Source organism: Aulonocara sp. 'chitande type north' Nkhata Bay, linkage group LG22, assembly GCF_057382095.1.
Source record: "Aulonocara sp. 'chitande type north' Nkhata Bay isolate Kocher_YH1m ecotype deep benthic linkage group LG22, A_spYH_male_GT1.1, whole genome shotgun sequence".
Taxonomy (NCBI): Eukaryota; Metazoa; Chordata; class Actinopteri; order Cichliformes; family Cichlidae; genus Aulonocara; species Aulonocara sp. 'chitande type north' Nkhata Bay.
The window spans coordinates 15,750,078-15,871,973 of NC_141364.1; the positions used below are offsets into that span (position 1 = coordinate 15,750,078).

A 121,896-nucleotide genomic window follows, 5' to 3' on the forward strand; every position below is an offset into this window, starting at 1 on the left:
TAAGAAGGAGCAAATGTTGGATGGAGACTGTTGAGTGAAAGAAAAAGAGGTGGGGAGACCGACCTGTGTAAAGAAAAAAAGTAGGAGGAAGATAAGAAGGAAGAGACACAGAGGAAAAGGAACTGGTTCGTGAAGCAGAAAGGTCTTTGAGCCATTTAATACATGAGGGATTTCTTGGCTGTGATGACACATCAGAAGGAATAAACAGAGGAGAGGAAAGGAGAGGAGAGGTGGAGGAAGCACAGCAGCAGAAAAAGACTGACTCACCTTTCAAATCACGACTCCGTGGTGCACTTTCATCAGGTCACATATGGGAAATCCCACGTTAATTTTCCCGCAGTTTCCCAGAGGATGATACATAAAATCAACAGCATCGTGCAAACTTGGGGTTGGCATGTACCAAAGAACCTTTAAAACCATGTTGCGTTTTCTTCATCTTACCTTCAGCACAAAGACTAATAAAGGGATTCATTTATGCACAGCTCTTTTAAAAAAGTATCATACAGGACACCAGGTGTTATTTCTTAATTTCGGCTGTAAAATTATGTTAATGTTGATCTTCTGGAAACCATTTGAATTTTCTCTCTAGCCTAAAATGTTTGGGGAGTTTTGGTAAAAGTAAAATCTGGGCGGAGCTGATTATTCTGTGTGTGTTCAGACAGCAGTACCTCGTGAATGCTTTGTCCTACTTTGATACACCAAATCTCCCTGTAAAGTTCGTCTTCTCTTCTTTCTAAAACCAAATTTTAATTCTAACACAAATACTACAGGGAGTTAGGTCTGAAGGTCTAGATTTCGACTGGGCTGTTGAAACTGCTTGATTCTTATCTTTTTATCTTTTTTGCTGCTGTGCTTGGGATCATTGTCCTATTGTGTGAACAAATTTGGCTTTAGCTGTCAGATACACGGCCTCACATTTGACTCTAGAATACTTTGGTGTACAGATGAGTTAGTGGTTGACTCTGTGACAATAAGGTCTCCAGGTCCTGTATATGCACAAAAAAAGACCAAATCGTCACCACTCCACCACTGTGCTTGACCGTTAGTTTGAGGTGTTTGCGCTGATATCCTATGTTTAGTTTTCTTCCAGCATGGTGCTGTGCACTATGGCCAGACATCCCCATTTTAATCTCATCTGTTCAAAGAGGATTGTTCCACAAGTCTCGGAGTTTGTTTAGATGCAGCTTTGGAAACCTAAGCGGTGCTGCCATGTTCTTTTTAGAAAAAAGAGACTTTCTATAAATTAATTTAAATTATACTTGTCTTTTTCTAATTCTACTGCCATGAATTTTAACATTTAACATGCTAACTGAGGCCTGTAGAGTCTGAGAAGTAGGTCATGGTATTCCCTCAGGACAAGCATGGTGGGCTACAAGTCTAAAAGCCAACATCAATAAAAGCCTAAAAACTGATTTAAATCTCTCTCCTTGCATTTCAAACAGTGTTCTTTCAAAAGTCTTGCTTGTTTCCATCTCTCCTTTAAATTACTGCCATCTTGTGACCACAGTTGGCTGTTGTCTCTGGAAGCAGGCCTAATACTGATTGATTATGACTCCACTGAGATCTGTGGCATTTGTCCAGGGGTGATAGCAAAGAAAACTGAAGAAATTCCCTGGCCAAAATCCTTTCAGTTTAACTGTTGAGGCAATTTCACATTGCAAATTAATACAAGCTGATACAAATACACTCTACTGAGGCATTAAAGCATAATTCTGTTTCATTTCGACCTGATGTTTTTCATTTAAGCTTCTAATGAAGGCCCATGAGTCATGGTAACTGTGCGCTCCCAACTCCACGGTGGATTCAGGAAACCTGAATAAATAGAGGCAGAATGTGTCAGGTCTTGCTGCTTTAAAAAAATGATGATGATTTTTACAGGAAGAGAAATTGCAACCTGGCACCACAGCTCGCTGAACTAGGAATCTCCATCTGAGGCCTTTTGCCAGTTGACCTGATCGTCCTGCAAATTCATGCAAGTATGCAAGTTAGTTTATGGTGTTTCCAGCTTTATGAACACATTACAAATGTGCATAAAACACATACATTTACCTCAGTGTGACAACCTTTGTGGGCATCTACCTGTACAGCCGACACCAGTTGCATATTGTAATGTAGTGATGTATGTCCTTGTGCTCTAATGCTTGCACACCTGCAGGTTTTGCTCAGGAGCAGCTGTGGCTGTGTGTCTGTACTTGAGATGCACATCCAGCCCTCTGCCAGTTCACCAAACATTGTAGCATCAGAGAGCAAAGCATTATTTTATCTAAATACATTCAGCGCCCTCTCTGTCTCTCTGCTCCTACAGAATCAATAGTCATTACACTCAGAGTGAATTGATCTCTCCGCGCTGTTTGCTGATTCCTCAGACTAAACTAAAACCAAATGAATCCCGGGCCCTCTGTATCAGGTGAATGAATGTCAAATGAGAGGCAGCCAGCAGGGGAAGCCTGAGCGGACTGGAGGTCACATGTAATCGGACCTGCTTCCTTTCAGGAGTCCACGGCAGCTTACTGATATCTTTCTTGTTTTCCTAGTAAACAAGCATGTTGGAATCAAATAACAGACAATGCTAAATGAATGCTGGCTTATTTCATATTATAGTTTAGTAATGCATGGATGAAAATGGGTCAGAGGGGACAAGCTGATATAGAGGTGAAAAGGAATGATGCAGAGGAGGTGAGCATGTGGGAACATGAGTGAATAAAACTGATATCACAGGAAATCCTACCATGGCATTTGAAATAATACAAATCCTTTATAAGTACAGATTGTAGCTTGTGCACACAAATATTGCCTTTAATGTTCTATTTATCTGGGTCCCTCAATTTGTGTTTCCATTGTTTATTCCAATTCAACAAACCCAAACTATGCAAAAAATTAACTTTTAGAGTGAATATCTGTTCATTTTGCACTTGCCTTTAGAATACACTCATTGACCACTTTGTTGGGTACACCTGGTCAGCTCATTGATCCAAATGTCTAATCAGCCAATCACATGGCAGCAATCCAATACATTTGAGTGTGAAGACATGGTAAAAAAAAATGGTAAATGGCCTGTATTTGTATAGCGCTTTACTAGTCCCTAAGGACCCCAAGGCGCTTTACACATCCAGTCATCCACCCATTCACACACTGGTGATGGCAAGCTACATTGTAGCCACAGCCACCCTGGGGTGCACTGACAGAGGCGAGGCTGCCGGACACTGGCGCCACCGGGCCCTCTGACCACCACCAAGGACACAACGACCGAGACTGTCCAAGCCGGGCTCGAACCTGTTGAATTTCAAACTGTGCGTCAGAATGGGAAAGAAAGGCGATTTAAGTGACTTTGAACGTGGCATGGTTTTTGGTGCCAGATGTGCTTGACTGATTATTTCAAAAATTGCTGATCTACGAGAATTTTCCTAAACAACCATCTCTGGGGTTTGCAGAGAATGGTCTGAAAAAAGAAAATATCAAGTGATCAGCAGTTCTCTGGGTGGAAATGCCTTGCTGATGTCAGAGGTCGGAGAAGTATGGCCAGGCTGCTTTGAGCTGTTTGAAAGGCAGCAGGAACTCACTTCTTACAAACCAAGTATCCAGAAGAGCATCTCTGAACACACACCATCTCGAAGCAGATTGGCTGCAGCAGCAGAGTTTTTTGTTGGATTTTAATTTCGTTATCACATCGACAAAAGATTTTTAAAAATTCCGTTATTATAAAACTGTTTTCAGCATAAGGTTTTTATATAATATACCCAAAGTTTGAGTGTCTCATTACAAAACACTTACATATTACACAACTATTGTTTAAATATGTTTGTGTTTATTTTGACAGTAAATATAAGACATATAGAAGCCCTGTAGGAGGAGATATGTTTATAAATGGTCTTATACTGTATATCCAACCCCCTCTGTAGTGGGAGGAATGCAATGGGGAATTAACTGTCTGTGTGTGTAACACAAGGACATTTTGATTCTGAAGTGGCTGTTAAACAGAAGCATATGGAGAAAACTTAAGCTGATAGTCAATTCCAACTCTGAGAGGATCTGCAGTGGGATGAGACTAAAACGGGATTTTAAGTAACGTCACGTCCAAAGTTGTGACAGTGCAATCAAACATAGATATGCACATGCTCGGACACTTATTTATAACATAATCTGTGGTCATGGATATGAGCTTAAGGCTTTGGATCATTCGCTCTCACTCACACATATACACACATAACCCTACAACAGCATCTTTTTTTTTCACAGGAGAAATATTTAGTATCTTTCCTCTCGGTGACCAGCCCGCTGCTTGTAAAAACACCAGTCTTTGATAGATCTTATCTCAGCTCCTTCCTGTCTCGAGGTGGTGTAATGTCCTTTTATCATCCACCATCTTCTGTCCTTTTTGTTGACAGAACTGACACCAAAGACTGGAGCTTCAAATCTGCCCTTGCAGCAGTGTTTATTCGGCTTGCCCTGTTGTAGTTAAGAAGAGAGGACGAGGTTCAAAGAGCCCTGGTGTCATGCAGCTACATGGCTAGTGTAGGACAGTTACTGAACCAAGAGATTAGATTTAGGACCAGGCATCGCTGCTGTCTCGGAAAACACATTATTTACTCCTGGTGGAGGTGAATGTAGTTTATAAAGTACTGCTTCGAGTAAAGTGGTGAAACTGGAAGCACTGAAGCATCCAAAGGCTTTTCTGGGCCACCTGTAACAGACTACAACCTTCTGCTTGGTGACCATGCAGTGAATAATCTTGCTTCCTATTGATTTGTCTTTTCACCAGCCACTTTATTAGATACATCTTACAAGTACAAGGTGGCCCCACTTTTTGCCAGCGGAACTGTCTTAATTATTCATGACATAGATTCAACAACAGTTAGTGGGGTTAGATTAAATGCGTAACTCTAAATTGCCCATAGGTGTGAGTGACTGTTTGAATGGTTGTCTGTCCCTGTGTGTTAGCCCTGCGACAGACATCTGACCTGTCCAGGGTGTACCGTGCCTCTCGCCCTACGACAGCTGGGATAGGCTCCAGCCCCCGTGACCCTAAGAAGGATAAGTGGAAGAGAAGAGATGGAATGAATGGCTTCAGCAACATGCTGAAACATTATTGTCCATATTACCATAACGTGATAGCATCACACAGTTGTAGCAGATTTGTCAGCTCCACATCCAGGATGGAAATTTTCCATTCCTCCACATCCCAGAGGTGCTCTATTGGCTTGAGATCTGGTGACTGTGGAGGCCATTTGAATAGAGTGAACTTACTGTAATGTTACACAAACACGCTTGAGAAGATTTAGCCTTGCGATATGATACATTTTTCTGCATGAAGCAGCCAGCAGAAGATGGGTACACTGTGGCTATAAAGGGATGGGGATGGTCAACAACAATACTCATATAGGCTGTGGAGTTTAAATTAGTTAAAAGTCAGGTCCAATAAAAATATACATCAGAGGCCTTGAATTATTGATACCAGGTGGAATGGAGTCGTGCTTTCATATTGTCCGTGCCAAATTCCAACCCGGCATTTCAAACGTGGCAGCAGAAATCGAGGCTCTTAAGACCAGGCAATGTCTTTCCAGTCTTCTGTTGTACAATTGTTGGTGAAATTCTTAACAAATTAGAGTGGCACCTGGTGTTTTCTGCTGCTGTAGGACATCTGTCTAACGATTGAACCTGTCGTGGATTCAGAGATGCTTTTCTGTATGCCTTGTTGGAACAAGTGGTTATTAGAGTTACTGCTACTTTCCTATCAGCTCGAAGCAGTCTGGCCATTCTCCTCTGACATCTGGCATCAACAAGGTCTTTCCACTAAGAAAACTGCAAGTCACTGGATATTTTCTCTCATTTGGACCATTCATCACGGCATCATGTCCGCGGCAACATACCAAAATGCACAGATTTTACATGTGACTGTCAGAATGGATAATTGTGTTAACGTGCATTTGAAAGAGGTATATCTAATAAAATGCCCAGTGAGTTCAAATTTCATGGTGGTGCTTGGTCTTTAAAAACTTCACCTTGGTTTATTCATAGCTATAATAATTTTGGCCTCTGACCTTCACCTTGTGGTCAAGATCACTGAGATTCAAACTTGTTTGAGAATTTTACTCGCTGCATTTATGGGATGAATTTGAAAATCCTGTGTTGCCTCGCTCATGAATTATAGTGTTCACAAGATCTTCAAAAAACTTGACCTCTGACCTTGAGGTTGAGGATTAATATTCACCCAAGATTTTTAGCAGATGCACCCATGTTACGAGTTATCACATTCGCAGTCTTGGATTTCCGTGCCGCCTGACTGGCCACCCACCTGCCCGCCTACCTGGCGGGGTGACAACAATATCTCATCAGCCTTTTACAGCTGAGAGGTAGAAACTAACATAATGATTGGGATGCAGTGTTTGTGCCTTAGGAGGTACATTGCAGTAGGCAGTACTTTCAAAAAATAACAGTGGAAAATCGGATGTTCGTTCACAACACTATGTCATCTTAACACTGGCATGAATCTGATAAAGGGCTCAGTATACCCCATGTGGTTTGACATTACACATATCCATGTGTACTGTAGAAATAAATTCCTTCTTTCTGAAACAAGGCTGTGCTGTAGGGAAGTTTGAAAGGGTTGATTTGGAGGCACATGGCATTATTTTCTTGAGGCACCTGAATAGAAACTACTGTGAAGAGCTGGAAAAAACAAGGTGAATGCAACAGGATGGATGTAATTAAACCGCAACTAAAACTTCTGTAGTGCTTCACTTTACACTCGATGTCACACACACCCACAAACACACACTGTGGCAGTTGCATTAGAATGAATGAGAATCTCCAAACCAATCACTTTGTAGCTTTATGGATCATCTGTCAGCCGAGCCATTAGACTGCCAACTTCTTGACATTTACCAACAAATTCATATTTCTCACACACACCCACACTTGCATGCACATACACACAGGAAAAGACGCACACTCAGTCACACAGTCGGTCCTCACTACAGTAGAAGTACACCCACTAACACCCGCACCAGCACACACTGAACGCTTGTTGACATTTGCCAGCTCTACACATTTTTTTTTCTGCCAGGCATTTTTAAATGAAGGACATGAGATAGATCCCTGTAACTTAAGACAGATTGATCCGTTCCCGCCATAAAACTTGTTTCACTGCCTCTGAAGATGCGCTTCTCTGCGGCAGGCACACTCTTGACACAGACAGATCCAATTCGAGCGTAAAATTTACTTGCTGTCTGTTGTTAGCCCCTTCTCTGCACTGTGTGAGTGTGTGTAAATTAGATTATGTGTGGTTGATATAATGGATGGGGACCGAGCACACTCAGGCCACTGAGAGCTAGTTTGAAAGATTAACAAGACATCACGACTTAGTTATGACACATCTTAAATTAGTCAGCGGAGAAAAGGGAAGAAACTTTTAACCAAATGCCAAACTGTGAAATCAGTTATCAAAGAGCAGCTGCTGTGAAACCCCATCAAACCAGCTGGAAAACAACTTTTACACACTAATTATTTTGAACCCTCGGGATGGGCACTGACAAGAACCTTGTATTTTTCACACTATTGGGAAAGCAGCACAGATATGGACTACAACCAGACTTGCTGTTAGAAGATAAGGCTGGAAATATTTTATCATTTCTGTAGTTGTCAGCAAATAAGATGAAAAATAAAAACAATTGCTAAATTGCTTGTGCTGAAAATTATTATATGCATATAAAAAAAATTCCATAATCCACCTAAGGGCCACGATTGGCCAAAAACAAAAGTGAGCCACACTGTTCTACTGGCAGACCCGTTTTTTCATTACCAGGAACACACTATAGCTTATGCAGTCAATACATTATTTGCTATTTTCATAAATAGTGGGTCATATTTTCTAATGTAAATGTATTTCTGTTTGTGTGATTTTGGCTTAAACGCTACATTTCCCAATTTTTTGGGCAAAATATTAAGTCTTTATCCCAAATCCAGAATCAGAATCAGAATCAGAAAGGGGGTTTATTGCCAAATGTTGAGCAGGTTTACAACATTAGGAAATTGCTGCGGTGCTTCAGTGCAAACATAGTGTCATAAATAACGCTTAAATAGACATGAAAAAAAAATAAAAGTAGGGATAAGAATTAAAAGTGCTACGTAGAAAGATATGTGCATGAGATATACATGAGATATATACATGAGAATAAGAATTAAGAGTGCTACGTTGAAAGATATATACATGAGTGCAGGTGGTGATCAGTGCCAAACATGGAATGATGCAGTGAACACAGCGTAGGGTCATGTGTTAGTGGCGGGAACAGTCATATGGTTATTGTTCATGTGTCCAACAGCAGAGGGGAAGAAACTGTTCTTATGGCGAGAGGTTCTGGTGCGAATGGACCGGAGCCTCCTGCCTGAGGGGAGCAGGTCAAACAGACTGTGTCCAGGGTGAGAAGGGTCAGCTGAGATCCGAGCTGCACGCCGCAATGTCCTGGAGGTGTACAGGTCCTGCAAAGATGGGAGTCTGCAGCCAATCACCTTCTCAGCAGAGCGCACAACACGCTGCAGTCTGTTTGTCCCTGATAGTGGCTCCAGCGTACCACACGGTGATGGAGGAGGTGAGGATGGACTCGATGATTGCAGTGTAGAACTGCATCATCGTCCGTGTTGGCAGGTTGAATTTCTTCAGCTGCCTCAGGAAGTACATCCTCTGCTGGGCTTTCTTGATGACGGAGGTGATGGTGGGCTCCCACTTCAGGTCCTGGGTGATGGTGGTACCCAGGAAGCGGAATGAGTCCACAGAGGTGATGGGGGTGTCAGTCAGGATGATGGGGGGGAGTGGGGCTGTGTGCTTCCTGAAGTCCACAATAATCTCCACTGTCTTCTGGGCATTCAGCACCAGGTTGTTGTGGCTGCACCAGGATACCAGACGTTCAACCTCCCTCCTGTAGGCAGACTCATCCCCGTCAGAGATGAGCCCAATAACGGTGGTGTCATCCAGAGTCTGTCCAGGTGATTTTATCCAATTAGACTGTTGGAAATATACTGCTGCGTGTCCTCAGATCAACTAAAATGAGTCTGAAACTGATAATATACTTTCTCAGTACAGCAAAGATATAGCTACCGTATTGTGACAGCTATTTCTTTTCCAAAATGCCAAATGGTTTCACTCCAGTTTCTTCCAAAAATCCAAATATTTGTTGGTTAGGTAAAGTACTGAGGATATACTTTTATTTTCAAAGCAGTATAATTGTAAAACACAACTTAAAGGCTCAATCGCACTAATAAATATAGGACGGCAACCTCCTTACAACTTGGAAAATTCGGTGGTTACCGGGTGACTACATTAACCTTTTTTCACACAGAGGTTGAGTGTTCAACACTCAACCTCTGTGTGACCAATTTTGATCTCAAGGTGATTGCACAGGTCACCTGTTGGGAGCCAGTCTGCCTCCAAATAGTTGTGGTCTGATTCAAAGTGACTGCATGCACTCAGACAGATTGCCCGCTAATAAATGCAGATAGATTACCAACATGTTGCGATCAGTCTGCAGCAATGACTGCAAGTCATCTGGGTTTTTCAGAAGGGTACTCAACTCAGCAGGTTCCCAACTCATATCCTGATTGTATTAATTTATAAAAGTAAGGTTGCTGAGTGCCCGTGTTATTTTGTTGTTAAATCATGATCCAGACTCAACTGAACTGTTAACACTGAAGGAATTTTTAGAATTTTTGTTACAAGTTCATAAGGCTCTACAGTACATAATGTGATTTTTGATTTAATGAGAATTTCTGTGCATGTAGAGGGCAACAAATTTGCAAGTAATAGTCAGCAGAATTCAGACTGGCGACCTGTCCAGGGTATACCCTGCCTCTCGCCCTATGACAGCTGGGATAGGCTCCAGCGCCCCCCGCGACCCTGAAAAGGATAAGCGGAAGCGAATGGATGGATGGATGGATAGTCAGCAGAATTATCCAAAAGTTTCAATTTTTAACATTATGGCATAATATATATAAAATCTTTCCCTGGAGAACTTATACTGTTTCACCCTTTGCTATGAACGGTGTGTACAGCCGTCAAATTGGAAATTTTCAAAATCTATAAAAGCCGCACAAAACAAAACCCCATTACCATCATTACTGTCAAAACTTTCCAGCTTAATGAGCATGTAAATGCCAACAAACCCAGAGAGAGAAACTATCTGAGCCTGCTCAGAGAGCCACAGCACTCAGTGGGATACTTCCTTATTCCTCTGGTGCCCATGGTAACAGAAGTGAGGTCAGCAGAGGTTGGGACCAATGGGAAGAAGGGACCAAGACGATGAGAGGTCATGTGTGAGCGGCACAAGGGGTCAGTCCCGAGTGTCCACACATGAGCAGATATAGACACACCAAATGCACATACAGAGTAATGAGTGTTATGTATGGACAGAGCTGTATGGACCAGGTCTGGTTTAGGCTAATGAGGCTCAGGGGTTATCATAAATGCACAGTAATATCATTCTTTGTGCTAGGATGAAAGCAATATAACACCAGCAAGTTTTACACTGGAATTTACTTATCTAGTTTATTTATTTATTATTTTTTGTTCTACTGGACTGGCTAGATATAATTTTTATTTAGTTTTTTTGTTATGAAAAATGTTAATTTAAGTACTTTTAAACTAAATTTTTTTGTCAAATTGTATGTATGTTTGGTGCTTTAAATTTTCCAACTCACATTAAACAGATGCACCATATGCTCCTAATGCGAGCATGATGGATCCTGATCACTTTTTGGTGCCTGACCCTCACCAATAAGACAACAGACTGAACTGCCATGAAATTTAATATCAACAATCATTAAATAAAGTTTTTAATTATTTTGACGGTGGTGCTCTAAAATTGTGAGAATGTTAGACTTGGTGCACATCTAATCACAAACAAACTCAGTACGGCTCCCTGTATTTTATTACCACAGTATTAGCAGATACACTATATTGCCAAAAATATTCACTCATACACTCACACATGTGAACTCGAGTGCCATCCTTAATCCATGGGGATTTTTGGTCCCCACTTTGCAGCTACATTAGCTTCACTGTGTTTATGGGAATTTTTGACCAGTCTTCTAGAAGTGTATTTGTGAGGTCAGACACTGATGTTGGACAAGGAGACCATCAGTGTCTCCTTGTGTCTCGCCCCCCAGCCCAATCAATTTCACTCAATAAAAGGACTACATGTTACAATCCCTGATAATGCATTGCTTCAAATGGAGAAAGTCTTGAAGGATGGCTGTCCAGAAACCTTACCAGTGGGGCACATCATTGTGTGCCTCACCTTCACAGGGTGTTTCAGTCTTTTATCCCAAGCTAATCTGCCTTTTTTTTTTTTTTTTTTTTTACCTTCCTTGGTTAGGTTTAGGGATTAGAGAAGTGATCTAGATTATCATATTAAAATTTGGGACACATCGTGAGTAGTGGACCTTGGATTCACCGGGTGCTTCAACCATTATCACTAGACACCCTCATCCAAGGAGGCCCTGCCAGGGTTGATCATGCCTTGGAGTGTGTCACTGGTTTATGTTAAATTCTTATTTCTCTTCTATTTTCTTCTGTTTAGTTTTCTACAATTTATTTTCTTATATCAGTTCACTACAACTGAGAAGTAATATTTACCTCTTTAATATTCATGGACACTTGGAAAAATTCTTGGATAGGTGTTTGATTTTATACATCTGTGTGCATTGAATTCAGGTGTTTGGAACACCTGAATTCAATGATTTGTATGGGTGAGTGAATATTTTTAGCAATGGTGTACCAAAGTACCTTCTTAGTGTTAAATTATGATCTGGAAATGTTTTTGCAGAAAATCATAAAGTCACACAGAATCTCACATTTTTGTGTTCATGAGCAGCTCTGTGGTGTAGTGCTTAATAGATTTACCTAAGATCCCAGGTTGCAAGCTAGCATATTCTCAGTGCCGATCCCAAGCCTGGGAAGGTTGTGTCAGGAGGGATATGTGATGTAAAATTGGTACCAAATCAAGGTGTGAGTGAGAATTCTTTCTACAGGGGCTCCTGATTTATCCAGCACACACACTGAGTCCAGCTCAGTGTCCGTGTCAAAACTGTAAACTTCCTGAGATGCTGGGTTGACAAGAAACAGGTGGAGAGACACATGAAAGCATCTGGCCACAGCTGTGGAGACAAGATGCAATAGAAGAAAGTAGAATTTATTTCAAAATATGATATATAAAGGGCTACACGATGTGATATACTTTCTCTCACAGTCGCTAACGTTTGCTTCAAGGTCAATGCAGTTTGAAATATTCACACACTGTTGCTTGTAGGGCCACACATCAACTACCAGTGGAGCTTCACACCATCTGTGTAGACACACACATATCTACTGTACAAGGCTGGAGCTGTAAAGTCACATCAGCATGCAGGGACATGCTGCACGTGTGTTGCCTGTAAAGCACTTTGGGACATGTTCTCTGATCCATGACAGGGTGAAGGGCTGAGAGGGAGAAAAGGGAGGAGAGAGAACAAGAAAAACAGCTGCAGACAAAGAGATTTTGTATGTGTGAGCCAGACGGAGCCACTACGTGGTGGGGGGGAAAAAAACAACTTCATATGCTTTGGAGGTTTCAAATAGCTCTAAATGGTATGTGATCTGGTCAAAGTGCGTCAGTGTAGTGCCACACTTACGTTGGAGTAATGACTGCACAATAACCTGCAAAACTGAAGCTTTTAGAATAGATGAACAACAGCTGTCATAAGGTCATCAGTTTGTTATAAAATTAAAGCTTTGTTAAAAAAAATAATAAAAAATTTTAAAAAAAATTAGTAAGCAATATTTTCTTATTAATAATGGTACCAAGGGCTACTCTAGTGCCAAATTCCCACAGTCATAATGCAAAAATACGGGCCAATTAAAAACTACTGCAGGCGGAAGACTTCCCACTCGGGGCGGATAACTTGCTTCATTAAAACATCACAATCAAAACTCTTGCTTTGGAAATGAGGTCAAATTTCAATGATCTTTCATGTCGGTTAAATAAAAAACAGCAATTTAAAATCAGCAACATCACATAATATGATGTCATCAGCTGTGAATCTAGCATTGAATCTAAATGGTAAATCGATATTGTAAAAGCCCTGCTTGATGAGTCAAAAAGGAGTTTAACTATTGAAAGTAAACTGTAGAAGATGTTTTGCATTAAAAGACAAAAACATTGAGACAATTGCTGTTGGTCACTCTTACAACTCATGAGAATAGTATTCGGACACACGGCAGCTGTTTTGAGGACTTGCTGTACACTAGTGCACAGCATCATGCTGCAGGAAGATAAAGCTAACAAGTGTCCGCTTAATAAAACAAGACTTGAAAACCTGACAGGTATTTCTCTTAGAAGCTGGTGGAGGCTAAATGATAACTAAAAGGAGAGTAAACATTTGCCAGAAAACTACAACTCTTAATAAAATATTAATGTTGTTCCATATGCACTGGATTCGTGGAAAAACACTTGCTAGCACAATTAGTATAAGTGCTTCAAGAAAATAGGGAGCTATTTCTGTGATTTTACAGATTTTACAGTGTCTCCTAAAAAGGAAAAATAAATTAACCTTTAATGTCATCAAAGAATGTTATGCAAATTGTAAATAATTGGGTGAAATGTAAACAGTCTAGTGTAAAATGGGCAACAACGGTCTACAACGAATTCACCAAATCCATCTGCAATAGTAGCCAGCACCAGACCATCCACCATGGGGCCTTTCTTGGGTCCAGTGTTCACAGCTGGTGCTGTTTGCTTCAATGTTTCTGAACTTCTTTTTTTTTTTAAGCCATTAAGTGGCAAATGGATAAAGACCTTTTTCATATCATATACATATTAATCCCTGAATCTCTTGGGCATGCAGTTGCACGCAGGGGGTGATTCACAATGATGTGGTGACCAGAGACTATAGAAATTCCCACATGGTGAGGACATAGAGGGGGCGACACACTGTCTTACAGACTACCTCAACTTTTGTGTGGACACAGTCGCCCCTGCTAAGACGGTACGGTGTTATCCTAATAACAAACCGTGGGTAACACAGGAAGTCAAAGCTGTCCTCAACATGAAGAAGAAGGCTTTCAGGAGCAAAGTGAAGGAGGAGATAAAGGCAGCACAGCGGGAGGTGAAACGCTGCCTGAGGGAAGCAAAGGACACCTACAGGAGGAAGGTGGAGCAGAAGTTGGAGAGGAACAATATGAGGGAGGTCTGGAATGGTGTGAAAACCATCACAGGCCACAACACCAAGAAAAGCACAGTGGGGGGGACTGTGGAGAAGGCAAACGAACTTAACAACTTCTTCAACAGGTTTGACCAGCCCACAACCCCCCCACCCTCACCTTCACTACAGAGTCCAATCCCCACTCTCCTACCTCCCTCGCTTCCCCCCCTTCCTGACACCATGACACCCCCCTCCTCCAATCCCTCTCTCAGCAGCAAGACATCTCCCCCCCTCCCCTCCTCCCAAACATCTCCCAGTGTCACAGTGGATCAGGTCAGGAGACAACTGAGGAAGCTTCGCCCCAGAAAGGCAGCAGGCCCAGACAAGGTGTGTCCTAGGATGCTAAAGGCGTGTGCTGCTGAACTTGGGGAGCCGCTACAACGAGTCTTCAACCTCAGTCTGCGACTGGGGAGAGTGCCCGCCCTATGGAAGACATCCTGCATCGTCCCGGTCCCCAAAAAGAACCGGCCCAATGAGCTGAATGACTTCCGACCGGTGGCACTGACGTCACATCTTATGAAGACTCTAGAGCGGCTCTTCCTCAACCTCCTCCGACCACAGGTACAACATGCCCAGGACCCACTACAGTTTGCATACAAGGCGGGTGTCGGAGTGGAGGATGCCATCCTGTACCTCCTACACAGAGCCCACTCACACCTGGATGGGGGAAAAGGCACGGTCAGGATCCTGTTTCTTGACTTTTCCAGTGCCTTTAATACCATCCGGCCCTGTATGCTTCAAGAAAAACTGAACAGGATGGAGGTGGACCCCTGCCTGGTGGCTTGGATCTCCGACTACCTCACCGACAGACCACAGTACGTCAGGCTGAAGGACATCACGTCTGACACAGTGGTCAGCAGCACAGGAGCCCCACAGGGAACTGTGCTGTCCCCTCTTCTCTTCACCCTGTACACCTCTGACTTCTGCTACAACTCTGAATTATGCCACATTCAGAAGTTTGCAGACGACACAGCCATCATGGGGTGTATCTGGGATGATCAGGAAGAGGAGTACAGAAGTCTGGTGAGGAACTTTGTCGCATGGAGTCACACAAACCACCTGCAACTCAACACCTCAAAGACTAAGGAACTGGTTGTGGACTTCGGGAGGTCCAGAGAAGGTCCACTGCCGGTTCAGATAGAGGGGGAGGAGGTGGAGGTGGTCAACAAGTACAAGTACCTCGGGCTGTGGGTGGACAATAAACTGGACTGGTCATGCAACACAGAGCACCTGTATAAAAAAGCCCAAAGCCGACTGTACTTCCTCAGGAGGCTGAGGTCTTTTAACATCTGCAGGAAGCTCCTGAGGATGTTTTACCAGTCGGTGGTTGCTGGAGTACTTTTCTATGCTGTGGTGTGCTGGGGGAGCAGCACAGCAAAGAAGGACTCATCCAGGCTGGAGAAACTGATCAGGAGGGCTGGCTCTGTGGTCGGCATGAAGCTGGACACTCTGGTGACAGTGGCAGAGAAAAGGACATTAAAGAAACTGATGGACATTATGGACAATGCCAGACATCCTCTGCACACGGCCATTAACAACCAGAAGAGTCTGTTCAGTGACAGGTTGCTTCTCCCAAAGACAAGAACTAACAGACTTAAAAACTCCTTTGTCCCACACGCCATCAGACTGTTTAACTCCTCTCTGGAGGGGAGAGGGAGGGGAAACAGGAGGACAAAGGAGGGGGGAACAACTAAGCTGTAGTGCCTCTTCACCTCACTGTGCAATACCTTTTGTGCAATACTTTTGTAAATAGTCAACGGTGCAATAGACTCAATACTTGAAATGTGCAATTCACTTGTATTTTTATTTTTTATTCCTATTTATTCTATTTATATTGTCTCTGTATATATATATAAATAATATTCTGTAACTTCTGTCGGTGCTGTGCTTTTTTGGAAATCGAATTTCCCAGAGGAACCCACCCGAGGGATTAATAAAGTTCTATCTAATCTAATCTAAATTCAGTGATATTTGGTGACTTCAAATAATCACAGCTGAAATTATGCTAAATTGGGAGCTAAATTATGATGCAAGCAGTTGATGCACAGGAAAAATATTAGTTTACACTCTTTACAAACATGACTGCTCTCTGCCTTCCCAGGCAAATCACATCTTCAAGTTTGTGGATGACACCACAGTGCTTGACCTCATCTCCAACAAGAGACGAGTCGGCTTATGGGAAAGAAGTGGATACATTGGTAGTCTGGCACTCTGACCACAACCTCTGTCTGAACATCAGCAGAACAAAAGAAAGAATTGTAGATTTCCAGAGGTCAGGTCGCCTACATTAGCAGCAAGGATGTAGAGCATGTCACCTGTTTCAAGTTTTTCGGGCTGTCCTCAAACTAACATAGCCTTGGACATTGGAAAAACCCAACAATATCCGTTTTACCTCAGGAAACCAATGAGAGAAAAGACTGTTGGTCAATTTCTGCAATGGAGAGCGTGCTGACATACTGTGTGGCTTCCCGGTCCTCCAGCTGCACAAAGGCAGAACAGGAAACCATCCAGAGGATCATTAAAACTGCTGGAAAGACCATTGGGACAGAGCTGGCAGACATTACAACCATCTTCACCTCCCGCTGACTCTTCTCACCCTGCCCATCACCTGTTCCAACTACTTTCATCAGGCAAAAGGTTCAGGTCCATTAAAGCAAGGACTTTCAAAATGACAACGTTTTTACCCACAAGCAATCAGACCTTGTAGTAGCTGCTCGCCGCAACTCCCCCCATTATATAACCTGAACTACTAGATCTTTTATTCACTGTTTGAACTGTTCTATTTATTTATTAGATTTGTTTGTGTGTGTGTGTGTGTGTGTGTGTGTGTGGGGGGGGGGGGGGGGGGGGGGGGGGTATTTCTATGGAGACGGCATGTTGTCTCATTTTTCATGTGGCAATAAATATAAACTAATTTAACTGACATATGACAAGGTCATAAATACATTAAAGTGTTGCCCGGGCAACCGGAGTCTGAAAGAGATTGGTTGCCAATCAACTGTAAAGCGATATCCAGGTACATCGCTTCCTACATCCGATTTCAAAGCACCAAATTAGCAGTGGCCTAAATACTTAGCTGGATACTTCAAGCGTGGACTTCACTGTCCAGAAATGCTGGGTGGCGTTACTGTGACTACATCACACTTTTACAGTCTATAATAATGTGTTAGCAAGATTAGAGACAAATGACCAACCTGAAGTGTTTTGAACTTGGTGTCTTACTGAGATATTAGTAGATCTTGTCTACCAGCCTTAGCACAGAGAGTCCCCCTTTGTGAGAGCCCATCGAGCTTTTGACTTTCAAAAAAGTAAGAATTTTGGCGTCAATGCTAACTGCGAACTGCTAATTAGAATATTATGACTGACTAAAAATTAAATGTCTTCAATCTGTCACAAATTAACCTCCCTATTCAAGTTCCCTCTGGGTAAAGACCAGAGACTTTACTGTGATACATTTCATTTAATCTGGGCTTATCTTTAAATACTGTGATCATCACAAATGGCACTTTTCTCGAGATAATACTCACTGATTTTTATGCCTTTACACACTCAATTAAAGATTTGGGACGGTTCCAGGGTTACAAACCACAGCGACGTGATTAAAGTGTTGGTAAAACAGGCAACACAGACTTTTTTTTAATGTTTGTTTGTTTGCAAAACTAAATCCACTGAATGAATTAAAATAAAACTCGTTTTGTCATGGCTCAGTGAAAGTGGAGGTGCTGCTGCTCCTGTTATCGCCGGCGCTAAAGCCGTGTGTGTGTGTGTGTGTGTGTGTGTGTGTGTGTGTGTGTGTGTGTGTCTGTCTCACCAGGGAGAGGAAAAAGGGGGGAAAAAATAAAAAATAAAAAAAATCTGACAAACCCCTGGAGCAGCTGTTGTCCCAAATGTGCACAATGTTTAGCACACATGCACACACGTAGCATTTTATTTTTCTTGCACTGACACTGTCCTTACTAACCTCACAGTTCTCAAACAGAAACACATGCACACATACTGTTGCTTGGTCTTTATTTACCAATAAGATCAGATGTGAAAAGTTTCAGTGGTCCTGAGGGTGGCTGGCTATCAGCTGACACGGCGCTTCATAGAAAAATTTCTGTCTGTGTGGGCTTAGGGGTCTTGGTCATCATTTAGTGTTGAAATTAGGGCTGTAACACCTCCAGATTGCTTCGTGAATAAACTCAAACCATCCCTCTCCACATCTGCTCTCAGCACTAATCAGATCCGCACTCACCTCCTTTCACCTCATTAGAAATCTTCAAGGGACTCCCTTTAAATACATATTTCCATGGACCTCCGCTACCTCTCTCTGTTACCTCAAACACGTCCGCCAGATGTCTTTTTCTGCAGTTTTAAATCGCTCTCTCTCCACCATCATCTCATCCCTTGCTCCCTTTTAACCCTCGCCTTTCTGCCTCACCTCATGTTTCTGATTTTGGCCCCCACTCTTAATCCCTGGCTGTTTCCCTAGGGGGGTCAGACAGACAGATGCACAGCGTTGTCTTTTACACACACACACAGACTCATTTCTGACCTCATTTCTCCAAAGAGGGCAGTTTAACAGTTGCTACGAACAGACAACAGCTGCACAGTGCAAACAGAGAAAAGCAGAATAAAAGCAAGACAAGAAAATTAAGCAGCTGATTTCTTAGAAGTTATTGCCATGCATTAAGGCTGAAATCTGTTTTCATTCTTCCTATCATGGAAAAACAGGATTAAAAGCAGCCACAATCATCACATTTGGCAGGCTTTGACAAGGGAATACAAGATATTTTTGCTCCAGGGAATGTCCAGTTGTCAACATACATTTCAGCCAGTCATCATATTTTCTATGATTATAATACAGATACAACTGGCTGCTTTGATTGACAGCTGTGGCCACACAGGCAGCTGTGCAGAGAGCCAGGAGCTGTCTGCTAGACCTCACCTCCACTAATTTGAGCCACAGAACTGGACATCTGTATCATTTTTGTGCTGTTTGTGCCTTATGGTGAATTTCTTTGCACCCATCTGAGATATGGTATAGTGAGCTGTGAAAACTCTGCTCCAGTTTTGGGAAATTAAATTCTAGTATTAGTCTGTTACTAGCCAGCAATTAGCGGGCCGTATATTGGTGTGCTGCAATGACACAGGCTATAGATGTAGCTTTCAAATTAAGCTTGCTGTCACTAGCTGATATCTTAGCACTCCACCCTTCAACCCACATATTTATTTCACTTATCCAATTCAAGGTTTTCACTGCGATTGACCAGGATGAACGAGATTAGAAATGATCCGCTGAAGTGAGGCCTAAAAAGGAGAAGAAGAATCATACAATTCAGGGATGCTGCTGGCTTAAAGACTTTCCTAGCTGTCACAGGGCGAGAAGGTTGGTACACCCTGGACAAGTTGCCATCTATTGCAGAGCTAACATGGATATAGACAATCATCAACACTCTCATTGACCTACGGCCAATTTAGAATCACCAGTTAACCTAATGTGCATATCTTTGGACTGTGGGAGGAATCCAGGAATCCAGTGCCGCCAACTCCACCCTCTGGTCAAAATACCATAACGTCTGGTTCTTTAAAAACACAATGGCAACACCACAAACCAGTGGTGTAACCAGTGAATAATGTACGTTTAAAAACATCATGCAATTACAGATTTGCGGAGAAATTGACACAACTGAGTACACTTAGCACATCAATTAAAAATACTAGCACAAAAATCTGAGATACAGTTTCCCCTCCCTGCAAATAATTTGCGGCAAAAACTCCAACAATATGTTCACAGAAATTCAGAAAGTAATTGAACTCTTGTTCCAAGCAATGTCTTTATTTTGTTCATAGCAATGTCACAATCTTAAGCAATGACCAACAGCTTCTCAGAAAGATAGTAACAATAGCAACAAAGTGCTCCTCGTTGTCTGTAAAGTCTGACAAAAGCCCGACAGAAGTTTTTTGTCACTTTCTTCCAGAGCATGAATAAACTTTCACTTTGGTGCTCTAAATATTTTATCTTTGTCATTTATTCACTGCTCTGCTCTATTTATATGTGAACCACAGATCAGTACAAAGTAAAAGAATTGTTCAAAGATAGTTTGTAACATTCATCAGAAATGTGCATTAAAATGCTCATGAACTCTGTGTTAACATACAGCTAAAGCATCTTTTTCAGGAAATTTGCAGACCTCGGAGAGAGAAGCGAACAGTCATAAATTCACTGGAAGCTTAAAGTTGTTTTTTTTTATAACAAGACACTTAATTCATAATCTGGCATGAAAAAGAGTTTCTTGATTTTTCTGTTATTTTTCTGTTTGCTGAGGTGTTTGTTCTGCATTGATTTTCACTTGTTTTCATAATCAACATAGAAACTAATCATATCTGGCCAGATTGGTTCTTGAAATGAACCTTCAGAGGGATTTTGTTTAGCTACTACTAGGTGGAGTGAAAAACAGCTTCAAAATGCATGCAGGTCTCAGTTGTGAACTCAAGGGAAATGCAAGGAAAACAAGACACTGCAACTGAAAAGCAATAAAATAAAAGGCAAATAAATAAATAAATAAAATTGTAACTGTTCAAGAAAGCTGATCAATAAAGTAAGTGTATGCACTACATGAAATTAATTTACTGCGAGGGCTCTATTTTCTGTTTGCTTCTATTGAAATAAAAGTATTTAATGGTGTTTATTTATGAATTTAAATGAGCCTGAAACCTCCTTCGTCTTTCTTTTGACTGATCTCACTCAGACCCAGAAACAGGCTTCAATCATTTTTTTAGGCATGTGCCAAACTGAGACTGGGCAGGTGTTGGTGTGGGTGTTTTTGAAGTTTAACATGATTGCAAGGGGGGGGGGGAGAGAAAGACAAGGAGAAAGTATCTTAGCACGCCAAAAGCCAGGGGCAAGAATTAAATCCTCATTAGGATCTGGCAGCACTACCACTCACCTTGTGTGTTCATGTGTGTATACATGGCACAAAATAGAACCACACAGTAACGTCAAACACAATCGTCAAAGTGTTTTTCTCAGCATATTAAAACCAAGCAGCACTTTATGAATAAGCAAAAACCAAAAAATATTTTCTGAATACATATTTATATAAATCATGTGTCAAAGCATCATAGACACACAGCGACACACAACCACTTTAAAAGTACAGCCAGTGGTAACAGACATTACTGCATTTAGGTCAACAGTAAATGTTCCTTTTCTATATATTACTCTGAAAAGTTTAAAGTTACACTATATGGACTAAAGTATTGAACCACACGTCTAAATTTTTGAATTCAAGATGTTTTCAGCCGCATTGTGTATAACAGCGAGCACCTAGCCATGCAAAACATTTATGAAAAATGCACTGTTCAACAAAAGCTCACTGAATTAGATGGAGGCCTACAATATTTCTCAATTTCCTGGCATGGTTCAGGCTTTCCTGGGTAAACATCGGCAGAAAAACTGCGCACCGGGAGTTTCACCTCATGGGTTTTTAAGGATGAGCAGCTCCTGTGGGTGTAAAGTATAGCTGGCAGTATACTTAAGTCCATATGGTGTATTTCTCTATGTGAACACTGAGAGCACTCTCATTTCTGTCCAAGCACGGTGACTTCCTATGGTGCCTCGGTGAACGCTTCTAACCTTCAATGAATTACAACTTGTAGAAACGAATTAAGCAAACATGTTTTGTGTGAGTTCCAGAGGTGCAGGTGGGCAGATTTCAGATGGAGCCAGAAATCGATCTCGTTTCCAGTCTTCATGCTAAGCTGCCTACAGTTGTCCAAAGTAGTATGTTCATCAAACTCTCAGCGAGGAAGCAAAATGTCAGTTCATTCCTTTCACTCCTAAACTGACTCATGATAACTGACACAAAGCAGCTTTTAAATCTAAGTCACTATGACCTGCACAGATATAAACCCAAACTGCTGTAAACCGCAAACCCTTATTAACCATTTAAGCCATTCCTCTTATTTGGTTATATTAAACACATATTCATACAACCCTGTCATTATTTAATATCATATCTAAATAAATAGCCAATCAGATTGTTGCTCGTAAAATAAACAATTTGACTGTTAATGAGGCACAGAATGAAACAAAACATTAATAGATAAAAACACAGACGACCCAAACATTTTTAAAAGAAACAAAACTGGCCTGCAACTAAAGCTAACATTTCCCATTTCTCGCTTTTTGCACAAGTGCACATTTAATGCATTTATACTGGACAATCAAATGTACAGCTCAGGCTATTTGATCAACCAGCACAGGATTACCGACTGACTTGCAGACCCAGTCAACAGTTTGTGGGGTATTTTCCTCTGATTTATTCTTTTTTTTTTTTATATATATATATATATATATATATATATATATATATATATATATATATATATATATATAATGATTAACTTATCTCATCGTGATGAATGCTTGGGGCTCAGAAGCTCTAATTTACTACAGTGAAACTGTAGACACAACTGATTGTGCACGGCTGACTTCACACGCAGAAGAAATCAACAGGGCAGACTGCACGGCGAGCTGTGCAAACATGTGATACATTCATATCTGATGACAGAGGAAGCAGCGGGGATAGGCTGGGTGGCTGGGGAGTGACTTCAGCGAAGCTTCGGTACATGCTTGTAAAAGCTGATTAATTATTCATTATTTAAGTCTAACAGAGAGCATGCATCGCTGTTTGGAAGGAAACCCCTCACACACCCACGCGTGTACCTCAGGTGGAAGCGGCCTCTATTATTAATATTCGCTTTTCAGGCTATGAAACTCTGTGATTAGCTTTGGCATTAACAGCATCTAAGTATGTGTGTTGCTATTCGGGGAGATGCACAAACAAATATATTTACGTAAAAATCTTTCAGTTACAGAAATTGTTCAAATTGTCCACTGATTAAAGCTAAACAGTCATTTTTAAGCTGCAGAAAGATGAAGATGAGGTATTTTTGCTCTAGTGATGGCTGTTCGGGGTGGATGTCAGCGCAAACCTGCTAAATATTTTAGGAATGTAAAAGTACTGGTTTCTTCCCCATATTCACTCAGTGCGGTGGGCAGCAAGCAGCAGCAAAACTGCAACTGAAAACATAAAAAAACTGCTTCAATACCTCCTGCTAAATGATTTTCCAAAAAGTATCACTGCTTGCATAAAGCGACCCTTGTTACTGAGTGCAACATTCATATTTTGATAGCGCAAAAGCTCATTTGGTGTGTCACGCTCTACTGTAAATTTAACTGGCTGCCACCTGGAGTAAAGCAATTAATACAAGGCTCACAAGAAAAATCTCCACCTCCATCGCTCCATCTTTCTCTTTCACTTCCCTTCTTTGCTAGTAACTAGAAGCTTTTAGCAGAAAACGCCGCTCTTTAATAATTTGTACTCATGTGTCACTGTGCTGGCTTTGGGCACTTTTGGCTCTCAGATATTGCTGCTGATCTAAAAAGCTAATGAAACACTTTAACAGAAATACACAAACCGGGCAGGACGAACTAAAAACAAGTATCAGCAAAATAGTCAGCTGACAAGAAATAGATAGCAGCAGCCTGAAACAGCAAAAATGTGTTAGTGTTTCACGTGCACGGACGGATCCTTATGTAAAGGGCCGCTGACAGGGGGACATGCATAATCCCCTCCTATATAGGAGCAAGTCACCCAGACTGTAAGAGCCACAAAATGACAACTAACCCTTTTGCTTTGCACCCATTTGTGACCTTCATCTCTTTGTCACCGGTTTGGCTTTCTACTTCAGGTATCCTGCTCACACACACACACACACACACACACACGTGTACAAGAATCCTGAGGCTGAATTATAGAAAACAAGCAGCATGCTTGTTCAACGTGGTTTAGTGGCAACAACCTGTTTGGCACCAATATTGTTCCTCCTCATTTTCTTCACCATCTCAAGATAAGCTTCAAGTTTGTAAAAATGTGCACCTATACTGCATGTGTCAGTGTTCTTGCTGAATAGTCTGTATTCCCACCACCGCCACCGCCACGTCAGAACAGTTGAAGTAATGCCTCAGGTCCCCAGTCCATGGCGGTCTGAGCCACAGCGAACACGGCTGCCCCGAGTGTCGCGGACAGCCCCCACACTGCCATCTTCACCATCCTGTTTCCCCTCCTCCACAGCTGGCCTCGGTCCCCGGGCAACGCAGCTTCCAGGCCTGCGTGTCAGGAGGTTGCGAGCACAGAATAAGGAGGAGCACAAAAACTGCAATATTTCGGTTTTGTAAAATTTAGAAAGGAGCTGCTTCAGTCTTATGATTATTTTGGATGCTGTAGTTTGACTTTTTTTTTACTACTATTTTAAATATTAGGTTCACCCTTCAGCACTAACAAACAGACTACATCTTCTAAAAATGTCCATGGAGTTAAATCAACACAAATCAAAAAACACTTTAAGCGAAAATTGAATATTTTAAGCTTCGTGGAGGTTTCCTGCCAGGCTGCATTAATAGTGCATTATTTAACATTTAAACACAGACCTCGTGTGTGGAATTTTAAACTTCTCAGTTTTGTTTCATTTTATAAAACTGTTGGGTGGTGGTGATGTCACACGTATTTAACCGTAGATCTCTCTTTAAATTGGCATGTATATAACAACCGCTCTGGGAATTCAATGTTCTGAGCGGCAAATTTAACCGAACAAAGGTAAAACAGCTTTTCTATACATTTGCAGTGCCAACCACAGCTAGAGGTGGCTGTGTTAAAGAGTGATTAAACACAGACATGAAGTCAGTTTTTATTGGCACCTCTGGGTGAAAGTTTCAAGTGTTTTGCATCTATAGTTATGCAGCACAATCCTATAACACTGCACCAAAATGGAAAGCCAGTGTTAATAAACAGACTGACTTCTGACTTTTTTTTTGCCTTTTCCATCACTCCCAGTGTGTCTATCCACCATTTTTGTTGAATCCTTTGTGGCTGCAATTTGAATCAATTAAAAACAGCAAATACTAAAGAAAGGCAATCCCACCCCCCAAGATTTCAAACACATGGTATATCTTTGATCAATGAAATCAGCTAAAATTGGACTTGAGTTACAATAGTGTTGTAAAACCACTGCTTACAAGGTGAAGGACGATTTTTCATAGTTAATGAGAGGCAGAGAAGGTGGTTCTATAGATCGGCCCTCTGTGTGTCCGTTATGCATTTCATCTCACTTGTAATTGAATTTTGATGAAACTATGGGGAATTGTGTAAATAAGCTTTAATATTACTCTGCTTAGTCTGAGGGGAATGATACAACATGTTTGTGATTGCGTGTTCATCTTATACAAGCTGCTAAAAACCTACGGGAATAATGCATCTTTTTGTTCTGTTCTGCCATATTCAAATTTGCACTTGATTGGTCTGATGGGGGTGCTACAGTATTTGTTTACTTGTTATTGATTGGCCCAAAGGGAGGTGCAGAGATTGTGGGCGATGGCATATTTGCTGTTGCCTTGTTTTGAAGAATTGTGTTTACATGAGGTGGAAAAAACAAATGTAACAAACTGAGGATCCAACATCCAACAAATTTTCTTCATACAGTTCCACAGTTGATATTATTATTATTATTATTATTATTATGCCAACTTCAAAGAATTTACTTTTACCATAACCATCTACATGTCTGTACTCTGTATGTGTGAAGACCTCCTTCAGAGTCAGTAATAAGATTACAGAGGCTATTTTTACCGTGTCTGGAGGTGGTGGAGCCCTGGGCCTTTGTGAGACGCTGGAGAACAGAGTCCGGCCTCTGGTGGAGGGTGGAGAGCTGAAATGCCTGGAAGGTGCTGATGGACCGGCTAAAGAAAGCAGAGGAAGAGAAGGAAAGTAGAGGGAGATTTAGTCAGTGATGGAGAACAGAGGCAGGTCTAAGGTGAAGCATGGATAACTGGAATGATGTGAAAAGATGGTCTGATGAATAAAGTGATGGAAAAAGACAGGCGAGGAAGTGAGTGGTAGACAATTTCAGAGAACTGCTAACTCAATATCTCATGTGTATAGGAAGCTCAGAGGGTAATGTATGGTGAGACAGTATCTTTCAGTGTGTCAGTCAAGGCCTTGTGTCACTTCATGCCCTAAACAATGACTGTATGAGCCACACCGAAGGACACTGACAGGCAGAAAGCGACTGATGGCTGAGGATACACACTGAAAAGGAGACTGTTATCATGCCTCTAAGACTACCCCCTAAAAAGTTTAAAAATGTGAAAAATGGTCACACAGAATCACACACACACACACACACACACACACACACACACACACACACACACACTAAATGTCCTGTGTGTGTTAGCAGCACCACCGAGCCAGTCACGATGTGCTTATTGAGCATCAACTCTCAGTTGTTGAAGGAATGACATTACATTACATGCATTTTCTGCATTTATTAAATATTCAATTAAATTCTATTTTATTTACAAAGCACCAAATAACAACAACAGTTACTTCAAGGGGCTTTACCATATTGTAAGATAGAAACTCTAAAATAATACAGAGTTTAGATGACCCCCTATGAACAAGCACTTGGCGACAGTGGGAAGGAAAAACTCCCTTTACACAGGAAGAAACCTCCTGCAGAACCTGGCTTAGGGAGGAGTGGGTTGAGGGGATAGTAATGCCCAATTAACAACTTTATTAAAATGGTGTGCCCTCACCTCTTGCGAGACTGCAGTGCTGCCCGCTTGGCCAGTAATGATGGAGGGTACTTCTCAAACAGGTCCTGTGCCTGGCCAATCAGAAGCTCGTATGGGAGATCCTGGGGGATACGAGAGAGGAGGTGGTGGACCATGGCCATGTCACACTCTGTCTGCTTCACCTCCTTTTCTCTGTGCAACACAATCTGAGGAGAAGAGGAGCAAAGCACCAGTTAAAACTTTTAACCCTAAAGCAGATCACTCTGGGTAACACTTGAATACTAGACTGCATATATAGTACATTAGCTTGCGTTGTTTGTGAGGCGCAGTAAGTGCACTGCAGACAGATAAGCAGATGAAGAGTTAAAGCCCCATGCTGTGCGCTGTACTCTGCCTGGGAGGAAACATGAACTACATTCTGCTTTGTTGTTTCACACACTTCAAACAGAGCTCTCCCTCTGCCCAGCCCCTCTAAACACACTCACACACACACACACACACACACACACACACACACAAAAACATCCTCAAGTGCAAACAAGAAGCCACTAATCAAAATGCACAGACTCTACAGTTAAATAACACAAAGGAACAAAAGGACTTGTGTACACTCTCGACATAACATACTTCAGCAGACAGAAACAATCCAGCTGGAAGTAACACGCATGTATGGCATGCAGCAGTTAGTGTGGAGGAGCAGATGAAAAAAGTCAAAATGTTTTCCCTTTGTAATCTGTTTCCGTGTCCTTCCTACTAAAGCTCTCACATCAGTCAGCTCTCTCTGCTCCTTCTTTTTCCCTTTCCTCTTTAATCCCTCCCTCTGTACCCCTCTTTCTCATCTGCTCATTAGGAAGTATCTAATTAACTAGTCTGATGACTTCACAGTACTCTGCCTCACTCTGTGTGTGTGTGTGTGTGTGTGTGTGTGTGTGTGTGTGTGTGTGTGTGTGTGTGTGTGTGTGGCAACATGTATTCACGTGTTCTGGATTACTGACAAAACAACCTCATTGGCTCTCGCCCATACCGTAGCAGCAAGGTAGATGGGCATCAGGGGATGTGAGGCCAGGAAGAAGTCGTACAGTCTCAGGGTATGCTTGAACTCTGAGAGAACATGGCCGTACCATGTGATGAGCCAGGAAAGTGCAAAGATGGTTCCAACCTCCGCTCTAAAGACAAAAGGCACATTTCATCATGTTACCTTATTTTAACATTTCATTTGATTATTTTTTTGTAACCATGTTTATACATATATCTACGTTCATATTTGCCCTGTTTGATCCTTTCTGAACTATTTTGTATTTATTTATTCTCGGACTTCTCTAGACTGGTTTTGTATCATTCACATTTCAAAATAATCCCCATTTATTTACACTGGGTCTTAGTGCAGCAGATGACCACATTAAAGAGATTTTAATACAAATCCAAGAATAGAAACATTTATGAAACCATAACAGTATATACTGTACAGTGTTGCCTCTGTACACCACCACAGCAGATTTTGATTAAAAAAATAGTTAATATGTGATTAATGTTCACACTTTTAGCTGTAATTCAAGAAGTCTTACAGAAAAGTATTTAATCAACTATTTAGACATTGCAGGCATTTTTATAGATCAGAGGCTCAAACGCAACCTGAGAAACTAACATTTTACAAACGGGGACTGAAAGAACATCATCAAATATCCCTGTACTGTTAGACCTTGATTTTATTCCACTTTCTCTGTCTTGAGAAACTTGTCAGCTGCTTTGCAGTTTCCTTTGGACTCTTAAGTAGCATCCATATTTGGCTGAATCTGAGCAGATAATATAGTTCTGTACACTTCAGAATTTATCCTGCTACTTCTATCAGCAGTCACATCATCAATAAACACTAGTGACCTGGTTCCACTGGCATGCATACATGCCAATGACATAACATTGCCTCCACATGTTTGACAGATGATGAGGTCTGCTTTGGATCATGGGTTGTTTCTTTCCTCCTCCATACTCTTCTCTTCCATAATTCTGATATGAGTTCATATTGGTTTCCTTTTTCCAGAGCTCTTTTAGATGTTTTCTGGCAAAGTCTAATCTGGCCTTTCTGTTCTTAAGTGTAAGCAGTGGTTTGGACGTTTCGTTGACAATGACACACCTACCTCCTGGAGAATGTTCTTGACTTGGTTAGATATTTTGAAGGATATTTTTTGTTTTTTTTAAACCAAGGAAAGAATTTGTAAAAATCAAGTGTCTTATCTGGTCTTCCGGGCCTTTTGGTGTTGCTAACTTAGACTATGTTTTCCTTCTTTTTAAAGATGGACCAGATTGTTTTCTTGGCCACTTCTTAAGTTTTGGAAGTCAATGAATTATCACCTAAATTTCTATGAAATAACAAGACACATTTGAACCTTTCATTGTTTGGGAAGCCACCCCCCCAAAAAAAAAAAAATATTCATTTGACCACAATAAAGGTCAGACTTGTTTGCCTGACTCATGCCTTTAAGTCACATTTTAAACATATGGTCAAGTATGAAAAGTGAGAACGTACAATCACTCTTTCTTAATATATGACTGCCCGTTTTAAGTGATCCAATGACACAGGACATGTGGATCAAAACCAGAAAAAAAAGAAAACCTCTGGATCTGAGTTGGTCAAAAGCTTTTTTTCCCCACTCATTGCCTTTAATACATATGTCATAATCCTGAAATCCTGAACACTTGAGATATAAAATACAGAACTGAAAGAAAAGTATGTTTTCTTCAACCTCATATATCCTGCTACTGTGCCTCAAGTAAAATAACAAATTAGAAGTTTCCGATCAATACTGGACAGGAGAACTGAGCGACAAAGAACAAATGCGTGCTAAATAAAGGGACTGACAAATGGAAAGAAGCAGGGACCGATAGAGGGAAGGAGCAAAGGGCAAAGAGCATGTGCGATGAGTTGGGTAGGGATTGAAAATGAAGCAGGAGAGAAAGAAAAATAAAGGTGAGCAAAAGAACAAGTACAGAATAAAAGAGGCAGAGATAAGAAGACAGACAAGGAGAAGAGGAAGCGCACAGCAGAAAGGGTGACTGAAACTTTGAAGTAGGGTGTTGTTTATCCTGCTGTCTTTCTCCAAGTGCAATGTCTTGTTTTTTGTGCTTTTTCTGTTTATGTCAGCATGTATGCAAGTAGACAGGTAGTTTGCAAATATGGAAGTTGCCAGTACAGTATCAATTATGAACAGGCAACAAGACAACAACAAAAAAAAAAACTGCAGACATGCACACATCAAAAATACTTTAAAGGGTGATTCGATTCATTGATTTGCAAACATTCCCATCCGCAGTCCATCACACATTATCTGCAGCAGCTGGCTATTTCTTGACGTCCTTTGTTTTGTGTTTTAACAAACTGCAAATTGTTCATATATCATTTTTAGGTGAATTCACTAGTAAAATACATTTAACTTTATCTCGCAAATAAGGTTAAATGTGGTGTACACCTTGGCAGGACAGACAGGCTGTTGTACCATTTGATAGCTGAACTCCAACTGCTGATGTGTTTTCAGTAATATTTTAATTCAATTGCAAATACACTAGCCGTTTCTCTCCCTGTAAGCATTATAGGTAAAAACCAACACTGTGGTGCCCTCTAGTGGTCACTACTTTTTGTACCTGATCATGAAGTCATGCAGTTCCAAATCAACCTGCTCCAAAATAGGCATCAGATAGTTTAAAATGTGTTTGGTGCTGTCCATGGTAGGATCCATGAAGTCCCTGCACAGAGAGAAGACTTGCAGAAGTTGGAAAAACATTTTAACTATACATAAAAGTATGAGAATCATCAGGAAATAAAATATCCAACCTGAGGTGATAATTAGACAGTGTGTCCAACAAGGCGATGGCCATTCGTTCCCCAACTACCAGCAGCAGAGTGACGGCCACATCATGGTAGCCTTGGTAGTAGTGCAGCTGAGTGTTACGCTTCAAAACCTCCAGTATGATGTCGATGAGCTGCTCCTGAAGCACTGCTCTCTCCGTGGCTGGCATACCTGCAGAAGAGCAAATGAGCAGTGCATTTATGTAATCCAAAAAGTGACACTAGAAAGTGTTTATTATTGGATTATTAGAGTTCAGAATACAGAATCCAGTGTTTTCTATGGGCCTCATTCTGCTATGTTGCAAGATTTTAAAGGCAAACGTGCTTGCTGACTCTGTAAACAACAGTAGTGCTGTTGAATTTAAAATACAACAACACTCTCAGCTCAAAAAAGTGGGAACTCCTCCTGTGAAGATTAAACTTGGTTTATAAATTACTCACAAGATAACTCCATGTTGCTGTAAGGTCAGGGTTACAGTTTAACAAATGGCACATTGCGCTATGCTGCTATCTTTAGAGATAAAACACACCCACCCACCCACACACACACACACACCTTTCGGAAAACGCTTCATCGACCTCCTGACATCAAGGACTACTTGGTTGTAGTCTTTGTGGTTCTCCCTCACATCTCGACCTAAAACAAAAGAAATATTTCCCTTATTGTTGCTAGCATTGTTTGCACTAGGAGCACTTAATTTATTACTTATTTATGCAGTTCATCAAACACTAACCACGCATTAAGTTAAGTGTATACTAACCAGGTTTATGTGGTAACTCATAGACATTTATGTTCAGTAGTTTGGGCCATACTTTTCTCCTTAGCTCATCAGTGAGCAGTCCTCCTTTACTGACTGCCGCTCTCCTCAAGGTCTCAATGTCCACTGGATCACTGTTCATTCAAAAGCCAAAATTAGACAATTTTTATATTACTTACAGTCTGCTCATAGTATCTAAAATTTGTACCTTTGTACCAGTTAGAAACTCCTACCTCTGATTTAAATAAACTAAGAAAACAGCTAATGCATTTTTTGTAGAATTAAAAAATTACTATGTTCAACAGGTCAGCACTATTTATATGTTAATTTAATTTAAATTACTCTCACAGGCTAAAATTTAATTGGAGTCATTTTAAGTAGTTTAATAAAAATTCTTTTAAAAATTACTGCCTGAAGTCTAGAACACATGTGCATGACCAAATATGACTTGGTCATTGAAGAGAATCCCCCCAAAATAATAATAATTCTCTCTTGAGCCGTTTTTGCAGTACCCTTTTGGAATTCCCACCGCTGTCCAATCAGTTTTGCAGAATTTGGCTGAATCTGAGTAGAATGAACCCTGCTGCTTCAATCAAGAGTCTCATCACTATAGACTAGTGCTCCGCGTTCACTGGCAGCCATACATGCCCATACCATAACATAGTAAACACTGTGTTTGACAGATAATGTGGATCATGAGTGGTTTTCTACTTCTCCATACTTAACTCCCCATCATTCTGGCACTAGTTAATCTTATTTTCATCTTTTTTCCAGAACTGTTGCCACTCTTTTAGATGTTCTCTAGAAAAGTCTAATACAATTCTTGAATGAACCAGTAGTTTGGACCTTATTGTAAACCCTCTGCATTTCCATTCATGAAGGTGTCTTTTGATTGAAGACCTTAAGAATGAAACACCTACTTCACAAAGAGAGTGTTCTTGATTTGGCAAGATCTTGTTTTGGCATCATCTTGCCAAGTGAATTCACTGGCTAGTGATGAACCACATGATTTTGATCACTCCTAAAGTTCCTGTGTTCGCTCTCTGATAGGTTTATTTGGGGATTATTCAGACTAATGATGGCCCCTGTCACTTTCATCAACATCAATTTTGGACTTCTAAATTAAATTCAGATGAACAGCTCCTGACTGAACACCTCGATTTAACTCCAGATATTTTATCTGTGTAATTTGTCATGAATTAATGAGGGAGCAGGCTTTGCCTGGCCATGAAAGTGCTAATCAGTCAATTGTCCAATTACTTCTGAGCTGCTGAAAATGAGGGACTAGCTATAAAAACTGCTATAATTTTCAAACAGTTAATGCAATATCTTTGTGAAACCCCTTGAATTACAGCTTAAAGTCAGCACTTCAATCACATCTTGATTGTTTTATTTCAGTTTTAAATTTGAAATTCACTGGGGTGATGTACAGAGGCAACATTAGAAAAAAAATGTATCACTACCCAAAAACGTGTAGACTTAACTGTATAACACATTTTAGGACACAGTTTAAAGGTCCTTATGATTACATCATAATATTCCTGAACACACCAGAGTAATCACCACATGTGCAATCATGTTAGTATAAAAGTTATTGTCTGTTGATAAATTAGTGCCATCTAATTGTGAAATAGTGTATTGGATAAGAAGGTAGAGGGGATTTCTCCAGTGGAAATATGCCTTATGCCCTGGAGTTGTAGAACTATCTGAGGTATTTATTACCATAGAAAATATTGAAAAGAAGATCCACTTTTTAGGCTTCTAAAATGATGAAGAAGATTGTCAGGCTTTTCATGTTCGCTGAAGCAACTATTTTCCTGTTTTATTTCACTCCTAGAACATAATACACAAATCTGGATGTCCCATGACTGGCAGCACATAGCTCAAGAGTGTAAAATTGCTCTTCATCTGCTTAAATGTGCATGTCCAGTTTTTGTGGAGTAAGCACACTCTAGAGACACACTGTGATATTAACCTGATCAAAGCCTGATGGATCTCAGCCAGCTTCTGCTTCCTCCCACAACCTGGCTCTGTAACAAACAGGCAGAGATGGAGGTGTAAGAAAACAAAGTAAAAGCGAGTGGTATGGATGAAACAGAGAGTTGTGCGAGAGCGTCCACAGAGAGAAGAAAGTTAGGGGGGAAGAAAAATGGATAAGGACAGAGACTTGAGGATCACGTTTAAAAATCACACTATTATGGCTTTGAAGGTAAACCCAAAGATTTATACTTATTTTACTAACCTGCACAGACAAACCAGGTGTTTCTTCATTCATTTCATACTAAAAGACATTGCCTTTTTTAAAAGTCATTTACGCAAGCAAAGCCATTAGGATCAATGATCATAAAGTTATCTAAATGCTATGCTTTAGATTGCAGCCAGTGTGAGTTAAACGCAAAACAAGTATCAGCTTTGCTGGATCGCTGACCAAAAGCACCTTTTCCGTCTCCTCCCTGCCAGACTGTCAGCTGTAAATTTCCAAGCAGTCCAGTCTGCCTGACAGGCTGCCACGCAAGCAGCTAAAGTTTGCCCTCTTGTAAACAAAGCAGCACATTTTTAGTTGCTATCACTTGACTGCAGTAATATTAGATTAAATTAGAATTAGCTACATAGTCTAGTCTGGTCTAGTTTTGCTTGCCTGCACGTACAGATGTTATCGAAGCAGCCATCGTAATAAAACGGTATAACTTTAAAATAAGACGTCTTAAGCGACTGAATGTAGTATCTCTTCTTCAAAAACAAAGTCTGTTAGCTGTCATCGCGTACCTCTTGTGAAAGATCCATTCCCATTCACCACAACTCCGCCGTTCTGTTTCTTCCTCTTGAGTCTTTTCATTCCCTCTAAAAGCAGACAACGGAATCTCCGAGTTTACACCGTAACATATGTGAGTTAAAGAATTAAAAATATGTATGTAAACAGGTGAAAAAACACTGAAAATACCTGTCCCAGCGACGAAGCTTCCCTCAACAGCTGTCGCTACTTAACTCAACCGAGCGAGCGTTCTCAGCTACAATGCAATTGGTCAGAAATACCACGTGACCAAACCGACGTATACTATTGGTTTTCCTTTCACTCGCACTGCAACCTGACTTGATCACAGATTTGTAGTCCATACATGTGAGCGACACAGGCAATTATACTTTGTATAATAAATTTTGAGACAGAAATGTTCTTATGCAGTAACTTTTTTTATAAGGAAAAAGTGAGTGTTTGTATCGTAATTGCAAATAACAAAGAAAAAACGGACAGGACACTGTGATTGCTTTATTTTATTTTTTTTCTTTACGAACGGGGGATGTTAGCTGAAAATACAGAACTGGCAACCCTTCTGACAAATGCACCTTGAGCCGTCGTAATGAACCGCCCCTCTCATTACCAGCGCTCACATTGCAGGAAGAAGAACATCCCGCTGCTGTTTGTTCAGCTCCTGTTGTGAAGTTACTGAGGGACAAACGAGCGGCGGGCAGTTTGACCAACAATGTCGAGCAGGTAGAAACAGCGTGACTGAAGCCGCGGAAATGAGCGAAACAGCCGAGACGAGAGGGCCCGTAACCCGCCGGAGGAGGACAACCAGCACCAGCACCAAGCAAACCAAGAGGCAAGACGCAGGGGAGAAACCTCCCCCTTGTTCCGCTAAAGAAAAAGCCGCAGACAAGGTCCAGAAGCATGCGAACAATAACGGCAATGTGGAGAAAGAAATGGGGAAGTCAACACAGCAGCAGCTCGCAAACAGTCCGAAGAAACAGAGGAGTGCGGTAGAAGATATCAACGAAAAGCTCAGGTAACCTTTGACGTTAACGTTCCAGCATTACGTACAGACGTTAACGGTAAATTGTTAGCAGAGGGGTACATCTCATACTCCTCCTCCCCTTTTCATTCATGTGTAATTTAGCCAGAGTCGTTATTTTTCCTCCATTGTTTCTAGTAGCTTAATTGCCGTTTCATGACAGGTTAGCTGGTACTTATTTCTTACAAAGCTGTTCTTGAGCTAGTGGGCATTAAAAAAAAAAAAAAAAAAAGAGTTGCAGAAACCCAAAAGTTGCACTTAATCTTAACATTTCCATAAGCTTTAAATGCCTCCTTTTGAGTTGCCTTCGTTCATCCCCTGTTTTTTTTCTGCATTTTCTACATTTCTTTAATAGCCTTGCATGAATGCAATCTGTGAGAGTCTGGCACAGGTCTGGGGAGCTTTTTTATTTCCAGCTTTATAAACAAACTGACATAACTTTCATTGCTTGCTTTTTTTATTAGCTGGAGTTTGCTCTTTTGCCAGGCCAATAATAAATAATTTAAGAAAATAGTCAGCAGATCGATGGAGAGTTTGTCTCAGATGTCTCTAATTTTGAAGCAATATAAAAATGAATAGTAGTAACAGACTTCTTTGGCAGGACACTCACTCACTTGTTGAACAGAGGGTAGCTTTGAGTTTGTATACAGGGTGTGTCAGGAGAACAGGTAGGGTATGACCGACCTTGCTGCAAACAATAGCCCGTGCTTCTACCTATGGGCACCACACCAGCTTCTCAGATCTGCCTACCTATTTAAAGCATGCATTTCTTTAGGTTGAAGCCATGCCTTCTTGATTACCCCATGGAATTTCTACATCCTTGTAATTGGTGTGAAGGCCAGGGTCCTAATACGGCACTTTAATACCCAGTAAAAGGAAGGTGATTTTAATTTGTGGTTAATTTTTATTTTAATTGGATCCCAGCCAGCTGACGTAGGCAAGTGATGTGTTCTTGTGACACATGCTTTGGCGATAGCATGTCTACTGTTTGCATGCATTTCTGCACATTTCTCATGCTGAGTGGGTGTCCTGGCACTATGTTAAAAACCACTTTGGTTTTTCCTCCTTTATTTTTCCATCCTCTTGCCCTCTCTACAGTTTTCCTAACTCGCTGTTATTGCTCCATCTCCTCACCTCTTAACCATTTTCCTCTGACCAGTCTTCTCCTCCTCTGTCCTCGTTCACCCTTTATCACCTATGGCTGTGTAAAAGTTCCTTTATGGTTTCTTGATGAAACGCTTCAGTTTTCTAAAGCATAGATTGGGGGCAGTGCTATGTAAACCTTTTAACTGCAGTGTGTGATTCATCCACGTAAAAGCTGGTATAGAAATTAAATAATTTCCCTCTGATCCTAACTTGAAGTTGATATTAACTTTAATGTCAGATTATACCACATTGTTGTTAAGTGCATTACCACCAAGAAAGTGGTAATCGGTCCATCAAGGAAAATAAGCTAAGTAAAGGAAGTTCAGCATAGCTGGTCCTCAACATGAAGTCACACGTGTGTCATTTTTGAAGGATTTCTCAATGTGTTAATCATAAATGACTCACTCTGAGTTATCGGTGCTTTGTAAGAGTTGTAAAATCAATCCTGTTGCCCTAACTAGATTCCCCCCCTTAGCTTGTGGAGACAGTGAGACAGGAAAGAGTGCTAATCATTTGATTACAGTCTAAAATTTAATGGTGAACGACTGTGTGTTTTTCTGCAGGTGTCACAATCTACAGGAGTCTCTCTTGAGCTCAGCCAGCGGCTACAGCAACTACAGAGGAATCCTCAACTGGTGTGTTGTCATGCTGGTGAGTTAAACCTCATTACATGTCCACGCAGAAATGAAAATGTATGCCACCGTTGCTTCGAAAACTGTAACATTTAGAAAGTTAGACCCCTCATTCACCTAAATCTTACTGGTCTGGACAAGGCTCATGCAAGAAATCTCAAAGAATTACTCTCTAATCTCAACAGCTCATGTATGGTTATTCTTATTCTTTGCCACTTCTCTCTCTCTCACTCACTCACTCACTCACTCACTCAGCCACTCAGCCATCCAAAGTGTATAAAACTCCAAACTACTGCAGCAAAACAAAAGTTCCAGCCCACACAAAGTACACATCCCTCTGGGCTTGCTGTTAGACCTGTTGTTACATTGACTTTTTGTGACACATTAACTTGTTGTGTTGTCTGCAGGAACGCTGATAAATCGACTTTTGTGTTATCTCTCATAACACTTGCAGATTAGCCACATAAGTACTTTTTTCTTTTTCTTTTTTTTTTTGGTTTTGCTCTGGCCTGGGTTGCCATTTCTTGTAGATATTTCTATATTTTTGATAAGAGGCGTGTTTGTAAGCTACAGTTTAATCTCAGTGAGCTTGTTTGAACTTTCTCATCAAAAGTGAACTTTGTTAGGTGGGCTTATATTACGCGAGGGTCTTTAATTTGCTGCCAAATTGTTTTCCTTTTATTAGTGATTTAGGACAGCGTGGCATCGCAGTGGTTAACACTCTCTCCTCACAGTAAAAGGGTCCTGTCTTTTAAGTTTTTATTTGAGTTTTGTATATTGGGCAAAAAAAATAAATGAGCATCACGCAAAACATGCAACAAAAAAACAAGAGGTTGTGGGATTAGAATCACAGTAAAATAGAAAAAAAGAGGACTTCTTTCTCCTCATATAATGACAGCGAATCTCTTTCAATGGTTAAATGGCACTGTTTCTCCTATCTTGTCTCTCCTATTTCATTTTGGAGTCTTATTGAGTAGGTCATCTGCTCCAAGGTATGTAGATTTTTTTTTTTTTTTTTTTTTTTTTAACAGTATTAGTAAACAAAAAAAAGTGTTTACTTTTTTTTTTCTTTTTTTTTTTTTTGCTAACTGTCCGTAGGACCTTTCAGACGGTGTTTATCTTTCTTTTAATTCATGTGGGGAAAGCTGCAAAATAACATAAATAAATAAATTAGAACTCTGGAGATCATTCGTGATGATTCTTTCCAAAAAGATTGACTCAAAATGCTTCAGCTCTAACTTTGATCTAACTGGACCCATATCTAATATTGTGGTGATTTCTTTACTGTAAATTTTTAGTGAGCCAACATCCTTAACAGTTATCAGTTCTATGAAAAACTCAATTTTCTATCTGTAGCAGGGACATTTTTATTAGTAATGACAAAGAAATTCCTTCATTCACAATAGCTCACAATGCTTGCTAGTATTGTTATTGTTAATGCTAGCTAGTTATTTGAAAGTAACATTTGCTGAAGCTCCTTTTAAAATAATTCAAATGGTTTGCTACAGTGTATGCAAAGACTAACCATTGTGGCTGCTATACTTTGTAGTGCTACTAGCATTAATAACTAAATTGGCCAACCTGGCTTTCATACAGCAAGATACTTCTGTTGAAGTTGGCTGAATGCAGGCATTTTAGTTAAATATGTCATGTCCCTCTCTGTTGAGGAGACTTCAGGACTGTTAACCTCATTTAGAAACAAGAGCTTCTGCCCCAGTCCAGTGAGGGAAGTGTGGGTGTCTGTCTCCAGAGACAGCCTGCAGTGCCCCAGAGAATCCTGTCAGTTTTAGCCTTATATTAGACATCTAGATTTAAAAATATCCAGTTAGCTGTAATCCACATGAAAGGGAATTTGACTCTAAGTGTGTGTGTGCTTTGCATATCTGTGTGTAGATGTACTTGCATGATTGCTCTGTCTGGATGTATCTATGCAGATTTCTGTGTGTGTGTGTGTGTGTGTGTGTGTGGGTGGTTCTATGACGGGTTTATTCCCGTTTTTGAAGGTTTAGATTGCCGTTCAGCACATCTTTCACTTTGTGGTCACCACATACCCAACGGATGGTGTTCACTTTAGACGTTTTTCAGAGGATGCTTTAGGATCAGGCTGTAAAAATGTAAAGTGGACCCCCAGAACCTTGAATGTGTGTATATTTAGGAGTTCAGTAAGTTGTGTACTTTGTCCTCGATAACAAGGACCATCAGATAAATTCCTAAAATGTCAGCTGTAGAAGTGCATGCTTCTAGAGATGGGAATATAGATGTATTTTGTGCCCTCCATGATTTTTTTATTTTTTTTATTTTTTTATTTGTAAGATTTAACACAAAATAACAGGGAAAAACTAAGTTTTTAAGAAAATAGCCCAAAATACTAGTAAGAAATTCTTCTTGTGAGAGAAAACTCAATATTCTTGGTACTCCATCCTCTGCATTGCTGGCAGGATAAAATACTTCTCATGTTGTGTAATTACTGAGCTGTCATCATCTAGTATCTGAACCCTGGGAACAAAGTCTACATGGGATTTTGAGACTTTTAGAATACCTTTTGTTTATATTTGTCCTCAGCACCTGCATAGATTATTTGTTACCATTTGATTTGTGATCTGATGAAATTGATTCTGAGGTTCATGAAACATTTTTTTAAGCTTTGTTTTAGAATAGTCTTATTTTCTGATTGTTACCTGAGCTGAGCCTGTTGGGCCTGAACACCTCCCTCTGCAACTGGATCCTGGACTTTCTGACCGGAAGGCCTCAGTCAGTACGGATTGGGAACTGCACCTCCAGCACCACCACACTGAGCACTGGGGCCCCACAAGGCTGTGTGCTCAGTCCTCTGCTGTTCATACTGCTGACTCATGACTGTGTAGCAACACACAGTTCAAATCACATCATTAAGTTCGCTGATGACACGACCGTGGTGGGTCTCATTAGCAAGAACGACGAGTCAGCGTACAGAGAGGAAGTGCAGAGACTAACGGACTGGTGTAAAGACAACAACCTGTCTCTGAATGTTGACAAGACAAAAGAGATGGTTGTTGACTTTAGGAAGACACGAGGCGACCACTCACCGCTGAGCATCAACGGCTCCTCTGTGGAGATCGTCGACAGCACCAAATTCCTGGGCGTCCACCTGGAGAAGGACCTCGGCTGGTCCCTCAACACCAGCTCCCTGCACAAGAAAGCCCAACAGCGTCTCTTCTTTCTGAGAAGACTGAGAAAGGCTCGGCTTCCACCACCGATCCTGACCACCTTCTATAGAGGAACTATCGAGAGCATCCTGAGCGCTGCATCACTGTCTGGTTTGGGAACTGTGCCATATCGGACCGCAAGACCCTACGGCGGATAGTGGGAACAGCAGAGAAGATCATCGGGGTCTCTCTCCCCTCTATTGAGGACATCTACACCACATGATGCATTTGCAAAGCCACCAGCTTTGTGGCTGATCGGACACACCCCTCTCACACACTCTTCACACTCCTGCCATCTGGAAAAAGGTACCGAAGCATTCGGGCACACACATCCAGACTGTGCAACAGCTTTTTTTTTTTTTTTTTTTTCCACAAGCCACCCATCTCCTCAGCAAAAAGGGACTGACTGATAAGCGCAAACACACACACACACTCACACACACTATCACTTAGTTTAACTCAACTACCTCAAAACATTGAGACTGGACTGACTAATCAACACAAGCGCAAACACACTGACCTACACCACCAAACCATCGTACACACTAACCTGTAAATGCTCTTTTGCACAATATTATTACTGGACTTTTTGCACTAACTTCTGCACTTCCTAATTTTTGCTGCTACACTAAGGAATGTTTACTGTTCCTCCACTACCTCAACTCATCATCACAAAACCTTATTATTATGTTACGTTGTGTTTTTCTATCATTCTGTCACTTTGCTGCTCTTGTTTGCACATTTGCACATGCACTTTGTCTGCTGTCTGATAACAAAAAAAAAAAAAGTCTTCCTTAGATAGGTTTTTTTTGTTAATTTATGTTAGGTCAGTCTGTCTTGTCTCTGCTAGCCAGCTAACTAGGCCTCTTAGTTAGCTAGTTTAGTGTTTTCTGTTAATTTATGTTGTAAATTTATGTTGCATGTAGCACCTTGGTTCCTGGAGGAACGTTGTTTCGCCTCACTGTGTACTGTTAAACTGCATATGGTTGAAGTGACAATAAAGCCAACTTGACTTGACCTGATGAATCATGATCCATTTATAGAGACCTCTAAGAGAAGATTGCTCGTTCTGCTGCAGACCCATCTGCTTGGCAAATAGCTACATACCAGATGTTGGTTTTAAGGTGTCCCCCTTCTCCAAAATCAGACCTGTTCATTTTCAATTGGAAAACTTCATTAGCTACTAACAAGGCACAGATGGCTGCGACCAGTTCTTCTTCATCTTTGTTATATGGTTTAAGACACAGTATTGAGCTTGTTGGTCATAGATATGGGAAGAGTACCTGAGACTTGGAATGGTTCATTGCATTGTTCCAAGTGATTTGCAGACAAGTAAACCATGTAAATAGTTTATATGGCCACAGGCTGACAAGGTCAGTGCACTGTGACGTAAAGCCTGTTTTAAGATTTGATCTTTGTTCTCACCTGTTTTCTCAGGGCATCTTTGCCAGAGGCCAGGTTCAGTGAACATCAGTGGCTTCTTTCATTGTTAAAATTACTATCCACCAGATCAGAGAGAGGGATGTTCATTTTGCATTATAGATTGTTCAAAGAAAGTACAAGTGGATAGAAGTAATATTTTGATTTAATAGTTCTATAGTGTAGTTTGATAGCTGTATATTATGTGATGAAAAAAATTTATTATTAATAGCATTTCATTTTCTAGAACATTACAAATGATAACAAACATAACATACACTATAGTAAAGTAGCTTTTGGACATATTAACCTTTTTCCTTCACCCTTCCCAGAGCGCAGAGATTTTGCCCCTGTACCCAGCCCTTACTGTTACTTCAGCCTCCCTAGAACCCTATGACCCTCTGATCCTATGACTTATAATATCCTGTGCTGAAAACTGACGTCCCATCAGTATTTTAATGGTGTGCATAGAAAGGGCAAACAGTAACAATGAAAAACACTGCAGTGGAAACAAGTAGGCCTTGTTTCCACTGCAGGAAAAAGGCAAATCTTTGAAAATCTTCAATGTTGCAATATTCTCTACAAAACATTGCTACAGTAAATGTGTGACATGCTACAGTGGCCTCCTCTGTGCTGAAGGTTACTAAAGTAAAGGTTACTGGTTTGGACTACAGACAAAACCACATTGCTGCCGGGGTTTGGCAAGCTGGTGGGGATATTCACTGCAGCATGACCCCATTAAGTGTCATACACCAAATGTCCTCATTATCTTAACTAGCTTAAGTGACTAATATAAAAATGAACTAGAACTGTACAGATCCCATATATAATGTTGCTTCTTTAAATTGTGCAAAGTCTAGCGTTATCTTAGACTCTCTGATAGCCCCGATGGCTGAGATGAAGCTGGACTCTGAACTTAAATATACAATTTAATAATAAACTTGTTTTGCTCGACACTTTCTATCAGAGTGCACTTCAGCAGGGTGTCAATGTGAACAGCAGGAACATGTGGCTAAATTTAGCTGAGGATCTAATCTATTTATAACTCAGCAGCTAACATTTTTATTTCTAATATCCTCCTCCTTAATAAATTCCAGCATAAGAATAAATGTGTTTTGTTTTGTTGTTTGTTTTTCATCAAATTTGAATAGCAACAGTTTCAATGTGTATAAACAAACGGTTACATCTGCACGTTGAAGATTCAGACAAGTGTTTTGTTTTTGGGGTTTTTTGCAGCTTTTTAATGAAGAACAACTTTGAAAAATATGCTTTGAAATATTTCTATAGTATGAGTCATGTTAATATTGTGTCCTGTTGCATCTTTCTCAGGTGCTGAGTAATGCACGACTTTTCTTAGAGAACATCATAAAGTGAGTATGCACCTATATTTATGTAGCTGTTATTGGGGGGTTTTAATCAACAAGAGCTTACATATTGAGAACTGCTTCACGTCCAGAACAACTTGAACTGTTGCTGCAGTACAGATGTTCTAAGGCATGAGCTTGTTCCAGGTCTTAGGTTATGAAGCTTATTTCCTCTTGTTCCACATCAGCTTGGACAGGCTCCAGCCTTTTGCATCACTTTAAGAGATGACTTCCTATAGCTGTAAAATATATTTCTGTTCCTTCTTCAGGTATGGCATCTTGGTAGACCCTATCCAAGTAGTGTCCCTCTTCTTAAAGGACCCCTACAGCTGGCCAGCAGCATGCCTAATCATTGGTACGGAGCCTTAATTTTACTGCACACGGTTATTGAGTTACAACTTTGTGTTTATTTGTGACTTTAGGATTGAGATGATAAAATTCACAAACATGGTTTGTAGTTGTATTGCTGTGTAGTGGTTATTAACAGCTTCTTTAAGTACAAAAGATGTAAATGGATCCAGAGTAATTAAGTTTCAGTGGCTCATATGTGCAATGTTGCCACATAGAAGTGCAGTTCATGTGAGCCTCTGTGTATAATATATTTTGCTGGTGATTGTTCAGATTTTATTTACTTGGATACAGTTGATTCTTGATGCAGTCTGTGTTTTACAACACAGGTAATCAGTACTAGGGTGAAAGCAGAACTTAAAACAAAGGTCATATTTGAATGTTCTTCAAATTCTCTTTTGAAGTTCGTGACTGAAATAAACAGAGTAATGATTGATTTTGATTTTTATGGCATAGCATCTCATAGAGTTTGAGTACTGTTTTTGTTTTTGTGTTTTAGTGTCCAATGTGTTCATATTAGCAGCCTTGTACATAGAGCGGCGTCTGGCTGTGGTAAGTCCCTACACGAATATGATGTGTTTTTCTGTGTTGGATTAAATTTTCATTTAACTTGTGATGCTCAGTTCTTCGTCTGGGACTCTTCGACCTCAGTAAGCTTATTTGTTGATGTGATAACACTGTTTTCTTACAGTACAAAGAAAGTGGATTTGATTAGAAGGTTGTCGTTCTGTGATCTCCCATGTGTGCTTGAAACAGGTGCTTTTCAGTTGCCGAAGTCTTCAAAGTAAATTCAACATCACAGCGCCACCTCTTTTTATACCTGCTCTTAAATCCGATAAGAACACTGAAGCTGATCCAGATTAGATAGCACAGTTCCTTAAGAGAAAAAATACTGAAAGTATTAATAAAATATTGCTTACTTTTTGTCCTTTATTCTTTCTAGGGCACAATCTCCGAAACTACAGGGCTGATTCTTCACTTGTTTAATCTGACATCCTTGTTAATCTTTCCTTCAGCCTCAGTACTCACTGTGACCTCCATCACACCAGGTACATGATTTTTTTTTTTTTTTTTTTTTTTCTTATGCTTTATTCTTTTTTACACAAGAGTGGGTCTTCTGTTTAGAAAATTAGAACAAATGAGAGCAATAATGTCAAGTACTTTAAGGTGAATATGAGTGAGCCAGTGAGTCAATCTGTACACATACCCAGCTATGCTTGGTTCATTATTTATTTATTATGTACCATGTCATCTATTGCACACTGCTAGTGACTCGTACATTGTGTGTGTCTGTGTCAGTGGGTGGTGTGCTCTCCTTAGGCACCTACACAGTGCTGTTTCTCAAGCTGTACTCCTACATGGACTCCAACAAGTGGTGCAGAGAAATCAGACAAGCCAAAGCTAAAAGAATGACACGATCATATTCGTGTAAGTATATTAGCATAGGAACTGCTGGGCCGTTGAATCATTGTGACTAAGGTCAACAAAACGACTCGTATCTGTGAATGAATTCAGTAGATGATTCATACCTGCAGAGATTTGTTGCACTGTTTTGCTTATACTGCCATCTAGTGGTGGCATAGTAACATGTGCAACTCTTTCATAGAATAGCTGGCGCTATTTCAATTGACCGTGGATGAAAGCTGGATCTGCATCTGTAGCTATATTACTGTGGATTCATTTTAATACACCATAATGAATAAAATTGAATGATGCTTGAAATTCTAATTGTTGTGCCTATTCATCTGCCACATTCAGGTCCAATTGTGGCACAGTCCAACGGGTCAGCGGTTAACACCAATGTCTCCTACCCAGGCAACCTCACACACAGAGGTAACAGACTGCACAGTTAGTGCAGATGGACATTGCTACCAACAACAATGAGAAAGAAAATTAGTGGGTCAAAATATTTGCTGTGTAAATATTAACTTGTTAAAGTAGGGGCTGAGGAGTATCTCTTTGTATAGCCAGTAAATGTCGTTTCTCACAAGGTCTTATTAATTTTTTTTAAAACATTCCAGTATCAAAGTCAGAAAGTGTAGGATCAAGTCATTAATGTGACACATTGATGTGACCTGTTTGTGTTTGTCTTTAGACATGTACTACTTCATCTTTGCACCAACTCTCTGCTACCAGCTCAACTTCCCACGGTCTCCACGGATACGCAAAAGGTTTCTGATCAGAAGACTTTTTGAAATGGTGAGAGGAAACGATCAGAAACGGTCCCAAAATTTTAGTTGGTGACCTAATTATAATGACAGAAAATGAATCGCAATCACAAACGAGGAGATGAATGTGTGAATGTTTTGTTTAAATCTTAACGTGTTCTTTTCTTCCAGCTTTTCCTCATGCAGTTGTTGGTGGGATTAATACAGCAGGTATGTAGAATATTTACAGACACTTGGCAAGCATGCTGATCATACACTGTATGCATGCATTAAATAACTGATCAGTCAAGTGTGATTTAAATCGGGGGTGTCGTGAAATAACAATGGTCTTTGCTCACTTTTCTGATGCTACAGTTACTTCTTTCACACACCAGCAGATTCTTGCATCAAATTTACAAAGTTGGCATGCCCCGTATAGCCGTTACCATTCTGCTTCTACTCCATTACCACATGCTGAAACCTTGGAGCCGGAAAATGCTGCCTGCAATAAATATATTTAGATTTGACTTATAGTTTGTTTTCGGTAGCTGAATATTGTTTATCTGTCATTCTCTTACATTGTTTAGTGAAAATCTGAAATTGTGATATGCCTAGTTCGAACACATTTCTTCTTTGAGTATATTGTGGAAAAGCAGCAAAAAAAAAACCCCTAACCTAAGTCTGTGTCTTCCAGTGGATGGTCCCAAGTGTTCAGAACTCAATGAAACCGTTCCAGGTGTGTATAAACATAGAGACACTCACTGCATCACTTACAATGGCTCCAATAAGGCAAGAGTCAAAAATATTTGCCTGAAACTGGAGCGGTCTTATAAAGAAAAGGTATCTTTTTTTTTTTTTTTTTTTTTTTTTTTATTACTTAAAGGAAATGGACTTTTCTAGGATGGTGGAGCGGCTGCTGAAACTAGCTGTGAGTATCTAGACTGCACATCAGAGACTTTATCAGTGATCTGTTATTAGTATTAGTGATCTAAATTAAACACTCAAATTAATTCCTTTATTCTGGTATTGTCGTTTTTTGTTTGTTTGTTTTTTTTTGTTTTTTGTATTATTTTAACATTTTTAAAGTGAAATTTATTCTGTGCTCATCTCAAAAGAGGTCTCAAGAGTTGCATTTGTTAGTCAACAGTAGTTCAACCTTACCAACCTAGACACCTTTTCCTCTCTCCTTTTCTAATCCTCCCCCCTGGCTGCCTCCTCCCAGGTTCCTAACCATCTAATATGGTTAATATTCTTCTATTGGTTTTTCCATTCCTCTCTGAACTTTGTGGCAGAGCTCCTGCAGTTTGGAGATCGGGAGTTCTACAGGGACTGGTGGTGAGTCGTCAAGCATACATTTTCTGTGTGACTCCTCTCATCTTTCATTTATTTATTTATTTTTTTGCTTCTTCCATTTTTCTGTTACTTTAATATGATGTTGTGCAGTCTGTCAGATGTAGAAGTGATGGTGTTTCCAAATGCAACAGATGATGTATCACATAGGTTTCAAAGAGTGTTTTCCTAGAAATATTGATTCAAATCGCACTGCAGTTTTGACATCAGTTCCTTAAACTGCTCTTGATTTCAGGAACTCTGAGACTGTCACATACTTCTGGGCCAACTGGAACATCCCAGTGCACAAGTGGTGCCTGAGGTGAGCAGCAAACTCTGTAATGACAAGTATTTATTTATTTATTTATTTATTTATTTAAAATCAGTATTGCCACATGGTTTGATTGGCTTTAGTCTCATTAATAGTGCATATATAGTTAGACCCAGATATAAAAAGAAAGACCAGGAGTCATTTGTGTGTTTCCCTGTTTTGCAGACATTTCTATAAGCCAATGTTGAGGAAGGGGGTGAACAAATTTCTGGCTCAAACTGCTGTTTTTCTGGCTTCTGCCTTTTTCCATGAGGTAACTGAGCAACATTTAGCCTCAAACACCTTTGATGGCTGTTTTTACTTCTGTATGTGAAGCAGACTGTTTTTACTAAATGTTTTATTCCTACATGAGGGCAGAAATTCAGAGGTTCCTGGTGCATGCACAGAAACTGAAAGAAGAGTTGCTAGCTTACAGCATCGCTGTTATAAATGCAACTGCTGAGTTCTAAAAAAGGGAATCTGTTTCTTTCCTCAGTACCTGGTGAGCGTTCCTCTCAAGATGTTTAGACTGTGGGCATTCATGGGAATGATGGCTCAGGTAAGGCCCTATATTTATTCATTTCATTATATACTGAGGCATACACATGCATTCACCTCTGACCTTTTAAACCCTTCAGGTTCCTCTGGCTTTGTTCGTAAGTCGCTTCCTGAACGGAAATTACGGCAACGCGGCCGTGTGGATCTCACTCATAATTGGACAGCCCATCGCCGTGTTGATGTACGTCCATGACTACTATGTCATTCATTACGGGAGCACTACATAACACAGGACAGACACCCACACACTAGTCTGTGAAACACGCCAATGAGGTATTATAGAGCAGGTTCGAGGGAATCCATGGCAAGCTGATGTTTATGAAGCTGTTGAAGCTTTGGCACGAAAGTTGTGACTTTATTTTTGCACATTAGAAAACCATCAGGAAATGATTTTGGATATTTAGGAGTCTTGTCTAGTCTCACACTGCACCCCTGTCAGCCTCCAACTGTGCAATCCACTGTACGAAAACAAATATATGGTGCTAGTGGTTTAATCTACCGTTCATTGGCTCAAAGGTTAGACTTCTTTGGGGGTTGGGGACTCCTCTGCTTTAATACATTCATCTTAAAAGTGGGAAGACTAATAAAAACCACACGCTCCTCCGCTCAGTGAATGTTTAAGAATGCACATACCAGCAGGTGCAACAAGTGTGAACCACTGCCAACTGTGCACAAGCTACAGCCTGGATCCAGGATCCTTCTTCCAGAGAAACTATATGAAAATGGGGATTCTATATCAGGGGCTGAGGAGCATCTTTGTATATCCAGAGGCAACACTTTTAAATGTTAAAGCCAGTAAACTTCTACAAGCTAAAGCCTGACATCCTGGTCAACCACTTAAGAATCTCCATGGCTTGACATAGACCAGACTGACTTTTGCATGTATCCTTGGATGCAATATAACTTCCAGTATTACGGATGGTATATTTAAAAATGACATTGAAAATGTCCAAAGGTAAAAAACTGAAGGAAACAAGGATTCCTCTCCAAAAAGACTGAGCACCAGGACGTTGATGTGGATTTATTTGTACAGTTGTATGTCAAACAAAATCAATGCAAGCTTTGAGCGGAAGAGCACGTGCTGCCGGCTTACTTGCCTTGGCTTTATCATCATCTTGTGTCTGCACTGCCTTTGATTTGTCGAGTTTATTTTATAGTTTTGCAGTATTGTATTTGCTGGATGTTTGTGCCATCTTGAAATCACATGTGGTATTTTGTGTTTAAACTAATGATTTAAGTGTTTGATTTGCCAGATTAAACCAATGAATGTTTTTTGCACTTGAGATGCATGCAGTTAACTGAAGCAATAGATTTCAATGGATGCATTATTTTAAGTTGTATCAATCATGTAAAGAAAACAAATTTGTGCTGAGATTTCTGTTCTGTAATCTGCTTGTTGACGTTGCTGTTAAAAGGGGAAAACTGAAGCTGCGTTAATTTAAAGAAGGCAGTTGAAACAGCCTGATCACGTTGGATGATTTACAGTATTTGTTGAGTCCATTTCTTTGATCTAGATGTTGTCAGAACATGACACTACTGCCAGTGTGGATAACATACCATAAATTGATGTAGGAAGATGTTCTTATTTTATCAATCTTTGAAAGATAAGTGACAGCCTTTTGTTTAAAAATGGTTGCATTCTTTCCTTTTTGATCATAATTCAGGGAAAAACTGTCCTTGAGCACCAGTAATAGAACTGAGTGTTGGCATTCCTTACTGAATACTAAGTGCCTGCTGTAAAAAGGAGGGGAAAATGCTTGCATTTAAACTGAAGAAAAATGCTGTTAGATTTGATGCCAAATACTTGTAATATAATCCAAAATTTAGGAAAGGTAGTTTAACTTTTATCTATGTAGCAAGTGGGCTTCTTTGTATGGTATGGTGATTTGTGCGGGAGCCTAAGATTTACTGCACTAAGCTCAAACTGAAATATTTTACCAAATCTCAGTTTTAAAGCTATAATTTTTCTTTTCCTGAAAACACAAAAGTAAAGCATCATTCTGATCACTTTATTAGTATTTCATTGCACAAATGACACTTTTTGTCTGACCCACTTTCATCTGCAAATGTGACCCAGTTCTGAATTTTGTCAGATGTGAGATACGGTTATTGTGTGACACCAGAGTTAACATCTGAGTAGAGTTTGTTTTTTTTTTTCTCCCCTAAAAACTAGTTTCTACATTTACAAACCATGTATCTAAATGACATGAGCTTGCTGAGGAAAAACAGAAAATGCATACTTCAGTACAATCTAGAAAGAGGCGTCCAAAGCAGTTCAAAGGTGTTTCTTCAATATTAGTTAATGTTGAGGTGTGTGTTTTGTTTTGTTTTTGATGCAATATGTAAAAATGAATATATTGCTAGTTTTGCTCATGTGTACAGAAATTCAAAGTGAAGAGAAAGATTATCTTGGAAAGGCAACTGTCACTGAAAGCGTGTGGTGTTTGATTTAAAAAAAAAAAAAAAAAAAAAAAAAAAAAAAACATTTATATGGTTATTGGACTTGTCTGTGTTTCATTAACTCTTTTCCCCCATTTGGTGACCTCCCCTGAGTTTTGACACCACAGTACATATCTGTGAAGATGTGGTTTGTTGGCTATTTGAATAGCTTCCAGGCAAAGACCACCCTCACAAACTTCTGATGCAAACCCATTTTGTTCTATAAGCAGGCCTGAAATATGGCAGAAATGAAAAGGGCTTCTAGGCCAACTTCTAGTAGGTTTTCAGTTGGTAAAGACTTAAACAAGTAGTGTGCCTCCTTCGGTTTTTGACAAATAAGATGATTATCCTAAATCCTGTACTTAATGTTATAGCACATCAAAAGCAGTTGTGGTAATCATTCTTTATAAACTTAAAAGCAAGCAGCATTATTAGCAGAGACCCTGTGATGCTGTCTTTTGATCCATCCATCCATCTGCTCAAAACTGCTCAGCTGGAAGCTCATGCTCACAGTCTGTCGGGAAAAATACACCCTCTACACCCGCTGCTTACCTTTTAGTTCCATATTTGAAAAGGTTTGGTACCGATGCTCTATAAGAGACAAAACGCGCACTGTGAGGTGTTTTTAAACATCCTTGAGCTCACTCCATAGACATTACGCACTTTGAGACCCTTCAAGCAGTTGCTACGCATATCGCTGGTTGCTATTGCACTTGATTCGTTTGTTTACGGGTTTTCGTTTCCCTTATACTAGTTCCGGGTGAACCCCTCCCCGCTTAATTTGAGGAAATAATTATTGTATGAATCTTTATAAAAAGTGTGTGTGTGTGTGTGTGTGTGTGTGTGTGTGTGTGTGTGTGTGTGTGTACACACACATACACATATATTCATTGTATTTTGTGTAGCCAGGGAACCGATCCATAAACAACTCGGTTGAGGTGGTAACAGAAAACCTGAAGATATTTTTTTTCCCAAAACACTTTATTACAACCTGGTAATAAACAGCATAGGTAATAAATACACCTGAATAAAACACAGAAGAAGCAAAATGAAGCAGATCAAGCAGAAAAAGCCTGCCTAAAACAAACAGACTAGCGCTTGATAATGTTCACATAAAGGCTTTTATCTAAGCACACATTCTGTTTTTATATTTATTTTGTGAAGAAACCACCGGTAGGCATTTAATACAAAATCTAATATTGTAATTATTAATATTGTAAATGAACAGGTGTGGTTATGGAATTGGGCTAGAAGTAGTTAGCCTAATCAAAATAAATGTCACAATCATCACAGCATCTAAACATATTTCTATAATAGAGAGCCAAATCTGAGAAACCTTTTAGCAAATATAAAACTACTGCCATGTAAAATAACAGGATTAAAATCAGATACAAGCAAGTGTCAGGATCTTATTTGTTTAAAGGACCAGAGGTAAAGATCATATTTTGTTCTTGTCAAGTGTTATAGCTTTAATAGCAACAACGATTCATTGAAACTAAGTCTTTCTGCTGATATTCATACCTCTAGTACAAGAAAGAAAAAATAAAGGGATTCTGCATTGTGTCAGAAGGAAATATAGATGAGGGCATAAGGTGGTCAACATTCATAAATATTGTTTAGAATGCACAGGATGGTGGCAAACTGGAAAAACCCCAGAATAATGGACATGGTGGACTTTTATTATTTATTCAATTATCTTTTTACAGCAGTGCAAGGAAACATCAGACCAGACTTGAATGTGCAGAGACTCACGAAAAAGTCAAAACTAAATGTCTCACTGAATCTGCATAATGTTGTCACAACTAAAACTCCAAGTCACATCGGGGGGGCTGCACACCGCAAGAAGCTCTACTGCTGCAAGACACAGGCAGACAAGTGTTGAACTTCTACACAACATTTTTACAGACTGAGAGCTGAAATGGTAACTTTTTAAATGTAACACTGTATTAGCGTTCACGTATATGGAGAGATGTACTAACCTTGGCCTTCTGATTCTGGACAGGCAGGTAGAGTTTAAACTCAGCTGGAAGCTCATCCTCAGAGTACAGTCTGTCGGAGAAATACACCCTCCTTATCCGACAGTTAGCATGAATCTGAGGGGGGAAACAGAGCAGATGTTAAAAAGAGAAAAAGGAATATTGTGCCAAATTCTTACTATAGAGAAACAGGAAAGACTCAGAGGTTCCTCATGTGTGCACTAACCTGTACACGTAGCGTCTCTGTGTAATTGGTTCCATAAGCCCTCCTGGTGAAGTCGGACAGGTTGAACTGAATCTGGTTCCAGCCGTCATCGAGCCTCATGGGCATGGTGCAGATGAAGGGCTTCACCCTCGTCGTGCTCTGATAGTTACTCGCTCGAAACCGCCGGCGAACGTTTTTATCGTCCAGAACCTGAGAGGGAGATTTGAGACACACGTAGCACCAGGTCTATGGTAGATTCCCAGACTGTATGTTAGCCAATCACAAAGCATTTAAATGTCTCTACCTGGACCTCAAAGGTGAAATACTTCTTGAGGTTCTTAATGATCATGACCAAAAAGGGAAGTTTGATCCCCAGGGTCTTCTTGGGGTCTGCAGGGCATGTTATGTAGGTGGTGCTGTAGGGAGGACAGAGTTGATGAAGCTAGGATGGGCGAGACTTAAATAATAGATTTATTTCAGTTATTTAACACGACAAAAATATTAAAGAAAGTAAATCTAATTACTATGCCTAGCATCTACATGATACATTAATGTACACATACTTCAAACAGAACACAAAGACATATTATGAAAAAAGAATATCATGTTAAATATGCCAGGACTGTAATAGTGTATATAATTATATAATTGTGTATATTATTATAATTTTCAGTTTACATATCCTGTACATATCGTAGAACTGAAAGTAAAGTTGACCTTTGATTAATAAATAAACAGACAAACTCACCTGACATTTGTTCCCTCAATCTCCAGCACATTCGAATGTATGTCATTGTCCGTGACTCTCTTTATGTGACCGTTCCTCACCTGTGAAAACCCAGAAATAGATTTGTTCCCTTATTTTCAATGGAGAAATTAGAATGTTTCCCAGAGCGTTTAGAGTGCTGTATGGCGTACCAACTGTAAACCCCCCTGAATCAGATGTGGGATATCGAAGCAAAACTAATGAATGAAGAAGGCATGTCTCATATCTAAAGTCAGATTCATCAACCAGGGATTGGGACTGCCAGGACCCCCACCCCTGATCGCTGCCCAATCCACAAAGCACTGAACCTAATACTTGCTTTTCAAGCTTTGAGTTTTTCTATCCAACTATCGCTAAGTCCTTGCAGATAGGGGGTCATCTCACTGTTGGGGTTTTCTCTGCATTACTGTAGGTACCTTACATTATAATTCGAGGCACCTCAAGTCAACTGTTGTTGTTATTTGGTGCTATATAAAATTGAATTGAAATGAATTACAGACGTTTGGAGACACCACTGGGTGGTGCCGCCCGACCTCCGGGTTAGAGATCAGTTGTTGCTTCAGAGGAGTTCAAATATCTCTGGATCTTGCTTATGGGAAAGGAGAGACAGGAGACTGACAGATGGAGTGGTGTGGCGTGTGCAATGATGCAGACCGTGAAGAGAGAGCTTAGCATTAAGGGAAACTGTCAATTTACCAGTCGCTCAAGAGAATAGAATCGCGGATACAAGCAGCAGAAATATTCCCTCAGAGCTAGGGTGAGGAGCTCAGACACGCTGGAGAGATTATGTCTCTTGGGTGAGTTTGGGAACGCCTCCGTGTACGCCCGGACAAGGTGATGGGGAATGCAAAGTCTGAGTCTATCTACTTAGAGTGCCTTCTTGCAACCTGGACTTGGATACGCGGCAGAAAATGAATGGATGGATGGATGGATGGATGGATATCTCATGTCTCAGATCATTTGTCACCACTGCATAGATGGCCATGCAGAGAGGACTGCAAAGCTCATACTTGAATGGATCTGACCAGTAACAACTCCTGTTTAGCACATTAGCCCGTAAAACCGTGTGAATGGTACCAATGACTCAATCAAGCGAATGTAACTTCAATTACTGATGTGTGACTCAGGTTAGCAACTTAGCAGCACTGCCTCCATGGCTACCCTGTATCATGTTGCTTCTACAAGTAATCAACAAGAACTGCGCGTCGTGAATTTAAAGTGCATCTAGAAAACGTCCACAGCCATAAAACAGTGCGAAGTTTAAAAGCGACGTGAGTGCACATGATGCTAGCCAGTTTTAGCCCCGCTCGCTAAGCCAACATACAGCTCCCTGCTTCCGTTCTGAGCGGCTGCTTACCTTTTTGTCCCATATCTGAAGAGGTTTGCTGCCGATACTATATAAAATAGACAAAAAACCGCTCTGGAATGTGTTTTTAAACATCTTCTTTGGGCTCAGCAGAGAATCAATGTGCACATACTGTAACCGCTTCTAACTAAAGCTATACGTTTATTTACAGGTTTAATTTCCGCCTCCAACTTTTCTGGTTCCGTGTGCTAGAATATAAACCGTTCCGCCAACAGAAACTACCACGTTGTCACTCAGAAGAAAAATGAGAAATCCGTTTCACTGAGTGGTCGAATATTCCCACACGGTGTGAAAACAGAAAGAAGGCAGCGGATGTCTCGTTTTTATTTTGGTGTTGCTGGGGAACGAAAATCATCTGACGTTGTTCATGCCGGTTAATAAATGCTGACGCTTCTCGGTCGCCGTGGTAACAGTGTAAGCTTAAAGCACAAGTGTTTAACATAATGTCGTCTAGAAGTCGCCGAAATAACCAAAACAGCTTTCACGCTTGATGATTTTTATTTCAGTTACTGAATGCATGATATAATAAAAACTCCCTAATCATAAACTAATTCAAAATATCTTGAGCTGCCCGATTCTCACCGCCTGCAGCCAGATCCATATGCGCGTCTCCAAAGAATTTTAAGACTTCTCTTTAGTTTAGAGAGATGAGCTTTCACACATAGCTTCCGTAACCAAGTAGGGCCGCACAGCTCTGATCCTCCATTACAGCTGTCAGGATATTACCTGTACAGTTCCTGTAGAGGGATGATGCAGCATTAAACAAGGCACCCTTGATCTACTGGAGTTTCCTATGGTCTGTAGAGGTGGGAGGATCCATCCAAATATTAATAGTTTCAATACCAACTAAATATTGGCATCAGAATGACACTAGCACAATGGGACTGATACTTTGCTTTAATCATCTTAAGTTCAGTATGTAGCCCACCTAATTATAAAAGTATACCTCTATGCACTATGAAAAAATGTATGAACCTTTTTGTCATGTCTTTGTCTTAAATCTGTTTTATTTATAGCCTGTAGCACATTGAAACAACAGAAGTTGACCCAAAGTGCTTTAAAGACAAGTCTAAGACCCCCCAAAACCCCTGTTTCAAATTACACGAAAAGCTGAAAGGTGTGTTTAGCTGTGTTAACTCATCACTCATCACATCATTAAAATGTGTTCAGGAATTGCAAATTCAAATTGATTTATCTCATAAACGCTCTCCCCTAAATAAACTGGCTTTATGGGTTGAAAGTATTGGTATCAGCAATACTAACCTTGTATTTACTTGGTATCGGATTTATTCCTAAACTTGCTGTGTCACACAGCAATAATGGTCTTTCTTTCACTTTCTTTTCTTTTCTTTCTGAATGTTTTTTTGTTTTGTTTTGTTTTTGGTGCATCAGAATTTACTCAGGTACAGTACCAGTCACAGCGACCCAGATGCTTAATAATATTATCTGACATCTTACCTGTCCATAGAGACCAAGATTATTCATGTTGATCTGATAATAGTGTAGCTACTCTTTATTTATTTCGGCTATTTCCTTACACTGACAGAAAAGTGGGTTGACATTGATGTTGACATCCCTGTTTTAGGCAAACATCATGTTTTAGGATTTAATGAGTTTCTAAACTTAATACTGAAGTAATGATTCTAAATGTAAAATTATAATCTGTTGTTGTTGACTGAAATAAAAATTTCAATTCAAAAATTCAATTCAATTCAAATGATGTTTTAATTATCATTGGGTCCTGCAGTAGATATCAGGACATTATCAGTCCATAATGTAACATATCATTGAACCATGAGACTGCCTTTGAATCCTACCTTAAAGAGCATTCATCTGACGGCCATATCCTCTGCTTTTTCTGACTAATACATTAGCCCCACAGACCTAAAAAGGCAGATAGAGTCTAGTCCAGCCACCATCCTATCTTATTTAACTCCAGTTCTAGAAAATGAAATCATCTTTTTGAAGTTTGCTTATAAGACAGCTCCATCTTTATCTAACCTCAGCTGTTCACCTCAATCTTGCATCCTGGTCACCCCCCATTTAAATCTTAACATCTTCAACTCCGCCACCTCCACAGTTACAAATCACCCCTGAATCTTATTTTCAGCCTGCCTGCACGCTCGCGTTCAACTCTCTCATGCAGTGTCTTTTTCTTTGGATAGCTGACTCCGACTATTTAAACTCATACATCTTCACTACCTCTACTCCTTTCACCTTCAGTGTTCCCCCGTCTCCCTCTCGTTCATGCACATGTATTTAGTCTTACATTTACAATGACTATTCTATTCTATTCTATTCTATTTTTGCTTTTACTGTCTTTCATTCATTTTCTCTCCAGTGCATATGCCCACCTCTCCAAGCTCTCTGCCACCTGCTAAAATCTGTAACAGGGCTATTTCAGTACTTCTGAACAGAAGACCTACTGAAAGCTAAAATAAATCCCTCTCAGCCTAACAAAATATGTTTGTTTTTCCCATGAGGTTTTAGCTCCTCTCTGCTTGCTAAATGCCTGCAGACTTACCCTTGTCTGCAAGCCCAGATAATTCCTCTGACATTTCCAATTTTGTCAGAGTTTAAGTTTAAGTGCTGGAGTGCCCCTTAATTCCCTAATACATCTACCCCAAAGGTTTCTAGAAATAGATTTCCTATGCACAACTTAAATTAAGCACTCTTTCCACCCTCTAAATTCCGCCAAAGTGTCAAGCGCGACATCCTTCCTCCGTCTCCAACAGTTTAAACATTTGGCAAAGATTTCAAATATTTAAACAAGCCAAGAAACATTCAATCAAACATTAACCAGGCACTTTGTATAATGACATCACCAACAGCGAAGTCTCCTTTTAGCTTCATAAGAACTGACGCCTATGGTTTTTTTCACCGGTATTACTGCCACAGGACTTTATTTGACGTTTTGATGTTAGCCACACAACTGCAAACATATTCAATGGGACAGATGTTACAGCTGTTTATCCTCCTGTGTGTTTAGGTGATGCTTCTTTGTGGTGAAACAAATGTAAAGTGATCCCTTCTCTACTTTTTATCTATCTTTCACTATGAAGGTGTCCTCTCCCATTTTTATAAGTGTGTGTTGGTTCACGGGTTCACAGGCTGGCAGCTTCATAAAAACATCTACAGAAACAGTTTATGCTGTTGTATGCTTTACGCTTTTATTTTGCTCTTTACTTCTCTAATTGAATCATGTATTTACACAGAGACAAACGTATATTTTTTCTCTCTAACGCTGTCCAAGTGGGACCACCCTGGAGACAGCTTTAAATAAACGATTTTGAAACTGCCTTTTGTTTTTGTCCCACAGAGACAGAGCAGTCTTCCGGCCAGCTCTTTCTAATTTTTCCTCTTCCTTTTAGCCTGCCAGCCACTTACTCTTTTCTTGTTATTCCCAATCCAACTGTTATCCATCCAAGTATGTGTTCCTCTTCTGCTTTTCGACACCTCGGACGCTCAAGCCTTGTCTTTGCATTGCCTTTCCAAATCCCTGTTTCAGATGAAATATATTAGAAGATGTCCTATTTGACGAGAGCTCAAACTAAAGAGGTGGAAAATGGGAGATATTATGAGACAAAACAGAAAGGTGGAGGAAGATGGGGAATGACAAGAAAGAAAATGAAAGAAGTTAACATTTTTGACACATCTTCATTACATTTTCTGTAATACGTGATATGAAAGAGATGATGGAAAGAGGAGGTCCGCCTGTTGAACTTTACTTTCCATTGGAGGACGCTCTCCGCCCCAGAGCTCCACATCTGACTCTCTGGGCCTATTCTTTCCTTACCTTTTTAGCAAATTACTGAAAGAACAAAGGATGGACGAAATGAAGAGAAGATAAAAGTATGAAATGAAAAGCAACTGAGGAGCTCTTAATTTATATAATCGGACAACAAGGACTTTTGCACAAGTCTACTGCATGAGGATTTGTTTTCACCACTTTTTCTCTTCTTCAGGTACGTTTAATCCATTCAGTCATCATTATTTGACCTTATTTGTTTTTTTCTGGTTATGGTTTTTGTACCTAACGATCAGAAGGACAATAGTCTGCATTACTTTGCCTCATTTTCTGAGCAGCAGTTTTAAGGTTCCTTGTGTACATTTGTCCTCCTGGAGATCACAGTACAGTACTTTCCCTCTGGTACATGCATATTACTGTTTTTTTTTTTCCATTGGAAATTGTACACAAAAAGGAGCTTTCATTTTTTTAAGAGTGCATAATGTAAAGTTTAAAATGCCTGAATTTAACTTGTGAGGGTTTAGCTCAAAGGCAGCCCCTATAGATTTAGATATGATTAGTATGTTCTAATCATTTCATTTAAAAGTGAATCTAAGAAGCAAATGCACATCTGCATCTGTAAAGTCTGCAGGTGCTGGGCAGCAATGATTAACACAATGTTAAAAAACATTTGCAGGCTTCAGAGTCATTCACTGGTTTATCTTTTATATAATAATTTTGTCACATATTTTACCATAACTATGAAGTTTCAAAGAAGATAGCTGTTTGGAGAGGTTTTTTTTCTTTTTTAAAATCCAGGCTGACAGTCATGTTTTATCTAACTGTCTTATGATGATGAAGAGTGGAAAGACCTCTCTCAGCGGCACATGTTATCCAGTGGGAGCTCATCCGTCTCTGGTTTTTATAAGGAAAGACACTTTTGGCCAAAATGAGAGGATCTGCTGAGTAAAATATGACATTATTTAAGACTTTTATAAAATTACTTTCATTAAAGTAAAGGATGATATTTTCAATGTATGTTTTTTCTGATGTCGAACAGTCAAGACTAAATAAACACTTTTTGTGAGATTTAATTTGGGGCTTTTAGAAACGCATTAACAGGGACAGTTCAGAGTAGAAAAGAAAGTGTGATGGAGAAGATGAATGATGGGCAGACTCAAATCCAGGCTGCTTCTTAAAGGACTTGAGTTGCTTGTATGTGATGTGCAAGCTCTGCCAGGGGAGCTCCACAGATTTGCTGAGCGAAAAATAAATCATTTTATCCCCCGTGATTCATCAGATGAAACAAGCTGAAACTAACTTTTGAGCCAACTTGGCTAAAGGTCCTGTAAGGGCTCTGGATGAACTCAGAACAACTACAGAGATTGTACGACAACAAGTTTATTTCCATAGAAAATGAGTGTGATAAGTTTCAAAGCTCTGGGAAAAGTTAGTACATTCAAGTTAAGGGTGAAACAGTTTTGGCCAACTAATGAATAGCTTGTTTGGCCAGTTGTTCTTAAGCAGAACATAACAAATTCACTAATGTCGTAACGCCTTATTTATCACACTGTTTTATCTGTTCCCGTCTGGCTTTGAAATATCAACACTATTTTTGGCCAGTCTTTTTACTTCTTTAAGCCCCTTGAAAGTGAACACAGTCCAGCCGTTTTTTTAAACAGGACGTGTCGCACTGATCACGTTTATTGTGTTAAGACAACAGTCTACATCATGTTCAACACAACACATGTCAGTGGTGTGTTAAATAGCCGCGTGCGCTGGCAGGGTTCATCTTAATGCTGTGCTCCATCTTTGAAGTAACACACACGGTCGTGTACTTAACTTTGTTGAGAGTGTCACATCCTTTTAGGGAGGAGATGAAGATGGATGCAGTTGCCTCTACGATACAAGAGCACATTGTTTATAGGATCGGGATTTCCAAAGTCTCTCTGCCTGGATTCAGTTCTGCAGATGTTGGCCATGTTTTCATCCCTAGAAGTCACAGCTATCTCCTTTAGTTTTTAGTGTGCGTATGTGGGTGTCTTTGTGTGTGTGTGTGAGTTTGGAGAACAAAGCTGTTTGGAACTATTTACAATACAGTATCCAAGGCTGAGTCCAAGATAAAAGGTTAAGGCATCCGTCTTTAAATTACTGCCGGGAGGCTGTAATGAAGAAGTCCTGATATTACTGAACAATCTGAGGGGGGGGGGAGGTTAAAAAAAAGTAGATAGAATGAGTCTGGACATAATCCTAAAAAGCTTTTACCATTTAGAAAAGACAAGAATCTGAAAGATTTATTTTCCTCACTACGTTAACAAAGTAATAAATTAAAAATGCCTTGAGTGCTACAGTATTTTTTGAGGTGCGCATCAAGAAATAGTAACTGTTTTAATTCTTTGTGGCATGGATTTAGCAAAGTACTAAAAACATTATTCGCAGATTTTGGTCCACATTGACATGATAGCATCACACGGTTGCTGCAGATTTGTCAGCTGCACATCATTGTGAACATCCTGTTCCACCACATCTCAAAGGCGCTCTATTGGATTGAGATCCGGTGATAGTGGAAGACACCTGAGTACAGTGAACTCACTGTCATGTTCAAGAAACCAGTTTGAAATGTTTTGACCTTTGTTGCCTGGTTTGTTATCCTGCTAGAAGTAGCCATCAGACAATGTGTACTCTGTGGTCATAAATGGACATGGTCAGAAACAATAAACTATCATCTTTCAGTACTAAGGGGCCAAAAGTGTGCCAGGAAAATTCGTTCCATGCCATTACATCATCACCACTACCACCTTTGGTACAAGGCAGAAAGGATGGATCCATGCTTTCATGTTGTTTACACCAAACCTGACCTTACCAGCAGAAACTGAGACTAATCAGACCAGACAGCATTGTACAATTTTGGTGACAGGAGTAGCAATCAGTATGGACTTCTGTTGCTGTAGTCAATCTGTTTCAAGCTTCAGCATGTTATGCATCCAAAAAAAGCTCTTGACTTGTTCTTTTTGAGTATTTTTGAGATACTGTCTTCCTATCAGCCCAAAGTAGTCTGGTCAGTTTCCCCTGGCCTCTGACATCAGCAAGACATTTTCTTATTTAGAACTGCCACTCACTGGATATTTTCTCGTCTTTTGGATCATTCTGAAATGGTTGCATGGGAAAATCCCAGTAGATCAGCAGTTTCTGGAATACTCAGACTACTTCATCTGGCACCAACAGTCATACCACGTCCAGTCACTCAAATCACTTTTCTTCCCTATTCTGATGCTCAGCTTGACCTGAACAGGCTGTTCAAATGCAGAGAGTTGCTGCCACATGATTAGCTGATTAGATATATTAATGTTAATGAGCGGCTGAACAGGTGTGCCTAATGAAATGTCCAGGTGACTGTATTTCTCTTTATTTAGTCCACTTGCTTCATTATTATTGTGGGGTTTTAACCTGAAAATAACAACAAGCAGTTGTTTTATTCATACATGAACAGTGTGGTAACACAATCCCAGTTCCAATAACTAGCTTTCTAAAGGATTTTGCATTGTTGTCATGGAATAATACCTTGAAAGTGTGGAAGCAGATGTTAGACTGGACTTCCAGTTGAGATTACTACTATAGTAAAGGAATTATTCCCCTAAAGTTGACATAACATAATATAGACATTGTAATTTGCTTTTATTTGTATTTATTGATTTAAGTAAAACATTGTAAATCTTTTTTTCTTTTTTTTTTACATCTTCACTTCCTGATTCTCACCAGCCTACCTGTCATTCATTTTTTCCAACCAATGGAGAGCCTTCTCGCCAACATCAGCTCCAGCTCCACTGCTGAGCCTCTCCTGTCACTTTTCAACTCACACCAAACTAACTGCAACACCTGGGACCAGGAATGGGGGACCACAAACCTGCACAGGTTAGCCCACCTGGACATGCAGCTGTATCAAGATTTCTACACCGTCTGGGTTTTTCTGATGGTAAGATCAAATGCTGAATAAATCTTATGTTACACTCCAGCATTTGCTATTTCTGTGCAGTTCCTTAAGTTGTTTTTACACTTGTTTAGGGTAAGCAGATAAAAGCAAGGACCCCGCCTAAATAAATTGAATAGATTAAATTTACCAAGAAATTTAATCTATTTAATCTGCATGACCAATAAACTAAGGATCCATCCCTCCCTGCTGCAGGTGTTTAACTGTCTGATGCTGGTGGTTGGGGTGGTCCTCAACAGCCTGGCTCTCTACGTTTTCTGCGGTGCCTCTGCACACTCTTCAGCCTCCGTGGTTTACACCATAAACCTGGCGGTGGCTGACCTGCTGGTGGCTCTGTCGCTGCCAGCTCGCATCGCTCTGTACCACAGTGGAGGGAGCTGTGTGGCCTGCTCATACGTCCACACCTTCAGCTACTTTGTCAATATGTACTGTAGTATCCTGTTTCTGACCAGGTGGGTGAGTCATAACCTCATTTGTCACATAACGAGGAGCTGTTATGCTTTTCATTATTTTTAGTTATGTGCATTCTTTTAGTTGGATGCTCATATTCAATGTGGTAACACACACAGATAACCCTGTGGACCAAGAGTTTGGCTTCTGGCTGGTCTAATTTCTTGATTTCCAGAAGTTCTTGTGTCAAGGTGATATCATTTTGGCATGGATTTCCTTATACCGTCCTCTCAGGCTTGGACTGAGATGATAGAAGCTTTTGTTTGTGGAAGCCAGGCAAGGGGCAGCCAATCAGAAGAAAGTCAGGGTTTTAAGGAGTGAAGCCTTAAAGAAGCCTAGTATTCAAATTTATCAAAAAATAAATTGGAATAATATGTCCCCTCTATCAATATTCACTGATGGCTTTCTATTCAGCATCTGTATCGATCGGTACCTCGCTGTCGTCCACGCATCCAGTACCCTTCATCGATGGAGGACCATAGGAGCGGCAAGGTGTGTCAGTGCCACCGTGTGGTTCATTGCAGTCGTGGTCACCTACTCTTTTCAGGTGAAGAGACACACTAAAAACACAGCGCACACAAGATGAGCTCTCAGTGTATAAATCCACAAAATAAACCTAAAAAGAGAAATAAATTAATTGCAATAATTGAGTTCATAATTTAGTCTATGAATTGGTTAATGACACAGATTTAGTTGGGGGGGGCAATTTTAAATTATCCTGAGTATTAAAACTTATCAGTGATGACCGTCAATTAATCAAATAATGATTTTCATGAGGTTGCAAGAAAAGTAGGAGGAGTCTTGGTTTACAGAACAGTCAGGATCTAAAGAAGAGCTGACAAGGCTGTCAAGCTGAGACAAGCTAAAAATGCTAAAAGGCTAAATCATGATAGAATTCTTTCTCCTTCTCTCTCTAGACCACAGCTTTGGAGTTCAGTTCCTCCTGCATGGTCCTCCCTGCCCTTTTCTATCTCACCATCCTGGAGTTTCTCCTCCCCCTGCTCGCTGTGGTGGTCTTCACTCTACGCGTCACCTGTTTTCTCTCCTCCAGCCACAGCGGGATGCCCCACCAGAGCAGGGTGAGGAGGACTCGTGCCATCAGGCTTTTGGCCACCGTCCTGGTGGTCTTCACTGTGTGTTTCACACCCTTCCACGTCCGCCAGGTGCTGGTTTACTTCCAGTTCAGAGTGACGGGGGAGGCTCCCGGGCAAGGGGCGAGGGATGTGCTTGCCTATCACATCACCGTGACCTTGAGCAGCCTGAACAGCTGCCTGGATCCAGTGGTTTACTGCTTTGTGACGGACAGCTTCAAGAGAATGTGGAGGACCAGGAGAAGGGGAGGCAGAGAGGAGGACGGGGAGGTGGGGTTTACAAGTGGCATCGAAGGGGAGAGGAATTCGCTGAATAAATGCTCGGGTACGGCACTGGCGATAGCTCAGAGCATAGCCACACTAACGCTCACAAGTGCACCCCTCTCTACAACCAGCGCACACCACTCTGATTGGACAGGCGGCCATGTTTCGGAAACCAGTGATGGCACAGTTCAGAGAGACAGCTGGAGACAGTGACACATGTCGACTTTGTTTTGCTGTGAAACCAATGAACTTACACTGCTTCAAGTTTCAAAAGCTGCTGGATTACACACAGAAAAAAAAACTATGTATGTGGGGAGTTGATGTTTGGCTTGTGTTCCAGAGGCACCTCATCAAAGTTTGTGATGTAAAAATTCAGATTGACTAGGGAGGAAAAAAAACCCATTTTATTCACAAACAAGCTTTTTATTTAGTCATCGTTCTGTCTGGATACTTCTTTAACACTCTTTGTAAATTCCTGCACATGTGAGTTAAACAAGGCTTTACCTGTCCCTTTATTCCCTTTCTCGCTCTTTTTTTAAACTAAAAATTTTCCATTAGAAATAAAAACAAAAAGTTGTATAGTAACAGTTGTATAGTAGGTAAACTACCGTGACTAAGTCATACGCTTTAGAATGGAAATACTCCTTTTGTGTACTTTTGTAGACCATTTATTTGACTGCTTTGATTTTTTAGGATGCATTCGACTCTGATTCATCAAGATGTCTGTATTGAGTCACACTGAATGTTGAAAGCCTTCAAAAATGACATTTGCAACATTAAAATGAAGAATAACAGAAAGAGTTATGAGCAAAGAAAAGAGACTTTCAGAGGGTTGAAGTCTCGAGACACATAAATAGGATAAATGTGTGTGTATAAACATTTAGGGGTACACAGTGTGATGTTCTTTTAATGACTTGTTAATAATTTAAAAATGATTAAATGGACTTATGTCAGCATCACAATGACAGGAAATGATGAAAAACAAAAGCACTGCTTTGTTTCTAGTACATCAGGTTATTTGCTGGATTTAAATTTAGGCTACACTTTAGAGGCTGTGATCACACATCTTCCTCATAATTCAGGACTTGGTAGATGCAAGTTAAATGTTTAAGAAATGGATGCATCAATCAAACTATGTACTAACATAAAGTCACTTTATCATAAATTCATTTTCTTCTTCTTCTCCTTGTTTGTTTGTCTCAGCATTGCTTGTTTTTGAGTCAGTGTGTGCTATTTTTACTGACTTGTTTATCTTGTTTAGTATAATAAATGATTTATATAAAGAAAATGCAGAGATGGTGGTGCTTTTTGCAATTAAAGTGCTGTTTCTTTGGCTGTAGCTGTTGTTAACAAAAGAAATAGTCACCTGCAACTTTATTAGGTACATTCTTTTAACTCCTGGTTAAACACTTGAGCCTACCTGAGTATTGTTGATGATCATCTCTATTGCTTTATGACCACAGTGTCTCCATCACCTGATTGCTGTGCTCAGATGGCCTCCACATTCATCAGGTCTCAATCAGGTAAAGCACTGGTAAAGGGATGCGGTGGAACAGGAGATTCACATCATGGATTGCAGCCAAACAAATCTGCAGTAACTTTGATGCTGTCGTGTCAATATGCACCAAAATCTCTGGAATGTTTGCAGCACTTGATGAATCTGTGCTACAAAGGATTAAGGCAGAAATGGGGTCCAACCTGGTACTAGGTGTACTCCACCAGAGGACAGCATCTCCCTGCGGTGGAAGAATGTCATCCAGAACAATCACACTGGCACTGATTAACAGTGGAGCTGTTCATGAAAAATAACATTACCCAATAACAGATTATGTTATTTCATAGCTGCTGCTGTTATCCACTGAAATATCTGTGTGTTCTAAAGCAGGGTGAAAAAAATTGTGAATTATGAATTTAATTTATAAATTAAAAAACGATTTATGACTACTCTCCTACACAAGATTTCAGTGGATTTGTGTATTAAGTGCATAAAACTCTTTGTTTAGTTTTCATTGACGATATTAGAGTCGAGCTATGAGGTGTCAGTCATAGCAGGAATGTGAGACATTAAATTGAGCGGCATTTCCCTCCATCATCCTTCCAGAGAAGCAGCAGGTCATCACAGTTCACGTTACGTAACTGCGATGACCTTAGCTTGCAACTTTATACCAATGCGCGCACACACACACACACACACACACACACACACACACACACACACACATAAATACTTGCCATCAGCTGGCCCTGCTGCCACATGATGAGTCTGGGTTAAACACACACACCAGTTTCAGGTTCCTTCTCTGGCTTCTCTTCATGGAAACAGCCAAAGCTTTGACCGAGTGTGTGCATGTGCGTGTGCGTGTGCGTTTGTGTGCGCTAGAAATCTGATTCTGCACAACAAAATGTTTTTCCCAGTTTTCCTCTTCCTTCTCAGCGGTCTAACCGCAATGCATCATGGGAAACCAAATTAGCTGCTTTGAAGATGCTGAGTAAAGATTTTTTTTGGCACATGAAAAAATGTCTTGAAACTGCAGACCAGCAGGTTGCATCACCAACAGTCACATGCATTCCAACAAAAAACAAGCAAACAAAAACACGAGCGAGGTCACAAAGACAGAATTATTTTTATATTTGCTTCTTTGGAGTAAACCTGGTTGTTAGCTTCAATGGATCACAATTTATTTATTTTTTTAGTATAAAAACTAAATAACACTTTATATTACAGCTCACAACTATGGGTGTAATTTCTATGTAATTAAAGGGAATTTTAACACATTCTATTTTTGAATTTTTATTTGCAACAATTAATTACTGTAATTAAATTTAAGTGGTTTCTAAGTAATCTTACACAGTGTATCAGTAATTTTGATTTGCGCCTAACTTTTAAGCAGACACAAATTATTCTGTGAGTAATTCAAGTACTTTGTGTCTCCTTTCCTGTAAAATACCCAGAATTTAGGCGAAATTCGAAATGACTTATCCACAACTCAAATTTGTATTTGTATGTAAATACAAATACATTTTTTAAAGTTGTAATTTTTAAAAATTAATTAATTAATTACATTTGATTACAGGGGAATTACACCCTTAGTTGTTGTGCAGATTTCTGTTTCTGTTGAAGTGCAATTGAGTTTTATCATTTCTTCAGATAAAAATACTCTAAATACCTCCTTTACAAAAAAAAAGTACGATTTGGAAATGCTTGCCAAATCTTTATAATAAAGAATGAAAATTCTCTAATTAACATGTAATTAATATTTTACAGAAATCTTACTTTCCAAGGAATAAGATGCTCGTATACTTGCAAGAAAATGTGCATCAAGCCTGATAAAACCAGTCTGCTTAAAGCTTAAGACTCCCTAAAGATAATAAGTGAGGTAACAATATACAGAAGGACATTAGTGCATTTTATTAACATGTTTTTTAGACACTGTTATCCCTTAATATTTCATTATTTACATGTGTGGTAAAAAATTTTGCAATGTAATACTAATAAGAGTAAACTAACAGCTACACTCAAGATCAAGACCTTTCTGAGCATCTTTCTCAACTCATGTTAAATGCACTGCAAAGCATTTTCCTCTAAGTATTAAAAACGTTCTATTTTTAAAATGAATTTGTTTCTCTGATTATTATTGCATATAAAAACATGTATTTTGTGGGTATCACTGTATATTTATGTCTTTATGAAGTGAGACACTCCCAGTTGCAGAAATCTTTTTTGATCAAATGAACTTTTATTTTCATCCAGAGCAGATTTTTTTCTCTTTTTTTTGCCTGTATGGTGAGACCCTTCTTTATTATTGATTCTTGTCACATTTTGAATTCTGAGTGAAAATGCCAAATGATGAAAAACGTCATTGGTTGTTTGCTTCTGAACAGAGTTTAAGGTGCGTTCCATACAGTGTTCATCCAGAGTCCTACATATGAAGGCTCAAGCATATTTACATAACATAGAGATATATATACAGACTTTATATAGAAAACAACACTACTAACAAAAATAATCATCTTTTTTATAGCAGCAAAAAAGAAGAAACTAAAAGAGAAATATGTATATTTACATCTTTTTTTTCCAAATAACAAGGCATATTATATATAGTACACTGCGTATATTTACTTTCCCATTCTTTAAGTATTCATCTTGATTTAATCTCTATGAAAATCAAAGTATATAGGCATCGCTCTCCTCCGTCATTAACACACAGTTTACTAAAGGCAGAGCCACAAACACACAAACACGCATGCACAGAGGCTGGACTGACTGCATGGCCGTCACGCTGCTGCCAGGAAATATGAAACAGCATCACCGCGTCTCCACATTCATTCAGTGATGCGGACGGTGGAGAGCAAACACTGAAAATGTACAAAGGCCAAAATTTGACGTGTGTGGCTCTGCCTAGGATTCAAATAAACACAACACACACAAAAAAAAGTTTCTAGTTGAATTAAAACAACAGAACAGAGACAAAAAAAAGACTTCAGGCATCATCACCATCGATTCCAGAGCTAAGTGTAAACCAGGTGATTGCAGAACAGAGAACCAGGACCAAAAAGTGAACACTGAGATGACAGTTTTAACACACTGCTGTCTTTTTGCTTTGCCAGCTGTGAGAGGACCTATGCTCTCTCTCTCTCACACACACACACACACACACTCTCTCACACACACGCACACACACAAAGTCCAGTTCACCTGTAACAGCAAATAGAATAGCTTTAATTTACTCATTTGCAAACTAAATGTCCTTTATAGACAAGAAAGCTCAAAAAATAAATATCCACAGTTACTTGTTTTTTTTCCTCCTTTTGCAATAAAGTTCTACTTGTTTATTTATTTATTTTTTTTACTTATGTGCAAGTTCTGTGCAATGTCAGGACTCCCACCCTGGATCGTCAAACATCAAAACCAAAAACAAAACTCACATTCGTTGACTTTAAAACAAACAAACAAACAAACAAACAAAAAAAACATTAACATTTTAAGTCACCAGATGGAATCAGAGGTTAAGAACGCAATCTCCCAGCAGGCCAAGCGAAGCGGCTGAGCTGAACCGAGTCGCCGGAACATCCCAGAGTCTGTGATAAAAGGCTTGGGACATCATTGGAACAACAACCCCCCCACTTCCCCATAAAATCAACTACTTCCTCACTGCATTGGAACAGAAACACTCTAGTTGCACTTCAAGTATTCACGGCCAGGAGTCTCTAACCTACACTTGTAATGAACGACGTCTCATCCTGTAACACATTTCTTCACTTTCCAGCTTGAAAAGTGATAAAGTGGATGTTTAAAACTCGCTCACCTGTTAGGAGTGTACTGACCCAGACCAAGCACAATGCTTCAGCTTAAAGAGTACATGTTGCGTTTAATTCTTTTTTTTTTAACACGTTTAAGTTCAAACGAAAACAAAAAGACACAAACATCCAGCCGTGCATTAGAAAATACATCCCTGACCTATTACGATTAAAGAAAAGAGCTCGAGTGATTTGTACAGTCATACTTTGGTGTTCTGAACATGCATATCGTTGTCGTCGCATGCAAAGCTCCATAACCCCAAAGTTGATTTTTTAAATTATTTTTTTATGTTTATTCAGAATATTTTATTGCGCTAATGGCTGCAGGGGGCCGTTTTTTAAAACATCCAATCTTAGCAACGTTTTATCTTACTCTCTGATTCAATGTACCTGAAAGTATGGAAGGAATCGAATTAGTATTAGAAGAAAATGTTAAACTTTGCACAAGAGTGAAAAATCACAAACACATCCCCCCCTCCAAAAAAAACATCCTCTGAATTCTCTTCTAAAGTCGCTCAAGTTGAAAAAAAAACCCCAAAATAAAAACACCTTTTCCACTAAATGCTTTACATACGTTCATACATACAAACAGTTCTTTCTATTTAGTCACCACCCCCACTGCAATTTACATTTTGTTTCCCTTCAAGCTGCTTGCTTCAGCTGATTGAAACGAAAGGAAAACTGACCCAAAAATATGCACCACCACCAACAACCCTGCTCAGCCTGCACAAGCTCTGCACAGTACTCTGATCAACAAGGGTCCTTATTGCAACTAAAGGCCTGATTTATCGGGGCACAAACAACACAACACTTTAAAATGACTTTTTACATGTCCAGCATAATCAGCTAAAGAAACATTCAGAAGATTAAGATCGTTTAACGTCATCGCACACTCAGTCATCAAGGTCTTCGTATCTATCCCGGCTTTAAGGATTGCTAAACTCGGCAGTTTTGCTTCCTTTGCTGTGGCTACCGTAGCAGATTTAACCATTTTTCCCAAAGCCTTTTGACTGTATTGTAAAATAAATGTCACAACACTTCAATCAAAATTAGTGAAACTCTAAATTCTTGGTGCTATCTTTTGTTCTGTGAAAGTTACAGAGCTTAAAACCGGGTCCGGGTCTGCTTTGAAAAATATAGAATCTACTCTGTTCTTCTTTTGGTGATGTGGAAAGACCCACAACAGGGCCATGACCTTCTCTTGAAGCTTACGCAACAAGCCTTAAACTGTTGTCATAAATGACTCCTGTCAACACAATGGAGATTTGTTTGCCTTTTTTTAAACATTTCCATAAAATTCAGCATCCATAAAAAATATTAGAACCCCAAATCCAAAAGGCAACGCTGTTCTAGCTGAACCTTGTGACATTTCTTTTCCAACAATGTGCAGTGAGTGGCAAACTTTATGCTGACAGTATCTTTTTTAAAACAAACAAACAAAAAAATAAGCGAAAAAGTAAAGAAAAGGAGAACAACTCTGTTTCCTCTTTCTTTTCCTCTCTGGTGTTTGGTTTGTCGCTCCTCAGCTAGTCTAACATGCAGCATAGGTTAGTTTGATTAGTCAAAACAAACAGAAACATCACTGTGGTTCCTCACTAAATCTTGAAAACAATATTTGATTGTAATGCCCCATATACTGCACACACTGCATCTAGGCTCTTACTTTCACGCTTGTCGAATTTCACCCGGTAAACATGCGTATGTTTTGACTGTCGTTTTATCGTTCGATATACATGCGACTTTATTCTCATGCTCAATATTTCTGAGCAGATCCTCTGGATTATTGTCCTCTTTCCCCCGCGTTGAAGGCTGAATTAAAGATTTTGTCAGTCCTGCCATATGAAAGAGGGCAACAGCATCAATTTTATGGTCAATCAATTCCCCAGGAACCAGGCTTCGGGCTTGCGATTTCAAAAAATGCCACTTCCAAAAGTCTTTAGAGTCTTAAAGCTAGTGTCGCTGCAATGTCCCGCAAAGCCGACTGTGTTGTTGGGGTTGTTTTGGTGTTTTAAGTCAGCAGACACACACATTCTCGTAAATCAGCGTCCACATCACGAAGCAAAAACTCAATCAACCTGACTCCACAGTGCGGAAGAACGATTTTCAGCATTTTGTAATGATTGCAGCTTCAAGGACTAATGTTCATCGATAGAGTTCATTATTAGGGTGTTCATTCGATTGTGTTGAACTTAGATGAGGAAATGTGAGCGTGTGAGGGTTTGAATGAGTATGTGAGTCCCCTGAAGTTTCCTGTCCAGGTGGCTGCTCAGTAGCACCTCCTAGAGGCCCTGAGAGACAGGAGACAACCTCTCCTTAAAACGACGGCCAATTAATTACTCAATCCTGGACGACCCTGACGGATTGATCAAAAGTCCGTAAGGGATAAGTGGAAGGAACTTCGTCAACAGCTGAAGCGGCACTGGGACCAGAATGACTTTTGTTGGGTAAGTTGGTCTAATGTGACGCTGGTCCCACGGTAGACTGTGATGTTTTCTTCAGTGTGACATTAAAAATAAAAAATAAAAACCCTGTTAAAGCCAGAACAAACGCCAAGAGTGGACCAAAGCAAATTCACATCAAGGCACACCTTCGAGTCTTTTCCATCAGCAATGACAAATCAAGTTGTTTCTGCAGCAAAGTGTCTGTCGGCGCAGTCAGCCAATCACAGAGCAGACTCATTTTCCACCTGACAGGAAGCAGTAGTGCTGGTGGCCTTCCCCTCCTTGTTGAGTTTCAGGAAGCTGGGTTTCTCAATCACTACGGTAACAGCCCCTTCGCCGCTATTGGGATTTTCCAGCGATGGCAAAGTCCGTTTCTCTGAAGCTTTGGCTGATTCCCCGTCCCTGACAATTGAAATAAAATTTGTTAGGACTTCACAATGGGGCTTAAAAACAGCTACAGATTAAGTAGGTCAAATGAAACAGTCTCAACGTTAAGCTAACTTAAAGCGCAGGCATGAGTACCATATTTAGGCCTTTATCTATAGAAGTTTCTTGTATGATGTCATGCACAAATTGCCTGAGAATTTGCTGCCACACTAGATGTGAGGTTGCTAGGAAGAAATGTGTTTTCCTCAACTGATGAGCAAGTGGTTGCTGTAGGTTGCTGGCTGCTGCTAGTTGAAACTGGTCCCAAAGTAGGTGCTACATCGAAAACTTCCTTGTAATGGCTTTAACTGCTGGCAGGCTGCAACAGTTAATAGTATTTTCCATGGAGCACAGCAATCCATCTGCAAATACTCACTAACAACTCACCATATGGTAGTAAACTTGAAAAGGTTCACTTTCAAAGTAAAAGTTGTGCATTAGCACTGCAGTCATCACATTTTCATGGAGTAGTTGGAGTCTAGTTGGAGTAGGCCTGCGTGACTGGGGCTATGTTTCACAGCAACTGTCATCAACCCTGAGCAGTTTTTTCCTAGCAACCTTTGATAGCCAGATGGTTGAGGACAGGTCCCTAAGTCTAGGTGACTGGTTCCTTATGTGGTTTAACCTACATTGTCCCACTTCCAAAATGGCAAACAAGTTAATGTCACGTTAGTGATCATCTGACTGCAAAACCTCAGTAGAGGCCTATTTCTTAGTTTGTGTGTGTATTGCTTTATGGCTAAGAACGTGTAGTTTTCTCACCCGTTGTTTGGAGTTGGATAAATAACCAGGAAGCAGGCAGTAAAGAATCCAAGGAGGGAGCCCCCAGAGGCCACCATGGGAATGACACGAACGCTGCCAACAGCTTCCACTACAGAACCCAGAGCTGAGGCCACCAATATCTGGCTGATGTACACCTGAAGAATCACAACACAGTTTTCTCAATACAATATATGACATGAATGTAAGTGGCAGAACTAAATAACTTTATTCGACGCTCACCTGACAGGACAGGATGGCACAGTCGATGCCAAAGCCTCTGCGAGAGTTGCCAGGACTGTGCTGGATATACTGAAAAATGCAAAGAAAGTTATTAGTCCCAAAAGACATGATAATTATCTTCTAACAAAAAAAGTAGATTACTAGCTATTCTTTAACTATGCATTAATTCATATCTTTGTAGATTCATATCTATATTAGATCATTCAGCCTTTTTAATTGAATATATCTGTACCGCTTTCATTTCGTGATATTGTCCCAGTAGAGCATAAGGACAGTAGGAGATACTCATGGAGATGATGCCCATGCTGCTGATCATCACCATGGCCACGTACACATTAGGGAAAATTGCCATGACTGCAGTTCCTATGAAGGAAAACACAAAAAAGAGGGAGATTAGGGCACTACTGACTATCCAGTGTGCTTTTCTACTCTACTGTGGTCTATTAATGCAGTTCATACCTATGGAGAATCCAAGTGTACCCAGGATGTAGATAACCTTAATGCTCAAGTCAAAGTTGTCGAGATATTTTTGAAGAATAGCTAGAAAAGAGAGATTTGTGGATTGTTTACTCAAATGATTAAAAGAAAATCCACTTTCTAACCAGGAAAACTGAATGATGTGAGCATGTGCTCTTGCGCATGGCTACCTGAACATGTAGCTGCAGTCATGGCATATATACCCAGGCCCCAGCATCCCATCTGAACTCCTTTGTGATAGTTATCCAATAAGGTTGAGTTAGAAGGAGCCTGTGAGACAGAAAACTGGGCTTAGTTACATCACTTTTTACGTAAGATGGAGACTGTTTTGCTCTTTTTTATCCTCCTGCAGCAAAATAAATGACAAAAATCAGAGAAATGAAAAGAAGCCTGTGCAAAGCATTTAAAAAAAAAGAAAAGAAAAACTGAAAGAAGATTGATAAATGTTTTTAGGGTAAATAATTTAAAAAAAAACAAACACGGTATATGTTGGTAAAGTAAAGTGAGATGAAGTGAATGTATGTATATCTGTGCATTTTTGACTGTTTCTCATACTTTAGGATCTCCGTGGTAGATGACTTGTCCCATGAAGTCGGTGAAGAAGACCGCCTCTGCAATGATGGAGAACCAGGTGAGCAGGTGACAGGCACAAAGCCGCAGCAGCTCCTGGGGCATCTTTAGCATGGAGAGCCACAGCAGGCGCACGGTGGTCTCAACCTGAGGGGAGAAGATAATTCATCACACATTACAGTTACCAGCGAGGACAAACAATACAGACTCGTTAAGCATCACACCCCTCCATCCACACACCTCGCCCTCTTCACTCTCCGTGTCCCCGCTGGAGGAGTTGGTGTTCCCGCTGCGGTGTCTGTTCCTCTGCCTGTTCCTCCTCCTGTGCCTGGCCTCCACTTCGTACAGGTCATTCATGCTGCGGGACGGCTTGATGAGAAAAGCTGCATTGGCTCGGCGGTAGCGGTAACGATGATTACCCACGCGGCCGTAGTAAGAAAAAGTGCAGGACGGCTGGCGGTAGAAGGTGTGGCGGTGGCGTGACTGTCTCATAGGAGCTCCAGTACTGGCAGCTGGATGAAGAGAGAGTTTGTTAATGGGTTCATCTTTTAATAACTACTATAATAACACTGTAGGGAAATTATCCAGGTCTTTCATGCTAAAATTTAAAGAAACTGATTTAGCATTATTGTGCTATTTTTCTAAACTAAAGTTGTTTATATCAGAACAATTTCACATGACCAAATCTGACTTTCCCAGTATAACTAAATATGACTGGGTTAACATATATCAACAACATGGCTATAATAACGTAAAGATGCTGACCTTTGACCATTCCAGCACGGTGTGCCTGTCCTTTGGAGCTCAGCCTGTTAGTGCCAAGTCTGTCAGTATTAGTAACGCTGGCTAACAGCCGCCCGTTCAGCGTCCGCTGCTCGTTGAGCTGGTTGTTCAGCAGCGCCTCCTGCCCATCGTCATTTTCCATTTCTTGCAGGAAAGCTGAGAGGCGGGAAATCCTGGGGGTGGTAACATTCGTTTGATTACTGCTGTTTTGGGGGCGGAGGAAGTCTTGACTTCCCGTGCTGCTGCTGCGTCTGATGCTGGCGAATCGGGGGGGTGGGGTGCTGCGATTGGGGTTGAAGAAGGAAGCGGTCGTGGAGGGTGAGCCGTGATAGGGCGAGAGGTGATCGGCGAAGATGGAAGGCTCTATGTGGCACAAGAACATCGCATCGTGGTCGAGGTGATCGAGGGTTGCGTCTGCCATGGCGAGGACGCTGTCGCTTTTACCTGGAGAAAGAAGAGAGGGAGGTGATGCGATCAGTTTAGGTGTCAGAAATTTAGAGAAAAGCGAAAGAAACAGGGCAGAGAAAAAGGGATGAAGTTACAGCTGCCCTGTCATGACTGGAAAAAAAAAAGAGAGAAAGAGCAATTAAGCATTCTTATAAGTGGAAATAAAAGTCTTTGTGACATATGGTCACACGGATCCTGAACTTCCTTTTGCTCTCTTTTTGCCTAGGAAACATAAAAACCAAACACCAAAAAAGTATACATATGTTGCTAACTTCGGGTTTATTTGGATTCCCTTGGCACAGTGACCATCTTTTTTTGATCATTTGAATTGAAAACCATTTAAAATAGATTTTGCTAATTTAAAAAAAAACCCAGAAGTTTCTGAACTTACTTCTCACAAGCTCCGCCTCTAGGAAGTCCATGTCTCCATGCTCTGACTGGTCATCTTCGTATGGGTCATAGAGGTCGTAGCTCTCTACCGTATCATCCTCACCGATCATTTCTAATTTGGCGCCGAGAAGTCCAGCCCTGCCATTGGCCGATGTTTGAAGGTGGGCAGGATCCAGACTTTCCTGTCGAGAGAGCAGTGAAAGGATGTTTTCTGTGAAGTCACTGAAAAAGTCTATTTCTGCTAAAACTGAACTTCACGGTTCAGTACCTGCTCGAGCCTGTCGTGTTGCGGAGAGTACTGCTGCTCCTCGATACTTAAGAGATGCAGCACGACGGAGACAGAGAAGAGGATGGCTGCAAAGAAGAAGAGGATCTGCTCCTGCGACTTGAAGACTGCTCCGAGGAACGTGTGCGTCCAGTCCAAACCTCCAAGCGCGTAGCCGACTGCGCCGCCTAGACCTGCGGGCAAGAACACACACAACAAACACGCGAGAGGTGAATTCTGCTCTTTCGCAGTAATGGCGGAAAATATTTTATCGCTGTGTTTATCATCAGCTGTACCTGCAGAGGCGGCGTGGATATTCAGTGCCATGTCTTGCTCCTCTGTGTCTGCCACGTCTAACAGGTATGCTCTGATTGGTCCCTCTGTGGCATCCGCACAAAAGTCCAGCACCACCACACCCAGCACAGTAAGAACAATCCCTATTGGCTGTCTCCCCTGCTCATCACCGAGTGACAGACCTGTCAGAGAAACACAGAGATGATTTTCAGTGCTTATCTTACTTTAGGTTTAGAAATACAAAAATAAAAAGGCCAATAATTATCAAGAAGAAATGTGTAGCACAACGAAAAAAATAAATAAATTTATGCTGATGTAACCAAGCATGGTAAGAGCTAACAGCACATTACTGAATGACAATAGCAGCTATAGACACAAACAGGTCACTGCACATTTCCCATACTGCGTTGCATGTCGTGTGTGACCTTGTGTACCACATGACATTTGTGACCCGGTCTGCACCCCCCCCAGCACCCCGAGGGCCTGAAGCTGTATAAATGTATGTAAACAACACAGTGTGCAGTGGGGTGTGTACTTTGACTAAGCATGACAAACTCAAATCCATTAACGTCAGGGAAATAGAAACATTCGTAGAAAGAACAGCGGCGTGTCAGTATGTGCGCTTGTGTACATGCGGGTGTTTTGTGTATTTGTGTGTATGCGTGTGCATAGGGGGTGGGGGGACAATGGAGCCACAGTACGCACTAGCAAGGCACCCAGACAGGAAGTGAACTGTGATTGGTAGAAAGGGGGAAGCAAACAGGAAGCATTTCCCTGTGAAATGCCTGCTCTTGTGTTCCCATGTCAACACACACACTCACTTACAGCTACACACACACACACACACATTCATTCACAGGTTACTACAGCTTTCCCATGTCGTCCTGGCTCATTCACACACATTCGCCTATACTTACATGGAAACGCACGTTCTCTTATTTATTCACTCATTTCTCTCAGACAGGTCACTGTTTGTTTCCCACGTTAACCCTCCCAGCAAAAACACACACACACCTCCCTGGTGCCCTTAATTGACCCGGGTGCCACTGCAGAAGAATAGAGGCAGAACAGAATAGATGTGAGTAAAACTGAATAGAATTTGCTGACAGAAAACTGTTCACACACCTCTTGCTCTTATTTATAACTCCTTTGACATTTCATTTGGTTATATTTAGAGATGTGTACAGGCCCCGTACACTATTGTTCTGCATTAGGCACACATTTGATTATGGGTCACACTATTATATTATGGCCAAAGGAAAATCCTGAACTCTTGACCCCTATAGTGAAGTTTGCTATAAATGCTCTGTTGTTCTCTTCTCAGCTAATGCACACAGAAAATGTCTCATTAAGAAAAAAAAAAAACCCCAAAAACGTACCTATCAGTGATCCATTCAGAAACAGAGCCACTCCAATCAGTGTTCCTATACAGAGAGCCAGGATGAACGGTCTCCTCCTGCCCCATCGCAGAGTGCAGCGGTCACTGGCCGAGCCGATCAGAGGAGTGAACAAGAGGCCAAGAACTGGACTGAGGAACCACGTCAGACTGTAGTACTGCTCTGGAAGACCTGCACAGCACAGACACAGAGACAGATGAGGTGTGAGCAGAGATAGAGACAGTGAGAGCTAACAGCAGGTGCGCAACACAGATGTGACTGTGCTTCCACCAGGGGGCGCAAGCTGCATTCAAACTGTTCAGGGTGAGAGAATTTCTGATTAGTATAAATATTAAATATTTTAAATTAAATATTAAATAAATATTTTATTTTTTTAATATAGAAATTAGGCAATTTCAAAATTTAAATTAGCCACAGGTGGCATAAACTGTGACACTAATATTAAACATAACTTTATTTATATGATTAGATACCCATAAAAAGACTGTTCAGCATCATTGCATACAGACATCCTTGGCTTACAATTATTTAGAAATATAATTTCATCCATCCAACAGCAGAAACGATTCTTTCAACAAAAGCAGCAATCAGCCAGCCTGCTGGTTAATGCTGCTCACTGTCATCATGATTAACATAATAATATCCTGCTTATCTGATATTAATTAACACATGTAATATTGCAATCGGGTAATAGGATTTTCAGTGACTCACTATGTGACAGCAGGTCGCAGTCACAGGTGAAGTGCACTGCCACATAAATTGGTTGTTTGTGCTGTTACTGCTGCTACCTAAGAGCTGACCTGAGGCTGACTTTTTCAACACCTTCTGTTAAAGCCTACACGAAGATAAAGAGGAGAAAGCCACAGCAACCGGCCCCGACGGCAGGATTTATCTCAGGTCTGCTGAGCTTCTGTGTGTTAACGTTCCCCCTGGATTATCGCACAAAGGAATTCGACAGAGACTCCTGTGCTCTTTTTAATGCAGAGAAAATGAGCGAAAATTGAGTGTGGAGGCTCAGTGATCAGGTTAGTCAGGCTTTTGTCAGTAATCGACACAAAAGAAACTGCCCCGACAGTGACTCGCCTGTGTTAAACAATTCAATTATGAGCTTTCAAACGAAGGAAGGAAATCTCCTTTTTGTTGCTTCTTCTGAAAGCACAAGAGCACTTATGCATTTCTTATTAACTACTGCTTAAATAAACTCATAAACCTGAAAGCAGTAAACGGAAAGTATTACTTCTGACTAAATAGGAGCAAAGAAAGACAGGAAAACTTTTATTTTTCTATTCAACATTCATTTCCTGAATTAAATGGATTGAGCTCAGCATAACCCAGACTGTTATGTGAACGTGACCTTGTTACTGAGCGCACATTTAATTATCTTTATGCGCCGACTTTCCAGCGTCGGAAACCAGGTGAGGATTTCAAACACATCCGATGAATGATGGGGCCCCAAATTAGGATGGGCCAGTGGAAATAACTAAAGAGACACTTAGGATGCAGCAAACTAATGGAAATGCACACATGCTTTTGATATCTCTCAATAATACCACTCAACACTGTGTAAACCCATCAAACACACCTGTCGCCAGCAAAAATACCTCTTATCCCCTCTTAACCTGAAGTATGTACTTAATATTTTATAAACCTACCATAAATTCACTGTTGATTATCATCATCAAAGATTAAAAATACATTGAAACACATTATGAGATTAGCAGAGATAAGGTTACTGCAAAGTAAAACAGATTTCTGGTCCATTTAAAAGCCACCTGACATGACACAGTTCAGAAATGAACCACTTCTAGCTCCTTAACACAAATATCTAATTAGCCAATCACGTGTCAGCATCTCAGTGCATTTAAGTGTTCAGACATTGGAAAGGTGACCTGCTTCCAGCAAGATGGCACACGAAATCACCTGGAACTGTTTTCTTGAACATGATAGATGGTTAACTACTAATGCAATAGAGCACTTTGGGATCTAGTGGAGCAGGAGAGGCACTTTGTTGAATCTGCCCCAGGAAGATATTTAAGGATGATCAGCCATCAGTCAGCCATTGGGATCCAGTGTTGGCTGTGTCCAAGCCAGCTGTTTACACCTGTATCTTATACAAACTGTTGCAAGCAAGAAGAAAATCATCGGGACTTTAGCAAAGCTGTGAGTCAAACCCAGAGGCAACAACTTCTCACTTCTAAGACAAGCTGTTTGCTTAGTCTTTGCTTCTACAAACCATCTGACTTCCCCCCACATGCTGCCTCTGCCGATTCAGCACTTCCTCCTTGAGGGCAGGTATCAAGTAGGATTTGTCAAGATACTCGGAAAGCCTTGCGTTTGACTTTTTGAAACGTGTTCTCAATCCACGGCATTTAGTGAAACCAGTCAGACTCACTGTTTTGCTAAACAGTGACACTAGACTGGGATCAGATGGAAAAAAATAAAGTTATCTGAGTGGAGTGATAGGATAAAAGGATAGCTGTAAACCAGAAAACTGGCATTACTTTTATTTGCTTCTAAGTCTGTGTATTCAGTCAGATAATTTAATTTTCCTAATTTGTTTCACTGATAAACAGAAAGTAAAATCAAGTTTCTTTGAGTCATCACGCCCATTTAGTTATCAATGCATTAGTGAGATGGGAAGCGGAGGAGGTGGAGGCAGGCAGCCCTTTAAGCTAAGTGAAGTCAGCTGAATTGCAAATAATTAAATCACAACTTTATCGTTGCCTCACTGGCAAACTATCGCTTGATGTGACTCACTGAAAAATGAATGCCATTTGGCTGCCGCACAGAGACAAGGAGAGACGCTGAAACACTGAAAAGGTATGAGGTCATTCTCTGAACCCTGCTTAAAAACTGGAAAATTAACTTTCAAAGTATTCAAAAAGCACCACGCCTCTTTAATGTCAAAACGAGAGGGTTGACCACTATTTACTGAACCACACCAATCTAAAAGGCCAATTTGGGCAGAAGCCACCAGCAGCGTTGTGGATATAAACAATAAAGAGTAGCACATTGCTGTAACTAAATGGTTACAGCAATAAAACTCCTGGTCCCAAATTTAGTAGTCACATTACAGTTATCACTTTTATTTTAAGTCACTATGGCCTACAGCCAGTACTGCAGTTGGACCTTGTGTTTGCCGTTTCACATTTTCGTTCTTTCTTTCTACTGTCTGGCTTTGAGGTACGCTTTATTAAAGAGTAGAAAAAGAAAGATTTTGTGTATGCTTTATATGCATATGTATGTGTGGGTACATGTAAAGATTACACTGCAATGAATGTAAGAAATCACTCACAGGAGATACGTAACTAAACTAATGCATTACTTCATTAAAATTATAATGCTTAATACAGTGCAATAAATACCTACCTGTGTGTAGTGTGAAGAAGTGGCCAAAGTTTTTTTATTTTTATTTATTTTAGTTAATTCTGCAATAATTCACTTTAATAAGAAGAAAGACAGCAGAAATGCAGAACTGCTGATCAATACAAGCAAGATGCGAATGATAGTTAATTCCTCAGTGGGCCAACAGATGGAAGAAACTTGGAGAGAGCAAGTGAGTTGATGGCATCAAATCTAATTGAGAGAAGATTAAGACTTATCTTAATTTTTAAATGGACTTTCGATTTTCTCAAGGAGTCCTCTTTTAATAGATAGACGTCAATAACTGAGTGCCACCATATCTAATTAGCAAGAGCTGATCTAAAACCTCCCCAGAAGTCCACGAACAGACGGTAAACATCGAGGTCGCCATGTCAGGTGCAGGGTCAAGATCCTTTCACACAATCCTCATCAGTCCATAGAAGTCCAGGCGACAAATCTAATCTGACTCATTTCTTTTAAATAACCAGTGTTGATGTCCGATGTTGATGTGTAGAAATTCCTTGGAAATTTGTGGGAATGGAGTTGTTTGCTTGCAAAACCCTGCCATCATGTGAAAAACTGTCTGCTGCAATCATGGTAATTTTTATGTTTTCACTGCTGTTGATGAATCACATGTTTCTGTTTGGCAGGAATTGTGGTCTGACGATAGCCGTGCAGATCCGTGAAACAAACCCTGAAGCAGAAACAGCAACTTCAAGGTTAAACTGCGTTTTCTCATAGGAACACTGAGAGCTGGACAAGCAGCAGTGAGAAAAGTGAGACAGTCTCACATCCCTTTGCTTTTGCTAGATTGCTGCAAAGGACAAAACAGAGACTGCAATTCACACGGAGCAAATCTTTTCCATCGCTTTTCACTGCGAAGAAGCAGGAGGCAGAGGCAACTGAAGGCTGAACAAGAATAACAAGTCGGCCTACATTTACATTTGGAAACTTTTCATTAGCAGATCACGTGAACTCCAGGTGTCGAGACTTCATCCGCTATAGCGCTTAAACACATTGATCAGCAACATCGGCACTCACTCACAGCGGAGGTGTCGTCATGGACTCTGGATGAAGGCCGCTTAGCTTCGATCACACCGAAACTGATATCACTGTGACACATTTCTTTACTGTAACAGCTGCTGATGTGACTCACTTGAAGCAGAGTGCATTACATACTGCTGCTCAGGTTATCTCAGCATGCTACCAAAGAAAAACAACAGGCTGGACTATGCAAATATAATTACCTATAGCCATAGCCATAGCCTCAAAAAATGACTTATTAACTGTTACAACTAATGAAGGATATGAGTAATCAAAGGGAGAGAAAAAAAACAGCCAACAAAGACCTCGCAGAAGCCTCTTCTTAAATGCTTTTTAACTGATAAATAATCTGGTTTGCAGATGCCAAAGAAGTCTGCGTTTATGCTTTAGTGAATGACATTCTAGTATTCTTTAAATACCTTACTAATCAACAGGTATTTGTGTTTGTGTGATATACCCTAGGCTTGCTAGCGTTACCCGATAAGCTAGTCCGTCACGTTGTCTCCGACGGTGTGGAAACTGCAACTTCAATCTGTGTCCACAAACCAGTGACATACATCTTTTATGGACTACAGCTCTGTCTGGCTAACAACCTAAACTCTAGAGATAATCAGCCTTATCTCATGAGAGATGATGAAAAGTTGTAAATCTTCACATTTTTTAAATGGTAGGCTATTCATTTTCAGCGTATCAACAAACAGATTTATCAACAAGTACATTTCTGCCCCACTCATCCAAACAGAGAGCTCATTGAGTCTTGAGGAGCACTGTGGTCAAGTCTCTTGGTCTGTGAGGCATGTACACGTGAATATAATGTGTGTCCTTGTGCCTGCCACCTTGGATTTGTATGTTTTTCCAGAGGCTATAGCTATAAGCACTTTTAAGTGCAGGAACATTGAGCCTTTGACCTCACTTTGACTTTACAGCTCATCATCCTGTTGTCCCGTACAAATGTTCACCTCTCTCTTTCTCATGAACAGGCCGTAAACTAGGCTTGACCCTTGTCACCGTGGCGACCAGGTCTTGGGAACTCTGTCGCCACGGAGACTCCATCACCTTTGCTTCCTGGCTCCTAATATGGCTGTGTCATTCACACAGTGCTTCCTGTTGTTTGGTGAGTTCAGACTGAGGAACAATTTGTTTCTTTAAGTTTTTTTCTCAATTTTTTAATACCCTTTTCAATCTTTTGTTTCTCTCTCTCATAAACACATACACTAACACACCCAAGAACGCACGAATACCCACGAAAATAACACATAACATGCAAAAGCCACAAACGCAAGACCTGTTAAAAAGTCAAACAGTGGCACGGCAATAAAGCGGGAGACAAAGCAGCAGATAGGAATCGGTCTGTCGGTAGGTTTGTCAACATCAAAACAGGAAAACTGTTTCTAGTAAACAGTTCCCACACAAAACACCAGAAACACAGTCAACATGCAGGAAATACACACATGTCTCAGTTCCCACACATAGCCACAGACTTACAGTCTCACCTATGGAAATAATAATAATATTAATAAAAAGGAGCTCACACAGCTGAGTTCCCACACAGTTTGAGTACAGTAAGGCCAAATGCACACTCACACAGGGAACAATACTGAGAGAATCAAGAAGCAGGAAGCATTTTAGAAAAGAGAGAACAAGAAACAAGTGCAGTAACAGACAAGGAAGGGAGGAAACGGAGAGAAAGAGGGAGTGTGAGAAAGGATTAAGATCAAAGCATTTGAAAACAGAGTTAGGATAAGGTGAGAGGAGGAGAAAAGGGAGGAAAGACGGAAGAATGAAGATAGAGGGACAGAAAAAGTTCATATTCGGGCTGTCACATGGCTGTTAAGCAACGCCAATTGATTGTGGGAAAGAAAAATGTTCAATCTCCTCCATCTATCATCAAAGAGGGTTTTTTGTTGTTTGTTTTTTTTTTAAGCTACGCACATTTCCTGAATATACGCGCACACACGTGTGCACGGACTAAAAACTGAGCTTAATGTGTGACTGTTGGAAACACAAATCTCCCATTCATCCCAGATTTCATGTGTGTCTTGTCGTCACTGCACTATAAAATACACAGTAAAACTTTGTAGCTTCAATTGTTTTCAAACCACTTTTATTGTGAATAAAGCAGCTTTGAAACACTATATCAAGATATGCTGTATTCTAGTGTCAATCAAAAGGACAATGAATCTGAGGTTGACCTGAAGTTCACACTGAGATCTTCATTTAAGCAAACTACTTTCAAACTACTTGGAATAAATTACTCCCACTGTGCTTTTATGTTCTGCAAAGAAAGTCCTCAGATCACTTACAGCCTTCATGCTTCTCTCACATTTTCACAACAGTCCCCTCCTTGTTTTCTCTCGTACAGTTCATTTGAATTTGTTCCCTTTAGCTACATGTTGAGCGAAAAACTTCTCCAAAAGTTGTAAAACCTATCAGATGCTTTCTGTTGCTATAACGGGGTTTCAAAGCAAGACTCATTTAGCAAATATAAATACGACAACAGTGAGTGGCGCCTCTCTTTAATTATCTGCAGAGCTGTCTAAACAAAATGACCAACTTAAATCAAGTTAATGCTAAAGTGTAACAAGAAGTTTACATCAAAGGCAGTTTGACATATTAGCCGGCAGCTGGAATAATCATAACTTAAACATGTGATGCTCAGTTCATACCACTGACAGCTGCATGTTGTCTGTATGTGACTGATAATTAAGTGTCCGAATAAATTGCGTCCGTTTTCAGTCATTTTCTATTAGATCAGGCATGTCAAAGTAATTTTACAACGTGGGGCACGTCCACCCCACTTTGACTCCAGTGGGCCGGACCAGCAAAAACTCCTCTTTCTGTTAGTGTAAAGAAGTTTAACTACGCATTTAATCCCAGAGATATTTTAATGTATAATAAGAAGTGAAATTTCAACAATACATTGCAGTTTTTCTACATGATAAATTAATGCTTCTTTGGGCTTAAACTCAAACGTAAACTGTAAGAAGTAAATGTGTGCAGTGGGCCCATTCTGGCCCCCGGACATCAAACAGTAAAGTTTATCTGATAATATCACTTCTTAAATTTCTTCTAGATTGAAATGCTTGCACATGGAGGAGAGGCTAGACACGGATGGTTGCTCCTGCTGGTCTAAGTCATCTAACTGTCTAATAGTAGTCTAATCCTCCAAAGTGTAACTCATATTCACCTTATTTAAAGAAAAACCAAAAACATAAGCAGCCAAAGAAGTTGCTCTACACATCTGCACTTCTTTTTTGCTCCTTGCTTAAAAATGTGGTCACATAAGTGAGACAGCGAGAGTTCGTTTCTGCTTTTCCTCGAAAAGTTCTTAATCAGTTCTAATTGATCTCTGTTGGGCAATCAAACACCACTGCTCTGACCCAAATGCCTCCAGATCAAAGAATGCAAGTGTGCCACTTTTGAAAAGGACACAGTTGGAATACGACGAATTTTCCCTAAATTTGCTGATAAAATGACGCCTGTAGAGTGAAAACTGTGGACTCAGCAGCAGGTTCAGAAGAAATGTTTTGCTTCGCACACTCTGTCGGCTAATTTATCCACTCTAGCTGTGACTATTCTGTCCGCTCAAACTAAAGGGGTTTATTTCTTCACAACAAATAACAAACAAATCATTTGAAGATGATGCACGTATTGTGCAAACTATACGTTTTTATGTCAGTTTTAAAGGGCATTTCTGCAAAATTCCATTCATACATATATATATATATATATATATATATATATATATTTTTTTTTTTTTTTTTTTTTTTTTTTCCTAATATAAATAATAAACTACAATAAATCTATTTTTTTTTTTTTTTTTTCTTAATTGTTTAGCCTGTTGAGCCAACATACTGGTACCTGGTCTTGCACCATTAACTGTAAATGATCTAGCTCCACTGGAAAACAACAAAACTCAACTCCAAACGTAAAATCAAACAATCAGTCCCTTTCTTACAAAACAAACAATCTTATTCTCTCCTATTCCAGCCCTTCACTTCTACTCTCTCTCTCTCTCTCTTTCCGTTCCCATTCCTCCGTTCCCATTCTCCCATAAACCCCCCAAAAACAATCCTTTCATATCCTGCGCTGGCGTGAGAAAACCACAAGAAAAATGACAAGGGTCCAGAAAAGAGGGAGAGAAACGGTGTGAAAAGTGAGAGTAGGGTAGAGGTCATGATGGGAGAAAGTGGGCAGGAAGGAAGGAGGGCGAGCGCGAGAGAACGAGAGACAGAGAGCGCGAGAAGAGGAAAGGAGGAAGCAGGTGGTCTTAAATAAACAAAACATGCAAACTGAGTCAGGTGTAGCACTCAAAGAGGAAGGAAGAAAGAAAGGGAAGAAATGTGGTTTGTAACAGATGGGGCCATGAGGGCAGAATTAAAATTTAGACTGGTCAATATTTCATTATTGATAAGTGTTTGGCAGTGGGTTCGATTTCAGCAGGAGGGAAGAAGAGTTCTTCTTGCAGCTCATTTAAAATCTGCAAATATGTAGAATTAATATCTTTGAAGTCTGGGACAGATATCTGCTGGTGTTAAAGCAAAATTTCAGCGTATATCTGTGAGGAAAACAAATCCTCATGTTGTTTTTTACCTTTTTAATTTATTCTGGAAGAAAGTGGTTTGAAGGAAGATTAAACCGAGTGATTGCTGAAGTACAAACTGAGCTTCAAAGGACATTTTACGCTCTAATTTGCTGTTGGTGTTCATGCTTTTCCTTTTAACCTGCCATTTGCCCTAACTGGAAGAGCTGGGAATTAGGGCTGGGCGATATGGCCTAAAATTCATATCACGATATAATTTGAAGCATGTGCGGTAACGATATATATCGCGATATATTCTTTTCTTCTGTATAACGTATTTTCCACACTATAAAGCACACTTAAAATCCTTTAATTTTCTCAAAAATCGAGAGTGTTCCTTATGTATGAATTCTGGTTGTGCTTACTGACCTCGAACCGATTTTGGCGTGCAGAAATCTGTTAAAAATGTTTTAGTACAACTTTGGTAAGCCGCACTGCTTGATGGATTGTCAGAGCATTACGGCTGCTTCGCGGAGTAATCTGGGTCCAAAACTCCGTCCATTTCAGGTCCCAAAGTCAAACGAACACTGAGAGTTAAAAACGATCTAAATTCTTTAATCTTTAATAAAATCATCAGCGTTGCTGCTTTACCAGGTGTAACAATTAAGTTTAACATCCAGGCATCCATGAAAACAGAAGTTATTAAATTTATTGGAGTTAGAAGTTAGCAGGTAGTTAGCTCGCTAGTTTCCACCTAAACATGACATACCATGTTCTGAGTGATTTTTGAAACTAATTAAAGCGTACAGCTCTGCAACCACTTCCGATATAAATGAAGACAGAAAACTAAACAGCAGTGGCGTTTGTAGGGTTACTGAAGTTGGACTACCTGGTATATAATGTTGTGCTACGTGATTGCTAGCGACACAGCTATGTTAGCATAACATTAGCACAGTGAAGCTGGAGGATGAACGCCAACTTTTTTTCCACTCGATAGAAGTTAACGTGAGGGATTCTGGTGGTCAGGGACAAATGCAATCGCATAGCAGGATGCTATACACGGGGCAAATTTCAGTCAGGAGAACAACTGAGATTATTCATCCACAATACAAGGTTAGTTATTAATATACTGCAACAACATGGGAATAGAGCAGCTGCAAGAGAATTCAACATTATGTTCATCTCTGTGCTATGACTGTCGGCATAATTTGCAGATGATAATGGTTGTAGCCACTGTGATGCTTTCGACCAAAACAGGTGCAGCTTGATGACATCATCAACATGCGCTATCGCGATACAAAATCTCTATCGTTGGCCAAATTTATATTGTTTCTATCGTATATCGTTTATATTGCCCACCCCTACTGGGAATGCTGATTCATTGCATTATTATTATTGTATTGTGGCATCTGCTAAAAGCAAACTTGGCCAACATTTATGTTCACAGTGACTGGGGAGTGAATAGAAAGAAATGCCTGAGACAGACAGAGGGAGACATCAGGAGAGACAGGAATGAGTCACAGTGCTTCCCAGCAGCAAGAGATGGTGAGAGCATCAATCACACAACAGACACACATGGATGCTAGTACCAAGGCGCGTGCACACACACACTGAAGAAAATGCAGATCCAAGTGGGCAAGCTCCACCACCAAGGTTGTAATTAACAAAGTGCCTATTAGGGAGAAATACAGCAAACTGCTAACTCAATCAATGAAAGCAAGAAATCTCAAAGAAATTTCTACCTGATACAGATGAGTGTGTGTATCACAGCTTTATAACCCTATTCTTGAGAGAAAGGTGGGTTTTTACACTCCACACACACATGCACACACGCACGCACACACAAATCTGTTTTATATTGACTGGAAACTGCTTTAAGAGAGGTTTATTCAGCTCATTTAACACAAAAAAGAGCAGATATTATCCTCTGCGTGAGCGAGAGTGCTAAAACACAGGGGCAAAATCCACCACCAAGATGCATGAAGCTTGCATGTACATGCACACACACGCAGCTGCTTCTAGTCAGCAGAGTTATGTAACAGCACTGCAGTAAACTAGGAGCCTCCCACTGAGACGGAGAGAGGAAGGAGAGCCAGACAGATGGAGACATTTACACCGAGCGCGAAGTTTGATGAGTGAAATCAGACTGAATGAGTGAATTTACTCTTTCAAGCTATCTGTCATTGGCACCGATTTATGGCCTCGTGTGATTGACAGCAGGGAGTCAGGTCTCTGGCTGGGACTGACCTATAACACACAGGATGCTCCAGCTGGCAACATTTGCTGTCCTTTCACTACCAAAGAAGCGATCGATGAGGCCGATCGGCAGTGATCAGTCGGTAATGTTACGTAATGACGAGTACAGTAGGTCAGCCATGTAACGAGGTAGCATTCTGCATTTTCTTAATTCAAAACGTGACACATTAAAGCCTGAAATACAATTGTTCCCTTCGACACACAAAGGGGAATTTCAGTTTTCTGTGATGATGCAACAATCAGAAATTATTTTATTGATCTACTTTGTGTATTGGCCAGCCACCACTAATCGCATGGGACACACAACTCAGTATTGACACACAAATCAAAACGCTCCAACAGTTTCAAAGCGAAGACAAACGACAAGCAGCTTCAAAGAAAGTAGAGCCAGAACCTGTTGCAAAAACTAATATGTCCCCTCTGATTTTCTCATTTTATATCTGGAAGTTTTTTGGCCTGCATTACAAAAAATGGCCTCTGCAATAAATATAGGTATATTTCATTGTCATGCCATGTGAAACCTAATGAGTTTTTTTCCAAGTCACAATTTGTAATGGTCACAAGTCAGACGGCTTCTTCCTTGTGACTATGCTGCAAAGCATTTTGCAATACCTAAAACTTTCTGTGGTAAGAGGTGACCCTTACAAGTTCATAAAAGTTTAAAATTGCACAGTAATACATGTCATATATGTACTGACCTCATGACTGATCCAGACACAGATCTCTGTGGTATCACACAGAGATGCAATACCTGGAGGTCAAAATAATAATAAAAAAAAAACACAAACTAATGAATAACATCTTTAAACATGTGGCATGTGAATATTAACAGTTTTCCATAAAAATAAAGTTTAAAGGAAATTAAACTGATCCTTCTGGCAAAAAACATCATAAACAGTTTTTTTAAGGTGGAAATCTATATTTCAGCCTGGATTTATATAATGAAAATAGCCTGTAAATATAATCTCTTATATTTATCTGTACATGGACATGAATTATTTGCCGTTGAAGTGCATCTTCCAAAAAAAGTAGGACATTCAGCCTTCTGAGATTTGGGTTAAATTGTTAAAAAAAAAAAAAAAGAGCAGCCTTAACCCAAACCATCATCCATTTCTAAACCTAACCAACAACCTAACTACCAAAAGACTAAAAATACTCTTCTTTTGTGGGATTTGAGCACCAGTTCCTTGAGTGAAAGTCCTGTGTGGAGTTATCTGAGTAAACAACTCCACAGGACCAGTCTGTCAGTATTCATCCATCTTCCTCTCATTAATATACGGTCAAAGTCAGCGAGAGTCAGTGAGAGAGCAGATGTTTTTCTGCTCTTTTAAAATACGCATCCAATCACACACACACACACACACACACACACACACACACACACACACACACACACACAACTGCCCTCAGGCCAACCATTACTGATGTGTTTTGTGGCTGTTGTTGGGCCTGTGTGTGTTTGTGTGTTTCACTCTTGGTTTTATGGATTTCTGGTCACTATTACTGACTGCAGTCCAACTTGTTTTGTATAGTGTGAAATATAAAAAAGTAAAGCTGTAAAAAAAAAAAAAGGAATGGAAACAGTGAGTTCAGTGTTAAGGCTTCTGGATAAAGTCCATAAAACCTTTTTTTATTATTATTGTGAAATAAATATTTGTATAGTATTTGTATTATTTTTTTTATTTGATGTAAATCTCCTTCCTCCTTTAGAGATTTTTAAGGTGTGGTTGGGTTTTTTTCTGTTTTCATGTGTGTTGTGATTAATTTGAGTTACAGAAAAAAAATTTGAGCAGCTTCTTGTCACATTAGCCTCGTGTTTATACCACTGCGGTGCTCTGAGGTTAGGATAAATGATGCGCTGAGCAAGCTGCAGGTCAGCTCTTAATGCATGATGAGGTTTGCATTTACATCTGGTTCATTTCCATATCACACGAATCTTATTAAGCAAAACTGCTGTGAGCTCAAAACCCAAACAAGCAAGCACCATTTGCACATCCAACAACATGTGGCAACTCCGCCAGCCTCTTTGCTGTGCTAAAATAATTTACAGGCATTTCACAGAAATTTAATAACAAATACGTTTTTGATTTTTTTCAGCATCATCTCTCCAGATGTCCCCTAAAATGAAGCACAGCTTTGTGATTTTTTAAAAATAAATTCTTACAATGAAGTTACTTACAAGAGTAAACGATTTATTGTGTTAAAACATAAATTTATGCTAATGTTCTCTATTTATTTTCAAAGATAACAACTGCTGGTCAAATCTCTGCATTTAGCATACCTTTTAGCAGGTTATAGGTCTTAAACAATGTCTTTTTATTAAGAGTTTTTCTTTTATACATATAAACAAAAAGAGAAGAACAGGATTACAGATGATCTGTACATTCGGGGTAATTAGCTTTAAGGCTGTGATATAAAGAAAAAACAGAAAGGGAAATAAAGAAAAAAAAAGAGAGAAATATAAACGTGTATAATATTTCCCCAAATAACATAATCCCTGCAAAATAATCCTATTCATTCCTATCCAGGTCACTGCTCTAGACCTGTACACTGTGTTTCCACACCTGACATAAGAGAGTTTGCTGAAAAATTCATATAGATTTTGAAATGCAGAAATTTTCCAGTTTTAGACACGACATGAGGTCATTTAACCACTGTTTGTGAGTGGGAGGGGCAGCGTCCCGCCACCTCAGTAGGATTGCCCTCCTGGCCAACAGAATGATAACGCCTGTCTTTTAGAGGCCGTAGAAGCTCCTTATTCCCACTGACGCCAAACAGAGCAAGAAGGGGGCCAGGGGCCAGCGTCACACTGAGAATCCTGAACAGGGCATAAACATTTTACATTTTGAAGTACCGTAATTTTCGGGCTATAAGCCGCTACTTTTTGCACAAGCTTTGAACCCTGCGGCTTTTAGTCAGGTGCGGCTTTTCTATGGATTGTCCATGAGCGGATTTGTTTTGTTTGTTCCGCTGTTGTACGGCACTACGTTGCCTGGCGGAAGGATCGGGGTTCAAGAGTGGTATTTTGGTCACATGTCCATCCGCCAGGCAACGTAGTGCCGTACGAAGTAGCGCGAAAAACAAACTTCAAAGTAGCGCTACGCGTTCAGCTGGAGGCGTGGATGATGAGCGGCGATAAACTTGCGAAAAGCAAGTTATACTCAACTCCACCGGTGGATTCTGACAGCGTGGAAAAGTGTGAAAACATCCACGATCACCAACGGATTTCGAAGGGCTGGACTGCTGCATGATGGAGAGGAGGACACCGCCACGGCCCTTCTGAGGGTGTTCAACTCTGACACTGACAACGAGGATTTCTTTGTTTGGTTTTGAAAGTGACAACGAAGGAGAGAAGCGGAGAGTGGATGACGAAGCCACCCTGAGCCTGTTCGTTTCCGACACTGGAGAAGAGGACTTTGGTGGTTTTAGTGCGCAGGAAGAAGAGAAAGATGGTGAATGACTGACTTTTCTTCTTGTTAAAGCCGTGTCACTGCACCTGAGCCTAAAAGGTAGTCCGAATCTATTTTTCTGGTGTGCTGTAGGTTATTATGTACTACATTTGTTACTTATTTATGAAGCACAGTACATGTTTTGTACTTGTAATTACCGGTACTTGTACATATACCCTAAAAAGTTGTGCAAATATGTACCCACTTGTTTTTCAAAATATTAATAAAAGGGGTGTGTCTCCAAACAGCCGTCTCTTTCCTGACAATTCCCTTTGTGCATCTTCTTTTACATATGATAAGTCAACATTGAAACACCTGCGGCTTTTAGTCAGGTGCGGCTAATGTATGTACAAAACAGGATTTTCCCCTGATTTTAGCTTGTGCGGCTAATATTCAGGTGCGCTCTGTAGTCCGGGAAATACGGTACTTACAGCTGCTCTCTTGTTTCCCAAGAGGTCACCGCAGTGTATGGATCAACCTGGCAGAGATTTTTATGCCAGATGTCGGCTTGTTACCCTCCTGGGGCTGGGTTTATGTTTCCTCCTCCTCCTAATTTCAAACCAACAACCTTCCGCATATTTGAACTTTAACTGTCTTTTTTTCTTATTTTGTATTTTTATTCATATTAACTGTTTGTGAGGGTTTTTCCCCACGTTTCAGGGTACTCTCTGTAAACAAATTCCGTAGGCCACTGATTACAACTATAATCATCTTAATAAAATGAAAAGAATTTTTAAAAACAGCTTCCCCCAAAGTTTCTTTGTCCCTCATCATCACCTGAGAGCTTTGCTGTTTGCTTGTCTGTAGCGAGAGAGGGGCGGGAACAATGTGCTGACACACACACACACATTCAGTTCTGCATTCCTCGCATATCGTATACCGATAGCACTCACATACCTGGCTAATCGCCTGCTGGGTGGAAAAATAGCACACCTATAATATGTCTTTGACTAAAGTATTTGTTGACTCTGCATCTACACTATGTCACGAATGCAAAAAACAGATCCGTGAAAGTAACCTGTGCTGCTGCTCTGACTACAGTTTAACTCTCTCAACGACCCCTAACGGTCCACACGCCACAGTCTGGGAACCGCTGGCATCCGTGGTTCACCACTGTGCAAAGCTACTGACGTGCAAATAACTCTTTCATAAAAACACTTTTAGTGTCTGTGTTAGTGATAAGTTATTAACATGAACAAAGTTACTGCTGTGATGAGTCCAAATGCTATAAATAAGAAGACTTCAAATAACTGAACAGACTGGTGTGTTTGTCTCTCTCTCTCTCTCTGTGTGTGTCTCTCTCTTTCCCTGTGGTGACAGGCAGAAGCGTAAAACGATTAATGAGGACTGATTGTGATTTACACACAGTGGCTCCTATTTCTCACATTTTTTTCAATCCAGATGTTTCTCTCCTACCTCCATATTCTAGCTATGTGTTGATAAACCCTCATTTCACCAATGCAGGCGTTTGTCACTCTGTCCTCCATCTTTTCTATCCTTTGAATGACTTGGTCAGATTATAGTGATTAGTGAGTGTGACATCAAGCCAGTCATTTATGTAACCCTGTATTACAGTGTCTGCAAGGTCATCTGCTAGATTAGACCAATGAACATGATAGGATCACTCAGTGGATTAGGTTACCTGGCATGCAAGTATAAACAGCGTAAGATCAAGCTGATTTGTTGCAAATTAAACAGCGGGGGCAGATTTCCTATTGTGACATGACAACAGGGTACCAGCTACTATCTAGCTCCCATGAAATCGGCGCAAAAGAAAAGTTAACGCGCAGACTGGCATGTGGTAAAATTTGAGACATGAATTGAAAATAACAGTTTGCTTGTAGCAAACTTGGCAAATCTGGCCTCCAGTAAGCTGTCGCGGCGCCGTGCCACGATGGATTAGTAAAGTAAACAAGCACTCAAATGGTTTCATTATTTCATTAACTTTAACTGCCACTTTGTGGGTCATTTAGTTTGGTATGCAAATATTAAGAGGCACATGGCTTTTCAGAATTCGAGGAAATCAGATGTAGTAAAAGGTGAAGACACTAATCCAGAGAGCTCCACCTTTGGGCCGCAGACAAGGTCATTTCATTTTGGATTGAAATAATCTCCTTAAGAAGGCCACCAAAGAAGGACAACAAAGTTGTCGAGTAGCCAGCCTGCACTCTTTTGGGTAACACAATGGTGGCATTCCTGCAAAGGTGGGCAGTCAACCATGCAAATAAACAGATTATAAATAATTACGGGTCAGAAAGAGACCTTTGAATCAGACTGTGCTACTCCTGAGATTGTTTAGCCTCATGCTCGTCTTTATTTATCAATTTTTTTATTGTATTAAGTTGATTTACTGAACCCTTTCTTCATTAGAGGATCAGCCAGTTCCGTGAAATAATTGAAAAAGAAATCTACTTTTTTGTAGGAACGTGGGCAAAATAACACAAACTGCTGAAAATAACTGAAACGAGCTCATCTGCATCAAAGGAAAGTTGAAATTTCAAGAAAATATAACAATTTTTAGTAGGTGAGTGCTGGGAGTCTTTGCTCTCCAGGTCAGTGTGTGTGTGTGTGTGTGTGTGTGTGTGGGGGGGGGGGGGGGGGGGGTGTGTGTCTGTGTGCTTCTGGCTGTTTTTTTCTTTTTTTTTTACAGTTCTGCCAAGCGAGACCTTCTTATCTCATTGTGTTTGTATTCTGAATACAATGACAATAAAGGCTTTCTATTTGATTCTATTCTATTCTATTAATCGAATTCAAAACACAGCGACTTTTGAGGTCAGTGGGTGTAACTTAACGAGCGACGTACTCGACGGGGTTCATAAAATTACATCCAGTTCTCAAAATTAAGTGAAACAATAATGGCTATGTGAGCTATAAGTGACTCTGTATGAACCAACACGAGCTTCTGCTGTATTCACATTAAATGTACTCTTTGTCATGATTCTTACGCACTGCCTTGTATCTGTAGGTACTTAATTCTCACACCACAATGCTTCTGATAACGTCCCTAATCTAACGTTAGTCCAACAGCCTGCTGTTAGTATGGAGCTGCACATATATACATATATATTTGATAAAGACAAATAACGAGTATTTTGATGCTTTACTAGTTGTCTTGAGTTGCCTATGATGTCAGTTCTGAGAAAGCTGATTATGTAATGTGACACGCTCATAACCGAAAAGATCGACACAGCACACGGTCTGGACTCATCGCCCCCACCCCCCACGCTGCCCTTTTTCTTTTACCTTATCACTTTTCTTAATCCCATTTGTAGAGCTGACTCCCTTTCACTCTTATCTCTGTGTGAGCATTAGGTGGTGTTCCTGCTGAGGGTGATTTTCAACAAAGACAACAGGAAAATGTCCCTGCAGGTCAAGCAGAACAAATCAAAGGCAGTGCACTGGATGCAAAACGTCTTTTCAAAAGACTCTTCGCCTCTCTGTGTGGCAGCTTAAATGACCTAAAAAATAGCCACAAACACAGAGTTTACAGAGAAATAAACAAGAACATTTCAGGGTATGTAAGATATCAATGCATATCCCAGCTGTTACAGGGTAAGATGCAGGGTACACAGAGGCAGAGCCTTCAGCTATCAGACCCCTTTCTGTGGAACAAGCTCCCACTCTGGGTTCAGTAAACACACACCTGCTCTGCTGCTAAGATTAGGTTTAAAACTTTCCTTATTGAATCCTTGTCTCTCTGCGCACCTCTTTTGTCTCCTCCTTTCCCCATCGCCCACTAACTCGTCACAGAAGATGGCTGCCCTCTTTGAGCCCACTTGTTACTGTAAACAAAGGAAGTTTGTCATTCCCACTGTGGGGTTTTCTCTAATATTGGTGAATCTTTAACCTTACAATATATGGCAGCTTGAGATGATCATTGTTGCGAACATGTGCTATATGAATAAAATTGACCTTAAATGAATTTACTTAATTGAACGCAAGAAACAAGGACAAAAGCTGCACAGTGATCATCTTATCTCACTTATATCGACTGTTTCCAACTAGCAGCCCAGACTGTACAAGACTCAAGCCCAATTTGGTCCGATTTGATGCCTAAATTATAAATATAACTGTCTCAACAGCCCCAATATGTGCCCTTGCCTTTAGGGGAAAGGCCTGCCTCCTTGTATAAGAACAGACGAGAGCTCGGCATGCTCCCCGCACAAGCCCTTGTAAGGCAGAAGTTTCTTAGCTTTTCTCCGCGTTGTGTAAATATGGGCTCCTTGACCAAATTGTATCAGCTGCACACACACTCAGACACACACCCTCTCCCCTTCTGTGACCTCAATGTTGTGGGGTTACACATACAATGGTTTCACTCAGGCAGAGCCAACCAGCCAGCTTACTGACGATCTAGCTAATTCTAGTAGCTACAGTCAGTGCATAGAGCACTAACTACATAGAGGAGCGGGGGTGGGAGGGCGGGATATTGTTATCCCAAAACTTGGAGCTCTGCCCACAGTTAGAGGAGGGGGTTGTTTTCAGGTACTACATCTGTTTGTTTTTCCTCTAGCAGGCTAAAAACATGAATGAATGCAAACACAAGCAACCTTTGTGGCTGTGAAGGGTCGGGGGAAACGTAGTCGTACACAGACATATAACTTCTAAACTGATATAAAAACCAAACGCTCAAGATGGTTCTGGATGTTGTAAAATAAGAACTGAAAAGTCCTTTTCTATTTCAAAACAAAGTGGCTCACCCAAAAGCCATAATAAAACTTCCTCTTCCAGGTTTGCTTCCACCTTGTTTGTTCTGCCAGCAGTTTTCCAGCTCTGTTATAATGGTCCTGTCAACACTTTACAATGGTGTTTTTATGAGGCAAAATCACTCTGGTCCAGAGGGGATTTTTTTTAGCTCTACTTTGCTACTGGAAGAAAGATGTGCTGACATGCCATATTAAGATCTATTAATACATCCATGAGGCTAATCAGCATGCACAGGAAATGAGGAAAACTCTCCATGGTTAACCAAAGCATACATGGAGTTCATTTCCATTTTTAGACCTGCTAAACTATCCAAAACATGATGTATGGCAGACAAAACAGGACGGGAAGTAAAATCTTGCCAAAATGTCAGACAGAGTACAAGATTACCACGAGCAAAGTAAATTCCAACCTGCCATTTTTTCCAAACAGTTTGTTGAAATTATTACATTATTCCCCAAATCTCTCATACTAATGAGCTCTCAGACCACTCCAATCCCCGCAGTCCCTCGCTCAGCTTGTTTTATGACTTTACAGATCTTGACTGTACAGTCTTGGTTCACTCTCATCGACCTAATTTTCAGCAGCTGCTAACATGATAGGCACGTCAGCTTCACGAGATCTTAACATCATTTGTAGTCTTTTCCAGGCCTAAAATAAAGCAAGTCTGTCGAAGCTGCAGGCGTGTCACTTTGTCAGCGACGTGTGACGCAAATGTACACGTTTTTATTTGTAACTTATTAATAAAAATGCTTTGCACGGAGCATTTGGTAGTAATAATAACAACAAGCACGGTTTATCTGTATTGTACTGACTGGAATCTCCTTTATTCGGATGAAAGGCAACCTTCTCATTAATTACGACGAGTAAAAGGTCAAAATGAATGAAAAACACAAATGGATTATCTTTCCTCTCAGTGACAAATAAAGTCACTGTTCTGTCTGCTTTAGTTTTAGCAGACTAATCTGTGGGGCTTGTACCTCCCGGCAGTTTCAAAATCTACTAAGAGGAGCTCAGACATATTCTGATCTAAAAAAAAATTAGGCTAGGGCAGCTAAATCGGGGCTAAAATTAGAACCAAAACATGCAGCGGCTCCCCCGTGTAATGTGTCCACAGGAGACACACTATATTTTTTTGTTACTTGTGATGCCTTTTCCTGCTTTAATATTACGCATCAAGAGCACACCAGTCTTTTGAATTCAGCTGAAAGCCTTTAAATTTCCAACATTTGGCTGATCTCAGTGCTGGCCTTCGACGCAACAAACACTTGAAGTGCATGTTTGGGATGAAGGGGAAGGAGAAATTTGAAGAGGAAAAAAAAGAAGCAAGAGGGGGGTTTACATGGAAACTACAAATAGTACAAATAATGCTATGGCTGTTTCTCACATTTTTCTCTTCACACCCTCTCCATCTCCTCTACAGACTCCAGTACCCTCCAGACAGAACTGGACTTGGCATATTTTCAAAAGGCAAAGATGACACTGGGTGCAAATCCTCGGGAGTCCACATCTCCGAGGATCTCACCTGGACGACCAACTGCTCCAAACTGGTCAAGAAGGCTCACCAGCACCTCTTCTTCTTGAGGACTCTGAGGAAGAACCACCTGTCCTCAGACATCCTGGTGAACTTCTATCGCTGCACCATCGAGAGCATCCTGACCAACTGTATAACAGTCTGGTACGGGAACTGCTCTGCCTCGGACCGGAAGGCGTTGCAGAGGGTCGTGAAAACTGCCCAGCGCATCGCCGGAGCACCACTTCCTGCCATAAAAGACATCTACAGGAAGCGGTGTCTGAAAAGGGCTGGGAAAATCATCAGAGACCCCAGCCACCCATCACATGGACTCTTCACCCTCCTGCCCTCTGGGAGGCGCTACAGGAGCCTCCGGACTAAGATCACCAGGTACCGGAACAGCTTCTTCCCCACAGCTGTCAGACTCCTGAACTCCGCCTCCTGACCCACGTTAACACATGGACTGAACATACACACACCCACAATGGACAACTGTACCCTCAAACACACAATAATAACATGGACTGAACCACCACTCACAACCACTAGCACTTTATACAACCTCTGTAGAAATTATCCACATATCTCACTTATCTTAACTGCACTACTGTATAGCTCTGTGTAAATAATCATTCTGTACATTCGATAATTTTTAACCCTACAACTGTTTACAACTTGCATAGTTCCCATTTCTGTATAGCTGTATATCTCAGATTCTGTAAAGTTATTTATTTCATATTCTGTATAGTTTTTCATATTTATATCCTGTTCATAGCCTGTACATAGCTCGTACTCACTACAGCCTACATACTTATAGTTATAGAATATTCACAACATACTTCATACCGTGTACATTATAACATACCATAATAGACCCATTCTGTAATATACTTACATATCTATATTATATATTGTAATATATCTATATCACTAAAGCACTTCTGGATGGATGCAAACTGCATTTCGTTGCCCTGTACCTGTGCATGTGCAATGACAATAAAGTTGAATTCTATTCTATTCTATTCTAAATGATAGCATGCCCACTGTGACCGGAGGTCTGGTTCTCTGTGTGTGCATGCTGTGAGGCAGGGTGTAAGCTGGGTAATCTCCAAGCAGATCCGAACAAGGTGAAGGGGAGATGAGATATGTGCTCTGACATTTTAGCTTCTAAGGTGTCCCCTTAAATGGCATTACAATTTAAAGAGACAACAGCATTTCATCCATCCATCCATCTGAGGGGTTGGAGCATCTGGAGCGTATCCCAGCTGTCATAGGGCAAGAGGCAGGGTAGAACTCGGACAGGTTGTCAGTTTGGGTCAGGGCTGTCACAGAGAGACAGGCAACCATTCACACTCATAGTCACACCTACAACCGGTTTAGAATTACCAATTAACTTAATGCCCATGAACCCAGCCATGGGCGGGCCACACGACAGCCTAGTGCTGGTCACAACCCTGGTACCTTGGTCAAGCACATGTTGCAGAGCTTATCCCAACATCGATCCTTAGAAGTAAATGTTTTCCACAACACCATGAAATGTCTTCAACACACTCTTTGCTCTACTTTATACCTCACTGATAGCAGTGAGCTAGCCAGTGATAAATTCTTTCTCCCACTGTCAACGCCACGTCCAGAAAGACAGAATCAACATTTTTTGTGAGTGGCTGCTCTTTATTGTGAGACCTTGCTGCTCTTTTCCTCCCTTTTTTGTGAATTAATAATTTTGGTCGTTGTAGTTTGATGTAGATCCTGAACTACAGTTTAAAAAACACATGAAACAGATATTTTTAAAAAACAACAATTTTGCAGCTGAAGTACTTTGCAGATGTTGGCTTTCTATGTTTCATATGTAAATCATCTGGACTCTGCTCACCTATTTGCAGCAGCACAGGCGTCACCAGCGCTGTCTCCATGGCGTAGCAGAACTCCCGACCGAACATCACGGCTCCGTGCATCACCCATCGCTTTAAAGGAATCCCTTCGATCGATCCTTCGCTAGCAGATTCCTCTCCTCCTCGGCCTCCTTCTGCCGCTCCGCCTCCGCCTCCCAATCCATCCGTCTCGCCTCCTGCTCCTCCTTTCTCCTCATCCAAGCCTGATGTGGTGGAGTTTTTGCTGCTAACCCCACCCACCAGAGATCCGACCTGCATGGTGTCAGCCTCTGTGTTCTGGGGAGGCATGTTGGAGGGCATGCAAGCAACAGGAAAACAAGCGCACCCCTTCTAACAATACTACAGTACAAAAACAATACTACTCCTAATACTCCTCAATTCAAGTTACTTGTACTTTAAAACGAGTAGTGACTTTCTAGAAGTAACTTCATTACAATCTTTACAAGCTACAAAATGCAATCAGTGGTTGTAACTTGCTAGTTATACACTTGTTACATCTATTTCTTAAGTGTTCAAGAAGTGCTGAATAACTGTAATAGATGCTTCCCAGCCTGCGAGGTAATAAAATGTATGTTAAACTGGGTCCTACTAAAACTATAAAGGTTAAAGACACTAAATATTTGCAGATAAACTAATCTGCTATCCCCAGATGTATCACAGATCCAGAAAAAGAAGGAAAAAAATTAGCAATCAGCTGTCCTCTAAAGTTGTCCTCCAAAAACACTGCAAATTGAAATTCCCAACCTTTTTAATCCTTGTTTAAATTGGGAAGAAGGGAAAAAATCTAATAAAATCAGCTTTCTCAAGGCCTGTAGAGAATCTCAGAAAAATAAAGGAAGCAGTTGAATTTCATGGGAAGAGTAAGCGGTACATTCCAAGAGTGGCTTTGTGCACTTGCTTCTTTTGTGTGTGCACGTCAAGGTGTGAGAGAAACTGCTTGCAAAACAGCTTTATTTGGTATGAAAGTGTTTGTGTGTGTAGCTGTGTTTGTTGTGTGTGTGAGTGTGTGTGTGTGTGGGTGTGTGTGTGTATGTGTGTGTTGTGGGTGTTTATGGCTTTTTTGTCATCGAGGTTTGCGCCTCTTTTTTCTTACTGTCTATTACAAGCAGTAAAAATCCATATAGAAGACCATTCAGTGAGTTCCAGAGTCATTTTCTGTATGGAGGGCTGGATGGAGGGCTGGATGACGGAGTGGGTGGGGGCGATCAAAAGGTCGCGGGGGGAGGGGGTCGGAGGAGGAGGAGGGAATGCGGCGACGGTAGGCGGAGCTCCTCTGAAAATCCCCATCGAATGGCTGATCAATCTGGAAGAAAAATGGCAAGAGGAGAGAAAAACAGCAGTGAGCTACAGCTGCTTAAATCTTAAACATGTCCTACTGTTATCTCCTAATGAGCTCGGTAGGTGTGGGAAGGTGCGAGTGATGTGATTTTTCATGCATCAGCTGAGATTAGATGAGGGAGTGGTTTTATTCTTGAAGGTGATAACGATCAGCTGCAAAAACAACAACTGAGCTTGTATAAAAGAAACTACAGCCGTTTCTTTTTTCTCTTACATGATTTATCAGCAACTATAAAACACAGTGCAAACAGGCTTCTCATAAAATTTGGCACCGATGCATATGCAATCTACACTTATGGTCCATTTCATTAGATACACCTGTTCAACTGCTTGTTAATGCAAATATCTAATCAGCCAATCCCAGGGCAGCAACGAGGTGCATTTAGGCATATAAACATGATCAAAATGGTGTGCTAAAGTTCAAAATGAGCATCAGAATGGGGAAGAAAGGTGATTTAAGTGACTCTAAAAAAGGGGCATGGTTGTTGGTGCCAGACAGGCTGGTCTGAGTTTTTCACAAACTGCTGATCTGATGGGAGTTTCCCACACAACTACCTCTAGGGTTTACAGAGAAAGAGAGGAAATATCCAGTGAGCAGCAGTTGTTTGGGTGAAAATGCTTTGTTGAAGCCAGAAGTCAGATTGCTTTGAGCTGACAGGAAGGCAATAACTAAAAAAACCCAAAAACACTTGCACAAGGTATGAAGAAGAGTAGAAGATCAAACAAGGTGCAACTCCTGTCAGCTAAGAACAACTCCTGTCACCAAAATACTCAAATAACCTCTGGAGTGACCAGAAGGTCAATAAAGCACCTTCTGGGATGTGGCAGAACAGAAGATTCACATCATGGATGTGCAGCCGATAAATCTGCAGCAACTGTGTGATGCTATCAAGTCAATATGGACCAAAATCTCTGAGGAATGTTTCCACCAACTTGTTGATTCTGTGCCACAAAGAATTAAAGTAGCTCTGAAGATACTACCAAGGTGTAAATAACAATCTGGCCAGCGAGTATACGTAGCGAAATACTGGCACAAAAAAAAAAAAAGTAATGACGAAAGATTTTAAAAACAAAAGAAAAATGGGAAATCAAAATCTTTTCGAAAACAAGTTCCTATTCAAAAGTCTTCATTATAAAGCCTGTGGATAAGCATCTCAAAATAAACCAGTGTTTCTGCTGCTTTTTACAATTAAAAGTTGTGAAAATACCAACAAAATAATCTTCCAATAACTCACCAATAATTCAAATCTGGACACATAAAACCAAAGTTATATACAAGGTCACAGCATAGAGAAAAGGTCTGTTTCTGTAACTTGGCTAACCAAGTCACACGTGTTTGAATTTATAAGTGTGAGTTTTTTGGGTTTTTTTAAGTATCAGCATGCTTCTACCACAATTCAGGCAGACACATACGTATGTGTTCTCTCGTATGAAAAGAGTTCATTTTTAAACGGTGTAATTGGTTTCAGCACATGATTCATCCGCGCAGACACTCGGACAGTCTTTGAAACTGGACGGGAAGGATGAAAGAATGCCATGTGTTTTATGAGCTAAAATGTTTTCAAGTTGAGCTATTGTCTCAAACAGAGGGCTTGTGTGTGTGGCGAGAAGAAACGACAGACATGCAGATGAAAAAAAACTATCTTTAAAAAGGAGAAGGAGAAAGAGGAGTACAAGAAGGGAAGGCCTTCAGCTAATAGCGCGCTTCACGGAGAGACAGAGAAACACAGTCTGCATGGAAGTTCAATACAATTTCCCACAGAGCCGAATTCCAAAGTGTGTGTTTTTGTGCGCAGTGGCCCACTGGATTAAAACCCATGGAGACCGCACGATTCATCACACCCAACACACACTAATGCTTGCCACGTGAACAGCACACATGCAAAATAACAGTGCTAAGACTCTTATCGAGCCTCTTAGCGAGAGATTGAGAAAGTAAATAAAATTAGAGTGAGGGAAGGAGAGCGGTGACGGGAGGAAGGGTGGAAGGAAGGAGGGTTTTTGACAGGTGGATGGTGGGAGGAACCAGCGATGGAGGGGAGAAGAGACAGATCAACAGAGTTTCTTTCTTTCCTCCACTCCTAGTGTACTCACATGTCCTCATTAAGATTCATGATGTCCCCGAGATGGTCCTGAATATTTTATCGCGCACAAACAGACAGGACCCTCATCACCTGACCTCACACACTGCAGCAGATTACATAACGGCCCCTCTTCTTTCCGGGCGTACATTTAAAATACAAATATGCCCCAAATGTTCTTGTGAATTATGTTTGGATTTGAGCACAACAACAGAAAGAACATCAGAATCTCCACAGTCAAGACAGAGGGAACGCGATGTGCTGAAAGTCTCCATGTTGAAACATGCCAACAACAACAACACCAACAAAATGTTCCAATCTGGTTGGCCACATATCTCCAAATACTTCATGTGTGATGGTGGACATAATTTATGGTTCCCAACAGGGTGGAGACGCTGCAATTCTGGTCATGGGAAGCAATGAGTTTTTTTCCCCCCCAAATGGTACGCACATCAATGTGAAGTTTAAAACTACATGAAGAAGAAAAACACAACCGATACAGTACCAACACGATTAAATACTTATCGTGAGGATGTCAATTGGTTTCTTCATCTATGACAGGCCTTCAGGGGCTACAGCCAACCACTAAATTCAGCTCTTAATTTACTGCTTAATAATAAACTATTGAGAATTTCCTAAAGCAATTTTTCTGCTAATCGTTTAATATATTAATAATCAGTTTTGACACCATCAGGGTCTCAAAATAAAAGAAATAATTTAAAAGGGGTGGAAAGTAGTGGTTAAAAACTATATTTCAATTAATAATGTTTTCTTGGTGATTGCAGCAGCCTTTACGAGTGAAGAAAATGAAGGGTATTCTTTTCAAATGAGCTACAGTCACTGACAGTACTGACACTAAAGGTATCAGCAGCAGGATTATAGCAGTGACACACAATAAGTCAAATGTAAGTACAAAAGTAGCCTAGATTGTAGTTTCCAGTGATTTTTAGGCAAAAATGTGACATAACTGCTTCAGTTTATTAATAACTAAAGTAACTAAACTTGCACAGTAAGTGAGTGCAACTAGCAAGTTCTCTAGCAATGGTCGGTTGAGTCGTTAGTTTACTTTTGTCTAAATGACCCGCTGCAAGAGCTTTGTGTTTTTAGCTTGGGTGGTGACGTTTGTTGTTCCCACCTTTTGCTGGAACAATGTATTAAGCTTTGTTGAAGGGTCATTGAAGCAGCTCTCTGATGTGCAGCTCTTGCCCTCAGACATGTCTGGGCTTGTCTCGTTGTGAACTCTAGGCGTGGAGACTATATGACTGGTATGGGCATGTGACACCTCTAAGTCAAGTTAAAAAAATTGCACTGGTATTATATAGCACAGCCTTAAATTTAAGGTCACGCAGCTTCGATTAGCAAATGTTTTGTCCGAAAGTATACAGCTGGAGTTTCTGTAACAGTCAAGATTTTAGTGAATAGCTTTAGTGAAAAATGACGGCAGCGCTGATGCATACAGTCATACACTACCACACAATGATTGAATAAATAGTACCTAATGCTCGCTGCCAATTTCAAGCTTTACAACTCTGCAATTTGATTTCAGTATTATAATGACATTTATATAATGACATTTCTCTGCCTGGAAGTAAACCTATAAAGAAATGCATAAAACTAACTGAAGGTTGGACGTGCTTCATTTTTGTGATACTCAAAAATAACTCAAGTGACTGGGAGAGGACACCTGCTGAGCACAAACGGCCGCATTAACCAAAGAAATGCTAAACAGCGTGAGTTGTCAGGGTGAAAACTGCCATGAAACAGGAGCTGAATCAATTTGAATAATTTGGTAAACACAAGAAGCTTTTAATCCATCTCTTCTGACAGTGAAATCCCGAGTCTTAATAGCAAACCATCACCAACACCATGGTCCAAGTCTCTTCTTCAGATCCTTTTTAGGCCTAAATTAATTTTGTGTAGGTTGTAAATATGAGGATGGGTGCCTTTAAGGACAGTAGCTTGCAATCTCCTGCTCAGGCAGCACTATTCATCCTGCATTTGTAGTCCTCAAACACACACACACAGACAGCAATGCATGGTTTCTAATCATCAGTCCACACACATGCGGCACCAGCTTATATAGAACTGAAACTCAGCTTTCCAGGGAGCAACCGAGTGAAATGCAAGGAAAGACTCACTCACAGACTGAAACACAACTAAGACAAATGCTTGCAATGAACCTTTAAAAATCCTACTGAAGAAGATGAGAGGAAAATAAGAGCAGGAGGGAAGCAAAGGAGATGCCTGTGAAGTTCAAGGTCAGACAAATTAAGAGTCTGCCATGTCCCATGTCTCACAGAGCAACACACACACACACACACACACACACACACACAGGATTTCTGACTCTTCAGTGCACACACTAAACACGCATAACCCGAGTCTATTTTAGTGAGTGTTTATTCTTGCTCCACAGACCAGATTACCTGTGACACAAACGTGAAATCAGAGCGAGCGCTGTCTTTCTCACTTCATCCACCTTCTCCGTTCCCCTGATCCTCTTTCTTTTTCAGTGCTGACTCATGACTCGCTTCTGCAAAGCAAGTTGACTTTGCAGACATGAAAACCATGCAAGTCTTATCAGTTATGCAAAGCCGAGAACATCTAATTTGGGCGCAGGGGTGGAGCTGGAAAGCAAGCGGCAACAACAACAGCTGGAGCCAGCGGCTTCCCATAGCACACAACCCCAAACAAACAAATCCCGATTTGAACTTAACGTGACTAACTCACCGAAAATATTTCATGTTTCTTTTTTTCGTTGTTTTAACTGCTGTAAAGAGAAAATTGAGCTTACGTATATGTGATTGTTGGCTTCATTTTGTTTCAAAGGCGCAGTACTTAATTTCTTCCACAGCTCAGTGTTAGGTTTAGAACCAGTTTTAAACATTGTTCTCATGGAAAGCGAAACCAGCCTAGAAATTTTTTTAATGAGGAGCTGGCACAGTAAAAAACAACTACTTAGCACTCTGCAAGAACTGAAAACAACTAGATTCCAAATACTGTAAAATATGTTCAACTTTTGAGACAGCAACAAATATTTATTTTAATCTAGTCGGTCTTATTGTATTTCCAAATCACAAATTTAAGGATGATTGTACTCTGGCGATGGTGGGCTACCTGAAGCTGTATAATGTACAGTAGATATTTAACTTTACAGAAGCTGGGACACGAGCCAGGCGTAGCCTCAACAGCAAGCTAACCTTTAGTTAATGGTGGAGGCTACTCTGCTCAAAGGCAGCGGTCCTGCTATGATCCACAGTCCACATCATCACATATGTGTGTTAGCACAACGAACCTCTTTACAATCTCACTGTTTGTCTACGACAGTGTTGGTTGCCACCATGGATGCTGACAGAATAAGATATGATAAAGCATGAAACATATAATCCACGCTTCATTTACTTTAATTTCAGACTGCTGTAGTAAAATGAGAACAGTGTTTGATTTGTTTGATTACAGTGCAACATATTGCACCTGCCGCTCAGTCTGTTTGTCCCTCACATCCACCAACGCCTTTGAAAGTTGAGTGCAAACAACAATCTTGACTCGTAACCAAGACGTAACCACAGGTGTGAGATCAGGAAACATTTTCAAGGTATTCTTGGACAGTCAAAATAATTGATAACCTGTTTTATATGAAAAGTTATCCTTTTTTATATAAAACTTTAAATATTAGAAAGGTTTTACTGTTAATCAGACGCATTATGTGAGGGATAGGCGTTGGATTTCGGGATGTTATGATATATATTTTTCATCATTTTTCTGACAGACCAATTGAATTAATTATTATTAATTATGTGTGTTCTTTTCTCAAATCATCACTGTTTCACATATGTAAACATAAGTTGTGTTGCTGCAGAGCAGTGAAGCACGTGTGCACTCTGTAAACAATGCCACGCTGACCTATATAGAGGTACATATAGATTACAAGGACGCCAGGATCAAATTCACATTCTGCAGGGGCTGCAGATGCTTTTGTGCATTGAGTAAATAAAAATAAAGAGGCAGGCATTTTATTACTCCAAGATCAGTAGCCTAATATTGTGCATTATTATGATTAAGGATTTGTGATCCAAAGAAAGATAAAAAGGGCAGGGAATTGTGTAATCTAATTTCACAGACTGCTGTCAGTGTCATGACCCTTGTTGTACTCCTTCCTGTCTCCTTTCTTCTGTGTCTCTTGTTTTCCTGTCCTATTGCCTCTCTGTGTGTCACTTGTAGTTGTAGCACCATTCACATTTCCTGCAGTCAATTCGATCAGCATCTAAAACCGGTGGCTCATCAGCTCATCACCAGCCATACATCTACTCGACTCTCCAGTCGCTATCTGACAGACATCACAGGAGAGACACCATTATCACGTTTATTGTGTTTGTGAGTGAGTTAAACTCATTTCATTTCATTGTGCTTAGATTTCACCCCCACCTCTCCGCCTGCTCTCAAGCTTCAGCTCCTCAAGCTCACCGGCAGCAGCTCCTTTCTCCCTGCCTGCCCACTCTAGCTGTCTGCCAAGCCAGCTCACCCGGTCTCTGCCATCAGTCTGCCTGCACACTGTGCCAGCCACGCTTCACCTCTCTTCATCACAGCCTGCCTGTTTAATCTCCAAAAAAAAAAACCCATTACATCTACAGCCCTTACACCTTGACTACATTCGGAATAAAGTCTCCCTCTGAGTCACGGTCAACTTGTGTCCATGTGGTGTGAATGCTTTTGAGTCCAGAAATTTTAACTGTAGCTAGTCAGCTAGCCGTGATTTATAGCAAACACACTGTGGACGAGTGGACGGCTGGCAACTTCACTCTTTCTTTGTTTTGTTTTGTTACAGTTAACACTTGGAAGCTTTTATTGCACTTCTTCTTAGAGCAATCTAGCAAGATGTAGTCAACTGGGTCAATTTTAAGCTAATTTTAAATACTGCTTAACGCTAAAGTCACGCAAGAGAATCAAAATTATTGTTGCAATCATGTGCCATGACCCTTTAATCTTCTTGCTTTTGAAGGCGGGGACCATGTCGTCAACCACTTGCAGTCATACTGCTATCAGTCTGCAACTGAATCCGGCGAACTTGCAATTTTTTGTATTATACTGCAATTAACTGTAATAAATCTGCATAAAACTGCAAACCTGTTTGGGATTCCACATAATTTGAAAGAAATTCCTCCACAAATGTTATACAGTTTATGCAGGACAAAGATTCGACTGCAAAATGACAGAGATACTCAGCAACCTTCCTTTTATATAGGAATATAACCTGAATAAAGCTATTGGGAAACCAGTTGACTTGCGGTCTCTATTATAAAGAGAAGGTTGAGCTCACAGACTGACTCAGATTGCCAACAAAATGCAATCAAGCTGTCTATATTTATAAATGTGACCGCAATTATTTGCAAACCTTCGCCAAAATGACAAAGAGTGACTGGACTGCAACTGTTTGGAGACAGGTTTCCTCCAACCAGGTGACCTGTGCACTTGCCTTGTGATAGGAAACAGTCACACAGAGGTTGAGGGTGTTGCACTCTCAATCTCTGGGATACCAGTTTGTCACCGCAGATACATGAAAGCGGTCAGTAAATGACAGATTTTTCACAAATTGCAGGGAGGTCGTTTTCCTATTTGTACTCTACTGTGACTGAGTTTAAAAAAAAACAAACTGATTCACAGTCTCTTACTCACACTGAGGATGACAGCTTATCGCTTATTAAATACTGATACTGGTTGTGTACTCAGTTATTGGCTGATATCCAAAGCCGAGACATGTGTATCAGCAGCAGGAGTCATGGATATTTTAGTATATTTATACATTAGCCTTTTAATTTTTTTCTGTACTAAATATCTTCGATATTCCTAATACCGCACATACTTATTATGCTATGCTTATTATGACTGCTATGTAAACTAGGAAATTCTCAGGGCCTTTAACTGGGTAAGAGAGTTGGCTCAAGTCAAATGTTTCCAACACTGAAGAAAGTCTCAGAAGAAAAAAACCTTTGTTGGTTGGCACAGTATGTGGCTTTAAAAATGTGTGCGCGTCTGCGTTTGCGTGCACTTGTGTGGGAGAGTGATAAAATGAAATACAAATATGTCGCTGGCAGATGTTTAGTGTTCTGTTTCAGAAGAGTTATCTTCTGTTGTTGTCTACATTTCAGTTATCTACACCCTAAAAGCGGCATGTAAACACGCAGGATGCTGCGCAAACCTTTGCATGTGCAAAAAGACTTGAACAGCCTTTTTCTGTAGATGATTTTCCCATGAAAAACAACCACTGGCCAGTTTTTGGGGAGCAGATGGCAGGGGTAAGAGAGCAAGAGAAACAGAGCGTGGTTGGGAGGTAGACGGAAGCTGGCTGTTAGTGTTATGGTGCAGCAGTGCTGCAGTGCAGGGAGTACAGGGGGGCACATGTGTATCAACGTGCTGTAGCCTCAATGACAAATCTCCTACTCATTACACAGCGCTTAGATCACTATACCGGGTGGCATGAATATGACATAATATAAGTGCTTTTCACTTACATGCACTCTAACACACACGCATATTAAAACACTTAGAAGAGCCTCCCACCGACTTGGTTTTATCCCTGTGGTGTCCAAGCAGCTCTAAATTAATCCCCAGTCCCAGCCTCACCTGAAACTCCCAGCTGCCTTCTCTCAAAATAGACGCCAAATGTCTCTGCTTGCTTTAACCATCGCCATGAAATGACGAGACACCACAAAAATTGTTTTACTGCGAGTTCAGCCAAGGTTAACCTTCTAGTCACTGACAGGCTGACTAGTGACGTCAGAAAAGTCTCCCCACCACAAAACAAAATGGACTAAATCAGGGAATTTGAAAACGAGACACCACACATTGCATTCTTGCCTAAAACATCATTTCCTTTTGTGTGTTATTATATGATGTCTGCGCATATTATGCATCTGAGTAGCTCAAACAACTAGAATAAAATTATTCCACCCACTTGCATAAGGCAGGAGGTGTGTTCATTTGGTGTGGGAAATGATATATTAGATCTATTTACATAACTCTGGCAAAACTAATATACTAACATTAACCCAAATTCACTTGAGAGCATAATTAGGAGCAGCTGAGTCTGAGAGACGATTAATCTGAGCCTCCTTGTTTTCAGTCAGAGAGCAGAACTACAGACGTGTCAACAAACCTGCGGCACAACAACCACACAGCTCGCAGTGACATCTAAATAAAAATTAAATTTGCCCAATTCAATTAATTATAAAAGAGTTACACTGGTTATATCTGGTTTTATGGGTTGAAAATTTTCAATCATTTCTTTATATTTTGTTTCCAAGGAGCCAGACTGTCTCGCCATTTAGTCTTTAAAGTCTTTCAAGTTGTCTTAGTCAATAGTAGTCAATAGCTGTTCAGGCTCTCTGAGGCTCTTTTGATGTTTTTGCTAGGACACTGACTGCTCTTCCATCCATTTTCAGCTAGGTCCTTGGGTTAGACGTAGAGTTCATGGTTTCAATAAACTGCTGCACCATTTCTAATTTTCCTATCAAAATACATAGGAATGAGCTCAAGGCTCATTTGTGAGTACTTCAAGGCTTTTGCACACTACTGCATGTTGTGGCTACAACACAGCTAACAATTTAGCAGTAATCTCATTATTCCCATTATTCCAACAGATTAGCCACAACAAACAGAGAAAACAGACGTACAGAGAGGTACACTGATAACGATGGCTTAGCTGAACAGACATCAACAAGTTCTTTCATCAGTGGCTGTTGTGTTCTTGTCCGTTTGACGAGCAAACCAGTCTGCTCACGTCACGACACATGCAAGGTCTCCTCTGGTGGTGCTGCCTTGACTCAACAGTGGCCCTGTTTTTACACCCAGTCACAGCATCAACACTGCATGCTAAATATTATGAGTAGTAGTAAATTTATTGGATCCTGAAGAAGCATCCATACATGTTGAGTGTGGCATCTGTATGAATTAGCACGACTGGTGCGTCATCTGGTGACGACAAGGACGTTGTGCCTGTGTCGCTGAGCTGCCAGTATCTCTGAGCAAATATCTGAGCGACAAACAAGTGCATATTTATATAAGAAATTACACATTGATTTGTATTCATTTCTAATTAGGGTCTGTGTCAAAGCTAGGATTGTGTCACAGGACTGGAATATTTCACATACGGTTCATTATTTAAGCTCACACTTATTTTAGATTGAACTTTGGAGAAAGGATCGTGATCATCTCTTTAGAATTAAAGAAGAAATACAGGCAATGTTAGCGTTAGCAAATAAAACAGGAGAGGAAAGGAGAGATGAGACCTTGACTGTATGTTGTGTCAGCTTGCTTAGCAGCCTGTAATAGCCTGGTCATCTTAATGTTTATTTTTAGCCCTCTTAGCTAACAGGCTGGCTAGTTAGCACTCTGTCTGGCCCACCATACGAACTGCAGCCAATTCAAACACAACACAGCTAGCAAGCTTACCTTACACTTCAAAAATCAAAATAAACGACATCGCTGGCCTTAAGTTTTCCAGGTTTGAGGCTAAAGTAAAGACAGCAAGCTAGACTTGTGCTAAAATGTTACACAGCCTCTCTTCAGCTTTTTAAGAACACCACTCTATTTCACATTTGTAATAAATTATTATTATATGGTTAAACAGGCTGAACACCGAGGCCACGCACGTGCCTGCACACTGTTGTTTTAATCTGCAAGGCCTGGTGATCTGAGTGTGGTTAATTTCTAATCATTATTAGGATAATCTGCTGACCCAGAAATTAACAGGCCAACAAATGACCATCAAAGGCCTCTGATGTTAAAGCGGCCCTGCACATCTGAATAGGTGAAGCTGGTTACGGTGAGGTTTTGACAAGCTGCTGACAGCAGATCTGACCTACTTCTGCCCCAGAGTCAGAGTACTCGTGTGTCACCCAGACCCGATACATACCCACACACACACACACACACCACTGTAGCTCAACCACCTCAAGCCCTGCACACTACAGTACCCCCCCACTATCCAACATTGTATTACTGTAACCCCCACATGCATGGCCCAAAGGGGCTGCCCAAGGGGGCTGCCCACTTTTAAAGAGACCGTGTGCATGTATGTGTTTTGGAGTGTGCATCTTCCCACAAACACCCCCACTGAGGTTTCTAACCACAAGGGAGCTGCAAGCTAGACAAGGCAGAAAAAACCCCCACCAAAAAAAAACAAAAAACAGAGGAGGTGATATCAATCTACTTTCTCTATCTCTCGTTAGTGCGTTTCTTCTTTCCAGCCTCCAGTGTGGCCAAGCACTGCCTGTCTCAGTACACTTTTGCCTCTCACTGACATAAAGCTGCCTCTGAGTGAGTGCAAACCTCGGTAAGAACGCACACACCACCCCTAAGCTCACCACATGAGGCTGCTGAAAGCAGTTAAACACTGGTGTGTTTGTTTTTGTCTTGTAACCAACATTATTGTTTCACATCAGCACGTATGACAGCAAGTCATAAGAATGACAAGTGCCTGCCCTGACCAGTTCAGGACTGCACTAAACCTCCAGACGACAAGTTCTGACGCCGCCTACACTTCTGATGGAATATCACACACACACACACACAAACACACACACATGCTTAAAGCTGATAAAGGCAAATGAATATGAACAACGCTCAACTGCTGCAACACACAACTTTACAGTAGTTGTTAACAGACAAGTTGATTGCGATTATGCAAAAGTATAAATGTAATTAAACCTAATGAAACATGCTACTAGAGCAGTAACGTTGTAAAAACTTGTTAGTGAGGATTTATCCAGTGTGGTACTGCTGTCTTATTTCTGGGGGGAAAAACAAATAAACAAAGCAAATATAGGTCAATGGAAGTAAGTCAAGGTAGGTTTTGTTTTCTTGCTTTGCTTCTCTGCTCATTTGTTGTTGTTGTTGTTCCGTCTCACTAAACCTGCTAGCCTTAACATTCGGCAATGAAATGTGACACCAGCAAAAAACTATGTTGTGTTTACTTTAGAAAGCATACAATAGTTACCAGTGCTGGGAGTTTACGCCATCAAACAAAGAGAGGTGCAGTACAAATAACGAATGAAAGGGAAACGACAAGAATAAAAGATTCTGTACGACTTTTATCGCCGTGACGCAGTCAATATTTGTAAACTAATCCCAAGCATGCAAGTACCTTCAAATGTTTTTATAGGACTGCCGTGGAGATGATTCACAATTTAACAATTATATTCCGGTCATGCTTTCATGTGATCCGTGTGAAACTTTAAGAAAGAGAGCGAGACTCCTGCGATGTGGCAGCAAACCAAAAGCTAGGGTACCAGGATTATCAGCATCTATATAGCTTCTGTGTAGCAGCTGAGCTCAAAACAAACAGCAACGTCGTTGTTTATGAACAGACATTTTTGACAACCGACTATATATACGGTGATATAATGAAGATAAGCAGAATAACAAGACAAATGAACAGACATGTCTGTGTATTAATACATGAGCAAAGTAAAAAAGGCCTCAGGCCTGGCAAAAACCACCGGCAGGGCAGGTTTTTGCTAGTCAGTCAAACCATAAAAGTGAACCCAACCCAATTCTAATTTACTGTAGAGTACATAAGACATACAAGTACTGACAATTTTCTGTTTTAAAATGAGTCTGGATGTGCAATGGATCGTCTAACTTTTTGCCTCCTTTTTTATTTAGGCACACTGATGTAAAAAACAAGTAAATAAAGAAGTGATTGAGTGAGTGTGTTTCAAATGGCAGATTTAAATTGTTTCATTATGCAAACTGTATTCAAAAGGACTAACCACCTGCCATCCTACACTGACAGCCTCGCGCTCATGACAACAACAAACTACATCATGCTGCAACCAATCTGTGGTGAATTACAAATGATTTGGGATCTAATGCGTCTAACAGCAACAGCATCCAAACCTGAGATCATTAGCAGCAAATGAGAAAGGATGCAAAGATCTGCTATATTAACTCCTTACTTAGTTCCAGTATTATTATTCTTTTCATCTGCAGCACTGACAACATGATGCTCTGATCAAACTTAGTGACTCACAGTCAAAAAAAGACAAATAACTTTCAAATTAGAACATTTTCACAAACATCTTTACAGACACGGATATCAAATGACGAAGTGCAAGCACGCAGACTTGATTCAACCATCTGGACCGTTTCATCCACGTGTGCTAAAAAACTACGAGGGATGATGTGTGATCAGAGCACCGCACCTTTAGTTAAACCCGTGACACTTGAAGGAAACAGCCTCAGGTTCAGTCCAGATTGAACACTTCTTCTTGTGTTGCAGGAAAATTAGCTCAAAAGTGCCCAAGTGTTTGCGTGCAACCATTAGTTTGAGTGCAGTATTACTAACAGCGTTAATGACATTACTGGCACGCAGCCAGTTATCCTCTCTCCTCACCGACCCAGGATACCCGACCGGTCTGTATGAATATTCAGTGACCCTATGAGCACCTTTGAAAAGTGAAAGCTATTCACTGGGTCCTTCTTAAATATGAACATCTGTAGATTTTGAATTTTGAACAAGATATTAAAGAATCTGAGATACAGTGGCAGATATATCACTTATTCCTACCTGGTTATTTTCTCTGTAATTAGGATTTTATTTTATTTTATTGTATTCGTCTTACATCAAGTAACACATCTAAGAGATTTTATAAGCTACAAAAGAGGGGAGGGAGAAGAGAAGAAGAGGACACCTGCTGCTACTGTGACTCAAATGCAGATGTAGAGTTTGTGCGTTTCAATTCTGTTGCAATAAATTTGGTAGAGTTGCAGTTGTACGTCTTCAGGAATGGCTCATTTTATTCTTTTTGGTCTTTAGAGTTTAGCAGATGTTACTGACTGAACCTGAGGCTGTTTCCTTCAAGAGGAAAAGTTAAAAAAAAAAAAAAAAAAAAGCTAAGGGATTGAGAGTGTAACTGTTGTGCTGCCTTCTCTTAGTCCCAGATGGCAATTATCCTGTTTGATAAAACATACTCCAAGAGTTAACTGCAAATGCTAGTGAGGATGAGGTGTGTGCTTCATCCACGAAGCTCTAAAGGCAGCCAAGATTTACAACCCAAAAGAAGTCCGATGTGCTGCCAGTCATTCCTGGCATCCACTCAGCTTTTTGCTAATTTAATTGGAAAGTTGAGCCTCTTTTAGCTCTCAGACATTTTCTACTCAGGATGAGTCAGTAAAGATGAGGACGGAGATTAGAAAAAAACGACACAAAGATAAGAGACAAATGACTTCAGAAAGACTTTGGACAGGGAAACTTTAAATACGCCTTGAGTGCAGATTTTTCATTGAAGAGCAGAGCGCACTGACGCGGTGTTAAAGTTAACCCTGGGCAGCTGAGCCCGAAAAGCTCTCAATGTGCTGAAGCCAAGTATGTTCAGACTTTGGCCTGCCCCAGAGGAAAACGAAAATCTGATCTTTCCCATAACTTTCTGTACTTTCTGCAGTTAAACCTAAAAATTGGCTACTAAATTTCACCAGCTTCATCACTTAAAGGCTTAAAATAATCTGAATAAGAATCCAGCCAAGATAATCCAAATCTCCAGGATTTGGTTCATGTGGTGCTGGTTTTGCAGATCTGGATGCTTTTAAACCACATTTGGTGTCTGCCAGGTTTTCGACTGGCCTCTCCTGCTTTGTGGTCACATGACCATATGAACATCTTGTATGGACCACCTTATAAGTGGTTGTGACTCCGGAGGTAGCAAGTTGATCAGAAGGTCAGAGGTCTACTCCCTGCCTCCCCTAGTTTGCACTCATGCAGTGTGTGTGAATGTTAGGTAAAGCTCTTAGGGACAGAAAAAGGTGCTCGTGTGATTGCACGAATGAGAGTTGTAGTTAGACGTATGCGTAGGTTCACAGTCATCCAGATCGTGGTGCTCTTGAGTTCCTGAAAAAGAAGCCGAAAGGACTTCTTTAAGTTTATGAAGACATTTCAACTCTAATCCCGGATGCTTTTTTTGATGACCACGATGACGGCCAAAACACCTTGACCTTAAACTTGCCGAGGCTTTAACCTCGTCTGCTTTTGTATGAACAACAAGGAAACTTGTAAAGCATCACCTCACACCTAACTTTCCCATGACTCTACTTAATGAGTTCAAAGCGCCACAAGCAGGTTGTATAACTGGAACGTCTGCTCGAGTTTAAGACGTGTCAAAATAAATACAAACAAAGACTGAAGACGCAAATGACAGAGTGAAGAGAAAAGAAACGAGTCTGAAAAAAGAAAAAAATGCATACAAGACAGAGTAGAGGAGGAGCAAGCAAAGTGGAAGTGCAGAGGACACCAAGTCCTTAGAAGACATTTTGTACTACTGGCAATATCTTCCCACACACACAGGTACAGAGTGTACCTAAACCTAACCCTAACCCTATGTGTCTGTGAAGGTTCTCAGTCATCCAGGTCATCGTAGTCAAAGGAGTTACCTATAGAGTTACCCATAGGTAACTCTATGGGTTACCTATGGGTTAGGGGTGTGTCCTCCAACTCAAAACCGGGGCTAAATACAGTATTGACTTTGATAACAGTCCTCCAAGTTTAGAAAATCAACCAGCCATGCATTACAGATACTCTCCACACACAAAAACGTGCCGGGCTGCAGATTCCCCTCAACACACATCTGTGAGGTCACCAGCAAATCAAACCATTATATCTTCTTCATTACAGGGGCCCACCTGAACTCTGAAGAAAACATAGTTCACTGAGGATAAAGTGACTCTAAACAATGCAGTGGCATTTATACATGCACAGCATCTTAGAAAGACTTGTTATAGACGAGAGGGGAGCGAGGCTGTTGATGGCTCGGATGCAAGCGAGATGATGAACAAATACACATAAACACACGCATTTGCCCTGTGATCGTAAGTGGAAAAACATATTAGCTCACTCCTTTCTTTCCCCCGCTCCCCTCTCATGTTTGTGTATGAAAACCTCTCACCAGTAGGAAATGGGTTATCTACACACAGGATCAGGACTCGGGATAGTGAGCCAGATCTGCTGTTTGTGTGTGAGTGTGAGTGAAATGCAAGGAGGATGAGTGAGATTCAGGCAGCCAGTATTACTTCAAGCTAAATCATCTGGTGGTTTTGGAGCAAAAAGAAGAGCTGCAGTTCATTTATACTTATTTTTAAACCACTAGGTCACTGACACGACTGTTGCAGAAATAATTTCATTGCTTTAAAATGATGCATGACAGCACTGTAAACCCCTGTCTGTACTCAGTAATCAAACACCTTTGGAACACACTCCTTTGCTTTTAAAGAAGGGTTGTAGGCTGTTCCTTGTCTTCTCCCTGAGCCATTCAATCTGTTTCCATCTGTGCAGCAAGATATTTCGCACATACAGAAAACACGGGTATCCATTCTGAAGTTCAACCTCATAAAAAACATACTTACCTAAATGTCATCCTATTTCTATTTAATGCTATGCAGATTTAACCCTTCCAAATTCTTTCAGCCCTTAATTCCGTTGTAGCTCTGTTTGTTTGCCTTAAAGATTTTGTTTTGATATGTTGGTTTTATGGGAAACTGAGAGTTCAGGTTGAGCTGCGATCTCTCTGAAGGAGGAGAGCTTCTTGTTTTCTGCTCACATCAGAACTCGTGCTATGAAAACTAGTAAAACAACAGATCTGGAGTCACAGTGAGGGTGCGTTTAACCTTTCGACATCAGCCTCGGGACATCGGTTTGAAAAACAACACACACAGGTATGTCGGGGCTTTTTTTGTTTGTTTTTTTGGAAAGGGTAGTATCTGAGCCAGCTTAAAACACCGAAATAAACCATTCCAAACATGAATGCCATCTATTTATTGCAGACACTAGTGTTAACTAATAGTAGCATACTAAAACTATAGTCCTATTAGCATGTGCAGACAGTGTTCTGTTCACGAGCGGTGGGCCAAGCAGATCGGTGCAACATCTACAGTAATGCGGAAGAAGTAGCTGAACGGGAAAGCCTACTGGTCGATCTACATTCCTGTCCTCACCTGTAGTCAACAATAAAAATATAAGAGTTGTCTGGGGCCTCACCCAGACAGAGCTTAGTCATTTGGTAGGGGTTCCGCCTCGTCACAAAGGAATCGACTGACATGGTTCAAGCATGCCTTACCATCCTCCCCCAGGGCCAGAGGAGGTGGTACCTCAGCAGGGGAAGGTCTGAGCAGGTCTGGTCAAGGACAATCTCTGCAGTTATCAGAAATTACTAGAGGTCCACATAAACAGCAGTCCCAGGAAGACAGAACTATCATGGATGTTTTGTTTATGGAAATACCCACCAACTCTACATGCAAATATCAAACATCTGCATGAAGGTAGTTACTATATCTTCCTATGTGAAGGTACAGAGGGAGGTGTTGACAGTGTTTGCTTAAGATCTGAGAAAATGTATCTTTATGTGCATTTGGGGAGTGTGTTCATGTGACTATCTGCACATGACCACTTGGGTCTGGCTACATTTGTGAGGGGTAATAACCTGACACAGCAGCAGTTGATAGTCAGCAAACATTTCTTCAAGAGGAAGTCGGTAGCTTTCACTTCAGCTAAACAATCTAGTCTTTAGCACACAAACTGAAACCTAAACCACATCGAAACCAGGAGCCTGACATAGTTTTTTTGAGGAAGTAACAAACATCACATGAGCGTGCGTCTGTGTGTGCACTGTCAGGTCAAGCCAAACCAAAACCAAGATCGCGTCACTCGGAGTGAACCTCCGATTCGGCACAACAGAAACATATTAAACTTAAAACAACATCTGTTGGCCATTTACGACTCTTTCTTCAAGTCTTTTATATTTTTGCGTGGACCTTTTTAAAGTGCTTTATAAATAAAGTTGATGATGATGATGAAGACTCACCAAAAGGCCTTGAAAGCTTCATAAATGTCGTTGAGACGTTGTAGTTTGGTCCAAGCTGCAATCTTAAGCCCTGCAGTCGTACCTAAGCATGCAACATTGAAAAAGAAACAAATTAATACAGATTACAGTCATCTCAGGTCAATGACACTTAACTCATGGATTATTACGGTATAACTAACATTACAAGTAATGCTTTTATCAAGGCCATTATTTCTGCATTAATCCATTTGTTGTGCTCTCTAAGGATCTAAGACCAAGACACATCCACATAAACTGCCAGTAAACACAAAAATGAGAAAGAGATACTTTAACACTTGAACCCTATGCAGTCAGGTAGGAAACCACAGCTGATGTGTTCAACAAACACACCTACAACCAGTGACGATGAATCAGTGGTTACAGTGCAGGACACTTCTCATCCATTACACTAATTTTTCCCCGGCAAGAGCGAAACACAACAGCTCAGGGTCACGGATGGGCTGAATTCCATCCCAGCTGTCACGGGGGGTGGGGGTTACACCCCGGACAGGTCACCGATCTATAGCAGATTCACATTCACGGCCAATTTAGAATCGCCAATTAACTTAACTAAGATTAATGCCTCTGGGGTGATCATCCACACTACGGCCGGCCGCTGGACTCGAACCCACGACCACTACCTCGCAGATTTCTCTCTCTGTAAACCAAATATACCGGTAGATGCTTGGTTTCAGTCACCAGTGTGTTATACACTACAATAAACTACTCCTTCCTGGTAAATTTTACACTCACACACTCACACTCTCTCTCTCTCTCTCTCACACACACACACACACACACACACACACACACACACACACACACACACACATACACACACACACACAGCAGTGATGGAGGAAATGAAAATTATTCTAATGCCAGTATTCTCAACATGTAAACTGTAAACAACCACCGCTGAGCCTCTTCTGCTTCATCTACTTTAAATTTAAACACCACCCACTTGCACCATTTTGTTTTACACTTTATAATAAGAGAAGCCTAATTTTTATCCTGACCTGTACCCTGCAGATTGCAACCCCCCTCTAGCCTCTCTCCTGTTTTTGAAACAGGCCTGCAGAAAACTACAGTAAATGCCTCCTCCTCCTCCTCCTCCTGCTCCTGTCTCTGCAGCAGCAACCTGAGATGCTTTGCATTCCGCCTGGCGGAGCCGACCAGCAGCGGCTATAAAATGTTAAAAATCCGTCCCGACTCGTCTCTGCTGCTTCCCCCGGGCATCGCGCTCACCTCGCCGTGTCGTGTCAGCCGTTGGCTCCGTGTTTTCGTCCGCTATGTGGTCGGACAGTTCTCGGCTCTGCAGCAGCTTTTGTTGCATAGGTTGTCTACTGCTCCCGCAACTACAGCCAGGGCTTTAAATACGCTTTTAAAGCAGTATCTGTCGGAAGAGGAGACGTAGCGCTAGCTTCCGTCGACGTCACGGCTCATTTGCATAAAGAGGCGGAGTCTTGGTGTTGGTATACAAAGAAGCAGAGAAACTGAACTCTTAAAGGGAAATGCCGTTAAAAATAGTGCAGTTCTCGCTAAAAACAGAGGTATCAATGCTTTATTTTGCTTTATTTTTTACATGTACAGTTTTAGTTAGCTTTTCCTGTCTTTTCATAACTAGTTTAAGTTTCTCGTTACACCGTCTATTATTTCTAATGTTTTATACACCAAGGTACCATATACAACCTCAAAAGAACAACAACACATGGTATTTTGCACGTTCATTATTTATTTAATGAAAAGCTAAGCGAAAATGTAGAAGCAGTTTGCATGAAATTGAGTGCACGCCATAATTCAGTAGATCGTAATACTGCCTTCTGCAGCAATAACTTGACGTAAATGGCATGTATTTGTATAGCGCTTTACTTAGTCTGTATGGACCCTAAAGCGCTTTACACTACATTCAGTCATCCACTCATTCACACACACTGGTGATGGCAGCTACATTGTAGCCACAGCTGCCCTGGGGCTCACTGACAGAGGCGAGGCTGCCAGACACTGGCGCCACCGGGCCCTCTGACCACCACCAGGAGGCAACAGGTGAACTGTCTTGCCCAAGGACATAACGACCAAGACTGTCAGAACCGGGGATCAAACCGGCAACCTTCCAATTACAAGACGAACCGCCAA

At 40.6% G+C, this 121,896-nt stretch overlaps 5 protein-coding genes across 6 annotated transcripts; 2 read left to right on the forward strand and 3 right to left on the reverse strand.

Annotated features, from left to right (window-relative positions):
* Positions 1 to 22,621: 22,621 nt before the first annotated feature.
* LOC147303883 (TBC1 domain family member 20) lies at positions 22,622 to 34,505 on the reverse strand. Its single transcript, XM_086279575.1, has 11 exons — positions 34,389 to 34,505; positions 34,214 to 34,288; positions 33,423 to 33,477; positions 31,451 to 31,581; positions 31,246 to 31,326; positions 30,675 to 30,861; positions 30,485 to 30,586; positions 27,873 to 28,014; positions 26,870 to 27,054; positions 25,902 to 26,011; positions 22,622 to 24,385 (listed from the first exon to the last, which is right to left on the reverse strand). Exons 2-11 carry the CDS (start codon positions 34,281 to 34,283, stop codon positions 24,219 to 24,221), a joined length of 1,230 nt encoding a protein of 409 aa, XP_086135701.1. The 5' UTR covers positions 34,284 to 34,288; positions 34,389 to 34,505; the 3' UTR covers positions 22,622 to 24,218.
* Positions 34,506 to 34,566: 61 nt separating this feature from the next.
* dgat1a (diacylglycerol O-acyltransferase 1a) lies at positions 34,567 to 50,170 on the forward strand. Its single transcript, XM_086279574.1, has 17 exons — positions 34,567 to 35,229; positions 36,945 to 37,032; positions 42,947 to 42,987; positions 43,251 to 43,336; positions 43,829 to 43,881; positions 44,273 to 44,378; positions 44,629 to 44,757; positions 45,088 to 45,162; positions 45,425 to 45,528; positions 45,669 to 45,707; positions 46,171 to 46,212; positions 46,360 to 46,404; positions 46,699 to 46,811; positions 47,062 to 47,127; positions 47,302 to 47,389; positions 47,612 to 47,674; positions 47,754 to 50,170. Exons 1-17 carry the CDS (start codon positions 34,967 to 34,969, stop codon positions 47,898 to 47,900), a joined length of 1,548 nt encoding a protein of 515 aa, XP_086135700.1. The 5' UTR covers positions 34,567 to 34,966; the 3' UTR covers positions 47,901 to 50,170.
* A 904-nt stretch (positions 50,171 to 51,074) lies between these two features.
* Positions 51,075 to 54,796, reverse strand: cfap20 (cilia and flagella associated protein 20). Its single transcript, XM_086280915.1, has 6 exons — positions 54,417 to 54,796; positions 53,042 to 53,121; positions 52,598 to 52,709; positions 52,315 to 52,503; positions 52,092 to 52,205; positions 51,075 to 51,966 (listed from the first exon to the last, which is right to left on the reverse strand). Exons 1-6 carry the CDS (start codon positions 54,498 to 54,500, stop codon positions 51,961 to 51,963), a joined length of 585 nt encoding a protein of 194 aa, XP_086137041.1. The 5' UTR covers positions 54,501 to 54,796; the 3' UTR covers positions 51,075 to 51,960.
* Positions 54,797 to 61,655: 6,859 nt separating this feature from the next.
* On the forward strand, positions 61,656 to 65,123 carry LOC147303886 (G protein-coupled receptor 20). The gene is made up of 4 exons (XM_086280521.1): positions 61,656 to 62,125; positions 62,336 to 62,592; positions 63,005 to 63,137; positions 63,508 to 65,123. The coding sequence occupies exons 1-4, from the start codon at positions 61,940 to 61,942 to the stop codon at positions 64,156 to 64,158; spliced, it is 1,227 nt and encodes a 408-aa protein (XP_086136647.1). The 5' UTR covers positions 61,656 to 61,939; the 3' UTR covers positions 64,159 to 65,123.
* A 2,539-nt stretch (positions 65,124 to 67,662) lies between these two features.
* On the reverse strand, positions 67,663 to 121,153 carry slc45a4a (solute carrier family 45 member 4a). 2 transcript variants are annotated; one of them, XM_086281403.1, is made up of 16 exons: positions 121,009 to 121,153; positions 119,743 to 119,824; positions 100,460 to 101,781; positions 77,718 to 77,906; positions 76,341 to 76,520; positions 76,048 to 76,238; positions 75,781 to 75,961; positions 74,925 to 75,386; positions 74,400 to 74,671; positions 74,145 to 74,306; positions 73,760 to 73,859; positions 73,572 to 73,652; positions 73,345 to 73,475; positions 73,113 to 73,181; positions 72,873 to 73,027; positions 67,663 to 72,086 (listed from the first exon to the last, which is right to left on the reverse strand). In XM_086281403.1, exons 3-16 carry the CDS (start codon positions 100,776 to 100,778, stop codon positions 71,906 to 71,908), a joined length of 2,673 nt encoding a protein of 890 aa, XP_086137529.1. In that variant the 5' UTR covers positions 100,779 to 101,781; positions 119,743 to 119,824; positions 121,009 to 121,153; the 3' UTR covers positions 67,663 to 71,905. The 2 variants fall into 2 exon arrangements, with proteins under 2 accessions (XP_086137529.1, XP_086137530.1); XM_086281404.1 differs by lacking the exons at positions 119,743 to 119,824; positions 121,009 to 121,153 and adding an exon at positions 106,324 to 106,444.
* Between the last annotated feature and the right edge of the window lie 743 nt (positions 121,154 to 121,896).

Excerpts from the sequence above, each read along its gene's own strand:
- cfap20 (XM_086280915.1), bottom strand. The coding sequence starts at position 54,500 with ATGTTTAAAAACACATTCCAGAGCGGTTTTTTGTCTATTTTATATAGT. Across the intron at positions 52,504-52,597 it reads ATTTCACCTTTGAGGTCCAG|GTTCTGGACGATAAAAACGT; the intron begins GTAGAGACATTT and ends TCTCCCTCTCAG. Across the intron at positions 52,206-52,314 it reads CAGAGACGCTACGTGTACAG|ATTCATGCTAACTGTCGGAT; the intron begins GTTAGTGCACAC and ends TTCCCCCCTCAG.
- LOC147303883 (XM_086279575.1), bottom strand. The coding sequence starts at position 34,283 with ATGAAAAGACTCAAGAGGAAGAAACAGAACGGCGGAGTTGTGGTGAAT. Across the intron at positions 28,015-30,484 it reads CTGCATGACTTCATGATCAG|AGCGGAGGTTGGAACCATCT; the intron begins GTACAAAAAGTA and ends TTTTGTCTTTAG. Across the intron at positions 26,012-26,869 it reads GCACTGCAGTCTCGCAAGAG|CCGGTCCATCAGCACCTTCC; the intron begins GTGAGGGCACAC and ends TGCTTTCTTTAG.
- LOC147303886 (XM_086280521.1), top strand. The coding sequence starts at position 61,940 with ATGGAGAGCCTTCTCGCCAACATCAGCTCCAGCTCCACTGCTGAGCCT. Across the intron at positions 62,593-63,004 it reads AGTATCCTGTTTCTGACCAG|CATCTGTATCGATCGGTACC; the intron begins GTGGGTGAGTCA and ends CTTTCTATTCAG. Across the intron at positions 63,138-63,507 it reads TGGTCACCTACTCTTTTCAG|ACCACAGCTTTGGAGTTCAG; the intron begins GTGAAGAGACAC and ends TTCTCTCTCTAG.
- dgat1a (XM_086279574.1), top strand. The coding sequence starts at position 34,967 with ATGAGCGAAACAGCCGAGACGAGAGGGCCCGTAACCCGCCGGAGGAGG. Across the intron at positions 43,337-43,828 it reads AGCAGCATGCCTAATCATTG|TGTCCAATGTGTTCATATTA; the intron begins GTACGGAGCCTT and ends TTTGTGTTTTAG. Across the intron at positions 46,405-46,698 it reads AGCGGCTGCTGAAACTAGCT|GTTCCTAACCATCTAATATG; the intron begins GTGAGTATCTAG and ends GCCTCCTCCCAG.
- slc45a4a (XM_086281403.1), bottom strand. The coding sequence starts at position 100,778 with ATGCCCTCCAACATGCCTCCCCAGAACACAGAGGCTGACACCATGCAG. Across the intron at positions 74,672-74,924 it reads CCGTGCTGGAATGGTCAAAG|CTGCCAGTACTGGAGCTCCT; the intron begins GTCAGCATCTTT and ends CTCTTCATCCAG. Across the intron at positions 73,182-73,344 it reads AATATCACGAAATGAAAGCG|TATATCCAGCACAGTCCTGG; the intron begins GTACAGATATAT and ends TGCATTTTTCAG.